General features: G+C 41.2%; 2 protein-coding genes across 2 annotated transcripts; both read right to left on the bottom strand.

Moving 5' to 3' along the window:
* Window positions 1-9,426: 9,426 nt before the first annotated feature.
* On the bottom strand, window positions 9,427-36,591 carry LOC141116696 (low affinity immunoglobulin gamma Fc region receptor II-b-like). Its single transcript, XM_073609087.1, has 8 exons — window positions 36,561-36,591; window positions 35,724-35,744; window positions 29,335-29,598; window positions 28,982-29,251; window positions 20,885-21,028; window positions 18,439-18,501; window positions 17,080-17,096; window positions 9,427-9,684 (listed from the first exon to the last, which is right to left on the bottom strand). The coding sequence occupies exons 1-8, from the start codon at window positions 36,589-36,591 to the stop codon at window positions 9,427-9,429; spliced, it is 1,068 nt and encodes a 355-aa protein (XP_073465188.1).
* Window positions 36,592-42,799: 6,208 nt separating this feature from the next.
* On the bottom strand, window positions 42,800-67,153 carry LOC141116695 (low affinity immunoglobulin gamma Fc region receptor II-like). Its single transcript, XM_073609086.1, has 8 exons — window positions 66,904-67,153; window positions 61,568-61,834; window positions 61,215-61,484; window positions 47,663-47,806; window positions 46,838-46,852; window positions 46,579-46,653; window positions 46,055-46,071; window positions 42,800-42,847 (listed from the first exon to the last, which is right to left on the bottom strand). The coding sequence occupies exons 1-8, from the start codon at window positions 67,151-67,153 to the stop codon at window positions 42,800-42,802; spliced, it is 1,086 nt and encodes a 361-aa protein (XP_073465187.1).
* Between the last annotated feature and the right edge of the window lie 54,743 nt (window positions 67,154-121,896).

Here is a 121,896-nt window from a genome sequence, read left to right as displayed (position 1 = left end):
GTCTATAGGACCCGAACTTGAAAAATCAAAAGTCCCCATTTTGAAAGCTTATATGCATGTAATATGCCTTAAAAAGGGTATGGGGGCCCAGGTACTGCCCTGGGGGACATATATCAATGCAAATTTTAATCAGGAGAAATTATTTTAATGATGCTTAAAGTGCAACATTAAAACAAAAAAATCCTTTAATAATAGTTCCTGGGGGGTCCCCTTAGTCTGCCTGTAAAGTGGCGCATATAGAACCTGCTGATGCAAAAATGAAATTTCTAAAGAAACAAAAAATTGCATGAAATGACACTTAAATTCCCAGCAATACAATACCATTGCAGGCAACAGAAAAATGTAAAAAATGTAAAAAAAATGTCATCAGTTCTGCCGCCCACCGCAACCGCCGGACCTGAAAAAGAAAAAAAATAAACGCTCCGTTGTTAACTAAGCCAAACCACCTGACTACATTTACTAACTTCACATTTATGCAATCAAATTTTTTAACACCCCAGCTGGTAGGGATGAGTTGAGTTACTTTTGCAAACATAGTTTTTCAGCAAAGTTACACATTTTCCTAAAATTTTCTAAGCAAAGACTGTCAATTATGTTCATTTTGCTTCTTAAGTGAAAGCTGAATTTTCCTGAATATGTACTTGTACTTGTATGTATAGGATATTTTTGGTGAGGGTGATGTTTAGGCGTTTTTTACATGTTTGGTACATTTGATCACATATTGTCAGTCTAAATTGTTTTATTTTCTTAAAATATAGAGGCAAACAAGGAGCCAATTTGTGATGCAGGAATAAGTTCAGCAATTGCTGTCATTGACAGTTAAAGGGTTAAGGCTCACTTTGACTGGATATTTTCCATTATAGAGTTGCGCTAAACCAAAAAAAGAGAGCAAGAGAATTGCAAAAAAAATGAAAGAAAGGAAGTCCAAATGTGATAAAACAGTTCTTCAGAAATAAATACACCATCCGTCACCAGAAAGGGTACGTGGACCTTAGTGAATGCTTTCACCTTACACAATGCTTGCTTACCAGCTTGTGTTGACCTCCTATTACAGAAGGTCCATATCGCTTGTGGCTCAAAACCCAGCCAGGGCCTCTATCCATCCAAAGGGACTTAGGTTGAAGTAAGAAAATCCGCCACTTAGGGAAACTCAATTGTGGCGGATTTCCTTACTTTTAACTAAGTCCCTTTGGATGGATAGAGGCTTTTTGATACAAGTCACTTTGACTGGAACCACATCTGGATTTGTCTGATAAGGGAGTAGACAGTTACCAATTTTAGCTTCAGCTTTTAAGAGCTGTAAACAGCAATCTTGTTAGCAGTTGCCCTCCAGGAGCCACAGGAAGTATTACAAGCCATTGTATGTTACGTTAGACTCAGCTTCAGTGTGGGTTGATGACACCTTCAGGCTAGAGGTCAAATTGAACTCTAGAAACCCACATACCTGTAGAAGGATTGTGTCTTCTCCTCAGCCTGTAATGTGGTCTATTCATACCTGAACACGTCTTCCAATACATTTTTAAAATGTGCCATTAAGCACTGACTTTACTCCACTAGCTTGCCTCTTCACACTGTATCTTTATCTGTATTCTGCACGAAGGCACAGAGGGAAGCCACCATACTTTACTTTGCACGGCCTTGCACACTGTGACCAACACATTCGGTTGCTAGGAGGGTTCTGTACCACAACAGGTTCCAACATGGAAGCCCTGCCACTAAGTGAGGTGTATGAAGTACTAAGCTACCATCACTGCCAGAACCTCCATCACCAGCCATCGTCACCACTTCCTCTGCCAGTTGGCTGCTTTTCCTTCTTGTTACATTCTTCTCACACCATTAAAATGATTTTACCATTCACTCTTTTACTTCTTAACCCAGAGGAATAAACATGGTTTTAACTGTTTCCCTGTTCTTTTGAATATAGCATGACTACACATCTCTGTAATGTCCTTCTCCCCATTTCAAGCAAATGACACAAGGCAACTTCTTCTTTGAAAAAGAACTCTGTTAACTGAATCAATTTGCAGAATACAGTTGAGGTACTACTTTATTACACAAAATTCCTTTACATTTATGATTATACTTATTTATACTTTCAACTGTTTATACTTTACATTTGGCTGCACGTTGGCCTGGCTGTGCTGTTTCCCTAATGGTGCTGCCCATACCTTAAACTTAGGAAAGTCCTCATACACGCGGTTGCCCATAAATTGTTCCCATTAAAGGGTTACGCTGCCAGTAGAATGGTTTACATTTCACTTAGGTCCTGAATGTTCTGCTCCCACACCAAACTGCAAGGAGGTGGCACACACATACAGGGGAAGATATGTCACACAATTACATAAACCCCACAAATTAAGTGCCACTCATGACCATCATCCGGGTTGTATACTCGGAAAGCAAGCAAAGAACGATTTTGGACTGTACAGGCCACGCAAGGATATAAAATCATACAATTTATTAAATAACAAATCTTAAAAAAAATTCATACAATACATATCTTTTTTGCAGTTAAAAACAATACTAGTGCTGATACATTTCACTGTGTATAATCATACTAACGCTAATATCCAACGCTAATATCCCCATATATAGGGCATGTGTGTATAAGGGTGTCCCAGTATACATCAAGAAGATAAATCAGGAGTCCTCAGTCTCTAGTAGAAAGGAAAAAAAAAAGGGAGAGAAGAGACAATAAGATCATTAAGTAGACCTACAAGTGGGAATATGGATTCATATCATTGTAGCAATATGTATCAACTATTTAACCAAAGGAATAGTGTCATACTTAGATAAGTGCTGTAATGTCTTCATAAGCCCTGATGAAGCAGAGTAAGGCGAAACACGTTGGCATATGAAGACTCACTTTACCAGCATTCTCTTCTAGTGTATGAATATACACAGTGAATTCTGTCAGCACTAGTATTGTTTTTAACTACAAAAAATATGTGTATTGTATGAAATTCTTTTAACAATTGTTAATTAATACATTGTATGACTTTATATTAAATAAATAGTTTACTCCTTGTGTGACCTGTACTGCCCCAAATCATTCTTTGCTTGCTTTCCAATTACATTAATCCCTGCATGCATTAGCTAGAAACGTAACCACTTGCGGACCGCCCGGCGTTGTTGTACGTCGGATGTTTGAAGTGGAATACCGTTGTTATAGCAGCAGCTAGCTGCAATAACCCCGGTATCCTCTTCAACAGCGGGAGGTCCGCTTTCAGATAAAAGTGGTCTCTGTGGCAGATTTGCAGCGAGATCACTTTTATCAGGGGCGGGAGAGGGGCCCCCCTCCTGCCACGCTCTAGTCATCTCCACCTCTTACCGGAGCCGTCGGTAGCGGTGGACACCATCGCATCCTCTACCCTCAAAAGCCTGGAGTCAAGAGAGAGAAAGATGGCCCCCACTTGGCTCCATACCCTTGGATGGTGGAAGCGTCCTCAAGTGTCACTTCCGCCCAATGGTCTTAAGGGGGGGGGGGAATATTTATTTATTTTATTGCATTTAAGTGTAAATGTGAGACCTGAGGTCTTTTTGACCCCAGATCTCACATTTAAGAGGCTCTGTCATGCTTTATTTCTATTACAAGGGATGTTTACATTCCTTGTAAATAGGAATAAAAGTGACCAAATTTTATTTTTTTTTTGAAAGGACAGTATAAAAATAAAAAGTAGAATAAATAAGAAAAAAAAATTTAAAGCACCCAGACCCGTCGAGCTTGCGCGCAGGAGCGAACGCATACGTAAGTCGCGCCCGCAAATGAAAACGGTGTTCAAACCACACATGTGAGGTATCACTGCGATCATTAGAGCAAGAGCAATAATTCTAGCCCTAGACCTCCTCTGTAACTCAAAACTGGTAACCTGTAGAAATTTTTAAACGTCACCTATGGAGATTTTTAAGGGTAAAACTTTGTTGCCATTCCACGAGCGGGTGCAATTTTGAAGCATGACATGTTGAGTATCAATTTACTCAGCGTACCATTACCTTTCACAATATAAAAAAAAATTAAGCTAACTTTACTGTTGTCTTATTTTTTAATTCCAAAAAATATATTTTTTCCGAAAAAAAGTGCGCTTGTAAGACCGCTGCACAAAAACGGTGTGACAGAAAGTATTGCAACGACCGCCATTTTATTCTCTAGGATGTTAGAAAAATATATATATAATGTTTGGGGTTCTAAGTAATTTTCTAGCAAATAATATGATTTTAACTTGTAAACACCGAGCCTGAAAAATAGGTCCGGGCCTTAAAGAATGGTAATATAGTTAGCTGACACAGTCATAATTTTAGCGGTATTATTTCTTCTTTTTGATCATTTTTGGTCTTCAGAAAGTGCCGACTGGAATCACCAATATCATCTATGGAAAAGTGTAGAGTTTGGTCTCATCCATTCCAGGTCTGGTATCCTTTCTTAGATATTCACATTATTCACAGTAGCGTATATAACAGTCAGATCATCCTGGAAATAAATAAAACAGATAATATAACTGGATTTGTGCTATAGGCACACTGCTATCATGTTTTTACAATTCTGTCATCCACCAGTATATTTTCATCTATCCTTTTATCTAATATATATATATAGATATATATATATATAGATATATATATATATATATCTATATATATATATATATTGTTCTGAATCCCAAAACCATACCTCTCACATGCGTACAGATAGAGATAGTGGCGCTAATATATATTTGTCAAGATATGAGTCAAAACAGTATGATACCGGTGACACTCTGATTCTATACAAAAAACAGTAATAAAGATAGGAATATAACACCCCGTGAAAAGTGTCAGTATAAAAATAAAAACATTACAAAAATCATAAACTCTGAAAAGTCCATGGAAAAAGTTCACATGAAAAAAATCCAGCACAACAGTAGTTTTTCAGTCTTCCTATGTGATAGATCTTCTTCTCTTCCACCACACCACTGTGATAGTGACACCACTCCCTCTGAAGAGCGCACTCACCAGAATGTATAGCCTCCCACTCTCGTGTTTGGCAAAACAGCAATTGAACCACACTTGGGTTGCATGTGATGAACCGTGACTGCAATCAAGCCGGCTCCATATGTGAAAGACAAATGAATAAAGTGCTCCACATAGCGTGATACCATTTTAACAAATGTATTAAAATCACTCCAAGCACACTTCAATAGTTGCAATCACTTTTAAACTGAAACAAATAAGCCTTTGAACAAATCCACAGAAAACAAAAGGATCGATGATCCAACGGTGCACCGCGGTCACAGCGGACCTGAAGTGTAAACTGGTGTGTTTCTCACCCAACCTTCTAAGGCCCAGCAGTCTGATCGGCGTATTCCAAATGGGAATCCCATTTGAAGAAGTCTTTTTGATGAAACATGTCTGGGGCGTGGTTACACGGTATTCCATCGCACTGACATTAGACACTGCTGTCTGGAGAGGACTACACCGATCGGACTGCCGCCGGGCCAGTAGGAGAGAGGAGTGGGGCCTCGCACATGGGCAGTAGGGTTCCCAGCGTGAAGCCGTAAGGTTACACTGCTGGGTTCCCTTACCCGCAATGGCAGCAGCACCCGACAGCTGATGGAAACATCATTTGCGTTGCCGACATCGCTGGACTCCAGGACAGGTAAGTGTCCTATTATTAAAAGTCAGCAGCTGCAGTATGTGTATCTGCTGACTTTAAATTTTTGCAGCGGTGGGCCGAACACCGTTTTAAAATCTGTTTGCTCTTTCTAGGCTGGATGATGAGGCCCCTCCTCTGTGGTAAAATACTGAATGGTTGTGTATATCTATAACTAGGGATGTTGTCTTTTGAGCAAAAACAATTCCAGTTGGGCGCACATCCAATAAAATCACCTTTATTTCAGCAAGTCCTTAAAAATATATCCAAAAACACAAATAGAGGGGAACAGCATCACCACTAACGCGTTTCACTTTTCTTTAGCACTTAGTCATAGATCACATATAAATGTCCATTACAGATATATATATATATATATATATATATATATATATATATATATATATATATATATATATATATATATATATATATGCAACAATTACTTGTGATTGGAACAATCTGTGTGAAACAATTGGTTTGCAGCTGCCAATAAATGGCAGATAACCCCCCCATTTAGGGATGCAAACGCAGAAACTCTAACATATATAACAGATATAAAATAATCAATAAAAATCAAATTGTAAACAAAACCCTAAGGTTAACGCTGCGCTCGAAATAAAACAAGGTCTATTGAAAATAACCAAAAGCAGCCAGCACCAAAAGTCTAATACGCAAAGTGATAAATGAAGATGCAGTGCTAATATAATGGAATCATAAATTGATTGATCAAAAAATATATATTCCTGAAAAAACTCTCAATTGAGAAAACTAACGCAAACACCACACAGGATTTGCTAACAGTGATACCACAAATAATGAATTAATTGGATATGAAACAACCAATGCATATAAATGATAATGAAATGAATTCTCATTTAACAATACTAAGGCAGATACCATAAAAAATTATAAAAGTGATACATGATAAAATATAAAAATCACATAATTTGATGTTATAAAACATATATGGAAATAAAAAGCAAAAATAATTTACAAGTCACTAAGGAAAGAAAAACATGTAAGCAAAGTCCCAAATCCAATAAAAAAGGTGCAAATGAAAAAATCAATAAATTTGCAGATAAAATGTGAAGATGCAAACAGATCCAGTCTCCAAGATGATTCACACCCAAGTGAATATTAGCGCTCCTTACTGACTACAGATGACCACTATAAAATAGTCTCACCAGGCTCAGGGAAATTCAGGTCTCCCAGAAACCTATTCCAACGTCTGCAGTATGAAACTAAGATCGTGGTGCTGAAAAGACAAAAGCTGAAAATGCTCCCATAGCGTAGTAATTCATAAAAGGTAATTTAATAAGCCAAATGAATTGCACTTACAAGATATTTCATCCTTTAAAAACGTAATGAATTGTAGATCAAAGATGGAGATTGCTGCGTCTCCACAGGCTTCCTTCCACTTGCTGTTTGTTTCCCATCAATCTCCTAAACGAAAACGTAATGACGTCTCCGTCACAGGCTCCACCCTATGCATTTTGTCATGATAGGACGTCGTCTGGGGATTGGCCAAGTGACGCTGTCATAACGCTTAAGGTTTAAATAGTCCCGCGGCGCCATATTAGATACTTGCCACTCTATATAAAATGATAGAAGCAGAAGGGCGCCACCATATTAGCTGCTGGCCGCCTATGCAAGCTTAATGGATAAGCCAAAGGAAGGCCAAAAACAAAAGGAAGGGAATTTCGTCATCTTGTGGCCAAGAAGTATATATATATATATTATACTGATGGGGTAAAAACCAGCAAGAATGAAGTCAGGAAGAACATTGCTTGGTATACAGAATAACCTTTAAAAATTGTATACAAAAAGGATAAACAATAACAATCAATTGAAACCATATTGTACGATTCATAAGCTTCTAAAAGAGTTATTTAAAATTCAATTGAAAAAAATATAAGATTAATTAGAATTTTTATTCAAAAAATAAAAAAATAAAAAATAAAAATAATTGTTAAGAATTATTAATAAAACGAGAGGGGCGTGGCGTCCGAGCCCGAAGATGGCTGCTTAGCTCCCGAGCTCTGCCACACCACCGGGGGAATCCACTGCCATCGGAGCGTTCGACAGTGCCATCCGCCGCCATCCGACCCATCAGAGTCCCGTACACACGCAGGGATGCCGCGGAGATGAAAAGACCCTCCGCCGCAGCTCAGCAAGCTGCCAGAGTATTTCTCTGCCTCAGCGCGGCCTATCCAAAATGGCGCCCAGCAGAAACTAAAGCAGCAGCAGGCCGCATCCACGAGCTGTCCGCCCGGCCTAAACAGCGCCGATCCACAGACCCAGCACAGCGGATCGTCCTCAGCGGCATCCACCCCCACTACAAGAAGCCCTGTTAAGTCCAGGCAGAGGACAGCTTCTCCACAGGGAAATCAACAGCAACAAGCCATGGAGGTGAGAACACATAACCCCTCACATGCCCAGGCCTCAGCCGCCTCAGATCCAATAGAGGGATTCCCCACCACAGGACAACCTATATCAGACACTGTCCTTAAAGAGATGTTAATGTCCCTGAGGTCATACCTGCATCAAGACATGCTGATGACAGTACAACAGTGTCAAGCTGAAGTACAGGCCCTAGGAGGGAGGGTAGATCACATTGAGAATACCCTAGCCTCTCATGGGTCCTCTTTCAACAAAATGGTGGATGCTCACACCATTCACTCTGATGACATTTCCTGGATCAAAGATAAATTATCTGACCTTGAAGACCGATCCAGGAGAAATAACCTCAAAATAAGAGGCATTCCTGAATCTATCTCTGTGCTGCAATTACCGCAATATGTCCAAGACCTATTTATGGCACTGCTCCCTGCAGCATCTGCATTGGAGCTCACGGTGGACAGGGTACATAGAATACCGAAACCGTCCTTTTTACCCGATGATGTACCCAGAGATGTTCTACTGAGGCTCCACTTCTATAAAACGAAAGAAACCATTTTGGCTTCATTCCGCAACCCTGATCAGCGCCCGCCTCAATATGCATCTCTTCAGCTACTCCCTGATTTGTCACGGCACACCCTCCAGAAACGCCGTAATTTAGCCACCATCACTAAGGCACTCCGTAACCATCGCATTCTACACAGGTGGAAGTACCCGGCTACGCTCTCAATCACCCATAACGGCACGACCACCACGGTCTCCACTATGGAAGAAGGTCTGCATATCCTCAGGCAATGGGGAATCTTGATGGAAGCATCCCCACCTCCTATACAGGTTGACCCTCCTCAACACATGCAGGCAGAATGGCAGGTGGTGAAAAGAAAAAAAAGCGACAAGAAACATGCTTAAATGTCTGATCGCTCCTACTCATTTTACTAAATCTTTACGTCTACACTCCCCCAGTGCAGGCACACTTGGAAATTTTTCCAAAACCCCTCAACCTTATTGAACAGTGCTTATGGATCAAGAATCCCCCTGTGGATTCTCCTATCACCCTGTAACCTCTCTTTTTTTTCCCTTTAACTTGTTTTGTTCTTTGTTTTTTGCTGTTTTTATGGATCAACAACTTTCTACAGAACCATGCCCACCTGCGACATCATGGAAAGTAACCTACAACATCTGCTTTCTAACTGTCCGCTTCAAGGGATATTCTAGAGGCAAAACCAGCCTGGCACCGCAGTCATTCATCGGCCGTGAGTACTGTAAATCCTTGACGGTTAGCATTCCCTTCAACATGTCTCATGCCAGTTAAAATATTTTCCATCAATGCCCATGGCTTAAACCATCCAGCCAAAAGAGCATCTCTTTGGAAAGAAGTTGACTCTTCCCACTGTGATATTCTATGTGTTCAAGAGACACACTTCCATCAAGAAGCCCCACCTTACTGCTCTCACAGAAACTTCCAACACTACTTCTTCTCCAGTATGAAAGCGAAAAAGAGAGGAGTCATGGTGGCCATTAAGGACTCTGTATCGTTTCAGCTTCACTCCGAAATATCTGACGAAGCGGGCCGATATCTCATACTTGTATGCAATATCAATTCCGCCCGTTATACTCTGGTGAATGTGTATGTTCCTAATACCAAACAAATTCACTTTCTCAATAATTTGATGAAAAAGGTTAAAAAAATTCAACAAGGTTCCCTTATAATTTGTGGAGACTTTAATATTACTCCCGATCCACACATGGACTCTACCTCGTCCTGTTCACAAAAATCTCCTTCTCTACGTGCTTTCCTACGATCGCATGACTTATTCGATTGCTGGCGATGCACGCATGCTAGTGAACGAGATTTCACATTTTATTCTCATAGACATTGTGTTTACTCGAGGATTGATCTGGTCTTGATGGATAAGTGGTTGCTACAAAAAGTATCTCAAATTCAAATAAATAACATTACGTGGTCGGACCACGCCTCTATTCTCCTGACACTTGGGGATAACTACCCCACTAATGGAGCATACCTCTGGCGCGTAAACCCCCAAGTGATACAATCACCAACCACCAAAAAAATATTAGAGAACCACTTGTCTGATTACTTCCAGATCAATCACTCTTCCACTAATGATCCGTTTGTTTTATGGAATGCTCACAAGGCATACATTAGAGGAATATTTATTCAATTGGCCTCGAAACTCAAGAGACAGAGACAGCAGCGGCTTGACACCATACTTGCAGATATCAAATCTCTAGAGGAACTAGATAAAAAACATCCTACACGCCAGAATAGTACACGACTAACTAATCTCCGACATGACCTCAGACTAGAACTACTCCACTCCTTTGAACAAAAAGAACGACGACTCAAAATGTCATACTATTCGACCAGTAACAAAGCTGGAAAGGCATTGGCTCGCAAATTGCAAGGCCAACGCTACAAAAATAAAATACCTTACATCCTAAGCCCCTCCTCCAAACAAAAAGTGATTGACCCTCAAAGCATCGCCAATGCTTTTAGTGAATACTACAGTTCCCTATACAATTTAAATCAAGACAAACTTCTCAACCAACCGTCACAAAACGCCATAACTGATTTCCTAAAACACATTGACCTACCGAGTCTATCCACTTCACAAATCCAAGCCTTGAATTCCCCCTTCACATTATCTGAGTTACTGAAAGTTATTGACACCCTACCTGCTAATAAATCACCAGGACCGGATGGCCTGACAGGGGAATATTATAGGAATTTCAAACAATGTTTAGGTCCTCATCTCCTCAGGGTGTTTGAGGCCGCTGCTGTCTCATCTTCTTTTCCTTCTGAGATGTTAGAGGCTTTAATAGTAACGCTGCCTAAACCAGGGAAGACACCGGATGTTCCTCAAAACTTTAGACCGATTTCATTACTGAATACTGACCTGAAGCTTTATGCTAAAATGATAGCGTTAAGGCTCATTGACATTCTCCCCACTATAATTGACCCTGACCAATGTGGATTCACCAAAGGCAGACAAACATCTGACGCTACCAGAAGATTGATAGATGTGATTCATATGGCCAGGAAGAAAGGGACGCCTTCTCTGCTTCTTGCTCTGGATGCAGAGAAGGCGTTCGACAGAGTACATTGGACATATCTCGCAAGCACTCTGGAAAAATTTGGTTTTAGGGGTCACATACTATCTGCCATACTATCCCTCTACTCTACACCATCAGCCAGAGTATACACCTCAGGTATGCTATCTAAACCTTTTAAAATCACAAATGGCACCCGCCAGGGATGTCCCCTCTCCCCACTCATTTTCAACCTCTTGATGGAACCACTAGCGTCCAGCATCAGACAAAACCCTAATATACAAGGCTTTCCTATTAATTATCGTAAACATGTCATCAGTCTCTTCGCAGACGATGTAATCCTCATGCTAACAAATCCGGTGTCTTCTCTGCAACACGTGTCTCAATTACTACACGAATATGGTTTAATATCGTATTACAAAGTGAACGAAACCAAATCTTACATATTGGATCTTGGTGTAAAGGCAAACGATAAATTACTTTTGCAAAACAGATACCCATATATCTGGGAATCCCATGAAATAACTTATCTAGGTATTAAACTAACGTCCCGCCCTACGCAACTATTTCATGCTAACTACCTTCCTTTGATACGCTCTTTAAATACGAACCTACAATCCATAAGCAAACACACATTGTCTTGGTCCGGTAGGTTGGCCGCATTTAAGATGCAACTTCTGCCACAAATACTCTATATATTTCGTACGGTTCCTATTCCAGTTCCTCGACAGCACCTTAAAACTTTACAATCTACACTTTCTAGATACCTATGGGAAGGTAAAAAAGCCAGAAGCGCGCTCATCAATCTCCGTAAAACCAAAACAGCAGGTGGGGTTGGCCTACCGATTTTTGCTGACTACCATTTAGCTGCAATCCTGGCACAATTAAGAGGGTGGTTTCCCCTCCACCAACCACCGCTTTGGTGCGCTATTGAACAATCCACAATACCAGGTGACAACATATATGCATATTTGTTGGCTTTTGTGCATCTTAAATCCAAACCTCCTGACCTCTCTCTCCCGATTCTAGCGACACTCAGCTCATGGAAGACATTGATAACCACCAAATCTAGATCATCCCCCACCATATCCCTGCCAATCCCTCTATCAACACTGGCTCTGTTGATCCCAGATATATCCGTGGCTAAATGGGTAGAGAGAGGAATACAATGGGTTTCAGATGTACACTCTGGCCTTAATGCTAAATCGTTTGATGATCTACAAAAATCCTATGACCTACCTACTTCAGACAGATTTCATTAATTCAGAATTGCCTCTTATCTTAAAACACATGACATCCAATACAAACTATTCTGGCAAATTCATGTGTACTTAAATGCCAAGCTACCTCGTAAAGGAGGTATTTCATTATTTTATACTTATCTTCATGATAAAAATATATTTACCAAAACAAACTCCATGTTAGCATGGGAAAGAGATCTCAATGACTCCTTTTCCCCACAACAATGGCACAAGGCTTTACAACACATCCATTCAGCCACCAAAAGCACCAACCTCTGGGAACTCTCACATAAGATCACACAACGATGGCATTTCACACCCTATAGATTAGCTAAGTTTGACAGCTCCACACCTTCCACTTGTTGGAGGAATTGTGGGCAACCAGGCACTATCTACCACATCCTATGGGGTTGTAAACACCTGACCTCCTATTGGTCCCACATCTTCAACATTTTACGTCAAACTACAAATCTCAACATAACTAACACCTCTTCATTGGCCATCCTAAATATAGGCATAGAACACATACCACCATTGTATAGACAATTTACTACCCACCTATTCCTAGCTGCTAAATTAGTGATCCTAAGGAAATGGAGATCATTGGATCCACCAGACATAGAAGAAACGGTAAATACCCTATCTTTGCATTACACTTATGAAAGGATGTTAGCATCAATTAGTGGAAAATACGACACTTTTCTCCCACGCTGGCAACACTGGATTAATTGGTATAACACCCATCGCAATCCACCATGACACTACTCACTACTACTAGAGTGCATGACATCAACCTTTTTTGGCTCCCCTAGAACCTTAGCCTCCCCTTTCCATATGGTTTCTGAACTGATCCTGTATAATTTACGTAAGAGTTACTTTTATCTAGTTATGAGCTATACGCTCTTGTTATATAAATACTAACAGATATAAAAGGATTAACACTGATGTGGACATGTAGACATGGGGGGGCTGTGCCTCCGCTGAGTCACAGATAGTTCCCATTGGGGTGGCTGGCGGAGACACATGGCCTCTCCTGCCCTGATCTATTCCTCATAATTAACATGCGATACTGAACAACAACCTATATATATATCTGTTAACCTCTATTATTTGGTTTAATTTTTTTTTTTTATTATTTTCTTATTCTCTCTTATTAACCCAGTTTACGATATCTCCTGTAACTTGTAAATGCGATGTATATCTTTGTAAACTGACAAAATTCTGAATAAAAACTATTTAAAAAAAAAAAAAAAAGAATTATTAATAAAACAATTAATATCCCAGTCGATGTTTAAGCCAAAAGGTACATAGGATTTCATGTCAAAAATACATCTCGTTTCAAGCCTGGAGATGGCCCTAACTTTATTTATGCCCCTCCAGTGGAGTTGAAGTTTGTCCAAAGCTAAAAACAGAGTCTCTTTAAACTTTTTATCATGGTGTTTAGCATAGTGTCTGGACAGGTTATGTTTACTGAAACCACGCTTGATGTCCCCACATTCTCAGACAAACACACATGTAGAGCTCTCTTTGTGCATCCTATGCACTGTTTGGAGCATGGACACTGTATCATATACACTACACATTCCGTAGAGCATGTAATGAATGACTCTATATTGTATTATATATTTGTTTGGGTCACTTATATGTATACTTCTTGGCCACAAGATGGCAAAATTCCCTTCCTTTTGCTTTTGGCCTTCCTTTGGCTTATCCATTAAGCTTGCATAGGCAGCCAGCAGCTGTTTCTGTTTCCATAATTTTATATAGAGTGGCCAGTATCTAAAATGGAGCTGTGGGACTATTTAAACCTTAAGCGTAATGACAGCGTCACTTGGCCAATCCCCAGACGACATTCTATCATGACGGAACGTGTAGGGTGGAGCCCGTGACGGTGACATCATTATGTTTTCTCTGAGGAGATTGATGGGAAACAAATAGCAAGTGGAAGGAAGCCTTTGGAGACGCCGCAATCTCCATCTTTCATCTACAACTCATTATGTTTTTAAAGGATGAAATATCTTGTAAGTGCAATTCGTTTGGCTTTTTAAATTACCTTTTATGAATTACTACACTATGGGATCATTTTCTGCTTTTGTCTTTTCAGCACCACGATCTTAGTTTCATACTGCAGACGTTGGAATAGGTTTCTGGGATACCTGGATTTCCCTGTGCCTGGTGAGGCTACCTTATGGTGGTCATCTGTAGTCAGTAAGGAGCGCTAATACTCACTTGGGTGTGAATTAGCGGGGAGCATTGATAGCTTCAAGAAACTATTAGATAAGCACCTGAATGACCACAACATACAGGGATATACAATGCAATACTGACACATAATCACACACATAGGTTGGACTTGATGGACTTGTGTCTTTTTTCAACCTCACCTACTATGTAACTAACTTGGAGACTGGAACTGTTTGCACTTCTTTTTTTTTTTTTGGAGTTCTATCTTCACATTTTATCTGGACCTTTATTGATTTTTATTGGATTTGGGACTTTGCTTACATATTTTTCTTTCATTAGTGACTTTTTTTTTCTTTTTATTTCCATATATGTTTTAAAACATCAAATTATGTGTTTTTTATATCTTATCACGTATCACTTTTATAATTTTTTAATGGTATCTGCCTTAGTTTTGTTAAATGAGACTTAATTTCATTATCATTTATATGCATTGGTTGTTTCATATCCAATTAATTCATTATTTGTGGTATCACTGTTAGCAAATCATGTGTGGTATTTGTATTAGTTTTCTCAGTTGAGAGTTTTTTCACCAATATATTTTTTTTGATCAATCAATTTATTATTCCATTATATTAGCGCTGCATCTTCATTTATCAGATATAAAACATCATAAGAATCATATGACGAACAGATTGAATAAAAAAATAGAAAGAATTAGAAAATTAAAACCCACATTTTAGAAAAAGTTAGGAAAAATTAGACAAATTGTCTATCGGGTTCACTTATAGCAAAAAATTAGGATGCAATTTACTCATTCACAAAAATGTGACACACCCCATTCATGGTTGAGTCCTACAGGTTTCCATGTACCCAGATGGAAGATCCAAAAAACCTCCTTTTTATACAGAAGTCTGAACTTATCGCCACCTCTCCTGGCTACCATGATCTTTTCTACACCTTGTATAGATACAGCTGAGGGGTCTCCTGGATAACAGCCATTGAAATATTTAGCTACATTGGTTGACGTTTGGCGTTGTTGACGTTTGGTCTTTGGTTGGTGTTTGTTATCTGAGGAGCCATCTTTATAGATGCAATCGAGAGTGATAAATTAGGCCATTTAAAATCAGTTTGCCCTTTCCTGGCTGGATAATGAGGCCCCTCCTCTGTAGTTGTACACTGATGGTTGGATATATCTATCACCAGGGATGTTGTCTTGAATTTAAATTGTATAAAACTGTGGCTGTATATTGTTACTAATTATTGATAATTATCCCTCACTTTGTTGTGAGGAAGCAGGCGCTGACCCGAGAAATGCGTTGAATTTTGATATCCCAATGTCGACCTGATTAAAACAATGCAAGATGTACCTAATAAAGTGGTCGGTGAGTGCATATATTTATGTAAACCTTCAACACAGGCATACTTTATTCTTGTTGTGGATTTTGTACCATTCTTTTATTGATGTAAAAAATATTTTTTTTTTATATACATGTGTGTTTTGGCTATATCCACAGTATATATATATATATATATATATATATATATATATATATATATATATATATATATATATATTTGTTTTGCTCCCCTTTAAATAACCTTCTTTCCAAGTTACAGGGACATTGGCTTTCTGGTAGGATCAACAGATAGTTTCCTGTACTTACAAAAAATGTGCTTAGCTTGGAAAAAGGAAATAAAAAAGGAAGCCACCATACCTAAGGACTGCTAAGCCTAAATAAATAAAAAAACATTTCCTTAAGTTTAGACATCCTTCATTGATTTTAAGCATTCAAATAAAAAAAGAAGCAAAAATGTCATATTCACCTGCTCCTTTTAATTGTTTTGCACAGAGCAGCCCCGATCCTCTTCTTCTCCGGTCTTCCACTGGCACTGCTAGCTCCTCCCCCCACCAAGTGCCCCATAGCAAGCTGCTTGCTATGGGGGCACTCATCCATGTTCGCTCCCAAGCCAACTCTGCGCATCTGTAGACCCTCAAAGTGTGGCTTGGCCCTGCCCCCCTGCTCCCTCCCCACACCACTGGCTGTGATTGACAGCGGCAGGAGCCAATAGATCCAGCTGCTCTGTCTCTGCCAACAAGGAGGGAAAGAGCAGGGAGAGCTGCTGCTATTGTGCACAGTGCTGGACATAGATGAGGGTCAAGTAAGTATGAAGGGGGCTAAGGGGGGGAGCTGCACACTGAAGGTTTTTTCCTTAATGCATAGAATGCATTAAGATAAAAAAAAGGCTTCTGACTTTACAACCACTTTAAGTGTGAAGTGAGCTAAAATAAAGTCATGTTAGCTTCAAGCATCCAATCATATACATTAAATCAGCATTATTTTAAATGAATCTGCATACTTGTATATTTGTACTTTATATTACACTTCAGAAAATCTGTTTTATCATTTCATTGTTTTAGGTATTAAAAATAACTCAGCTTTCAGTTAGTCCATCGTTCTACAAAAAAATGAATGTATATTGTTACTAATTAGTGATAATTATCCCCCACTTTGTCCTGAGGAAGCGGGCGCCGACCCGAATATGTTGGATACTTACATGTTTAATTCTTTTACCTATAAAGGGAATAAGAAAACAATGATCAGTAATTATTATATTAAAGAAAAACATAACACTTTTATATATTCTTGTTGCCAAAGATGGTGTGATTAGAGCAGTGGTTCTCAAACTTTTTAAGATCAGGGTATGGAAAATTCTTCCAAAACCTTCCATGCCCCAACAGTAAAGAATAAAGTTCATACTCAAACAATAAAAGTACGGAAATACAAAACATGTATTGAAATGCTGGAAGGCTCTGGATAAGGTTGGTGTCACTATGGGGGAAAATGGAGGTTACGGAGGGGGTTCGAGGACTCTGCAACAGACTTGGTGGCCCTGTAGGGGTGAGGGACAGTGTTGGCGGTGGAGAGCACTATGGAGGGCCAGAGGCTGTGCAGCAGACTGGGGGGGAGGGGCACTGTGGGAGGCATTGTGGATGTTGGGGGTGCTCAGGGGGCCTGGGGACACTTTAGGCCACTATGGGAGGTTGGGGTACACATTGGGAGCTGGAAGGCACTGTGAGAGCTTAAGGGATCAGCAGCTGGCTGAGAAAGCAAGCCATGGCCTGGCACTGGGCTACAATCTGGGGGTTAAGAACCACTGGATTATAAAACTAAAAATGAATATGGTAATCACATTCTTGTCCTGAATAAAGATTTGAGCCAATTTAAGGGAAGCTCAATTAATTAAATTTATTATACATTTGCACACTGAAATATTTCATTTTGGAATTTCAGTTTGGTCCAAAAAATAAATTTATTTAGTTACTCTCGAAATTCATTTTTTTTTCTTTTGTTTAGTTAAAAAGTGCATTCGTATGAAAACCTGAATTAATTAAGGTTGAATCTTTCAATTGAAGGCTTATGGTGTCTGTCGGATGTTCTAAGAAGATTAGACGAAGCAGCTAAACTGTACGACGCCGCGATCGTACATTGCCAGTCGAATGCTCCGCCCACAAGCTATAGTAGAATTCTAATCTTCTATCTATCTATCTATATGGAACTGTTGTCGCAACCATACGAAAATATAATGGATACAAAATAAAGCATTTTTTATTGCGGATCTTTTGGATTTTGGATTCTGCTGGTTCTTTATCTTTTTGTTAAAAAGAACATGAAAATATGCAAAATTCGGGTAAAAATGCATTCGGACGATAATGTCTAATATTTATGAGCATAAAATATTATTTCTGTGGTGACAGCGAGACCTATATGGGTCATTAGGTATAAATCTTCTTAATTCAGTTATAAATAGAGGATATAACTAATTTTGAAATGTACCCTCTTTTCTTCAGAAGTATACTTTTTCTATTTAATTTAAAAGTTTTGACAAATACAGTCACCTACTATGACAACTAACCTTTGGAAAGCTGACTTATATCTAGGTAGGTGTAGCAGACATCTTGTAGATCGGGGTTATTTCCTGGAGAAAAAATCACATGCAGGTGAGTTCATAGTTATTAAACAGACATTACAATGAAATCAAAGTAATCCTTCCTTTGTCATGTGCTTATGTCCTTCAAATTATACATTTACAATATGTAACACAGCTTTTTGTCCCAGGACCATCAAGATTTAAAAATAAAACAAAACTTTCCATGGCTATGTACAATTTTTTTAAATTACATTCTGATTTGTAGTGATTTTGGTAAAAAACACCCTGACTGAAGTTTTTCTGACTATTGCTTATTGATATTCTCTATTTCATAGAAAAAAAAAGTTTTAGTGTATGTATACATATTTTCAATAGAAGTTTTAATGAAAAAATCAATAAATACACACACACAATACCAGATCGGTAAAGTGTGCATCCCGGATGAGCCCCCAAGGAGCCCCCCCAATAAACAGCAACAGCATTTAATTAACGACAGGCATTTGGTCAATCAATATAATTACTTAGACAAAGTTAATACTAAACTCAAAACAAGATATATGTGCAGCAGACTAATATACAGGCAAAGCATATTGACTATGTATACCTGTTTTGCCTATTTCACAAGGCAAAGGGCAATATGCAAAATTAAATTAACAATGACAATCAGTTGATATCTTTAATTATAATGATCCTTCTGCACTGATGATAAGTGTCATGGGATTGGTTCCTTGAGTAAATGCATTCTAAACATTATAATCGAGTTTTCCATTGTCCTGCCTAATCTGTATTTTATTACTTTATTTTTTATATACTTTATTGTATTCATCAACTAGACTTTTTTAATTAATTAAATAAAATGTTTGTATTCTTAATGCAGTAAGCCCATGGTAACCAACTAAAATTAACTGTGCAAATCCAACCAGTACCAAGATATTCTTATTGGTTGGGATGAGGATAGGGCCTTTTTTCAACAAAGAGGTCTTATTATTACAGTACCTGACCGCAAGATTGTATTTCCAGCACAATACCATCGGCGACAGGGTACTGTGCATGTCGCGCTGGCTCACTCATCGGGAAAGGAAAACTTTGTTTTCCTTTCCTGATGAGTGACAGGCACTGCTGACAGCTGTCTGGTATGAATCCTGAGGGGGAACGCCGCGCCAAATTTTAAATGAAAAAAATGGCGTGGGTTTCCCCCCCCAGGGGCATACCAGGCCCTTAGGTCTGGTATGGATTGTAAGGGGAACCCCCTACGCCGAAAAATTGGAGTGGGGGTCCCCTCAAAATCCATACCAGACCCTTATCCGAGCATGCAGCCCGGCCGGCCAGGAAAGGGGGTGGGGTCGAGTGAGCACCCCCCTCCTCAGCCGTACCAGGCCGCATGCCCTCAACATGGGGGAGTGGGTGCCTTGGGGGAGGGGGGCACCCTGCGGGGCCCCCCCACCCCAAAGCACCTTGTCCCCATGTTGATGAGGACAAGGGCCTCTTCCCGACAACCCTGGCCGTTGGTTGTCGGGGTCTGCGGGTGGGGGGCTTATCGGAATCCGGGAGCCCCCTTTAATAAGGGGGCCCCCAAATCCCAGCCCCCCACCCTGTGTGAATGAGTATGGGGTACATGGTACCCCTACCCATTCACCTAGGGAAAAGTGTCAATAAAAAAAACACAGCACACAGGTATTAAGATTAATTTATTAGGCAGCTCCGGGGTCTTCTTGCGACTTTGGGGGGTCTCCTTCTGACTTCTCCCGGTGTTCGGCCCCTTCTCCGGGGGTTCCGCCTCTTCTCCCGGGCCCCGCCGCTATCTTCTTCCAGCACTTTTGCCAGCGAGGGGCCTGGTCTGCTGCCGCTGTCTTGCCGCCGCTGTCTCGCCGCCGCTGTATCGCCGCCACTGTCTCGTCGATTCTTCTCTTCTCCCAATGTTGACACAACACTCTCTCCGTCTGGAATGCTTTGTGCGAGCTGCGGAGCCATTTATATAGGCGGTGACCCCGCCCCCTTGTGACGTCATGGTCCCAGCATGCGCAGGGACTCTGGGGTCAAGCCATCTCGGTGCTGGCTCCTGCGACGGGGCTCGCAGGTGTCAAATCTCGCCGAGAAATGCGCAAAAATAAAAAGAAATATCGCAGTCACCTACTGTAGGTGAACTTTGCTTAACCACTTGCTTACAGGGCACTTAAACCCCCCTCCTACCCAGACCAATTTTTAGCTTTCAGCGCTGACGCATTTTGAATGCCAATTGCACGGTCATACAACACTGTACCCAAATGAAATTTTTATCATTTTTTCCCCACAAATAGAGCTTTCTTTTGGTGGTATTTGATCACCTCTGCGGTTTTTATTTTTTGTTAAAATGGTGCCTGAACCTTCATTTCATTTTGAAAGGTTCTAATTAGTAAAAAAAAATACTGCACTATAAATGAATTCTAATTACCTGCTGTAGGTATTGCTTGATGAGGGTCTTGATGTGAAAACTTTTTTCTTGTTTTACATTTCCAGATAAGAACAGCGGAGAAAACAATGACCACAAGACTCCCGATTACAGCTGCAGCGATTACTGCCACGGGTAAATCATTATCTGTAAGAAACATGTTGTATTAACTTCACAGAATATTACAGCTCTGCAGATTATAAAGGAAAGAAGACTTTTAGAAACATTAAATTGCAACAAAGGGGGGCTGGGGGGGTTGTGCTGACACCTAAACATTTGTCACCTTAATGTGAGGAATGACTTTAGAGTTTACAACCCCTTTAAGGTTGTTTTTTATTTTATTTTATTCATTTATTTGGGGGGGGGGGGGGTGATGAGGGTGATGAGGGTCTTGATGTGAAAACTTTTTTCTTGTTTTACATTTCCAGATAAGAACAGCGGAGAAAACAATGACCACAAGACTCCCGATTACAGCTGCAGCGATTACTGCCACGGGTAAATCATTATCTGTAAGAAACATGTTGCATTAACTTCACAGAATATTACAGCTCTGCAGATTATAAAGGAAAGAAGACTTTTAGAAACATTAAATTGCAACATGGCTTGTGTAGCAATTGTATATACTATATCTTTTTTCTCTTTGCCAAAGTGGAGTTAACCTTTAATGCAAAAATATACGTTGTAATAACCTTAACACGTAAGCAGATCTGTAAAGTGTAACAAACCAATGGTTGATTTGGTAGAAAGTGTCCAAAACTCAAATGTCACCTTTAGGGCTCATGCACACTGCAGAACAAAAAAGTGTCTTTTATTTTATTCCCTAGGGTGTCTGCTAAAACAATATATTTTGGGGGTTCTGAGTAATTTTCTAGCAAAAAAATGATGATTTTACATGTAGGAGAGAAGTGTAATGCACACGGTCGGACTTTGTTTGGACATTCCAACAACAAAATCCTAGGATTTTTTCCGACGGATGTTGGCTCAAACTTGTCTTGCATACACATGGTCACACAAAGTTGTCGGAAAATCCGATCGTTCTAAACACGGTGACGTAAAACACGTACGTCGGGACTATAAACGGGGCAGTGGCCAATAGCGTTCATCTCTTTATTTATTCAGAGGATGCGTGGCACTTTGTCCATCGGATTTGTGCACACATGATCAGAATTTCCGACAACGGATTTTGTTGTCGGAAAATTTTATATCCTGCTCTCAAACCTTGTGTGTCGGAAAACCCGATGGAAAATATCCGATGGAGCCTACACACGGTCGAAATTTCCGACAACACGCTCCGATCGGACCTTTTCCATCGGAAAATCCGACCGTGTGTACGGGGCATAAGAATTGGCCTGGGTGGCAAGGGGTTAATTACCATAAGTAAGTAATATACAAATATATTTATATATTGTTTTTAAGGTAATTAACTATATTTTCAAAAACTGTACTCAAGCAGGTGGCTTAATGGACAAATTACTGAAGTTTGAAGTTAGAAGTAATTTCACAGTAAATAGATAAATAATAAATTATAAATAGATTATCTTCATATAGTATAATAATATATGATTTAGCTTGTACCTTTTCAGCAGCTGCAGATTCTCATTCTCCCTCTTAACTGTGTGAGAAAAACATGGGATTGTGGGTAAATCTTAAACCCATAAACACGTTTTTTCCTTGTAGATAAGTGGGCTGGGCTGGAAGGGAGTATTTGACTTTTAGACACACCCTCTTCTTTGACACTGCAGTGAGAGGCGTGCCTCCACTGCAGCATTTTTATTGGACAGCTGGGGCTAATGGTACTTTACCATTGGTCCAAGACTCCAAGCTGTCCATTGTGCTCAGTGCCTCTGACAAGAAGTGAGGAGAGGCACTGTGAGCTCATCCTCTCAGTCTGCTGCAAACAGAGTGTCCCAGCTTGTATTTTAACTGGCTGCTCTGTAGGCAGCTTCTGACAGGCTGCGCAAGGAGGCCCATATCTCTGGTACCATAGGTTATAGGAGCCCCAAATTTTGACCAGTGGTGGGGTAGGACTTCAGATACCAATCTGGGGTCTCTGTGACCCCAGATAGCTGAACTACGACTCTCCAAGTTGATCATTTTATTTTTATGTTCATGACAAGTTAGGCTCTGCCTCACCTGCCTCCCCTGACTGCACATCCCTGGTGTAATTTTATATTACCAAAATGTGACTGTACGGTGCTGCCACAGTAGTCTTTTTTTAGCAATTTATTGAGATTTGGTATGTTCCTGTATACCCTACTTCTTTATAGTGTTAGATATATCAGCCCTTAGCTAGGAACTCCCTTCTTCTCTGTGAGTCATGTTAGTCGCTCTTTCTGCAGAATCAGGAGGCTTTTAGATCAAAATGTCTTTTCACCTCCAAGAAAAAAAAATCCTTTGTGCCAGCTTGGAATAAGCTACAATGGATTTCACATTTGCATCATCTTGGTGGGTTGTGGATCTTGTCAAGTCAGCAAGTTGCCAAACTATCTCTACAGACTGGGTCTCAGGAAGAATGTCTTTTTCATAAAGTGAAATTTGAGAGAGAATCGGTGATGACGGGGAGAGTGCGAAAAAATAATTAAATAAAAAAAGGAAGAATATGTAAAGAGCAAAGGCTTGTTTGATTCTTCAAGCTTACTGTGTATCTGCGTTATCTGGATATAGATCTCATCACTCATCTTCCTCACAGTGTCAAATGCTGTCCTCACATCACAGGTATAATTCCCAGAATCCTCCAGCTGAGATGACCGCACTCTGTATGTATCAGATACATTGTATCCCCACACAATGCGTCTATCTCTGTAGAAGGCAAAGTACAGCTCTGTGCCGCCTCTGAGCGGATCCAGTCTGGTGTCACATCTCACCGTCATCTCATCTCCTTCTATTACCCTGGATGGGGTCACTTTTATTTTTGGAAGAGAGAAGAGCTCTGGAAAAGGAAAGGATGACAATGATTGGTCAGTATGAGTCCTAATTCCTCAACATGTGACTGTCAGGGAATAAAGAAATGAAAAGTGTGTATAAGGCTAAAGTATCATTGGAACAAAGCCATTCTTTTAGGTTTACATCCTCACCATATATCTGTATATAGAGCCCATCACTCATCTTCCTCACAGTGTCAGACCTCGTCCTCACTTCACAGGTATAATTCCCAGAATCCTCCAGCTGAGATGACCGCACTCTGTATGTATCAGATACATTGTATCCCCGCACAGTCCGTCCATCTCTGTAGAAGGCAAAGTGCAGCTCTGTGCCGCCTCTGAGCGGATCCAGTCTGATGTCACATCTCACCGTCATCTCATCTCCTTCTATTATCCTGGATGGGGTCACTTTTATTTCTGGAGGAGAGAAGAGCTCTGGAAGAGGATATTGATAGAAATGATAAATTATGGGAATACATTATTTATTCTCTAAATGTTGATAATCACACATTGATGTGCAATGGATGTAAAACAATTTCTATCCATGTTTGACTAAGTTGATCTGTATCCACTACAATAATACATGTCAATAGAGAACCCAGTAAGGACAGCTTTGTCACAAGTCATTTATTCTACCTGTATTAAATAATAAAATGCAAAGATCAAAATAAGAAATAATCATCCATGCATTAACAGCGCTAAAAAATAACGGAGTATTTAGTGCAATTAAAGGACAAACGAATTCCACACGTAAACATCAATTCATATGTGACAGAGTCCAAAAAAAGTCTTTAGGAAAGATGTGGTACTCCGTGACCCCTCAGAATCTTAGGGAAGCCTCAAAGCCTGAATACCGTCACCGAAAGAAACCCCGCGCTCAAGTGGTTCTCGTTGGTAATGCACTTACCACAAAGGAGCTATAAAAATGCCTTGTATCTCCAAACACTATTAGGTGGGCTACTATCCTAGAATCGAATCCTTCATGGACCAACACCAGTGGGAAAGGTTAGAACCTGATGTCTCCTTATAGTGTGGGATGAGTTTCTGTCCTTGATTAATAACAATTGTTTCTTAGGTTGGCTCATAAAGTACACTTTATGTTCAGAGAGTGTCACTCTCACCGCTTCCTGATGTTGTTAGCTGCAATGAGACCCAGGATGACACGTGCTGAGACTGACAGACAGGGGAGCTGCGTGGTCACGCTCTAATGCGTTTCATCATCACATCTTCTTTGGAGGGCATGGCCACGCAGCACAACTCGCCCTCTATATTTGCCCAGCAAGTGAAGAATTAATTCTCCATCCCCCAAAAGTGAATGGCGCCAGCACAGACCCCACTGCGTCCAACGCCAGTCAGCTCCACACTGCAGCCCTTACAGAATATCAGGACTGCAGAAATGTGCACATAAAAACATTGCATGTCACGCTCCGCAATCCCCGCCCAGTCAACCCTGCACAGAAAAAAGGCACAGCGAGCACAGCAATGCTGGATTAAATAAAACCAAAAAAAATAGACCAGTTTAAAAAACTTGCATGGTGGCCAGCAATTCCACACACGTTCTCACATGGATGAAACAGCCGCCACCCTATCTCTAGTATGTCCGTGACCACACAACCAGTGCAGTACCCGTACTTACATGGGTGGGTGACAAGGACATTTGTGCACTTAAAAGAAGATACCAATGCATACATCAAATAAACATTGATAATAGATTGACATTAAAACCCCAAATTGCAGTGCTGTCATACATAAGGATGCAATCACAATGCAAAAATATCTTTCCCGCATCTCAAACAGCACAGCACCACAAACATCAATATAAGCCAAAACAAACAATTAGAATTAATAAGAAAGAAATACATGAATTTGAAATATATGAAGCTTGATACGAATAGATAAAAGAGACAATTATCATTTATGAGATGACATCATAAAAAAAAGGGGAATCATCATAGGTGAGATGAAAACATACTCCCTATAACACAAAACCCAAAGAAAAAAAAAAAAAAAAAAAAAAAATATATATATATATATATATATATATATATATATATATATATATATATATATATATATATATATATATATATATATATATCACAGACACTCTCGAAGAAGGGCAATTCAAGAATTAATAAATATTTTATCGTAACTGAGTACAAAAACCAAACTTATTTCGATTTTGGGGGTATGTCTTCAAAATATCCCTATATAGTGGTTATAGTAGATCAAAACAAGAAAAAATTAGGCTAGCAATCACTGATGAAACAATTTAAATCCAGGTCGATATTCATTTCATTAGGACTCAGCGTATTGGTCAGATAGATCCATTGAGTTTCACGTCTGGACAATTCTCAAACGATGTTTGCCACCCCTCCATGCGGGGTGTACCTTGTCTATTCCCCAAAACTTCAAACCCGCTGGATCCCTGCCATGTTTCTGTCTAAAGTGTAGGGACACACTAAGGTCTAACCAATCAAAATGTTATAAATGTGACCCGGAAGTGAGGGGGGAAAAGATCTGCAAACGTGCACAGCGCTGGATGGAATGAGGACCCAGGTAAACAAAGGGGGGCTGGGGGGGGTTGTGCTGACACCTAAACATTTGTTACTTTAATGTGAGGAATGACTTTAGAGTTTACAACCCCTTTAAGGTTGTTTTTTATTTTATTTTATTCATTTATTTGGGGGGGGGGGGGGGGGTTGAGAAAATTACAGCTGTAAGCTCATGGGGGTTAGAGAAGCACCTTTAATATTTTCATGTAAACATTCATTTTTATTTCAAAAAAATTAAAAAAAAGCTTAGAAGGATTATATCTCTTTCCAGGTGCACTTTTAGTGTATAAATACAAGGCCATCTATCAGCGGAGATTTTCTGATAAATAAAGCCATGTAATGATCACATCAGCACTGACATCGTTTTGGATTTGAAAATAAATAAATAAATAAATTAACAAACTAAATAACTAATAAGGATTAAGGAGTAGGAAGGACCATGGTTATGAGAATAGACTAAGGAAATTAAAAGAAATGTATTTTTTTACATACTTTACATTTAAACAAATGTTTCTATGTAGTAAGGTACTGTAGTGTGGTAAGTTGGGCTGGTTTTCCCATTAGGCACTGTAGACATGTGCCTACAGGCACCTTTCCTAGAGGGGCACCCGTCTGTACATGGCCAAATCTAGGGGGTGCTGCGGTGGGCTGAGCCCCCCAGGTTTCAGTTGTCCCCCCCAGGCCGCCCCAATGAACATTGTACCCACGCTCACTGCAAGTCCAGACAGGATAATTGTCAGCAAAGAGAGAGCTGGGGGGAGGTGCGAACTTTCTGTGCTCCCCCCGCTTCTGTCAGTGGATCGCTCCTCCATACAGCGGATTACACAGATCCTCTTAGATCACACAGTACACGGCTTGATCCCCCGCCCCCTACAAACATTTCCGGGAGAGGAGCAGTCATTGTAGAGGTAGGGGTCAGGGAATCAAGCCATGTACCATCCAATCTAAGAGGATCCTGTGTTATCTGCTGTATGGAGGAGCGCTGTTATCCCAGATCTCTCCTCACTGACACTTCTCCTGTCTGGACTTGTATCGGGTGTGGGTACAATGTTCATGGGGGGCGGCCTGGGGGGCACTGAGAGCCTTCCAACTCATTAATACTCCTGTAAGATTGGAGGGGGCTGTTAGTGCTGGGAAGGGAAGGGTAATGGGGGTAGGGTAATTTGTGTTAGGAGGAGGATGGGGATGGGCGTATGTATTAGGGAGCAGAATTGGGGAAGATTTGTGCTAGGAGGGGAGAATTGGGGAGCAGGAATTTGCGCTGGGAAGGGTAATTTGGAGGGGGTTGTGCTAAGAGGACAGATTTAAGGGGATTTGTGTTGGTGTGGGAATTTGTGGGAGAGGATTTGTACTAGGAGGGGAATTTGGAGGGGTTTTACATTAGGAGGGGGGATTTGGAGGAGAAGATTTGAGCTAGGAGGGGGATTTGTGGGAAGAATTTACACTAGTAGTGGGGATTTGGGGAGGGGGGAGTTTACACTAGGAGGGGGATTTGGGGGAGAGGATTTGTGCTAGGCAGGGAATTTGGGGAGGGAACTTACACTAGGAGGGGGATTTGTGGGAAGGATTTACACTAGTAGTGAGGATTTGGAGAGGGGGGGAGTTTACACTAGGAGGGGGGATTTGTGGGAGAGGATTTGTGCTAGGAGGGGGGATTTGGTTAAGAGGATTAGTGCTAGGTGGATAATTTGGGGAGAGAACTTACACTAGGAGGGGGATTTGTGGGAAGGATTTACACTAGTAGTGGGGATTTGGGGAGGGGGGATGTTTACACTAGGAGGGGGGATTTGGGGGAGAGGATTTGTGCTAAGAGGGGGGATTTGAAGGAGTGGATTTGTGCTGGGAGGGGATATTTGGTGGAGAGGATTTGTGCTAAGAGAGGAGATTTGGACTGGGGAATTTTTGCATTTTTGTTTGGGGAGCATTTGAACTTGTTTGGGGTGAGCGTGTTGATTAGTACTGTTATTTTTTGGGTGGATTTTCAGAATTCTCTGCCTATAGGCTCCTGAGATGTAAATCAGGGCCAGTGAATGGAAGAATAACACAAGGAGGGGGTGAAGATTCAAGAAATGGGGGGTGACATGGGTGATAATTAAAGTGATTTTAAAGCTTCATTTTTTTTATTAAATAATACACATGTTATACTTACCTGATCTGTAATAATCTCTTTCCTCCTCTTCTGGGGTCCCCTGCTGGTGCTCTCGGCTCCTCCTCCCTTCTGAGTACCCCCATAACAAGCTGTGTGCTATGGAGGGGTTCATGTGATTACACCCCCACTGTCCATAGACACACACCCCACTCCCTTCTCACGGAATATGATTGGTTGCAGCAGGAGCCAATGGCTGCCTCTGTGTCCTGTGATTGGAGGAAGAGATGAGAGAGGACTGCTGGTGGGGTCAGTGCTGGATAGAGAGAGGTGACAGGTAAGTGTTTGGGGGAAGCACAGAAGGGAACGTTCTTTTACCTTAATGCGGAGAATGCAAATCTTTAGTCTTTACAATCACTTTTCTTCTTTTTATTTCTGCAACAAAGTCACTTCAAAGATCATATTTTTATGGGAGTTCACCTTCCTCTGGATCTACTAATATTTCTAAGAATACAGTTTAAATAGGACATTCATTTACCTTTCACAGAGATAAAGAATTCATCTGAGCGCTCCATCACATATGGACCATCCTTGCGTTGGAATTCTTTAGTACATTTGTACAGTCCAGACTGACTCCTCGTTATATTAGGAATATGGAATGTGGAGTCAGATTCTGATGATTTTATCTCCTGATCATCCTTGTAGAATTTTGTGTTTATTGCATTATAAAATCTAAAATTATGACATCTCAGAGTCAAGGGGTCTCCTTCATATATGGCAGATGGAGGTCTCTGCAGGATGACAAAATCTGAAATGTAATAAAATGATACTTTAGGTTGTTCTATTCACACCCAACAATCTGTAATGATGGAGATGAGATGGATGACTCACTTATTATAACATTTAGGAAGACGGGATCACTGATATCACCACCGATGGTCCGGCACTGGTAATCTCCTCTGTCCTCCACTCTTGAATATGTTATATGAAGTCTCTGTTGATCTCCAGGTATTGGTCTCCTATCTTTGCACCAGTGATAGGTCCGGGGCTCCTCTGGTACAGTAGACGGCACATCACATGTTAGAGTCACATTGTCATAGTATATTATATTCCCCCAGTTGGGTGTGAAGGTCACCACAGGTTTGATGGCCCCTCCTATAGCAGAAAAGAGATCACACAGAACACATAGAGAGCACAGTGTGCAGCAAAACACAGAGAGGTGATCACATCTTGTATGAGAAAAAAAAATCATTCTCTATAGAAATGGGAATGTTTATAGTCCTGGGCACAGAGATTTTCCCACACGTTGGTAAATTTTTATTTTAAACAATGAAAACTTCTCCCCTTAACCTCCCTGGCGGTATTCCAGAGTGTGGCTTGGGGTGAATTGTCAATACCAAAAGCGGTAACCCCGAGCCACACTCGGGATCACATCACAGGATCCAGGTACAGCTTACTTACCTTGTCCCCAGGATCCCGGGATGTCTCCCCACAGTGTGCGGCGGCTGTGTCTCTTCTCGATCTATCACAGTTCGGGGCTCTGTTCCCTACAAGCGTTGCGACGCACGGGGATGGAGCGCGGCGCCAAATTCAAAAAGTGAAACACACACTATACATACATTACACTGTAATCTTACAGATTACATTACCGTATGAAATAATTGTACATCCCTTTTGTCCCTAGTGGTTTGTCCAGTGCCCTGCATGCAGTTTTATATTATAAATATTATTCTTTCTGCCTGGAAACTGGAGATTGTCCATAGCAACCAAAACCGTCCCTTTACATCAAAAGCAGTTTTAGACCATCTAGAAAACAGCGATAATGAATTAGAATCACTTGCAGAATTGAGCGATGGTGATTTGTGGGGAAATCCGTCATCAAACACTGAAAGTAACGACAGCGACAATTCTGCAACTGAGCAAATTTCAGTGTTTTTGATTTGATTACATTATTGAATATTTTTTATTATTATTATATTATTATTTGTTATAATTATTTATAGTTATTTATTATATTATAATTTATGATTTTGTGTTTCAAACTTTATTATACCCGAGATGTCTACTAGACTCTTGTTTGGGCAGATTTAAGTGAGTTAGTCATAAGAATTACAGGCCTACAATATATAACGCCAAATTTCTATGCAAAAGAATTGTACCGCTTTGAGCATCAAAAATCTGATCATTGAAAATGAACAAAAATGATCATTTCACCAGGGAGGTTAAAGTGATATTAAAGGCAGATTTTTCTAAAATAACAAACATGTTATACTTACTTGCTCTTTGTAATTGTTTTGCACAGAGCAGCCCAGATCCTCCTCTTCTCAGGTCCCTCACAGGCACCCCTGGCCCCTCCCTCCTGCCAAGTGCCCCATAGCAAGCAGCTTCCTATGGGGGCATCCAAGCAGGCCCATTCCCAAGCCGCTGTCCTGTGTCCATTCACACATGTAGCACAGCTCTACCCCACCCCCACTCTCTCCTCATTGGCCCATTTGCTATGAATGACAGTAACAAGAGCCAATGGCTCAGCCAATGAGGAGTAAGAGACCTGGGAGAGCAGCTGCTCTCATGTACATCGCTGGATCGGGATAGAGTAAGTACTGTAGGTCTAATGGGAGAAGGGGGGGCTGCTGCATGCTGAAGGTTTTTTAAGTTCATACATAGAAGGCATTAAGGTAAAAAACCTTGAGGGTGCTGGGAACTAGTGGCAGTTGGTAGTATATTTTTTTGGGGGGGGGGGGGCGCCAACCATGCACTCACATCCACCCCCCGGTTGGTCATCCAGCCCCATACTTACCCCATCTAGGATGCGGGCAGCGCTTCCTCTGGGTGCAGGCGGTGACTTCCACTGCGTCTCCTACTCCTAATAGGCAGCCAATAGGCTCACTTCACCTCTCGGCCAATTGAGTGACGGGTCTCAGGACTCGTTTCCTGATTGGCCAGGAGGTGAATCAGGAAGACATTAATGAATATTAATTAAAATGCAATATCACATTAATATTCAAATATCACAAAACTGGGTGGGCTCGGGGCACAGTTCTCTGCACCCGAGCCCATCCATTTTTGAAGCCAATTAGAGCCTCAGGCTCTAATCATGTAATTCTAAAAAATAAATAAATAAATAAATCCCCCCCACACACATAGAGGATGATTGGGCCAGTTGAGTTGACTGTGGATGCATACAGGCCGATCGAGCTGATGCAGGTCTGGACACTTTTAAATGTAAGCGCATTAAACTGGATGTGTGTTTAATGGAAACGTTTTTAATAAATGTACTGCACAATCATTTCATAATTCGTTTTTCTGGGCTATTTATCCTATTTAATCCCGTGGGCATGATTGGCTGTATTGGTCTTTATGACCATCGGGATCTGGTGGTCTATATTACTACACATGGTGGAGCACCATTTGTTTGGGAGTGGAAACGTTTTTCATACCCAATACACACTCTGCAGTGGATGGGATTAAGTGACTCATTGGAGTAACACAAGAATTGCACAGAAGAACTTCATGTGTTTTTTTTAACTTCCCTTATTTTCATTTTCATTCTAAAAAAATAAAAAAAAAATCTATTTTTTTCAAATGAAAATGTTATTGTTATAACATGGACACAGGGATTGAAGTGTTTTGGGCATTTTTAGTAATTCTGTGTGTTTAACATTTCACGTTGTTGGAGAAAAATTATATTATTTTACATTTGGTTGATCCAACTAAAGTAGATTTTTAGCACAAATATTGAAAATGTTAGGATTTTTTTGGCCTTAAAGGGATTAGTTCCTTACTTTACCTATTCACTCTAACCATGATTATTGTTCCGAAAAATATTGTTCTCACCCCAGTGTGCATGGCGATATGTAATGATTGTAGTGCAATTTACATTATCGTGTGTAGGTGCCCCCAATAGATACCTTTATGTTTCCATGTGTGTGTGTTTGTGGTGGTGTTTTTTTTGGAGGGGTTGTAGGTGTGATTTTGAAACCAATTAAATAGCAAGTGAGGGGATACCTACAATTTTGAGAGGAAAGAGAGGATTTTTTTTTAATAAGGCTACTTTCTGGTGTCAACCATCTAAACTTTCCCTCCCTGAGATTTCCTCTGACTTCCTGTTATGTCTACGGGACAAGGAGAAAAATCTCTCCAATGAGATTCAGATGGCGGGAAAAAGATTGAAATTTAAACCCTTCCCTACCTATCCAAAAAAAAGGTTATGGCTTCAGATTTACTTTATTATGTTACTTCCTTTAAAAAATTCTAGAGGAATTATATCGAAATATATCATTATAAACATCGGATGGATCATTAACATTTCTGCCTTTTTCTGATCTATTTTGCTCTTGTTCACACATATCTGAAAGCTGACAACTCCCTTTCTCTTAAAGTGGAAATAAAGTATTTTAATTAGTTTTAATCTAATTTTCTTTGATTCGAAATTCGTAATTTTGTTAGATAACGATTTTCGTTTATTCGGTACACTACTCGTAATTTAGTAATTGTTACTTCTGTGAGATTGCCTTTTTTGCTGATTCGTACTTTCCTAGGAAATAAAGAATAATAATCCTATGCTTGCTTTTCTAATAAGTCCTGTACTTACTCCAGTCCACTCCCTCAGTCACGAGACTGGATTCAGTCTCCTCCTCAACTGAATCTAAAAAGATTCAGGAATGCAGTGTGACTCAGACACAAAAGGTAAGATGATTGGCTAAAAAAATTAAGTAAGATACATCACTCACTAATACACTGCCCATTCGTAAGAACGATTATTGAACACAAAATTACAAACATATGAAATTATGAACATACATATTAAGATACACTTACACTGTCCATTCAAAAGAACGATTCGAGAACACGAACAAACAAAATTATGAACAGACGAAGAAATGAAATTACGAACACACGAATGAAAATACGAACATACAAAATTATGAAAAGACAAAGGATTGAAAATATGAAATGTAAATCATTCGTTATAGATCTCTTTTTCTTTCTTTTACTGTTTCGGAGTTTCGTACTTCGATAAGTTTGTCTGTTCTTAAGTTCGTATTTTCGCGTGTTCGTTATTTTGCTTATTCGTAATTTCGTAATTTTCGTATTTTGGTTCTTTCAGCTATTCGGATGTTTGAATTGATCCGAATGTACGAATACTAACAAATTTGTACGTAAATCTATTTGTTACGAACCGAATCGCACATGTCTAGTTTTAAACACACATTTCTAGAAGGAAGACTTTTATGGTAAAACAGACTCTGTGGGGTTGATTTATTAAAACTGGAGAGTGTAAAATCTGGTGCAGTTGTGCATAGTAGCCAATCAGCTTCTAACTTCAGCTTCTTCAATAAAGTTTTGACAAAAAAAAAAACAGGAAGTTGATTGGTTTCTATGAGAGATGCACCAGATTTTGCACTCTCCAGTTTTAGTAAATGAACCACATTGAGGTTGCTAGGATCTGATATTAGGGAAATGTAGTTCTCTTTGGCTCCTCTGTAATCTGTGGAGAAGTTGTTGATTGTTTGGGACTGTTCTGTGTTTCAAAGGCTGCAGGTTTGATTGTTTATCCCTGTATTCCGGAGGATTCTAGAATCATAGTGGAATGTAAACTCAAATGAGCAGTCTGAATATTTATTAGGTGGTCGAAGAGTGCACAAATAGTCAGAGGGCCTTTTCTAAGCCCTAGTTCTAGTCCTGGTTCTAGTCCTGGTTCTAGTCCTGGCTCTAGTCCTGCAGGAGGAGTCCTGAGCCTGAGGGGCTCTGCCCCGTTGAGCAGATTCTGGAATTTTGCTGCATTTTCTAGAGCTAATCAAGGGACTCCACCTAAGGATCTGGTCTGGAGAGCTCACTGAAGAGTGCTGGATGGAAGTTGAAAGGGTCTAGCTGTCCGGTGGCATTGTGACAATTAACCTCTCCCTCACTGTAGAGTGTCTGGTGGAGGCAGGAAGGAGGCATCTGGTGATCCTTTCACACTATGAGTACTGATCTAAGCTCAGAGTCTTAGTGACTGTATGCTGAATTCCTTTTGGTGAAAGTGCAGTGGTAGCTCAAACTGAGATCTTTTTTTGCTCCTGCAATAAGACTATTCAGAAAGGCTTAGCAAAGTGAAGTGTCCTCCTGCTATCATTCAGTGTTTCTGGAGTATCTCATATCACCTTACTCACAAAAAGACATCCCTAGACTGTTGTAATGGACCGGTGCGAATGAACTGTTGCTGTGTGTCTGGCTGCTTCTGCACTTGGGAAAGAACCAGTTAAATTACATCGGCTCCAGGGGGGGTAGTGCTACATGTCTTTTCTTTCATATAAGATTATTTTTACAATTTTCTTCTGATTGTACGATGAGCCACACATGCTATAGCTGCCGGCAGTGATCAAATGAAAAAAAACCTGGAGACAGGTTGATCGATAGATCAACTTCTGACAACAAGACTGCTCATAGATAGATCAAAATTCATCCTTTTGCAAATTATGGCCAATTCTCACTCACCACAATGTGGTTCAACTTTAAGCAAACACCACCCTGGTCTATGTATGTAATAATGATTGGTTTTTATCAAGCAGTACTAGTTGTATCCCCCAAAAAAATGTTTCCAGAAAAAAGGCTTTTTCTTGTCTTTGACTGGAGACAGACACCTTGGCATTAAACATCTACAAACCTAAATAAAGAGACACAAGCCACAGAAAGACTTTTTATAGTTATAGCTAAAGCCATCACCTATGGATAAGTAAAAATTGTCTAGTAGTACCACAGTTTGCTTACAGGACCAACAGGCCCAAAAACAAAGACACAAGCCACAGGACGATGTCTTGGTAAATAAGGAAACAAAATTGTGTCCATCGTAAAAAAACACTTAATAAGATTAGTTCTACTACTAGTCTAAGCCTGGCCTTATATGTTGCAATGATTCCACACAACTATGCCCATCTTCCCACATCATTTGGATGTCTTGTTTGTCTAGATTTCCCATTGACTTCAATGCATTCAAAAATCTAATTCCTTAGAAATTCTATCAAATTTGAACTTTAAAAAGTTTAGCTGTATTTAAGTTCAACCCAAAAATAAATCTCAGTACTATGGACCTTTCCAACAAGCATTTCTGTGATATATTCAAACAAAAGTTTAATTTCAATTGTGTGCAAATTTTGGTTAACCCGCGCTGATTTTGAAAAGCCTTCTAGAAAATGGTAATCAATGACCCAGACTTCTTCACATGGAAAACTTTAGGCTCACGTGGATATTTTTTATATTATTAGTGATATTTATGGTATCGGTTTTAGTTCTGTACTCACCAGATTTTCCCATGTTTAAAGCTGAAAATAAAAAATGCGCTATTTAGAAAATATTATGTACAGTACATGTCATTATGTATTTCAGTCATTTTGTTCTTTTCCAATTTCAGTGAAAATGTTTACAATTCTAACAAGAATATTTTTATGATCCCGATTTTCTCATGTCAAAAGAACATTGGAACTGTCACTCTTTCTTCACAAATACACATGGAAAAACTAAAGTATGGTTTGGTGAGGTTGGATTAAGCAATCAGACCTTATGTAGCCACTCCACAATAGTGTAGGCATCAACTGCCCTCATATTCGCCCCATAAGCCCCCTTATAACAGTGACTGGACATGTTAATTTACCCTTCAGATCTTTCCATACTTCCATCATAACCTTCTTACCAAGACTCGTCTTTTATGCATTATGCATCCACCATCCAACTCACCACCATCACTTTTATGAAGCTCTTTTTTTTATCATCGACTTCCTCTTCACCCTTGTTCAGTTCAAATCAAACAGCTATCAGACTTTGAATTATGTATTCACCTTGTCTCTAAACCAGGCACCCTCATTCTCACCCTTATGGAGGGATCAGACCCCCACCCCTCAAAAGCTGTATAAGCTGTGAATGGAAGCCTTCAAGTCTGTGTGACAATACCACGAACAGAGCTTACAATCAATACTTATAAAGCAGCACTAGTCAACAGATGCAAACATAATAAGTGTATCTTATGTAGAGCATCCAACTGGTCATAGAAATGAGATAAGTTGTGTATTCCACATAATCTCAAAGAAAAGACACTCAACCAATACTCAGATAATATAAAGAATAAAAACCATTCTACTTACACAGGAACACAATGGCGAGGAAGACAGACATGGTAGCCGGGACCTGAAAGTTGTGACGGTCTTTCTGAGAATCAGACGTTTTGACCATCTTCTCACTTCCTGAGTGTTATTTATAGACATTTTACCAGAATTAAAAACCAATGTCGTGAGAACGAAGTACGTGTAATAACTATAGCCAATCAGATGTAATTTCTGGCTTATTTGATATGATAGTCTAAACGAAACTCTTAATACATTTTAGGGTGGACAATGCTGGCCTTGTACCCGGTAGAGTTGGGCTGAACACCCCCTTGTTCGGTTCACACCAAAACTCCCGAACAGAAAACAAGTTCTGACCCGAACAGCAAACCCTATTAAAGTCTATGGGACCCCAACTTGAAAAATCAAAAGTCCCCATTTTGAAAGCTTATATGCATGTAATAGGCCATAAAAAGGGTATGGGGGCCGGGCTACTGCCCTGGGGGACATGTATCAATGCAAATTTTAATCAGGAGAAATTATTTTAATGATGCTTAAAGTGCAACAATGAAACAAAATATTTCTTTAAGTATAGTTCCGGGGGGGGGGTCCCCTTAGTCTACCCGTAAAGTGGCGTGTATAGAACCTCCTGAAGCAAAAATTAAATTTCTAAAGAAAATAAAATTGAATTAAAATGACATTTAAATTCCCAGCAATACAATACCATTGCAGGCAACAGAAAAATGTAAAAAATGTAAAAAAAAAATGTTGTCAGTTCCGCCGCCCACAGCCACCGCCGGACGCGAAAAAGAAGAAAAAACGCTCTGCTGTCAACTAAGCCAAACCGACTGACAACATTTACTAACTTCACATTTTTGCAATCAAATTTTTTAACACCCCAGCTGGTAGGGATTGAGTTACTTTTGCAAACATAGTTTTTCAGCAAAGTTACACATTTCCCTAAAACTTTCTAAGCAAAGACTGTCAATTATGTTCATTTTGCTTCTTAAGTGAAAGCTGAATTTTCCTGAACATGTATTTAGAAGGTATTTTTGGGGAGGGTGATGTTTAGGCGTTTTTTACATTTTTGGTACATTTGATCACATATTGTCAGTCTAAATTGTTTCATTTTCTTAAAATATAGTGGCAAATAAGGGGCCAATGTTTGATGCAGGAATAAGTTCAGCAATTACTGTCATTGACAGTTAAGGCGTTAAGGCTCACTTTGACTGGATATTTCCATTATATAGTTGTGCTAAACCAAAAAAAGAGAGCCAGAAAATTGCAAAAAAAAATGAAAGAAAAGAAGTCCAAATGTGATAAAACAGTTCTTCAGAAATAAATACACCGTCCTTCACCAGAAAGAGTACATGATCCTCAGTGAATGCTTTCACCTTACACAATGCTTGCTTACCAGCTTGTGTTGACCTCCTATTACAGAAGGTCAATATCACTTGTGGCTCAAAACCCAGCCAGGGCCTCTATCCATCCAAAGGGACTTATGCGGCGTACACACGAGCGAACTTTACGGCAGACTTTGCCCGGCGGACGGGATTTGGTCGGACAATTCGATCGTGTGTGGGCTCCAGCGGCCTTTATTTTCTCAAAAGTTGGAGGGACTTAGATTTGAAACATGTTTTAAATTAATCCGTCGAAATCGAGTCCGGTCGAAAAGTCCGCCGTCTGTATGCTAGTTCGACGGACATAAAGCCACGCTAGGGCAGTTATTGGCTACTGGCTATGAACTTCCTTGTTTTAGTCCGGTCGTACATCATCACGTACGAATTCGACGGACTTTGGTGGATTGTGTGTAGGCAAGTCCGTTCATTCAGAAAGTCCGTCGTAAAGTACGTTGAAAAGTCCGCCGGGCAAAGTCTGCCGTAAAGTCCGCTCGTGTGTACGCGGCATTAGGTTGAAGTAAGCAAATCCGCCACTTAGGGAAACTCAATTGTGGCAGATTTCCTTACTTTAACCTAAGTCCCTTTGGATGGATAGAGGCTTTTTGATACAAGTCACTTTGACTGGAACTGCATCTGGATTTGTCTGATAAGGGAGGAGACACTTAACAATTTTAGCTTCAGCTATTAAGAGCTGTAAATAGCAATCTTGTTAGCAGTTGCCCTCCAGGGGCCACAGGAAGTATTACAAGCCATTGTATGTTACCTTAGACTCAGCTTCAGTGTGGATTGATGGCACCTTCAGGCCAGAGGTCAAATTGAACTCTAGAAACCCACACACCTGTAGAAGGATCGTGTCTTCTCCTCAGCCTGCGATGTGGTCTATTCATACGGGAACACGTCTTCAAATTAATTTTTAAAATGTGCCATTAAGCACTCACTTTATTCCACTAGCTTGCCTCTTCGCACTGTATCTTTATCTGTATTCTGCCTGAAGGCACAGAGGGAAGCCACCATACTTTACTTTGCAAGGCCTTGCACACTGTGACCAACAGACTCGGTTGCTAAGAGGGTTCTGTACATAGCAGGCTCCAACATGGAAACCCTGCCACTAAGTGAGGTGTATGAAGTACTAAGCTACCCATCACTGCCAGAACCTCCATGACCAGCCAGCGTCACCACTTCCTCTGCCAGTTGGCTGCTTTTTCTTCTTGTTACACTCTTCTCACACCATTAAAATGATTTTACCATTCACTCTTTTACTTCTTAACCCAAAGGAATAAATATGGTATTAACTGTTTCCCTGTTCTTTTGAATATAGCTATGACTAAACATCTCTGTTATGTCCTTCTCCCCATTTCAAGCAAATGACACAAGGCAACTTCTTCTTTGAAAAATAACTCAGTTAACTGAATCAATTTGGAGAATACAGTTGAGGTACTACTTTATTACACAAAATTCCTTTACATTTATGATTATACTTATTTATACTTTCAACTGATTATACTTTACATTTGGCTGCACGTTGGCCTGGCTGTGCTGTTTCCCTAGTGGTGCTGCCCATACCTAAACTTAGAAAAGTCCTCATACACGCGGTTGCCCATAAATTGTTCCCTTTAAAGGGTTACGCTGCCAGTAGAATGGTTTACATTGCACTTAGGTCCTGAATGTTCTGCTCCCACACCAGACTGCAAGGAGGTGCCACACACATACAGGAGAAGATATGTCACACAATTACATAAACCCCACAAATTAAGTGCTACTCATGGCCATCATCCAGGTTGTATACTCGGAAAGCAAGCAAAGAATGATATTGGACTGTACAGGTCATGCAAGGAGTAAACTATTTGTAATATAAGATCATACAATTTATTAAATAACAAATCTTAAAAAAATTCATACAATACATGTATTTTTTGCAGTTAAAAACAATACTAGTGCTGATACATTTCACCGTGTATAATCATACACAAGAAGAGAATGCTGGTAAAGTGAGTCTTCATATGCCAACGCATTTCACCAGACTCTGCTTCATCAGAGCTTATGAAGACATTACAGCACTCATCTAAGAGAAAACAATAACATTTATATAGTATTCATACTGTATATATCAATATTCAATGTATTTATGTATTCACTGTGTGGGACCCACCTCAGGCACAGAGAAACACCAGCACCATCACTGCCTGGGCAGGTGCTGGAACATCTTAGGGACCCTACCAACCACACTTCTGCCATGGATCACCAGATATTAAAATAAATTGGATATATCATTTTTCCCATCAAGATATATTGAATGGAGACATTGCCAATTTTACTAATACCCCCATATATAGGGCATGTGTGTATAAGGGCGTCCCAGTGCACATCAGGAAGATAAATCAGGAGCCCTCAGTCTCTAGTAGAAAGGAAAACAGAAAAAAGGGAAAGAAGAGACAATAAGATCATTAAGTAGACCTACAAGTGGGAATATGGATTCATATCATTGCAGCAATATGTATCAACTATTTAACCAAAGGAATAGCGTCATACTTAGATAAGTGCTGTAATGTCTTCATAAGCCCTGATGAAGCAGAGTCTGGTGAAACAGGTTGGCATATGAAGACTCACTTTACCAGCATTCTCTTCTAGTGTATGAATATACACAGTGAATTCTGTCAGCACTAGTTTTGTTTTTAACTACAAAAAATATATGTATTGTATGAAATTCTTTTAACAATTGTTATTTAATAAATTGTATGATTTTATATTACATAAATAGTTTACTCCTTGTGTGGCCTGTACTGCCCCAAATCTTTCTTTGCTTGCTTTCCAATTACATTAATCCATGCATGCATTAGTGTTGGATAGCAACATGATTTAATATTTTACTTCTGGTATTTCACTTCCTGAAACACATCAAAGCTTTGTAATCAGAAGAACAATGGCTTGGCTCAAGCCCACCTGCGGTCATATGTGTGATTACAGGCTTTCAAAGAGATTGATTACAAAGATGGCCCAGGGCGCATGGACTGCAATATTGCCCCCAGAGCCAAGTATGGCAGAACAGTCAGTAATATGAGGAGGATTGTCATGTAAACACTGATTGGTCCAAAGCAAAAGGGAGTGGCAATGGGGGGAGTTTGAATGAGTGATGAGTGAGCTTGTAAAAAGGGTTGTTACAGAGAGTTCTTTCTCTTTGTTGCTGAAAAAGCCTGCAATGAGGGTGTCCCTCTGCCATCTTGGGACTTTGATCTAACTGAGGGCTTGTGCCTAAATTCCATATGGCCCCTTTTTTCATCCAGAACCAGCAGATAAAACCATGGGTGATAAGTATCTTTGATATTTCATTGTTGTTATATGTTGTAGAGATATGCTGTTTAGTATAGTGTGTTCTGATGGTAAGCTATGTAACATTGCAATTTCTTGTAATTTTTTTTTGTAATTTTCTTGTAATGTCAGTTTTTTCCTAATTCTGCTGTTTTAGTACATTCCTATTTTATTGGGAAATAAATGTAACTTGTTTACTAAGCAGAGGTGTTTGTTATATCATTGTGCTAATCAGACTCTTACAGATTAGCAACTATAGGGATTAGACAAATTACTGTATGCAATAGTTATATAGGATATATTAGACTGTATAATATATTAGACTGTATAATATTGCATCGAGTGGAATACCGTTGTTATAGCAGCAGCTAGCTGCAAAAACCCTGGTATCCTCTTCAACAGCGGGAGGTCCGCTTTCAGATAAAAGTGGTCTCTGTGGCAGATTCATAGCAAGATCACATTTATCGGGGGTGGGAGAGGGGCCCCCCTCCTTCCACGCTCCAGTCATCTCCACCGCTTACCGGAGCCGTCGGTAGCGGCGGAGACCATCGCGTCCTCTCCCCTCAACAGCCTGGAGCCAAGAGAGGGAAAGATGGCCCCCACTCAGCTCCATACCATTGGATGGTGGAAGCGTCATCAAGCGTCACCTCCGCCCAATGGTCTTAAAGGGGGGAAAAAAAATATTTATTTATTTTATTGCATTTAATTGTAAATGTGATACCTGAGGTCTTTTTGAGCCCAGATCTCACATTTAAGAGGTTCTGTCATGCTTTATCTCTATAATAAGGGATGTTTACATTCCTTGTAAATAAGAATAAAAGTGACCATTTTTTTGAAAGGAAAGTATAACAATAAAAATAAAAAAGTAAAATAAATAAGAAAAAAAAAAATTAAAGCGCCCTGTCCCGCCGAGCTTGTGCGCAGGAGCGAACGCATACGTAAGTAGAGCCCGCATATGAAAACGGTGAGGTATCACCGCGATCGTTCAAGCAAGTGCAGTAATTCTAGCACTAGACCTCCTCTGTAGCTCAAAACTGGTAACCTGTAGGAATTTTTAAATGTCGCCTATAGAGATTTTTAAGGGTAAAAGTTTGTCGCCAATTCCAGGAGTGGGCGCAATTTTGAAGCATGACATGTTGGGTATCAATTTACTCGGTGTAACATTATCTTTCGCAATATAAACAAATTGGGCTAACTTTACTGTTGTCTTATTTTTTAATTAAAAAAAGTGTATTTTTTCCTAAAAATGTGCACTTGTAAGACCACTGCACAAAAACTGTGTGACAGAAAGTATTGCAACGACCGCCATTTTATTCTCTAGGGTAATGTTTGGGGTTTCTAAGTAATTTTCTAGCAAAAAAAATGATTTTAAATTTTGTAAACACCGAGCCTGAAAAATAGGCCCGATCCTTAAAGAGTGGTAATATAGTTGGCTGACACAGTCATAGTTTTAGCGGTATTATTTCTTCTTTTTGATCATTGTTGGTCTTCAGAAAGTGCTGACTGGAATCACCAATATCATCCATGGAAATGTGCAGAGTTTGGTATCATCCATTCCGGGTCTGGTATCTTTTCTTAGATAGTCACATTATTCACAGTGGCGTATGTAACAGTCAGATCCTTCTGGAAATAATTAAAACAGTTAATATAACTGGATTAGTATTATAAGAGCACTGCTATCATGTTTTTACAATTCTATCATCTACCAGTATATTTTCATCTATCTATTTATCTATATATATATATATATATATATATATATATATATATATATATATATATATATATATATATTGCTACAATGTTTATTAAAGGCTCAGCAGGGTTCATAGAAGAGAACTGGAAAGCTAATAAAATTGTTTGAGATTTAAGTTAAATTCAAAGGAAATTACATGGACAACATATACAATAATCCTACCAGAGAAAAATAGAGAATTTTGAGGTACCAGTTTGTAACAAATCTTTATAAAATAAAATACTTTTATTTCGTAACATAAAAAATGGGGGAGAGGGTGTAATTATCCCATGGCAGCAATAATATACAGCCACAGTTATATACATTAAAAAACAAGATGACTTCCCCGGTGCACACTGATTTGGTGCCTTTGTTGACATTTGTTATCTGAGGAGCCATCTTTATAGATGCAATCGGGAATGTTAAATATGGCCATTTTAACCGGAGTTCCCCCCAAAAGTATAAACTTCCACTCATTTCTCTCCTCCCCCCCTCTGGTGCCACATTTGGCACCTTTTGGGGGGGAGGGTGGAGCTTTCCCCACTACTGGCAGCCACGGCCCTTCATGACACCACTTGGCTCCTTCCTTCTCCTTCCTCTGCTGCCAGGCCAGTAGAAGAGAGGAGCGGAGTCTCGGGCATGCGCAGTAGGGTTCCCAGCGTGAAGCCGTAAGGTTACACTGCCGGGTTCCCTTACCCGCAATGGTGGCAGCAGCAAGCGACAGCTGATGGAAACATCAGTTGCGGTGCCGCCATCGCTGGACTCCAGGACAGGTAAGTGTCCGATTATTAAAAGTCAGCTGCTGCAGTATGTGTAGATGCTGGCTTTTAATTTTTGGAGTGGTGTGCAGACCCCTGCTTTAAAATCTGTTTGCTCTTTCTAGGCTGGCAGATGAGGCCCCTCCTCTGTGGTAAAATACTGAATGGTTGTGTATATCTATAACCAGGGATGTTGTCTTTTGAGCAAAAAGAATTCTAGTTGGCCGCACATCCAATAAAATCACCTTTATTTCAGCAAGTCCATAAAAACATATCCAAAAACACAAAAAATAGAAGGGAACAGCATTACCAGCTAACGCGTTTCACTTTTCTTTAGCGCTTAGTCATAGATCACATACAAATGTCCATTACAGGGATATATATATACATATATGAAACAATAACTTGTGATTGGAACAATCTGTGTGAAACAATTGGTTTGCGGCTGCCAATAATTGGCAGATGACCGCCCCTGTTTAGGGATGCAAATGCAGAAACTCTAACATATATAACAGATATAAAACATCATAAGAATCATATGAACAACAGACTGAATAAAAAATAGGAAAAATTTAAAAATCAAAACCCACATTTTGGAAAAAGTTAGTAAAAATTTGAAAAATTTGAAAAATTTGAAAAAATGTCTACCGAGGTCACTTATAGCAAACACCCCCATGATGCGCTTTTTTTTTGTTAATTTATTAAGTCATTAAAAATGTGACACACCCAATTCATGGTTCAGCCCTATATGTTTCCATGTACCTAGACGGAAGATCCAAAAAGCATCCTTTTTATACAGAAGTCTTAACTTATCACCACCTCTCCTGGGGACTATGACCATTTCTACACCTTGTATAGATACAGCTGAGGGGTCTCCTGGATGACAGCCATTGAAGTGGTTAGCTACATTGATTGATGTTTGGCGTTTGGTTGCCGTTTGTTTTCTGAGGAGCCATCTTTATAGATGCAATCGAGAGTAATAAATTAGACCATTTAAAATCAGTTTGCCCTTTCCTGGCTGGATGATGAGGCCCCTCCTCTGTGGTTGTATACTGATGGTTGGATATATCTATCACCAGGGATGTTGTCTTGATATTAAATTGTATAAAACAGTGGCTGTATATTGTTACTAATTATTGATAATTATCCCTCACTTTGTCCTGAGGAAGCAGGCGCCTACCCGAGAAACACGTTGAATTTTGATATCCCAATGTCTACCTGATTAAAAAAATGCAAGGTGTACCTAATAAAGTGGTCAGTGAGTGCATATAATTATGTAAACCTTCAACACAGGCATACTTTATTCTTATTGTGGATTTTGTACCATTCTTTTATTGATGTAAAAAATAAAAAACTTTTTTTATATATACAGTGTTTTGGCTATATCTACAGTATATATATTTGTTTTGCTCCCCTTTAAATAACCTTCTTTCCAAGTTACAGGGACACTGGCTTTCTGGCAGGATTAACAGATCATTTCCTGTACTTACAAAAATTGTGCTTAGCTTGGAAAAAGGAAATAAAAAAGGCAGCCACCATACCTAAGGACTCCTAAGCTTTCAAATAAAAAAAAGCACAAATTTCATATTCACCTGCTCTTTTTAATTGTTTTGCACAGAGCAGCCCCGATCCTCTTCTTCTCAGGTCTTTTCACTTGCACTCCTAGCTCCTCCCCCCACCGCTTGCTATGGGGGCACTCCTGCATGCTCACTCCCAAGCCAACTCTGTGCATCTGTAGACCCTCAGAGTGTGGCTTGGCCCTGCCCCCCTGCTCCCTCCCCACCCCACTGGCTGTGATTGACAGCAGCAGGAGCCAATAGATCCAGCTGCTCTGTCTCTGCCAGTTAGGAGGAAAGAGCTGGGAGGGCTGCTGCTATTTTGCACAGTGCTGGACAGTGATGGGGCTCAAGTAATTATGAAGGGGGCTAAGGAAGGGGGGGGGGCTGCACACTGAAGGTTTTTTACCTTAATGCATAGAATGCATTAAGATAAAAAAAAGCCTTCTGACTTTACAACCACTTTAAGTGTGAAGTGAGCTAAAATAAAGTCATGTTAGCTTCAAGCATCCAATCATATAAATTAAATCAGCATTATTTTAAATTAATCTGCATACTTGTATATTTGTACTTTATATTACACTTCAGAAAATCTGTTTTATCATTTAATTGTTTTAGGTATTAAAAATAACTCAGCTTTCAGTTAGTCCATCAATCTACAAAAAAATGAATTTATATTGTTACTAATTATTGATAATTATCCCCCACTTTGTCCTGAGGAAGCGGGCGCCGACCCGAGAAACGCATTTTTGATATCCCAATGAATATGATGGATACTTACATGTTTAATTCTTTTACCTATAAAGGGAATGAGAAAACAGTGATCAGTAAATATTATATTAAAGAAAAACACTTTTATATATTCTTGTTGCCAAAGATGGTGTGATTAGGGCAGTGGTTCTCAAACTTTTTAAGATCAGGGTATGGAAAATTCTTCCAAAACCTTCTATGCCCCAACATAAAGAATAAAGTTCATACTCAAACAATAAAAGTACGGGAATACAAAACATGTATTGAAATGCTGGAAGGCTCTGGATGAGGTTGGTTTCACTAAGGAGGAAGATGGAGGTTACAGGGAGGGTTCGAGGACTCTGCAAATTCAAAGGGACATACCTGTACGCCCATTTGCCCAGCCGAGCCATTCTACTGACGTACATCGGTGTGCGCCAGTTGGGAAGTGGTTAATTCAGTTATAAATAGAGGATATAAATAATTTTCAAACGTACCCTCTTTTCTTCAGAAGCATACTTTTTCTATTTAATTTAAAACTTTTGACAAATACAGTCACCTATTATGACAACTAACCTTTGGAAAGCTGACTTATATCTAGGTAGGTGTAGCAGACATCTTGTAGATCGGGGTCCGTGTTATTTTCTGGAGAAAAAGATCACATGCAGGTGAGTTCATAGTTGTGTTGTATGTAACACAGCTTTTTGTCCCAGGACCATCAAGATTTAAAAATAAAACGAAACTTTCCATGGCTGTGTACAATATTTTTAAATTACATTCTGATTTGTAGTAATTTTGGTAAAAAAACACCCTGACTGAAGTTTTTCTGACTATTGCTTATTGATATTCTCTATTTCATATATATAAAAAAAAGTTTTAGTGTATGTATACATATTTTCAATAGAAGTTTTAATGAAAAAATCAGTAAATATACACACACAATACCAGATCGGTAAAGTGCGCATCCCGGATGAGCCCCCAAGGAGCCCCCAATAAACAGCAACAGCGTTTAAATAAAGACAGGCATTTGGTCAATCAATATAATTACTTAGACAAAGTTAATACTAAACTCAAAACAAGATATAGGTGCAGCAAACTAATATACAGGCAAAGCATATTGACTATTTATACCTGTTTTGCCTATTTCACAAAGCAAAGGGCAATATCCGAAATTAAATTAACAATGACAATCAGTTGATATCTTTAATTATAATGATCCTTCTGCACTGATGATAAGTGTCATGGGATTGGTTCCTTGAGTAAATGCACTCTAAACATTATAATCGAGTTTTGCATTGTTCTGCCTAATCAATATTTTATTACTTTATTTTTTATATACTTTATTGTATTCGTCAACTAGACTTTTTTAAAGAATTAAATAAAATGTCTATATTCTTAATGCAGTAAGCCCATGGTAACCAACTAAAATTAACTATGCAAATCCAACCAGTACCAAGATATTCTTACTGGTTGGGATGGGATAATGCCTTTTTTCAACAAAGAGGTCTTATTATTAGGTGTATTTTGCTTAAAAATGACCAAGGATCTCTTTATTGAATAAGGCCACTTGTAGAAATGTGATGGTTCCTGAACCGTTATTTCATTTTGAAAGGTTCTAATTAGTAAAAAAAATCCTACACTATAACTGAATTCTAATTACCTGCTGTAGGTATTGCTTGATGAGGGTCTTGATGGGAAAACCTTTTTCTTGTTTTACATTTCCAGATAAGAACAGCGGAGACAACAATGACCACGAGACTCCCGATTACGGCTGCAGCGATTACTGCCACGGTTAAATCATTATCTGTAAGAAACATGTTGCATTAACTTTACAGAATATTACAGCTCTGCAGATTGTAAAGGAAAGGGGACTTTTAGAAACATTAAATTGCAATATGGCTTGTGTAGCAATTGTATATACTATATTTTTTCTATTTGCTATATTTTTTTTTTTTTTTTTGCCAAAGTGGAGTTAACCTTTAATGCAAAAAATATACATTGTAATAACTTTAACATGTAAGGTGATCTGTAAAGTGTAACAAACCAATGGTTGATTTGGTAGAAAGTGTCCAAAACTCAAATGCCACCTTTAGTGCTCATGCACACTGCAGATCAAAAAAAGTCTTTTAAAGGCAGTTGAGCTTTAATTTCTCTTCCAGCTTGAAGAAGCTTGTGCTCTTATGTGTGTTTTTATTGAGCTTCTTTGAGCTTTTTTGAGGTTTTTTTGAGCATAAGTGTTTTTTTCTTACAAACCCTCCCCTCAGATCATTTTTTTCCTTTTTTTGTGCATTTTCAAGCTTCTTTGAGCATTTCGTGCTTCAATGTGTGTTTTTGGGCACTTTTCTGCTCAAAATCTGCTCTCAAAAATGTGAGTTTGATGATACAAGAGAGAGGTGCATCAAATTCAGAGTTAGAGAAAAGTCAGTGTATCCTTCTAACAATTAGCCAGGCTAGTTTTTACCTAGCAAACTAAATTTGTTAGCAAATACAATTGGTACCTGCCTACATGTCTATTATATATCTGGATATTGTGCCCAAAACAGTATGAATGTCTAAAAGTAATCTACAATTGGACATAACTAATACTGACTTCGTATCATATCCTCACCATATATCTGTATATAGAGCCCATCACTCATCTTCCTCACAGTGTCAGACCTCGTCCTCACTTCACAGGTATAATTCCCAGAATCCTCCAGCTGAGATGACCGCACTCTGTATGTATCAGATACATTGTATCCCCGCACAGTCCGTCCATCTCTGTAGAAGGCAAAGTGCAGCTCTGTGCCGCCTCTGAGCGGATCCAGTCTGGTGTCACATCTCACCGTCATCTCATCTCCTTCTATTACCCTGGACGGGGTCACTTTTATTTCTGGAGGAGAGAAGAACTCTGGAAGAGGAAATTGTTAGAAATGATAAATTATGAGAATACATTATTTATTCTCTAAATGTTGATAATCACACAATGCTGTGCAATGGATGTAAAATTATTTCTTTCCATGTTTGACTAAGTTGACCTGTTGTATCCACTACAATAATACACGTCAATAGAGAACCCAGTAAGGACAGCTTTGTCACAAGTCATTTATTCTACCAGTATGTATATCTGGATGGTGAGTGGTAAATCGAGACATGGGAGGAAGCCAACATAAACATACAAACTTCAATCGGTCAATCTACTGAATGATAACTGGGCTCAGAGCTCCAGTGCTGCAAAGGAGTCCCCCTGTATAAAGTATTAAAGTGGTTGTAAACCCTTCCATATACCCAGTGAAGGGACTGGTCTCAGGTGATACAAAGAGATGAAACAAATCCTCCTATATAAGTTTTACCTGTTTATCTGCAATCTTCTCTTCTCTACAGACATTCAAAGTCCAGAATTTATAAAGCTTGTAGAGCTATCAAAAAAAGGGGAGGGGCTGAAGATACATCAGTGAGAAGAGCTCTGAGAGCTGATTGGAGGGAAAGGACACACCCCCTTCACATAGGAACAGAGCTGAGGCTGTCACTCAGCATGGATCATCACACATTGGATATTGGCAGATCTGAGAGTATTTGGGTTTTCTGCTCATACAAGAAGACTCGACCAAATGCTGCATGTCCTTTCACGAATGATAGAGAAGGATTCAGAGACCTCTGTAGGTCAGAGACATAATTGCAGCACACAACTGCACCGTGCAGCTTCTAAAACACACATGTAGGAACGAGTGAAGCTGAGAGTTTTTGCTTCACTGAAATGCTGATAAAAATGAGGACATTTCGAAGTGAATGAGGAAGGTGGTGATTAAAGGGGCTGTAAAGGTACATTTTTTGTTTTTTTTAAGGCTGTGTTCACACCTATGTGAACTGGATGAGGGTTTCTTCGCATCCAATTTGCATGACAGGAAATTGTGACCAGCAGACTATGGAGCCAGTTCACATATCTCCATTGCGGCTGCGGAGCATCTTTGGCTCCATTTTATGGCCAAATTCTGGCACAAATTCGGCCCTGATTCATCTCTGAAACGGAGAACAGGGACGCACCGGACCTCCTGCTGCGAGCCGCATCCGTCGAAGGTGTGAACCCAGCCTTAGATAACCAACACATCTATACTTACCTACTCTGTTCAATGGAATCACACAGAGCGGGGGCGGGAACCTCTTCTTTTCGGGTCCCCCCGCCGGCGCTCCTGGTCCCTTCTCTCTGGTCAGTGCCCCCATGAGAAGCCGCTTCCCATGGGGGCACTCGTGCGTGATCGCACCTGAGACCTCTGACACAGACAGTGAGACTCGGCCCCACCCCCCCGCGCTTCGTCGTCGCTGGCTTTGATTGACAGTAGTGGGAGCCAATGACTCCCGGTACCCCAGCAAAGCCAGTGAGACCCGGAAGTGAGGGGGGAAACGATCTGCAGACGTGCACAGCGCTGGATCGAATGAGGGCTCAGGTAGGTAAAGGGGGGCTGAGGGGGGGTGCTGACACCTAAATATTTTTTACCTTAATGCAAAGAATGACTTTAGACTTTACAACCTCTTTAAGGTTGTTTTTTATTTTATTTAGTTTGGGGGGGTTAAGAAAAAAACAGCTATAAATGACTCATGTGGGTTAGAGAAGCACCTTTAATATTTTCATGTAAACATTCATTCTGTATTGTACTGTAATTGTGCTATACCCCCTCTACATTGTAAAGCGCTGCGTAAACTGTTGGCACTATATAAATCGTTAATAATAATAATAATAATAATATTACAAAAAAAATTAAAAAAATCTTAGAAGGATTGTATCTCTTTCTAGGTGAACTTTTAGTGTATAAATACAACGTCATCTATCAGCGGAGATTTTCTGATAAATAAAACCATGTAATGATCACATCAGCACTGACATTGTTTGGGATTTGAAAATTAATTAATTAATTAATTAACAAACTAAATAACTAATAAGGAGTAGGAAGGACCATGATTATGAGGATAGACTAAGGAAATTAAAAGAAATGTATTTATTTACATGCTGAATTGTCTTTTTTATGGTCAGCACTAAAGAAAATAATATTTAAACAAATATTTCTATGTAGTAAGGTACTGTAGTATGGTAAGTTGGTCTGGATTTCCCATTAGGCACTGTAGACATGTGTCTACAGGTGCCTTTCCTAGAGGGGCACCCGTCTGTACATGGCCGGATCTAGGGGGTCCTGGGGTGGTCTGAGCCCCCCAGATTTCAGTTGTGCCCCCCCAGGCTGCCCCAATGAACAATGTACCCACGCCCACTGCAAGTCCAGACAGGAGAATTGTCAGCAAAGAGAGAGCTGGGAGGAGGTGAGGATTTTCTGTGCTCTCCCGCTCCTGTCAGTGGATCGCTCCTCCATACAGCAGATTACACAGATCCTCTTAGATCACACAGTACACGGCTTGATTCCCCACCCCCTACACACATTTCCAGGAGAGGAGCAGTCATTGTAGAGGTAGGGGTGGGGAATCAAGCCATGTACCATCCAATCTAAGAGGATCCTGTGTTATCTGCTGTATGGAGGAGTGCTGTTATCCCAGCTCTCTCCTCACTGACACTTCTCCTGTCTGGACTTGTATCGGGTGTGGGTACAATGTTCATGGGGGGAGGCCTGGGGGGGCACAGAGAGCCTTCCAACTCCTTACTACTCCTATAAGATTGGAGGGGGGCTGTTAGTGCTGGGAAGGGTAATAGGGGAGGGGATTTGTGCTAGGAGGAGGAATGGGGGGGGCGTATGTATTATGGGGCAGAATTGGGGAAGATTTGTGCTAGGAGGGGAGAATTGGGGAGCAGGGATTTGTACTGGGAAAGGTAATTTTGAGGGGGTTGTGCTAAGAGGACAGATTTAAGGGGATTTAGTTGCTAGTTGTTGGGATTTGTGGAAGAGGATTTGCACTAGGAGGGGAATTTGGAGGGGGTTTACACTAGGAGGGGGGATTTGGAGGAGAAGATTTGAACTAGGAGGGAATTTGGGGGAAGAACTTACACTAGGAGGGGGATTTGGGGGGGTTATACTAGGAGAGGGTATTTTGGGGAGAGGATTTGTGCTAGGAGTGGAGATTTGGGGAGAAAACTTACACTAGCAGGGGGATTTGTGGGAAGGATTTACACTAGTTGTGGGGATTTTGGGAGGGGGGAGTTTACACTAGGAGGAGGGGGGATTTGGGGGAGAGGATTTGTGCTAGTAGGGGGGTTTGGGAAAGATGATTTGTGCTAGGAGGGGGAATTGAGAAAGAGGATTTGTGCTAGGAGGGGGGATTTGGTGGAGAGGATTTGTGTTAGCAGGGGGATTTGTGGGTGAGGTTTTGTGCTAGGAGGGGGGATTTGAAGAAGAGGATTTGTGCTGGGGGTATTTGTGGCAGAGGATTTGTGCTAGGAGGGGGTATTTGTGGGAGAGGATTTCTGCTAGGAGGGGGGATTTGGGGAATAGGATTTGTGCTAGGAGGGGGGATTTGAGGGAGAGGATTTGTGCTAGGAGGGGGGATTTGGGGGAGAGGATTTGTGCTAGGAGGGGGATTTGGGGAAGAGGATTTGTGCTAGGAGGGGGATTTGACGGGGAGGATTTGTGCTAGGAGGGGGGATTTGTGGGAGAGAATTTGTGCTAGCAGGGGGGGGATTTGGGGGAGAGGATTTGTGCTAGGAGGGGGGATTTGAAGAAGAGGATATGTGCTAGGAGGGGGGATGTGGGAGAGGATTTGTACTAGGAGGGGAATTTGGAAGGCGTTTACACTAGGAGGGGGGATTTGCGGGGAGAAGATTTAAGGTAGGAGGCGAATTTGGGGGAAGAACTTACACCAGGAGGGGGATTTGGGGGGGTTATACTAGGAGAGGGTATTTTGGGGAGAGGATTTGTGCTAGGAGTGGGGATTTGGGGAGAGAACTTAAACTAGGAAGGGGATTTGTGGGAAGGATTTACACTAGTAGTGGGGTTTTGGGAAGGAGGGGAGTTTACACTAGGAGAGGGGATTTGGGGGAGAGGATTTGTGCTAGGGAGGGGGGATTTGAGAGAGAGGATTTGTGCTAGCAGGGGGGATTTGGGGGAGAGGATTTGTGCTAGCAGAGGGGATTTGGGGGAGAGGATTTTTTGCTAGGAGGGGGGATTTTGGGGAGAGGATTTGTGCTAGGAGAGGGGATTTGTGGGAGATGATTTGTGTTAGGAATGGGATTTAAAAAAGAGGATTTGTGCTAGGAGGGGGGATTTGTGGGAGAGGATTTGTGATAGCAGGGGGGATTTGGGGGAGAGGATTTGTACTAGGGGGGGATTTGAGGAAGAGGATATGTGCTAAGAGGAGGGTTTGGGAAATAGGAATTGTACTAGGAGGAGAATTTGGAGGGGGTTTACACTAGGAGGGGGGATTTGCGGGGAGAAGATTTGAGCTAGGAGGGGAGTTTGGGGGAAGAACTTACACTAGGAGGGGGATTTGGGGGGGTTATACTAGGAGGGGGTATTTTGGGGAGAGGATTTGTGCTAGGAGTGGGGATTTGGGGGGAGAACTTACACTAGGAGGGGGATTTGTGGGAAGGATTTACACTAGTAGTGGGGATTTGGGAAGGGGGGGAGTTTACACTAGGACGGGGGATTTGGGGGAGAGGATTTGTGCTAGGGAGGGGGATTTGAGAGAGAGGATTTGTGTTAGCAGGGGGTATTTGGGGGAGAGGATTTGTGCTAGCAGGGAGGATTTGGGGGAGAGGATTTTTTGCCTAGAGGAGGGATTTTGGGGAGAGGATCTGTGCTAGGAGGGGGGATTCGTGGGAGATGATTTGTGTTAGGAGGGGGATTTGAAAAAGAGGATTTGTGCTAGGAGGGGGGATTTGTGGGAGAGGATTTGTGCTAGGAGGGGGGTTTGGGAAAGAGGATTTGTGCTAGGAGGGGGGATTTGTGGAAGAGAATTTGTGATAGTAGGGGGAATTTGGGGGAGAGGATTTGTACTAGGAGGGGGGATTTGAAGAAGAGGATATGTGCTAGGAGGGGGGATTTGGGAGAGGATTTGTACTAGGAGGAGAATTTTGAGGAGGTTTACACTAGGAGGGGAGATTTGCGGGGAGAAGATTTGAGCTAGGAGGGAAATTTGGGGGAAGAACTTACACTAGGAGGGGGATTTGGGGGGGTTATACTTGGAGAGGGTATTTTGGGGAGAGGATTTGTGCTAGGAGTGGGGATTTGGGGGAAGAACTTACACTAGGAGGGGGATTTGTGGGAAGGATTTACACTAGTAGTGGGGATTTGGGGAGGGGGGAGTTTACACTAGGAGGGGGGATTTGAGGGAGAGGATTTGTGCTAGGAGGGGGGATTTGGGGGAAGAGGATTTTTTGCTAGGAGGGGGGATTTTGGGGAGAGGATTTGTGTTAGGAGGGGGGGTTTGGGAAAGAGGATTTGTGCTAGGAGGGGGGATTTGGGGGAGAAGATTTGTGCTAGGAGGGGGGATTTGGACTGGGGAATTTTTCATTTTGTTTGGGGAGCATTTTAACTTGCAGAAGGAATTTATGTTTGTGGTGAGCGTGTTGATTAGAGCTGTTTTTTTTTGGGGGGCACTTCAGAATTCTCTGCCTATAGGCTCCTGAGATGTAAATCGGGGCCAGTGGATGGGAGAATAACACATGGAGGGTGAAGATTTAAGAAATGGGGGGTGATATGGGTGATAATTAAAGTGATTCCAAGGGGGCGTGGCTTGGACTTCCATGTGAGAGGACGTGTCTCACAGAGGCTCCGGCATCCTGAACATAAAACATCCTGAAGTGAGCCCGATCCACCGCTACCATAGACCGGACACTTCGCTCCCGGCGTGGGGCTACACCTACAGCGACACCCGGTCGCTTTACATCCAAAACGTGTCTGGGAGGATGGAGGAGAGCCGTTCGGCCGGCCGGCATGGCCAAGATGGCGGATCCCCGCTCCCACAGCATGCGGGGAAGGAATCACAGCTATCAGCAGCTGCACGCCTGGAGAGGTATGCTCATGACACTGGCACTCACAAAAAAACACAGCCACATACCTCATATGCAAAGGCAGCAGCCAAGGGTGTCCCACAGCAAACAGCACAGCATGGCATAGAGAAGATGGCCCCTAGAGCAGCAGAGCACACAGTGAGGAATTCCCCATCCCCCCTCCTTCCTCTGAAGCAGCCAAAGCTCCAGACACTGAGCACTCTGAGCCTTCCTTGCAAGATATACTGACTGCAGTTCACACTTATGGCTCCTCACTAACTGAACTCTCTATTGAAGTAAAAAGCATGAAAGAAGGCATATTACACATAAGGCAAGGCATGCAGAAAATAAGAGAGAGAGCCACTGCTGTGGAGGGAAGAGTGAGCACACTAGAGGATGATATACCCCCTCTTTCTCAGGAGATTCACATAACTTCAGCTAAAGCCACAGAAACAGCGAATAGAGTAGAGGATATGGAGAACAGATTGAGAAGGTCAAATATTTGCATTGTCGTTATACCTGAAAAATCTGAAGGAAAAAACCCCACTGATTTTATTGAAACCTGGCTAGCTGACACATTTGGGAGAAATAACCTTACACCATTCTTTTCTGTTGAAAGAGCCGATAGAGTGCCACTCCGTCCACCGCCACCAGGGAGCAACGACAGACCATTTTTGCTGAAGTTACTACATTACAAGGACAGGGATATTATACTTCGTTTGGCCAGACAGAAACCCAATATGGAAATTCAGGGTGCCAGAGTGTCAATATACCCTGATTTCTCAGCGGCTGTGCAGAAACAAAGAGCAAAATATACTGAGGTCAAAAAGAGACTGCGTGCTCTCTCGGTGATATATTCTATGCTATACCCTGCCAAGTTGAGAGTGGTTGCTGAGGGCACGGTGCACTTTTTTGAAAATCCTATGATGGCTACCAATTGGCTGGACAGACACGAGAGGCATTTGCAGGCAGCCGTGCGTGGAAATGAACCAGGATGAAACAACGCATGAACCCCGTACATTGATTCTTTATGCTCACCTTAGAAAGAATGGAGCCCGCAGAGAGTCACAACTGACTTTTTTGGTTTATTTTACCAGTGACCCCTATCGTTTATGACTTTATGGGCACAAGGTCCCAGCCCTCTTTATTACCCCACCAAACGCCCTGTGGGGCACCAATGGAAGGCTTTCCAATGGAAGTTACTTCATTTCAGTTTGTTTTTCTTTTTTCCGTTTTTAAGCCCTGGTTGAATGGGCGCTATATATTTTGGTCACAAGGCAAGTTTGCTTTGTCGCTGGTTGCAAATCTGCAGAGTGAGACACATGATACAAGTCACGCAATACACTTTCTACACTTCAGAACTTATACTGCATCATCTGAGTTCATCTACCACAGACCTCCAATACTGGGGGTTGGATCACAACTAGCAACTACACCAAATGACTAAGCGAACAGAGTCAATTCTCTCATGGAATGTGAGAGGCTTACATGACCCTAAAAAGAGAACTGCCATTTTCACCTCTATCTCACATCGGAACCCCACTGTAATATGTCTGCAAGAGACGCATCTCACTAGGGACACCACCAACTTGTTACACTTATCGAAATATCCTACTCAATACCATTCCACACATACCCGGTATTCAAGGGGTGCGAGTATACTGTTTTCCAGGACTACCTCATTCACAAAAATTGATGCACAAATTGATGTAGAGGGCAGGTTTATTTTTCTTATGGGAACTTGGGAATCACACATCTGTGTGATCATAAATGTATATATACCTCCACCATTTAATTTAACAATAATGCCATGTCTTTCTAGATTTCTGGCAAAATATCCTCGGGTACCGGTATATGTCATGGGAGATTTTAACAGTACTCTGGACATGTCTTTAGATGTGCACAGGAAGTACTGCCCTCAGGGCCCCAGGACATATACAGCTCTTGCAAAATTTTTGATGGAGATTGAGCTTTTTGATTTATGGCGGTGTAAGTTTCCTTTTAAGGCACAATTTTCATGTCATTCCCTAACACACTCTACTTTGTCGCGCATTGATTTAGTTTTGGGTAATTCATTAACGCACTGTTATGATCCAGAGGTTACTTATCTTGCTAGAGGCCTATCCGACCATTCCCCGGTACAGCTCAGTTTAAGCTTTCCTACTGTAAAGTTACCAATGCACTGGAAGATGAATCCTTTTTGGATTCCTCTGTTTAGAGATACTAAACATATGCAAATACAAATTCAACACTTCTTACTAGACAATAAACATTCTGCCCCACCAGGTATAGTTTGGGACACTCTGAAGGCTTTTATCAGGGGAATGTGTATTAAGGAAATAAAACAAATTGCAGACAATGGGCAGCTGATGCCAGCATAGCGGTAGACAAAGCTGAGGAGGAATTCCTACAGACAACCACACCTGATAGTGAACGAAAATGGAAAGACGCACAAAAAATGTATCGCACCATACATACCCAACAAGCAGAAAACAAACGTTTCTTTACCGCACAAACATACTTTGAAGAGGGAGAGGAGAAAAAACAGGACATATGTTATCGGTAATAGCCAAATCGCAGCAGCCATCACCAATTATTCACCGCTTGGCAGTATCACCAACACAAGTAGCTATGGACACCCCTTCAATTATGCAGGGATTCTGTACTTTTTTCCAGGATTTGTATTCCTCGAAGGTGAGTTACCCTGAAGAAGACTTAACTGAGTTTTTAGATGGAATCTCACTTCCGACAATACAGGGGGAAGACAAAAAACTACTTAATGCACCTATATCTCTAGAAGAATTGCAACTTGCATTAGCAACATTCCCCAATTCTAAGGCCCCGGGAAATGATGGTCTCCCAGTAGAGATGTATAAAAAATTTGGTGGCATACTCTTACCGGAATTGCTACACACAATTAAGGAAGCACATGCCAATGATTCATTACCAGACTCCATGTACGAGGCAGTGGTAGTGGTCCTGTTGAAACCCGGGAAGGATCCGGTCCAACCTGAGTCGTACAGGCCCATATCACTTTTGAATAATGATTTGAAATTGATCACTAAAGTCCTCGCTATGCAGTTGTCTAAGGTGGTGACAAAAATAGTGCACCCGGATCAATCGGGATTTATACCAAACAGATCCACAGCACACAATCTTCGCAGATTATATTTAAATATGCAAATCCCAACAGATAATACAGGTCAAAGAGCTATCCTGTCCCTAGACGCCGCTAAGGCATTCAATAGCGTAGAATGGAATTATCTTTGGAAGGTGCTAGAGAAGTTCAACTTGGGGGAGACATTCATATCCTGGATCAAACTACTATACAGAAAACCAAAAGCATGTATTAGAATTAACAACACACTGTCCTCCTTTTTTGATTTACACAGGGGAACAAGACAAGGCTGCCCATTATCCCCATTGCTCTTTGCTTTGGCCATAGAGCCTCTGGCTGCTGCTATCAGAGAGAACCTGGCTATATGCGGTTTTAAAAGAGGAAATTTGGAAGATAAAATAGCCTTGTATGCTGACGATGCGCTCATCTTTTTGGGCGACACGTCTGCCTCCTTAACAAATCTTATGGAGTTAATTGGTAAATTTGGATCCTATTCAGGGTTCAAGATAAACTGGGACAAATCCACACTGTTACCACTGGACTCCCTTGCGTCGCCACTTCCCTCAGCAGCAGACCAGATAAAGGTGGTAGACACTTTCCGATATTTAGGCATAGTCATCCACCCCAATTTAGAACTATATGTTAAACTTAATATAAATCTCTTGATCAAAAAATTCCAGGAAAAAGCAGCCAGTTGGATAAAACTTCCCCTTTCGGTAGTTGGCCGATGTAACCTGATAAAAATGGTCTGGGGTCCACAACTTTTTTATGCGCTCCACAACGCCCCTATATGGATCCCTATACATGTCTTCAAAAAATGTAACACCATATTTCGCTCTTTGATCTGGAGGAAACAGGTGCCGCGTATTAAATTGGAAACACTACAGGAGGCAAAGGACTCGGGCGGGCTGGCAGTCCCGAACCCATATTATTATTTTATAGCGGCCCAATTGCAACACCTGACGGGTTGGCAGGACTCTGAGTTATCTGACCCTGCGAGCAATATTATACGTACATTACTTTCGAGTGGGGGCCTTGTGGAGTGCTTGGAAGCAGGAGAGTTCCGTAGGGTTCCTGAATACAAAACTTTGGTGCTTATAGATAAGATATGGAACAAGGCCAAGCAACATTTTCACTATGAAGGGTACTCTGAATGGTCTCATATATGGAACAATAGCAATTTTCCCGAACTGTGTAAATTAAAGGGCTTCTCTGGGTGGTCTAGGAGTGGGGTGGTGTATATTAAGCAGTTATACCAAGGAGGACTTTTACGGGACTTTCAATCCCTAAGAGAAGAATATGGCATACCAAATGTTGTGTTCTTTCAATATTTACAACTTAGGCACGCCATCTCAGCACAAACTACACTTTCTAAGTGGGAATTAACTAGACCAATGGTGCTCATACAGCTGGTAAATTCAATGTCTAGGAAAGGGCAGATATCATCTATATATGAATCACTAATAATGCAGATATCCAAGACTATGTCACTAAAATGCAGGACAAGTTGGGGGGAGGATATAGGTCACATTACAGATGAGGAATGGTCTGCTATAATGGAGACTGTGCCCAAGGTGTCTCTTTCCTCTTCCCAAAAACTCACACAACTATTCATTATACACCAAACCTACCGTACCCCCTATAAATTATATAAATGGAACAGAAGAGATGAACCTTTTTGCCCCCGTTGTAAGGTAGATAATGGCACCCTTATACACATGCTCTGGAAGTGCCCAAAATTGCAAAGATACTGGTCTGAAATAATCAGCTCTATAAATAAAATGTGGAATCTTACATTTGTGGTTGACCCCAAGCTGTGTCTGTTGGGATGGTTGGACGAAGAACTATATACACCACATACATATATAGCCATCACCAGAATATTGTTTATTGCTAGAAAACTTATAGCTAAGAAATGGCTTTCGGTGACACCACCGACGCATGCAGAATGGGCGAATACCATAAATGAAACTCTATTGAGGGAAAAGTTGACATACCAAAACAGGGGTAGCCCAGCAAAATTTGAACGTATATGGGACCCTTGGTTGGAGGTACCTGGTTTAGCCCCCTTCCAATTGGTCCAAAATAAAATACTAGGTGGCAGAACGCAGACGCCTACCCCCCTTGTTTGAGGAGGGAGGCTGTCTACATTGAATGGATACAGGATGATATGATGTTATAGGGACTCAGAATATAGATCAAACTGACATAATAATTTTGATGAGAAGTTGTCTTACTCTGCGGTGATGAGTTATATGGTTTTAATTATATATTAGTTAAAGAAAGAAAGCAGATACTATCCCCCCCCATTGTTTAGGGGGGAGAGGTACCTCTACACCGACCGATTGTCCGTTGAAGAACCGGGAGCGGGGTAGGGGTACAAAGTACTAAAAGGACACACTTACTTATCATAGAAAATACGAGAAAAAGCTGAAATTGGTATAGATACATAAAGATTTGTCTTCATAGATTGATTGTAACCCTATATATACCATAATATTGCAGGAAACATAAGCTGATTGATTGTATGTTTGGATAATAATATGTCCTTGGCAATGCAATTTGATGTATGTTTTTGTTTTTGTTTTTGTTGTAAGGAAGAGTTTTTTCTCTTCTTATGTTTTAAAAATCAATAAAAAGAATCTGATTTAAAAAAAAAAAAGTGATTCCAAAGCTTCATTTTTCATGAAATAATAAACATGTTATACTTACCTGATCTGTAAAAATCTCTCTCCTCCTCTTCTGGGGTCCCCTGCTGGCACTCTCGGCTCCTCCTCCCTTCTGAGTACCCCCATAACAAGCTGTGTGCTATGGAGGGGTTCATGTGATTACACCCCCACTGTCTATAGACACACACCCCACTCCCTCCTCACAGAATTTGATTGGCTGCAGCAGGAGCCAATGGCTGCCTCTGTGTCCTGTGATTGGAGGAAGAGATGAGAGAGGACTGCTGGTGGGGTCAGTGCTGGACAGAGAGAGGTGACAGGTAAGTGTTTGGGGGAAGCACAGAAGGGAACGTTCTTTTACCTTAATGCTGAGAATGGAAATCTTTAGTCTTTACAACCACTTTTCTTCTTTTTTATTTCTGCAACAGAGTCACTTCAAAGATCATATTTTTTATGGGAGTTCACCTTCCTCTGGATCTACTAATATTTCTAAGAATACAGTTTAAATAGGACATTCATTTACCTTTCACAGAGATAAAGAATTCATTTGAGCGCTCCATCACATATGGACTATCCTTGCGTTGTATTTGTTTAGTACATTTGTACAGTCCAGACTGACTCATCGTTATATTAGGAATATGGAATGTGGAGTCAGATCCTGATGATTTTATCTCCTGATCATCCTTGTAGAATTTTGTGTTTATTGCAATATAAAATCTCCAATTATGACATCTCAGAGTCAGGGGGTCTCCTTCATATATGACAGATGGAGGTCTCTGCAGGATGACAAGTTCTGAAATGTAATAAAATGATACTTTAGGTTGTTCTATTCACATCCAACAATCTGTAATGATGGAGATGAGATGGATGACTCACTTATTATAACATTTAGGAAGACGGGATCACTGATATCACCACCGATGGTCCGGCACTGGTAATCTCCTCTGTCCCGCTTCACTGAAGAATAAAAGATAAAATGCCTCTGTTGATCTCCAGGTATTGGTCTCTTATCTTTGTACCAGTGATAGGTCCGGGGCTCCTCTGGTACAGTAGACGGCACATCACATGTTAGAGTCACATTGTCACCTCCTAGTACATTCCCCCAGTTGGGTGTGAAGGTCACCACAGGTTTGATGGCCCCTCCTATAGAAGAAAAGAGATCACACAGAACACATAGAGAGCACAGTGTGCAGGAAAACACAGAGAGGTGAACACATCTTGTATGAGAAAAAAAAAACATTCTCTATAGAAATGGGAATGTTTATAGTCCTGGGCACAGAGATTTTCCCACACGTTGGTAAATCTTTATTTTAAACAATGAAAACTTCTCCCCTTAAAGTGATATTAAAGGCAGATTTTTTTTAAATAACAAACATGTTATACTTACTTGCTCTGTGTAAGGGTTTTGCACAGAGCAGCCCAGATCCTCCTATTCTCAGGTCCCTCACAGGCACCCCTGGCCCCTCCCTCCTGCCAAGTGCCCCATAGCAAGCAGCTACCTATGGGGGCATCCAAGCAGGCCCATTCCCAAGCCGCTGTTCTGTGTCCATTCACACACGTAGCACAGCTCTACCCCACCTCCACTCTCTCCTCATTGGCTCATTGGATATGACTGACAGTAACAGGAGCCAATGGCTGAAGAGATCTGCGAGAGCAGCTGCTCTCATGTACATTGCTGGATCAGGATAGAGTAAGTATTGTAGGTCTGGTGGGGGAGGGGAGAGCTGCATGCTGAAGGTTTCTTAAGTTCATGCATAGAAGGCATTAAGGTAAAAAAACCTTGGGGGTTAACTTTCCCTGTCTGAGTCATTTAAACAAAAATCATTTTAGGCCTGAAGATTTTTTAAAACCCCCGAAACATGACATCATTTCTGAAAGCAAAGATCCTGAAGAATAAAATGGTGGTAGTTTCATTTTTTTTATATCATGCAATCTTAGCATAAGCAATATATTACCCAGTTTTTGGTAGAATACAAAAGATGAGGTTGCTTCGAATGAAGATAGATATCCAACCTATCAAACCTTAAAATGATTGTAAAGGTAATTTTTTTTTTTAAATAACAAACATCTCTATACTTACCTGCTCTGTGCAATGGCCCTCAAATGAGGTCAGGTAAGTAAAATGGGGGGGTGAGAGGGTGAGGGAGGAGGCTGACTCCTAAACATTTTTTTACCTTAATGCAAGGAATGCTTTAAGGTAAAAAAAAATTTAGACTTTACAACCACTTTAAAAAATAGATTACCCTAACATTTCATATTCCTGATATGTGTCTGCTGTACCATGTACTTGTATGAGAAAGTCTCCTGTTCTCTTTGTATTGATTTCTTAATGTGAAATCCCTGGTGATCCTACCGGTCCCTCTGCTTTCCTATAACATATACAACTGACCACACTAAACAGGAGAGCACCTCCTCCTAATAGGTGGCCAATAGGATCGCTTCTCCTCTTGGCCAATTGGGTGATGGGTCTCAGGACCCGTTTCCTGATTGGCCGGGAGGTGAATCAGGAAGATTATAATGAATAATAATTTGCAAATGTCACACAACTGGGTGGGCTCGGGGCACAGCGCTCTGCCCCCCGAGCCCATCCTTTTTTTAAGGCCTATTATAGCCTCAGGATCTAATCATGTAATTTAAAAAAAAACCCTGATTGGAATTCATGTGTCCGGTGCCCTGCATGTAGCAGGGCACATGGATTGGGGGGGGCAGCGCCCCTGTACCCTGTATGGATGGGCCGCCACTGCTGGAAACTCAGCCTGCTCTGGGTTAGGAGGTGACGTCACATCCGGTTGAACACATGAAAAGTCTCTGGAGAAGACGGTGGAGTGGTTTCGTTACACACATAGAGGATGATTGGGCTGGTTGAGCTGACTGTGGATGCATACAGGCCGATCGAGCTGATGCTGGTCTGGGCACTTTTAAATGTAAGCGCATTAAACTGGATGTGTTTTTAATGGAAACGTTTTTAATAAACATACTGCACAATCATTTTGCCATTTGTTTTTTGGCAATACATATTGGATGTGAGAAATTATGTGTTGAAAGTGAGTGTGGAGATCGTACTAGATGGAGTATTTATCCTATTTGTTCCCATGGGCATGATTGGCTGTATCGATGGGTGAACGGTTCAGCCTGAGCATAAGTTTGGGCCGAACTTTGGTTGTTCGAACACCGTTAAAGTCTATGGGACACTAACATGAAAAATCAAAAAGTGATAATTTTAAAGGCTTATATGCAAGTTATTGTCATAAAAAGTGTTTGGGGACCCGGGTCCTGCCCCAGGGGACATGTATGAATGCAAAAAATATTTTTTAAAACTGACGTTTTTTAGCGAACAAACAGTGATTTTTTTAATGCTTAAAGTGAAATAATAAAAATGAAATATTCCTTTAAATATCCTGGGGGGTGTCTATAGTATGCCTGTAAAGTGGCGCATTTTTCCCATGTTTAGAACAATACCACAGCAAAATGACATTTCTGAAGGAAAAATTGTTATTTAAAACTGATCGTGGCTGTAATGAATTGTCAGGTCTCGTCAATATAGATAAAACTCATTGAAAAAAAGAGCATGGGTCCCCCCCCACCCAGTCCATTACCAGGCCATTAGGGGACAAGGAAAGATTACTCCTGCGCTTGTGGGGGTCTATTTGGGTTTGAGAAAAGTAGTATTGTGAACTGTAGTAAAGCTAAAAGAGATGGTGTTGCATGTCCCGCTGCCCAGAAACTGACCCCGGGGTGGTCAGGTAAGACTATATGGAGAGTGATGGATGAAGGGCGCGTGATCAATTGCTCACATCAAAAAGTATAAAATTTATTCATATGAAAATAAAAGCAAATAAAAGCAAATGAATAATACCAATACTACGTATCATGCAAACAGGTAACAAAATATAGAAAACATGGAAATTAAAAATGGATTAAAAATAACATAAGCCCATGTTGAGGCGGGTGTTTAGAGTCGGCTGACGCGTTTCGAGGATAACCTCTTCATCAGAGCCTTTGAGAAGCAGGGCGCAGTCTCTATGGGCCAGTAGGCCAACATATGTGCATAAACATAATGGCTAGTTGGAAAGTGTGGCCTGAAATGGGAAATACGTTTTTCTGTGTTCCATACCAGTCCACGTTCAAGCGTTCTAGGTGGAACAGAGATCAGAAAAAAAATATATATATATATGTATATATATATACATATATATATATGCACACACACATGTATAAACAAAAATATATAGACAGAATTTCAGCTAGAAATACAGTTTGGAGCACATGGCAAGAATATGCAACACAAGAAACAAATGATGAGTAAAAATACATAAATCAATAGATGAATATAAATACATAAATCAATAGATGAATGTGATAGACGGGAAACACATATATGTACAGAGAATTGATGGAAGGTACGATATCTATCGAAATTTGATAGGGGATTCGGTGTCTATAAGTACCATAAACGAGTGGTCAATGATAGACCATGAAGTAACAAACAAAAAATAATAATAATATAAATATATATATATATATATATATATATATATATATATGTGACCAAAAAGTGTTTTTTAGAGAAAACATACATATGTAGGTAAGTAAAAGAGGTAAGTAAGGAGATGACGAACTGGTGACTTGATGTGAAAACACACCTACCTATGTGGTAGTTGATGGTATGTGTGTTCTCCTTTAAATTGTAGAGATAGGATTGTAGGGTGGTGTGGACCTGAAGGGGGGGGAGAGGAAGCATGATGTTAGAGGAAACAGAGGGAAACCAGAATTGTGACCTGGGGGTGATCCCTGAGGACACTGACAGGCAGTCATATCATGGCATATTTCTGAATGAATGGAGAGGCTGTGTGCCTGTTGCGGGCTGGATGGAGGAGAGATGTCGGCCTGTCTGCGTCCTCCTGGGAGAGTGCTGTCCTGTACTAAGGAGGATGAAGGGGGGTGAAGAACTCTTGAGAGGATACTGAAGCCGAGTATGTCCGCAGCTGTCTCTCTTCCTCAGATATAGGTGGATGTGATGAATTGGAGATGAGGGGGGTGTGGCCGGCAATGGAACGCACGCCGTCAGGCGGGTGGGTGTGGTTATGCGCTCCAAGGGCGGGCACATGACCTGACTCCTGTCAGTGCCTGGAGACGAAAGGAGCTCCAGGTGGAGTCCTTGACAGTGGATGAGCCGGTCTGGTGTGAGTCATGTAGGACGAAAAAAGACGCACACACAGGCGACTCAGGTCTACAGGAGCATCGGGACGGGGGGGGATGTGTGTGGCAGAAAAAAAGAAGCTCTAGAAGCAGTGGAAAAATAAAAATAATAATAATAATAATGAAATTAGAATGAAATTAAATTAAAATAAAAATAAGAATAAAAAATAATAAATAATAAATAATAAATAAAAATAAAAATAAAAATAAAATTAAAAAATGAAAATAAAAATAAAAATGAAAATGGAAATGAAATAAATGAAATAAAATAAAATAAATTAAATTAAATTGAATAAAATAGAGAATAAAAAATGAATATGAACCTGAAAATAGATGTAAAAAGATGTAAAAGTGAAACTGAGAATGTGATGAGAGATATTTAATATATGAAATTGAAAATGAAAATGATTGTGGGTGTGAATGGGAATTAGAAATGATGAGATGGGAGAGGATGGAATAGGCAGGATGGGACAGGGGTAGGTGGGGAGTGCTCGGGGCGGGGAATGGTGATGATGGATACTGATGTTGGTTTGTATCTAGATGATTCCATGGATTTCCAGGTCTTCGTTCAATCCATCGGGAACCATTGACCCGAGAGAGAAGATCCAGAAAGATTCTGCAGAGTTTTTTGAATCTCCTCCCAATATCGTCGTCTTTTTTGATGGCTTAAATACCAAACACTTTAAGACCTATTGGGTTTCCCTTGTGGTGTTCTCTGAAGTGCCTGGGTACTGAGTAGTTTTGGTTTTTCTTATTTTTTATGGACTGATGGCGTGTATTACTGTTGATGATGCTGCATTTGTGCTCGCTAAATCTTGTCCTCAAAGGACGTGTTTTGCGTCCGACATACAGTAACCCGCATGGGCAAATTAGGCCGTAAATCACATGGGAAGTGCCGCAATTGATGAATTGGCCAATTTTGTGCTTCCGGCCGTCTGTTCCAGTGACTTCTTTTTTTCTATGTGCCATGAAGGGGCAAGCTCCACAGTTTCTAATTCCACATTTGTAATTACCCTTCTGGTCAAACAGGGATGTCCAACGGCCTGTAGGGGTCTTGGTTTGGTTCAGGGGTTTGCGTACTCTGCTTGGTGCTATTAGACTTCTAAGGTCTTTTGCTTTCTGGAATACAACTTCAGGTTTGGATGGTAAGACTGGATTGAGGATGGGATCTTGCTTGAGAATGTTCCAGTTTTTCTGGATGACTCTCTGTATGTCCAAAGCTTTGGTGTTATATTGTGTGCTAAATCTGATGGAATTCTTCATTGTCTGCTTTTTTCTCTCTGTTTTTTTGGGGGCTGTTACCATAGTAGCTGAGGGGTATTCATCATAAAGTGTCCAGTATTTTGAGAAGGCTTGTTCGATCAGGTGTTCTTCATAGCCTTTCTCAAGAAATGTCTTTTTTAGGATGGGCCCTTGCTTTTCGTAGTCGTTTCTTTTGGTGCAGGTTTTTTCAGCCTACAGAATTGCCCAAAGGGGATGTTGCGGATCCACTTGGGATGATGATGGCTTTTGGCATGAAGGTAGGAGTTCACTGCACTAGGTTTGAAATGAGTTTTGGATAGAATCATTCCTTCTTCGTTAATTTTGAGATCAAGGTCCAAGAAGACAAGTGATGTATCGTCAGTTACGTGGGTAAAGTTGATGCCAAAGGGATTGGAGTTGCAGTATTCCAGAAATTTATTGAGGTCTGTATGCGATCCATTCCAGATGATCAGAATGCCATCGATGTATCTGGTGTAAAGTGCGAGCTGATCCTTAAAGGGGTTGTTGGCCCAGATAGACATGTCTTCCCAGAGGCCCATGAATAAGTTAGCGTAGCTGGGAGCAAATTTTGCTCCCATAGCTGTCCCTTTGGTTTGTCGAAAATACTCACCCAAGAAAGAAAAATAGTTGTGGGTGAGACAGAATTTTATGGAGTCGAGGAGAAATTTAATCTGTAGGGGGTGTGTATCACTTTTCGATAGAAAGTACTCTACTGCTTCTAAACCATATTTGTGTTCAATGGAAGTGTAAAGAGATGAGACGTCAAGAGAGAGCCATTTGTATTGCGGTCGCCATGAAAAAGATGAGAGGATATCGAGCATATGTCCAGAATCTTTCATGTAAGATAAAAGATTCTGGACAAAGTGGTCAAAAAGTGGTCAATATAGCAGGCTAGATTGCTAGTTAGACTGTCAATTCCAGCAATGATGGGTCTGCCTGGTGGATTCATCTGGTTCTTGTGAATCTTGGGGATATGGTAAAAGTGGGGGGTAAGTGGGTGCTGTTTGTTCAAAAAAAGGAATTCACTTTTTGTAATGACTCTGTTCTCCTTGGCTTGTTTCAGTAGAATTTCCAGAGAGATGGAGAAAGATGGTAATGGATCAGCAGGGAGTTTCTCATATGTATTGGTGTCTCCAAGTAATCTCAGAGCCTCAGCCATATATTCGTCTCTGTTTTGGATTACTAGACCACCGCCTTTGTCAGCTTGTCTAATGATGATGTCTTCTCAGTCTTGAAAATTCTTAAGGGTTTCTTTGGGGACTTCATAGTCTTTGTTCCTAATTTTAGTGTATTTGCCGTTGGTATAGTTGTTCTGGCAGATCCTTTTAATTTCATCCAGCACTATCTCGTAAAAGATTGGAATGTATTTTCCTTTTGCCCAGTGGGGGTGAAAAGAAGACTTGGGTTTGAACTCGGTGTGTACGATCTGTTTTTCCATGAGGGCTAGGAGTTCTGGTTCTATTTCATAGTCCTCGCAGGCTCCCTCTTGGTATAGACTCTCTAGATTTTCAAGTGCATTATCCACATTTGGTGTATTGTCAGATCGAGTGCTTGTGAGTGAGGACGATACTTCAGCGGGTGATTCGTGGAGAGCGAAGTACCTTTTCAGAGTGAGATTTCTCGTGTGCCTATTGAGGTCTACGAAGATCTCGAAGAGATTTGGTGGATCTTTAGGGGTAAAATTGAGGCCCTTGCGTAGAACATTCAGTTCCGTGTCATCAAAAACTGAACTGGATAGGTTGAAAATTTTGATTGTGGTGTGTGTTGGAGTTATTTTTTCCCTTTTTTTGTTTTTCTGTCCTCCTCGTCGCCCTCTTCTTCTCCATCTTCTCTTTTTCTTATCATCCTCTGTGGGAGTTCCAGAGGGATTTTCTGTTGAGCTGTGGGGTTCTGACTGTCCACAGCTCTTTCTCCTAAAAAAATGCATGGTGATGTATTTTCCATCGATTTTTGCTGAGTCGATGAATTGGCCGTCTGTTGACTGGTATGGTGGTCGGTGGTGATGACCACTGGTGGTGGATTGTGATTTGTATGCGTATTTGCAGTGGTGTTGGTGGGTAGATCATTAGTAGGTGCTTTTGTTTTTTGGGCTTGGACTCCTGACGGTGGAGTTTGGCCCTCTCTTAAGTCCGGTAACTTGGTTCATTTGTTTGTGTTTTTGTTCCCATCATTGTAAGAGGAGGGATGGGGGAAGGCTGACACCTAAGGATATTTACTGTCAGAGAGTGCCCCTTACTCCCTCTCTTGGAAAAATTGTTTGAATGATTTTGTAATTGAGAGCTTCTGTATGGTCTCTGTTTGTATGTGTTTCTTTTGTTGGTGTTGTGTTTCATGTGGCGTAGAGGGGTCATGGGGCGTGTATTGTTTTGAGAGAATGATGAAGGTTTTTGGGGATGTATATCGTTAGCATCTGAAGGTTTTTTCCATTCAAATTCTCGTCCAAAGAGGTAGTCGAGTCTGTCCCTCTCAATTTTTCCCGATTTCTTGTTGATAAGATTGGTTTCGAAGCTCACCATTTGGTCATTGATCTTTTTATCCCAATCGTCAAAAGATGGGAGATCTGTGTAGGGGGCCAGGTCGTCTTGTGTATTTTTCAAATCACTACGGATTTTAATTAGGTTTCTTTCTCTTTAAGTGATGATTGAGAGAAGTAATTTTTTGTTTAATTCTCTCATTTGGATGACCCATGCATCCTTGAGATCGTCATCTAGCCAGGTTTAAGTCTTGGTTAAACTAGGTCCTCTTGGTACACGATTTGTTTTGATGTAATTTTCTAAAAGTAGAATGTCCCACCATTGTATCATTTCTTTCTGTAAAATGTTTCTTAATTTGGAAAAAAGTATTATCATGAGTTCCTCCCTATTTGGAGTGGTTGCTGGTTTTGTAGTAGTGTCTGTTGGTTTGTTGCATATTTCATGTGCTTCAATGCTGTTAGAGAAACCTCTTGCCAGAGAAGTCTGTCTTAGTTCTCTTTGTTCAATAGATAGGATCATGTTGGTCTAGTATTGTGATATTTTGTGGCCTGTTCTGCTGAACTGGATACACGTCCAGAGAGGGAACACAGAAAAACGTATTTCCCATTTCAGGCCACACTTTCCAACTAGCCATTATGTTTATGCACATATGTTGGCCTACTGGCCCATAGAGACTGCGCCCTGGTTCTCAAAGGCTCTGATGAAGAGGTTATCCTCGAAACGCATCAGCCGACTCTAAACACCCGCCTCAACATGGGCTTATGTTATTTTTAACCCATTTTTAATTTCCATGTTTTCTATGTTTTCTATATTTTGTTACCTGTTTGCATGATACGTAGTATTGGTATTATTCATTTGCTTTTATTTGCTTTTATTTTCATATGAATAAATTTTATACTTTTTGATGTGAGCAATTGATCACGCGCCCTTCATCCATCACTCTCCATACCAGGCCATTAGGGTCGGTATGAATATTAAGGGGAACCCCAAACCAAATTTTTTTTAAAAAAATGTGTAGGGGTCCCCCCAAAATCCATACCAGGCCCTATAGGTCTGGTATGGATTTTAAGGGGAACCCTGCGCCAAAATTTAAAAAAATGGCATAGGGGTCCCCCAAAATCCATACCAGACCCTTATCCGAGGGCGCAACCTGGCAGGCCACAGGAAAAGAGGGGGGATGAGAGAGCGCCCCCATCCTGAACCGTACTAGGCCACATGCCCTCAACATGGGGAGGGTGCTTTGGGGTAGCCCCCCAAAACACCTTGTCCCCATGCTGATGGGGACAAGGGCCTCATCCCAAGGGCCTCATCCCACAACCCTTGCCTGGTGGTTGTGAGGATCTGCTGGCGGGGGGCTTATCGTAATCTGGAAGCCCCCTTTGACAAAGGGGACACCCAGATCCCGGCCCCCCTAGGTGAATTGGTACATTGTACGCCTACCATTTCACAAAAAGAAAGTGAAAATGTCAAAATGTTAAAAAAAACACAGGGGACAGCTTGGGACAAGTCCTTTATTAAAAATAAAAAAATTAAAAATAAAAAAGAGATTCCAGCGATGTAATCCAAAAGACAAGAGACGGCTTGGGACAAGTCCTTAATTAAAAAATAAAAAAATTAAAATGTCCCGCGATGTAAATTCTCGCCGCCCGACGGACCAAAAAAAAGAAAAACATGCAACTATTACGCCTCCATGGGAGGCTCCCGATGAATGACGCTTCTTCTGGGTGACAGTTCTTATATAGCTGAGGGCAGGGCCACCCGATGACGTAAATGACTGACCCCGCCCCCCTCTGATGCCACGGGGGCTTCAAATCCGGAAGGGTTTTGAGGGGGACTCCTACGCCATTTTCCATATTAGACCCGAAGGGCCTGGTATGGATTTTAGGGGGACCCTCACACAAGTTTTTTTTTTTTTGGTTCTGGGTTCCCCTTAATATTCATACCAGACCCAAAGGGCCTGGTAATGGACTGGGGGGGACCCCATGCCATTTTTTTCAATGAGTTTTATCTATATTGCCGAGACCCGACAATTCATTACAGCCACGATCAGTTTTAAATGACAATTTTTCCTTTAGAAATGTCATTTTACTGTGGTACTGTTGTAAACATGGGAAAAATGAGCCACTTTACAGGCATACCATAGACACCCCCAGGCACAATATTTAAAAGAATATTTCATTTTTATTATTTTGCTTTAAGTATTAAAAAAAATCACTGCTCCCGAAAAAGGGCCGTTTTTAAAAAACTGTTTTGCTTTGATACATATCCCCTGGGGCAGGACCCGGGTCCCCAAACACTTTTTATGACAATTACTTGCATATAAGCCTTTAAAATGAGCACTTTTGATTGTTCATGTTCGTGTCCCATAGACTTTAACGGTGTTTGTGTGTTCTTAAGAATTTTTTGCCTGTTCAGTATGTTCTGGTGCAAACCGAACCGGGGGGGTGTTCGGCTCATCCTAATTGGCTGTGTTGGTCTTTATGACCATAGGGATCTGGTGATCTCTATTACTACACGTGGTGGAGCATCGTTTGTTTGGGAGTGGAAATGTTTTTCATACCCAATACACACTCTGTGGTGGATGGGATTAGGTGACTCAATCGAGTAACACAAGGATTGCACAGAAGAACTTTATATGTTTTTTTTAACTTCCTTTATATTAATTTACATTTTTATTATTAAAAAAAAATGTTTTCAATTCTTTTCAGCATGGACATTGTATTGTTATAACACAAACACAGGGATTAAAGTGTTTTGGGCATTTTTAGTAATTCTGTGTGTTTAACATTTCACGTTGTTGGAGAAAATGTATATTTTTTTACATTTGGTTGATTCATCTAAAGTAGATGTTTAGCACAAATATTGAAAATGTTATGATTTTTTTGGCCTTAAAGGGATTAGTTCCTTACTTTACCTATTCACTGTAACCATGAATAATGTGCCCAAAAATGTTTATCTCACCACAGTGTGCATGGCGATATGTAATGATTGTATTGCAATTGACCTTTCCGTGTGTAGGTGCTCCCAATAGATACCTTTATGTTTGCATGTGTGTGTGTGGCGGTGGTGTTTTTTTGGAGGGGTTGTAGATGTCCGGTGTCATTTTGAAACCATTGTCACTGAGATAGGAAGTGAGTGGATACCTAAAATTTTGAGAGGAAAGAGAGGATTTTTTTTTTAATAAGGCTACTTTCTGGGGACAACCATCTAAACAAGAATTCTCCTACTGGGGGAGATTTCCTCTCACTTCCTGTTATGTCTACAGAACAAGGAGAAAAATCTCTCCAATGAGACTCAGATGGCAGGAAAAAGAAGAAGAGATTTAAACCCTTCCCTACCTATCCAAAAAGAAGGTTATGGCTTCAGATTTATAAAATTGTAGAGGAAAAAACAAAATATATCATTATAAACAACGGATGGATCATTAACATTGTTGCCTTTTTCTGGTCTATTTTGGTCTTGTTCACACATATCTGAAAGCTGACAACTCCCTTTCTATTAAAGTGGAAATAAAGTGTTTTAAACACAAATTTCTAGAAGGAAGGCTTTTATAGCAGTACAGACTCTGTGGGGTTGATTTATTAAAACTGGAGAGTGCAAAATCTGCTGCAGTCTGCTGGAAGTTGATTGGTTTCTATGCAGAGTTGCACCAGATTTTGCACTTTCCAGTTTTACTAAATGAACCACATTGAGGTTGCTAGGATCGGATGTTAGGGAAATGTAGTTATTTTTGGCTCCTCTGTAATCTGTGAAGAAGTTGTTGATTGTTTGGGGCTGTTCTGTGTTTAAAAGGCTGCAGGTTTGATTGTTTATCCCTGTATTCTAGGTTCTAGTCCTGGGTCTAGTCCTGCAGGAGGAGTCCTGAGCCTGAGGGGCTCTGCCCCTTTGGGCAGATTGCTGGAATTTTGCTGCATTTTCTAGCGCTAATCAAGGGACTCCACCTAAGGATCTGGTCTAGAGAGCTCACTGAAGAGTGCTGGATGGAAGTTGAAAGGGTCTAGCTGTCCTGTGGCATTGTGACAATTAACCTCTCCCTCACTGTAGAGTATCCGGTGGAGGCAGGAAGGAGGCATCTGGTGATCCTTTCACACTCTGAGTATTAATCTAAGCTCAGAGTCTTAGTGACTGTATGCTGCATTCCTTTTGGTGAAAGTGCAGTGGTAGCTCTAACTGAGATCTTTTTTTGCTCCTGCAATAAGACTATTCAGAGAGGCTTAGCAAAGTGAAGTGTCCTCCTGCTATCATTCAGTGTTTCTGGAGTATCTCATATCACCTTACTCACAAAAAGACATCCCTAGACTGTATAATGAGCCGGTGTGAATGAACTGTTGCTGTGTGTCTGGCTTCTTCTGCACTTGGAAAAGAACCAGTTAAATTACAGCGGCTCCTGTGGGGGTAGTGCTACATGTCTTTTCTTTCATATAAGATTATTTTTGAAATTGTCTTCTGATTGTATGATGAGCCACACATGCTATAGCTGCCAGCAGTGATCAAATGAAAAGAAAACCTGAGAGGCTAGTTGATCGATAGATCAACTTCTGACAACCAGCCTGCCCATAGATAGATCAAAATTTATCCAGTTCCTTCTGAACCAGTTGTCTTAACTCATATGCACATGACTGGGAATTACATCATCCCAGGCAGCTTACCAAGATGGCTGAACCTTAGGGATAACCAGGTAAAGATATCTGCTATGGTGAAGGAGGGAGATCACAGACCTCAAATCGATGGGGGGGCTGCCTCAGTAGTATGCCGATCATACTGCCAAAGAAGCCTCTTGCACATTATGGCAAATTCCCACCCACCACAATGTTCAATAAGATTAGTTCTACTACTAGTCTAAGCCTGGCCTTATATGTTGCAATGATCCCCCACAACTGTGCCCATCTTCCTACATCATTTGGATGTCTTGCTTGTCTAGATTTCCCATTGACTTCAATGCATTCAAAAATCTAATTCCTTAGAAATTCCATAAAATTTGAACTTTAAAAAATTTAGCTGTATTTAAGTTCAACCCAAAATAAAATCTCAGTACTATGGACCTTTCCAACAAGCTTTTCAGTGATATATTCAAACAAAAGTTTAATTTCAATTGTGTGCAAATTTTGGTTAACCCACACTGATTTTGAAAAGCCTTCTAGAAAATGGTAATCAATGACCCAGACTTCTTCACATGGAAGAGGTTAGGCTCACATGGATATTTTTTATACTATTGGTGATATTTATGGTATTGGTTTTAGTTCTGTACTCACCAGATTTTCCCATGTTTAAAGCTGAAAATACAAAATGCACTATTTAGAAAATATTATGTACAGTACATGTCATTATGTGTTTCAGTCATTTTGTTCTCTTCCAATTTCAGTGAAAATGTATACAATTCTAACAAGAATATTTTTATGATCCTGATTTTCTCAAGTCAAAAGAATATTGGAACTGTCACTCTTTTTTCACAAATACACATGGAAAAACTAAAGTATGGTTTGGTGAGGCTGGATTAGGCAATCAGACCTTATGTAGCCACTCCACAATAGTGTAGGCTTTAACTGCCGTCATATTCACCCCATAAGCCCCCTTATAACAATGATTGAACATGTTAATTTACCCTTCAGATACTTCCATGCTTCCATCGTAACCTTCTTACCAAGACTCGTCTTTTATGCCTTATGCATCCACCATCCAACCCATCACCATCACTTTTATGAAGCTCTTTTTTTATCATCGACTTCCTCTTCACCCTTGTTCGGTTCAAATCAAACAGCTATCAGACTTTGAATTATGTATTCACCTTGTCCCTAAACCAGTCGCCCTCATTCTCACCCTTAAGGAGGGATCAGACCCCCACCCCTCAAAAGCTGTATAAGCTGAGGGGTGGAGATACAAGGCTGGAATCTACTAGGAAAGGAGATATATCTTTATACAATGTTTTAATGACATGAGACAAGGAATACTCAGCAGAAGAATGAGGACACATACCCCTGTGAATGGGATCCTTCCAGCCTGTGTGACAAGACCACGAACAGAGCTTACAATCATTACTTATAAAGCAGCACTAGTCAACAGATGCAAACATAATAAGTGTATCTTATGTAGAGCATCCAACAGGTTCATAGAAATTAGATGATTTGTGTATTTCACATAATCTCAAAGAAAAGACACTCAACCAATACTCAACCAATACTCAGATAATGTAAAGAATAAAAACCGCTCTACTTACACAGGAACACAATGGCAAGGAAAACAGACATGGTAGCTGGTACCTGAAAGTTGTGACGGTCTTTCTGAGAATCAGATGTTTTGACCGTCTTCTCACTTCCTGAGTGCTATTCATAGACATTTTACAAGAGTTAAAAACCAATGTCATGAGAATGAAGTAGGTGTAATAACTATAGCCAATCAGATGTCATTTCTGGCTTATTTGATATGATAGTCTAAACAAAACTCATAATACATTTTAGAGTGGACAATGCTGGCTTTGTACCCAGTAGAGTTGGGCTGAACAACCCCGTGTTATTCATAAGAATTACCGGCCTACAATATAAAATGCCAAATTTCTATGCAAAAAAATTGTACCGCTTTGAGCATCAAAAATCTGATCATTGAAAATGATCAAAAATGATCATTTCGCCAGGGAGGTTAAAGTGATATTAAAGGCAGATTTTTCTAAAATAACTAACATGTTATACTTACTTGCTCTGTGTAATTGTTTTGCACAGAGCAGCCCAGATCCTCCTCTTCTCAGGTCCCTCACAGGCACCCCTGGCCCCTCCCTCCTGCCAAGTGCCCCATAGTAAGCAGCTTGCTATGGGGGCATCCAAGTAGGCCCGTTCCCAAGCCGCTGTTCTGTGTCCATTCACACACGTAGCACAGCTCTACCCCACCCCCACTCTCTCCTCATTGGCCCATTGGCTATGACTGACAGTAACAAGAGCCAATTGCTCAGCCAATGAGGAGGAAGAGACCTGGGAGAGCAGCTGCTCTCATGTACATCGCTGTATCGGGATAGAGTAAGTATTGTAAGCTGCATACTGAAGGTTTTTTAAGTTCATGCATAGAAGGCATTAAGGTAAAAAACCTTGAGGGTTAACTTTAATATACTATCAACTGTCACTGTGCTGGGAACCAGTGGCAGTTGGTAGTATTTTTTTTTTTTGGGAGGGCCGCACAAACCATGCACTCACATTCACCCCCCGGTCAGTCACCCAGCCCCACACTTACCCCATCTAGGTCACGGGAAGCGCTTCCTCTGGTTGCAGGCGGTGACTTCCACTGCGTCTCCTCCTCCTCCTAATAGGCGGCCAATAGGCTCGCTTCCCCTCTTGGTCAATTTAATGATGGGTCTCAGGACTAATTTCCTGATTGGCCGGAAGGTGAATCAGGAAGACAATAATGAATATTAATTTGCAAATATCACACAACTGGGTGGGCTCGGGGCACAGTGCTCTGCACCGAGCCCATCCTTTTTTGAAGCCAATTAGAGCCTCAGGCTCTAATCATGTAATTTAAAAAAAATAAAAAATAAATCCCCGATTGGAATCCATTTTTCCGGCGCCCTGCATGTAGATTAGGGGCTGGCACATGGATTGGGGGGCAGCACCCCTGTACCCTGTATGGATGGGCCGCCACTGCTGGAAAATCAGCCTGCTCTGGGTTAGGAGGTGACGTCACATCCGGTTGAACACATGAAAATCTCTGGAGAGAATGGCGGAGCGGTTTCTTTACACACATAGAGGATGATTGGGTCGGTTGAGCTGACTGCGGATGCATACAGGCCGATCGAGCTGATGCTGGCCTGGGCATTTTTAAATGTAAGCGCATTAAACTGGATGTGTTTTTAATAGAAATGTTTTTAATAAATGTACTGCACAATCATTTTATAATTAGTTTTTGTTGGGGTATTTATCCTATTTGATCCCATGGGCATGATTGGCTGTATTGGTCTTTATGACCATAGGGATCTGGTGATCTCTATTACTACACGTGGTGGAGCACCGTTTGTTTGGGAGTAACACAAGAATTGCACAGAAGAACTTTATGTGTTTTTTTTAACTTCCATTATTTTCATTTTCATTCGAAAAAAATAAAAAAAATCTATTTTTTTCAGCATGAAAGTTGTATTGTTATAGCATGGACACAGGGATTGAAGTGTTTTGGGCATTTTTAGTAATTCTGTGTGTTTAACAGCATACGTTGTTGGAGAAAATTTATATTATTTTACATTTGGTTGATCCAACTAAAGTAGATGTTTAGCACAAATATTGAAAATGTTGGGATTTTTTTGGCCTTTAAAGGGATTAGTTCCTTACTTTACCTATTCACTCTAACCATGAATAATGTGCCAAAAAATATTGATCTCTCCCCAGTGTGCTGGGCGATATGTAATGATTGTAGTGCAATTTACATTTCCATGTGTAGGTGCCCCCAATAGATACCTTTATGTTTCCATGTGTGTGTTTGTGGTGGTGTTTTTTTTTTTTTTTGGAGCGGTTGTAGGAGGGGTTGTAGGTGCCCGGTGTAATTTTGAAACCACTGAGATAGCAACTGAGGGGATACCTAAAATTTTGAGAGGAAAGAGAGAATTTTTTTTTAATAAGGCCACTTTCTGGTGACAACCATCTAAACAAGAATTCCCCTACTGGGGGAGATTTCCTCTCACTTCCTGTTATGTCTACGGGACAAGGAGAGAAATCTCTCCAATAAGACTGAGACGGTAGGAAAAAGATAGAAATTTAAACTCTTCCCTACCTATCCAAAAAAAAGGTTATGGCTTCAGATTTACTTTATTATGTCACTTCCTTTATAAAATTCTAGAGGAATTATATTGAAATATATAATTATAAACACTGGATGGATCATTAACATTGTTGCCTTTTTCTGGTCTATTTTGGTCTTGTTCACGCATATCTGAAAGCTGACAACTCCCTTTCTCATAAGTGGAAAATATTTTAAATAGACATGTGCACAACAAAAAAAAATTGTTTTGTTTTGTTTCTTTACATTTCCATTGATTTGTAACAATTCGTAATTTCGTAAGACGCGAGTTTTCAAATTCGGACTTGTTCGTATTTTCGTAACAAATATATTTTCAGTAGCCTCCCTGGCGGTTTTCCCGAGTGTGGCCCGGGGTTAAAATTCAGTCCCATTAGCGGTAACCCCGAGCCACACTCGGGATCGCATTGCAGGATCCTGGGGCGGCGTTACTTACCTTGTCCCCGGGATCCTGCGATGTCCCCCACAGTGTCCGAGGGCTCTGTCCTCCTCCGAAGCCTCTCTGTGCCAGGCTCCGTTCCCTGCGAGCGGCGCGATGCACGGAGGCGGAGCCTGGCAGCAAATTAAAAAAAAGTAAAAATCATAACACATACAGTACTGTAATCTTACAGATTACAGTACTGTATGACATGATTTCACATCCCTTTTGTCCCCAGTGCTTTGTCCTATGCCCTGCATGCAGTTTTACATGATATACACTGTTCTTTCTGCCTGGAAACTGGAGATTGTCCATAGCAACCAAAAAGTGTCCCTTTACGTCAAAAGTGGCTTTAGACCAGCTAGAAAACAGCGATAGTAAATTAGAACACTTGCAGAATTGAGCGATAGTGAATTGTGGGGAAATTTATTTTATTACTATTTTTTTTAATTTTTTTTATTATTTATTTTTATTTATTATATTATAATTTATGTTTTTGTGTTTCAAACTTTATCATACCCGGGATATCTACTAGACTCTGGTTTGGACAGATTTAAGTGTGTTATTGTTAAGATTTACAGACCTACAATATAAAACGCCAAATTTCCATGCAAAATAATTGTACCGCTTTCAGCACCTAAAATCCGAAATAATCATACCGCCAGGGAGGTTAATACGAAATATTCGTAATTCCATTAGTCTAATGATTCGTAGTTTCGTACGACGCGAGGTTTCCAATTCGGCCTCGTATTTTCGTAACAGATATATTTTCTTTAAAACAAAATGATTCGTAATTTTGTTAGATAATAATTTTCGTTTATTCGGTACACTACTCGTAATTTAGTAATTGTTACTTTTGTGAGATTGCCTTTTTCGTTGATTCGTGCTTTCGTAGGAAATAAAGAATAATAATCCTATGCTTGTTTTTCTAATAAGTCCTGTACTTACTTACTCTAGTCCACGAGACCGGATTCAGTCTCCTCCTCAACTGAATCTAAAAAGTTTCAGGAATGCAGTGTGACTCAGACACAAAAGGTAAGCTGATTGGCTAAAGATATTAAGTAAGATACATCACTCACTAATACACTGCCCATTCGAAAGAACGATTCGAGAACACAAAATTACGAACATACAGTACAAAATTACGAACATACATATTAAGATACACTTACACTGTCCATTCAAAAGAACGATTCAAGAACACGAAGAAATGAAATTACGAACAGACAAAGAAACTAAATTATGAACAAACGAATGAAAATACGGACATACGAAATTATGAACAGACAAAGGATTGAAAATACGAAATGTAAATCATTCGTTATAGATATCATTATCTTTCTTTTACTGTTTCTGAGTTTCGTAAGTTTGTCCATTCTAAGTTCGTATTTTCACGTGTTTGTTATTTTGCTTATTCGTAATTTTATAATTTTCGTATGTTGGTTCTTTCAGCTATTCAGATGTTCGAATTGATCCGAATGTACGAATACTAACAAATTTGTACGAAAATCTATTAGTTATGAACCGAATCGCACATGTCTAGTTTTAAACACACATTTCTAGAAGGAAGGTTGATTTATTAAAACTGGAGAGTGCAAAATCTGGCGCAGCTGTGCATAGTAGCCAATCAGCTTCTAACTTCAGCTTCTTCAATAAAGCTTTGACAAAAAAAAAAACCTGGAAGTTGATTGGTTTCTATGCAGAGTTGCACCAGATTTTGCACGCTCCAGTTTTAGTAAATGAACCACATTGAGGTTGCTAGGATCGGATGTTAGGGAAATGTAGTTATTATTGGCTCCTCTGTAATCTGCGGAGAAGTTGTTGATTGTTTGGGGCTGTTCTGTGTTTCAAAGGCTGCAGGTTTGATTGTTTATCCCTGTATTCCGGAGGATTCTAGAATCATAGTGGAATGGAAAGTCAAATGAGCAGTCTGAATATTTATTAGGTGGTCAAAGAGTGCACAAATAGTTGGAGGGCCTGGAGCAGTCCTTTTCTAAGCCCTGGTTCTAGTCCTGGTTCTAGTCCTGGTTCTAGTCCTGGTTCTAGTCATGGGTCTAGTCCTGCAGGAGGAGTCCTGAGCCTGAGGGGCTCTGCCCCTTTGGGCAGATTGCTGGAATTTTGTTCTATTTTCTAGAGCTAATAAAGGGACCCCACCTAAGGATCTGGTCTGGAGAGCTCACTGAAGAGTGCTGGGTGGAAGTTGAAAGGCGCCTTTCACACGGACGGCTGTTCTGCCGCAGTTAAAAGCATGTTCTGTGAAATTCAAGACTCCAGGAACTGCGATCAGCTGCATCTGTACAGTGAGATTACCTGTGTTTACATGTGTTTACATGCGGCTGCGTTTAGCTGCGTTTAGAACATTCTTGCCATTTCTGATGTGCTTCCTGTTGCTTTTCTTTCCTTCTTGCCGCTGCTATCTACAGAAGAAATAGTACACTGTGATTACCTGCAGTTAGGTGCAGATAGCTGTAGATAGCTGCGCTTAAACAATGCTGGACGCAGTCAATTCTATTTTTTCTATCCGCACGAAACCACATGTAACTAAATCGCAGCTAAAAGCAGTGTGTGAATGGGGCCATAGGAAAGCATTGTGTGCTTTTAGCTGCGGTAGAAAACTAGAAAATCCACAGCTAAAAGCACCATTCTATCCATCCGTGTGAAAGGGGCCAAAGGGTCTAGCTGTCCGATGGCATTGTGACAATTAACCTCTCCCTCATTGTAGAGTGTCCGGTGGAGGCAGGAAGGAGGCATCTGGTGATCCTTTCACACTATGAGTACTGATCTAAGCTCAGAGTCTTAGTGACTGTATGTTGTATTCCTTTTGGTGAAAGTGCAGTGGTAGCTCTAACTGAGATCTTTTTTTGCTCCTGCAATAAGACTATTCAGAGAGGCTTAGCAAAGTGAAGTGTACTCCTGCTATCATTCAGTTTTTCTGGAGTAACTCATATCACCTTACTCACAAAAGACAACTCTAGACTGTTTAATGAGCCGGTGTAAATGAACTGTTGCTGTGTGTCTGGCTGCTTCTGCACTTGGGAAAGAACCAATTAAATTACAGCGGCTCCTGTGGGGGTAGAGCTACATGTCTTTTATTTCATATAAGATTATTTTTGCAATTGTCTTCTGATTGTATGATGAGTCGCACATGCTATAGCTGCCGGCAGCGATCAAATGAGAAAAAACCTGAGAGGCTGGTTGATCGATAGATCAACTTCTGACAACCAGCCTGCCCATAGATAGATCAAAATTCAGTCAGTTCCTGCTGAACCAGCTGGCTTAACTCATATGCACAAACATGACTGGGAGTTACATCATCCCAGTCAGCTTACCAAGATGGCTGAACCCTAGGGATAACCAGGTGAAGATATCTGATATGGTGAAGGAGCAAAGAGGGAGATCACAGACCTCAAATCGATGGGGGGGCTGCCTCGGTAGAAGCCTCTTGCACATTATGGCCAATTCCCACCCACCACAATGTGGTTCAACTTTAAGCAAACACCACCCTGGTCTATGTATGTAATAATGATTGGTTTTTATCAAGCAGTACTAGTTGTATCCCTCAAAAAATTTTGCCAGAAAAAAAAGTATTTTTCCTGTCTTTGAACAGAGACAGACAACTTGGCATTAAACATCTACAAACCTAAATAAAAAGACACAAGCCAAAGAAAGGCTTCTTATGCCCCGTACACACGGTCGGATTTTCCGATGGAAAATGTGTGATAGGACCTTGTTGTCAGAAATTCCGACCGTGTGTGGGCTCCATCACACATTTTCCATTGGATTTTCCAACACACAAAGTTTGAGAGCGGGATTTAAAATTTTCCGACAACAAAATCCGTTGTTGGAAATTCCGATCGTGTGGACACAAATCCGATGCACAAAGTGCCACGCATGCTCAGAATAAATAAAGAGATGAAAGCTATTGGCTACTGCCCCGTTTATAGTCCCGACGTACGTGTTTTACGTCACCGCGTTCAGAACGATCGGATTTTCCGACAACTTTGTGTGACCGTATGTATGCAAGACAAGTTTGAGCCAACATCCGTCGGAAAAAATCCTAGGATTTTGTTGTCGGAATGTCCGAACAAAGTCCGACCGTGTGTACGGGGCATTATAGTTATAGCTAAAGCCCTCACCTATGGATAAGTAAAAATTGTCTAGTAGTACCACAGTTTACTGACAGGACCAACAGGACCAAATACAAAGACACAAGCCACAGGACAATGTCTTGTCAAAAAAGAAAACAAAATTGTGTGCATAAAAAAAACACTTTATAAGATTAGTTCTACTACTAGTCTAAGCTGGCCTTATATGTTGAAATTATCCCCCACAACTGTGCCCATCTTCCCACATCATTTGGATGTCTTGTTTATCTAGGTCTCCCATTAACTTCAAAGCATTCAAAAATCGAATTCCTTAGAAATTCTATCAAATTTGAACTTTAAAAAATTTAGCAGAATTTAAGTTCAACCCAAATTAAAATCAGCACTATGGACCTTTCCAACAAGAATTTCTGTGATATATTCAAACAAAAGTTTAATTTGAATCGTGTGCTAATTTTGGTTAACCCACGCTGATTTTGAAAAGACTTTTAGAAAAAGGTGATCAATGACCCAGACCTCTTCACATGGAAAACTTTAGGCTCACATGGATATTTTTTATATTATTAGTGATATTTATTCTATCGGTTTTAGTTCTGTACACACCAGATTTTCCCATGTTTAAAGCTGAAAATAAAAAATGCACTATTTAGAAAATACTATGTACAGTACATGTCATTATGTGTTTCAGTCATTTTGTTCTCTTCCAATTTCAGTAAAAATGTATACAATTTTAACAAGAATATTGTTATGATCCCAATTTTCTCAAGTCAAAAGAACATTGGAACTGTCACTCTTTCTTCACAAATACACATGGAAAAACTAAAGCATGGTTTGGTGAGGTTGGATTAGGCAATCAGACCTTATGTAGCCACTCCACAATAGTGTAGGCATCAACTGCCCTCATATTCACCCCATAAGCCCCCTTATAACAGTGATTGGACATGTTAATTTACCCTTCAGATCCTTCCATGCTTCCATTGTAACCTTCTTACCAAAACTCGTCTTTTATGCCTTATGCATCCACCATCCAACCCATCCAACCTACCACCACAGCAATCAGACTTACATAGTTACATAGTAGGTGAGGTTGAAAAAAGACACAAGTCCATCAAGTCCAACCTATGTGTGTGATTATGTGTCAGTATTACATTATATATCCCTGTATGTTGCGGTCATTCAGGTGCTTATCTAATAGTTTCTTGAAGCTATCAATGCTCCCCGCTGAGACCACCGCCTGTGGAAGGGAATTCCACATCCTTGCCGCTCTTACAGTAAAGAACCCTCTACGTAGTTTAAGGTTAAACCTCTTTTCTTCTAATTTTAATGAGTGGCCACGAGTCTTGTTAAACTCTCTTCTGCGAAAAAGTTTTATCCCAATTGTTGGGTCACCAGTACGGTATTTGTAAATTGAAATCATATCCCCTCTCAAGCGTCTCTTCTCCAGAGAGAATAAGTTCAGTGCTCGCAACCATTCCTCATAACTAAGATCCTCCAGACCCTTTATTAGCTTTGTTGCCCTTCTTTGTACTCGCTCCATTTCCAGTACATCCATCCTGAGGACTGGTGCCCAGAACTGGACAGCATACTCCAGGTGCGGCCGGACCAGAGCCTTGTAGAGTGGGAGAATTATTGTTTTATCTCTGGAGTTGATCCCCCTTTTAATGCATGCCAATGTTCTGTTTGTTTTGTTAGCAGCAGCTTGGCATTGCATGCCATTGCTGAGCCTATCATCTACTAGGACCCCCAGGTCCTTTTCCATCCTAGATTCCCCCCAGAGGTTCTCCCCCCAGTGTATAGATTGCATTCATATTTTTGCCACCCAAATGCATTATTTTACATTTTTCTACATTGAACCTCATTTGCCATGTAGTCGCCCACCCCATTAATTTGTTCAGGTCTTTTTGCAAGGTTTCCACATCCTGCGGAGAAGTTATTGCCCTGCTTAGCTTAGTATCATCTGCAAATACAGAGATTGAACTGTTTATCCCATCCTCCAGATCGTTTATGAACAAATTAAATAGGATTGGTCCCAGCACAGAACCCTGGGGAACCCCACTACCCACCCCTGACCATTCTGAGTACTCCCCATTTATCACCACCCTCTGAACTTGCCCTTGTAGCCAGTTTTCAATCCATGTACTCACCCTATGGTCCATGCCAACGGACCTTATTTTGTACAGTAAACGTTTATGGGGAACTGTGTCAAATGCTTTTGCAAAATCCAGATACACCACGTCTACGGGCCTTCCTTTATCTAGATGGCAACTCACCTCCTCATAGAAAGGTAATAGATTGGTTTGGCATGAACGATTCTTCATGAATCCATGCTGATTACTGCTAATGATACCGTTCTTATTACTAAAATCTTGTATATAGACCCTTATCATCTCCTCCAAGAGTTTACATACTATTGATGTTAGGCTAACTGGTCTGTAATTCCCAGGGATGTATTTTGGGCCCTTTTTAAATGTTGGTGCTACATTGGCTTTTCTTCAATCAGCTGGTACCATTCCAGTCAGTAGACTATCTGTAAAAAATAGGAACAACGGTCTGGCAATCACTTGACTGAGTTCCCTAAGTACCCTCGGATGCAAGCCATCTGGTCCCGGTGATTTATTAATGTTAAGTTTCTCAAGTCTAATTTTAATTCTGTCCTCTGTTAACCATGGAGGTGCTTCCTGTGTTGTGTCATGAGGATAAACACTGCATTTTTGGTTACTGAAGCCCCCTGATTCACTCGTGAAGACTGAGGAGAAGAATAAATTCAATACCTTCGCCATCTCCCCATCCTTTCTAACCAGATGTCCTTCCGCATTCTTTATGGGGCCAATATGGTATGTCCTCCCTTTTTTACTGTTTACATACTTAAAGAATTTCTTGCGATTTTTTTTGCTCTCCTCCGCTATGTGTCTTTCATGTTCTATCTTAGCTGTCCTAATTGCACCCTTACATTTCTTGTTGCATTCTTTATAAAGTCTGAATGCTGAGGATGATCCCTCATCCTTGTATTTTTTGAAGGCCTTCTCCTTTGCTTTTATATGCATTTTTACATTGGAGTTAAGCCATCCAGGACTTTTGTTCGCTCTTTTAAATTTATTGCCCAATGGGATACATTGGCTAATCCCCTATTTTAATATGCTCTTAAAACAAACCCATCTCTCCTCCGTATTCTTTGTTCCTAATATTTTATCCCAATTTATGCCTTTTAGCAAGGTTTGTAGTTTAGGGAAGTTGGCTCTTTTGAAATTCAGTGTCTTTGTATTCCCTTTATGTTTCCTATTTGTGTGATTTATACTGAAACTAACTGACCTGTGATCGCTGTTACCTAAATTGCCCCGTATTTACACATCCATGATCAGGTCTGTATTGTTGGTAATCAGTAGATCCAGTAATGTTTTATTTCTAGTTGGTGCGTCTACCATCTGATCCATAAAATTGTCCTGCAAGACTTCAAGGAACTGGCGAGCCTTAAATGAATGCACAGTTCCCTCCGCCCAGTCTATGTCTCGATAATTAAAATCCCCCATTATGATAACACTTCCCATCCTTGCTGCTAATCCAATTTGCGATAGGAGATCTGTCTCCACTTCCTCCCTCAGGTTAGGGGGCCTATAGCATACTCCCAGTATTATTTTCCCCTTAGCTTCATCCCTTTGGAGCTCTACCCATAAGGATTCCACCTCCTCCCTAGCTCCCTCAGCGATGTCATCTCTCACATTTAGTTGTACATTATTCTTTATATATAGGCATACCCCTCCCCCTTTTTTACCCTCTCTATCCTTGCGATATAGGGTATACCCTTGAATGTTTGCCAGCCAATCATGAGAGCTGTTGAACCAGGTCTCAGAAATTCCCACAAAATCCAAATCCTCCTCATACAACAGTATCTCTAGTTCACCCATCTTGTCCGCCATGCTCCTGGCATTGGTGAACATGCCACATTCACATGCCACAATTATGTATTCACCTTGTCCCTAAACCAGGCACCCTCATTCAGCTCCTTTATGGAGGGATCAGACCCCCACCCCTCAAAAGCTGTATAAGCTGAGTGGTGGAGATACAAGGCTGGGATCTCCTAGGAAAGGGAATATATCTTAATACAATATTTTAATGACATGAGACAAGGAATACTCAGCAGAAGAATGAGGACACATACCCCTGTGAATGGGAGCCTTCCAGCCTGTATGACAAGACCACGAACAGAGCTTACAATCAATACTTATAAAGCAGCACTAGTCAACAGATGCTTGTATAATAAGTGTATCTTATGTAGAGCCTCCAACAGGTTCATAGAAATTAGATGATTTGTGTATTCCACATAATCTCAAAGAAAAGACACTCAACCAATACTTAACCAATACTCAGATAATGTAAAGAATAAAAACCGTTCTACTTACACGGGAACACGATGGCAAGTAAGACAGACATGGTAGCCGGGACTTGGAAGTTGTGACGGTCTTTCTGAGAATCAGAAGTTTTGACTTCCTGAGTGTTATTTATAGACATTTTACCTGAGTTAAAAACCAATGTCGTGAGAACGAAGTACGTGGAATAACTATAGCCGATCAGATGTTGTTTCTGGCTTATTTGATATGCTAGTCTAAACAAAACTCATATTACATTTTAGGGTGGACAATGCTGGCCTTGTACCCAGTAGAGTTGGGCCGAACACCCTCTTGTTGAACTCCCGAACAGAGAAAAGGTTCTGACCCAAGCTTGCGCGCAGGAGCAAACGCATACGTAAGTCGCGCCTGCATATGAAAACAGTGTTCAAACCACACATGTGAGGTATTACCATGATCGTTAGAGCGAGAGCAATAATTCTACCACCTCCTCTGTAACTCAAAACTGGTAACCTGTAGAAATTTTTAAACGTCACCCATGAAGATTTTTAAGGGTCAAGGTTTGTCGCCATTCCACGAACGGGCGGAATTTTGAAGTGTGACATGTTGGGTATCAATTTACTTGGCACAACATTATCTTTCACAATATAAAAAAATTGGTCTAACTTTACTTTTGAGAAATGAAAATTAGCGTACAATGTTATCTGCTGGCTAAAAATAAGAATAAGAGATATTTATTTTTAATAATACATTTTTACCTGACCATTATTTAAAAAAGACAATATGTACAAAACCCACTTCATACTTTTTTTAGTTTTCAGAACTTTGAATAAACAACATAATTAGTAAAGTGTGACATTTGTGTTTTGCATCTTAGTTTGTTTTTCAAAGAAAAACACTTTATTTCCTTCCTGACAAACTCTTCTCAAGGTGTGAGCTCAGTGACCACGTCTGCTTTGTCCACAGCTCACTATATTCAGCGTATAAACTCATTAGTTTAATCTTTTATATTTTTTCAAAATTAATATCAAGTTTTTTGGGAATATTAATTTGTTGAAAATTGCTGAATTTCTTTTAAATTCAACCAAGACATTTTCCATGTTTACTTGGATGTTTTATTGAGGTCCTCAGATTCCTAGAAGTTCTTTTTCTTCTCTATCACTTGTGGAGGTAGGTGAAACATGCGGCAGCAGACAATACAAAGCCAGAGATCACCCGGCTTAAAATATTCTGAACCATGTAACCTGAGGAGAGAACCAGTTATGGAAGTTATACAATTTTTAGAACATATTGTGTGATTTTGAACTGTTACAAATGTATATATTGTTTATATGAAGGGTCTGGATCAGCTTCCATCTTGTTGGACAGAAGCAATGATGTTGTTTTATGTTCTAAATTCTAATAGTCCTCCTGTAAGAGGAGAGAGGTGACATAGAAAGTAAAAAAACTTAACTGGAAGATAAGCGCAACACCTGCTGAAGAGGAGCGTAAGTTACAAGTTGGTGAATGAATAAGGGAAGGGAATAAAGACTAAGTGAAAGAGAATAAGAAAGTAAATAAAGACTAATGCCCCGTACACACGGTCGGATTTTCCGATGGAAAATGTCCGATCGGAGCGTGTTGTCGGAAATTCCGACCGTGTGTGGGCTCCATCGGACATTTTCCATCGGATTTTCCGACACACAAAGTTGGAGAGCAGGAGATAAAATTTTCCGACAACAAAATCCGTTGTCGGAAATTCCGATCGTGTGTACACAAATCCGACGGACAAAGTGCCACGCATGCTCAGAATAAATAAAGAGATGAAAGCTATTGGCCACTGCCCCGTTTATAGTCCCGACGTACGTGTTTTATGTCACCGCGTTCAGAATGATCGGATTTTCCAACAACTTTGTGTAACCGTGTGTATGCAAGACAAGTTTGAGCCAACATCCGTCTGAAAAAATCCATGGATTTTGTTGTCGGAATGTCCGGTCAATGTCCGACCGTGTGTACGGGGCATAAGAGAAAGAGAATAAGGGAAGGGAGGAAAGACTAAGAGAAAAGGAATAAGGGAAGGGAATAAAGAGTAGTAGAAAGAGAATAAGGGAAGGGAGTAAAGATTAAGTTAAATATAATAAGGGAAGTAAATAATGACTAAGGGAAAGAGAATAAGGAAAGCCAGTAAAGACCAATGGAAAGAGTATAAGGGAAACAAGAAAGAATATATGAAAAAGAATAAGGAAAGGAAATAAAGACTAAGGGAAAAAGAATAAGGGAAAGTAAGAAAGACTCAAGCCTCGTACACACGATCGGATTGTTCGCCAACAAAACCGTGGAAATTTGTGAGAAGGGCGTTGGCCCAAACTTGTCTTGCATACACACGGCCACACAAATGTTGGCCAACAATTACGAATGTAGTTATGTACTAGATGTACTACAAGCCGATAAAAAGGAAGTCATGCGCCAGGTCGTGCTTGTCAGGTCCTTTCTGATTTTCAATGCGTTCTTGCCAGTTTGTTTCTAAATGGCTGTTCGTCTACTAGCCATGTGGCGTTCTCGTCAGAGAGATTGTGCTATTGTTGGGCTTAGAGTTCTCAGATGTTACAGTGTATTATTACTGCTCACTGACTGGTTGCTAGAGGCTACAACACACATTACGGCTCACTGATTAGTTGCTAAAGGTAACAGCACATTATTTCTGCTTCCTGATTGGTTGCAAGAGATTACTGTGCATCATTAATGCTCACTGATTGGTTGCTAGCAGTTACTGGATAGCATTATTGTTCACAGATTGGTTGTTAGAGAATATAGCAGATCACTACTATTTACTGATTGGTTGATAGAGGTTATTGCACATCATTACTGCTCACGGATTGGCTGCTGTAGGTTACTGTGCATTATTATCACTTACGTATTGGTTGCTAGAGGTTACAGCAAATCATTACAGCTCACTGATTGGTTGCTGAAGTTTACAGCACACCATCTCCTCGCTGCCTGCAAACCATGGACTGCGAAGGTGAGGGGACCCCCCAATTGACAGACAACTCTGCAAATGAAAATTTACAGTGACCACCAATGTAATGGGGAATTTGCACTGACCACCAATGTAATGGGGAATTTGCACTGACCACTAATGCAATAAAGATATTACTGACCAATGCACTGACCACCAATGTAAGGGGGATTTATAGTCACCACATATAATTGGAAATTTACACTGACCACCAATTCAAGGGTGGCTTCTACATGGCCCACCAAAGTAAAGGAGGATTTGACACTGACCACAAATGCAAATTAGGATTTTTTACCGACTACTAATATAAAATGAGTTTTTACACTGGCCGCCAATGTAGAGGGGATTTACACTTGCCACTAATGTATTAGGGGCATTGATAGTGACAACCAATGTTACATGGTTACATAGTAGGTGAGGTTGAAAAGAGACACAAGTCCATCAAGTCCAACCTATTTGGGTTTAATTATATATCAGTATTACCATGTATATCCCTGTATGTTTTTTTGAAACTATTGATGCCCCCTGCTGAGACCACCGCCTGTGGAAGGGAATTCCACATCCTTGCCGCTCTTGCAGTAAAGAACCCTCTACGTAGTTTAAGATTAAACCTCTTTTCTTCTAATTTTAATGGCCACGTGTCTTGTTAAACTCCCTTCCGTGAAAAAGTTTTATCCCTATTGTGGGGTCACCAGTATGGTATTTGTAAATTTAAATCATATCCCCTCTCAAGTGTCTCTTCTCCAGAGAGAATAAGTTCAGTGCTCGCAACCTTTCTTCATAACTAATGTCCTCCAGACCCTTTATTAGCTTTGTTGCCCTTCTTTGTACTCGCTCCATTTCCAGTACATCCTTCCCGAGGACTGGTGCCCAGAACTGGACAGGTGCGGTCGGACCAGAGTCTTGTAGAGTGTGAGAATCATCGCTTTATCCCTGCAGTTAATCCCTTTTTTAATGCATGCCAATATTTTGTTTGCTTTGTTAGCAGCAGTTTGGCATTGCATACCACTGCTGAGCTTATCATTTAATAGGAACCCCAGGTCCTTTTCCATCCTAGATTTCCCCAGAGGTTCTCCCCCTAGTGTATATATTGCATTCATATTTTTGCCACCCAAGTGCATTATTTTACATTTATCTACATTAAACCTCATTTGCCATGTAGTTGCATGTTGTAGTTGTTCAGATCTTCTTGCAAGGTATCCACATCCTGCAGAGAAGTTATTGCCCTGCTTAGCTTAGTATTGTCCGCAAATACAGAGATTGAACTGTTTACCCCATCCTCCAGGTTGTTTATGAACAAATTAAAGGGGATTGGTCCCAGCACAGAACCCTGTGGGACCCCACTACCCACCCCTGACCATTCAAAGTACTCCCCATTTATCACCACCCTCTGAACTCACTCTTGTAGCTAGTTTTCCTTGTCAAAAGAAGTTTATTGAGTATACAATGTTATAAAGATACATAAAGTAAGTTTACAAGGATCTATAAAGTAAGCTCATTGTTTTACAGGAGGGTTTATATAGGTAAATATCATGAAATTTCAAATATTAAACATTGGGTTCACGTAAACCTAAATTAAAGATATATATCATTTCCTTAGTTACTTTTGTAGGTATTTAAATGATTTATACCTACTATACATATTGTTTACAAGTAGAGTGTATATAGGTCAAATAAATTCTGATAATGAGCTTTAATCGTAAGGTGGAGAAAAGGAAAGAGAAAGAAGAAAAAGGGTTAAAAGGTAGAGGTATGGTCCACAAGGTTGTCCCGCTCGTCAGTTTATTATTCTTTTTAGTTCTCTTTGAAGCCTTAGAATGGGTGTCTCTGTAAGTCATTTAATCTGTTACCATGGCAACAGGACAGAGTCATTGAAGTTTGACAGGAACTGTTGTTTTATCCAAGGATGCCAAAGTTTTTCAAATTTTGGAATTTGATTTTGATCGATGGCTACCATCTTAGCATGGGACATTGTATTATTCATTCTGTGAATTGTTTCTGCTAGTACCAATGTAGGAGATTTCCATGCCTTGGCCACTGTTTGTTTTGCAGCCGTTATTAGTTGGATCATAAGTTTGAATTGAGAGAGTGTTAACCATTCCGGTTTTAGATTAAGTAAAGTTAAATATGGATCTGGTTGTATTATTTTTTTAAATATTTTAGATGCAATCACGAAGACTTCCTTCCAGAAGGTTTGGATTACTGGGCACGTCCACCATATGTGTAAATATGTGCCTATTTCTGGGCATCCTCGAAAACAAAGAGCTGAGGTATTAGGTGAATATTTTGCCACTCTAGCGGGTACAAGGTACCAGCGAGTTAGGACTTTATAATTTGTCTCCAGTGCTAAGATGTTGGGTGAAGATGACTTAGATGTGAGCCATATGTTAGACCAGTCCGTGTCTTTTAAAGTTCGTCCCAGGTCCTCCTCCCACCTCTGAACGTAAGAGGGTCTATTAAGATTTGGTACTCCATATAATTGATTATAAAGTGATGAAATTGTACCTTTAGCAAATGGATCTTTTGTACAGATTGATTCAAAAATGGATAATTGGGATAATGGTGTATCCCCCTTTAGGAATGGTGTATAGAAATTTTTGATTTGGAGATATCTAAATATCTCAGAGTTTGGTAGATCATATTTTTCTCTAAGCGATGGGAATGAAAGGAATGATTTAGATGCTATGAAGTCATTTAGTGTCTGAATGCCTGATGTTGTCCAAGCTTTAAAAGAATTTGGGTAGATCCATGCCGGATAAAAGGCCGGATTTCTGATAAAAGAAAGGAGAGGATTGTGTGGAGATTGTAACTGATATTTGGTTTTTAGTTTATCCCAGAGAGATAAGAAGTGTTTAGTTATGGGATTATGAATTTTAAAGCGGTCTTTAGGATCAAGCCATAATAAATTTGATATTAATAGAGGGTCATTTTCTGAAGCCTCTATAAATACCCATAATGGGATTTCCTGTTTTGCATGGTATTTGGACAGACTGGCCAAATGTGCTGCTCTGTAGTAGTTAGTAAAATTAGGGTATCCCAGGCCTCCTTTATTTTTGGGAAGATGTAGTGTGTGTATAGGTATACGTGGTTTAGAAGAGCCCCATATAAACAAAGTTGCTCTTTTTTGTACTATTCTCAAAAAATAGGAAGGAATTGGAATAGGGAGGACTCTGAATAGATAAAGCAATTTGGGTAGAATAGTCATTTTGATTGCATTAATCTTCCCCATCCAGGATAAAGGAAGTTGCGACCACTGTTTTATTAGATTTGTGATCTGTCTTAATACAGGAGGATAATTGGTTGAGAATAAGTCAGAATGAGAGGCTGTTAAATGAATTCCAAGATATGGGATTGATTTTTCTGCCCATGTGAATGGGAGTGCAGCCCTAGCCGGGATCAATTCCATGTTTGTGAGTGAAATATTAAGCACTAGGCATTTCTTAGGATTAATCATAAGGCCGGATAGGGCTGCAAATCCATCAAGAGCTGGTATTAAGTTAGGACCAGAGACCTGTGGTGATGATAGAAAAAGTAATATATCGTCTGCAAATATACATAATTTGTGTGTAATACCTCCTACTTCAATGCCAGTTATAGTTTGGTTTGTTCTGATATATTGGGCCATGGGTTCGAGTATAAGGGCAAATAATAAGGGAGATAATGGGCAACCCTGTCGGGTACCTCTTTCGATATTAAAGGCTTCAGATTTGTATCCAGCATATTTTATATAGGCTTTGGGTTTATTATATAATGCTTTGATCCATGTTAAAAAGTGGGGTCCAAAACCCCATTTTTGTAATGAATATTGCATATATTGCCAGGATACTGTGTCAAATGCCCTCTTAATATCGAGAGATAGAAAACATAAAGGGATTTTCCGTTTTTTAGCAATATGTGCCAATAACACTGCCCTGCGTATATTATCGCCTGCCTGTCTATTTGGCATGAAGCCTACTTGATCTCTATGTATTAATTTTCCTATAATGCTATTGAGGCGTTTTGCTATTATTTTTGCTAATAATTTAATATCGAGGTTTAACAGAGAGATAGGCCGATAATTCACACAGGAAGTATCATCAGAAAGGGGTTTTGGGATCATACAAACAATTGCCATTAGTGTTTCTTGCCGAAAAGAATGTCCATCTAGAAGTTTGTTAAAAGTTTCAGTGAGAATGGGAGAGAGTATTTCTGAGAATGTTTTATAGTATAAAGCCGAGTAGCCGTCTGGGCCTGGTCTTTTGTTAAGTTTTAGGTCTTTTATGGCGTTAGCAACTTCATCTATAGTTATAGGCTCATCCAAACTGCTTTTTTGATTCTGAGATAACTCAGGTAAGGTTATTTTTGAGAAGAAGGATTCAGCCTCTGTAGGATTAAATTCATTGTTTGTCTTGTATAAAGTTGCGAGATGTGAGTGAAATTTATGGACTATTTTAACTGGATTACAAGTGTAAACATTTTTTGATAATTTCAAACGTATTGGTTTGAAAGATTTGTTAGTTGAATTTAATGCCCGAGCCAAATATGTACCTGGTTTGTTTGTATTCATGTAGAAATTGTGTTTGGAGCGTTTGAGGGATTTATCAACTGACTCAGTGAGAAATAGATCGTATTCCAATCTAGATTTTTCCAGATGAGATTTTGTACTCTGAGATGGATTATCTTGGAATGATATGTAGGCTGCATTAAAATTGAGTTCTAGTTTTTTTGCTAGATTTTTGCGTTCCCGTTTAAATAGTGCCATTTGTCTTTGTATTGTACCACGCAAGACAGGCTTATGAGCTTCCCACAGTGTTATTGGGGAGATGTCTGTTGTATTATTAATTGATATGTATTCCTTTAAAGCTTGTTCAATGGCCATCTGATGTAGTGGGTGTTTGAGCATTATGTCCGGTAAGTACCACGTTGGGTCATGCGCTTTTGGTATGGCTGAGGCTATAGTAGTGTATACTGCATTATGGTCAGACCACGGAATCGGAATTATATCTGATGCAATAATTTCTGGTATCATTCCTATTGTTAGAAAAATATGATCTATTCTGGTGAAGGTTTGATGAGGGTGCGAGAAATAAGTGAATTTCTTTTTCATTGGGTTACTTTCTCTCCATGAATCTACCAGATTGTATTTGGAAAGAAGTTGAGAAAAAGGTAATCTAGAGGTTATTTTGGATGGTGTAAAAGGTGATTTATTTAGAAATGGGAGTAGGACCTGGTTCGAATCCCCACACATTATCACTGTTCCTATTTTGTGTGTATTAATCACTTGTAATATATGTGAGAGGAATGGTGTAGGTTGTTTGTTAGGAGCGTAGTAGGAAATCACCGTGATTGCTGTATCCATTATATAACCCATGAGTATCAGGTATCTACCTTCTGGGTCTTTAATTTCTGATGATAAGGTGAATGGTGTGGATCGGTGAAATGCAATTAGAGTTCCCCTTTGCTTGGTACAGGCAGAAGCCGTGTAAATTTGTTGATAAAAAGGAGAAATATATTTTGGAGTAGAATCTTTGGTGAAGTGTGTTTCTTGGAGGCATACTATGTGAGCCTTCTTGTTATGGAAAGTACGGAAGGCTTTGGTCCTTTTTTGAGGGACATTTATTCCCTGAACATTCAGGGAAAGTATATTCAGTGGTGCCATGGCAACAGATCAAATAGTTTTGACTTACTTTTTGTTATGCAGAGCTGACTGCGCAGATCAACCTGTGTGGACTGAAGAGATGAATAGATAGAAAAGAAACCAGTGAATTCTGGAGTAAAGAGTAAACAAAAAACATATGAGATTAGATGATACATTGTATAAATTATTTTTTGCAAGTAATCACAATTTACCCGTGAAAGAGAATAAATATCTCTCTCAGGGGAATAAGTGCCTTCGTCACACTCCCACATAATATGGTTGGGAGAATGAGGAGGGCTAATGGGGGTACACGGATCTTCCGCTTACAGGAGAGAAGTGCTATGTCAAAAGACATCAAATTGATGTTTCATTAGTTGGAGTGCAGAATATAGTTTTTGTTGAAATTATTTATTCCAGGGTGGTTGTATATGGTTAGTCTTGCCCTAGGCTAAATAATTCAGTTAGAAAGGTACTGTTAATAACTTTGGTATTGATGAAGATAGTTTGAATTATTTTGGGGTTTTAACCCTTTTAGAGTAAACAATTACATATTTTATTCATATGCAACTGTTTAGATATGTTAACTCATAAAATTGAGGTTGTATTGCTTCAGATTAGAATAAACAAAAACATAATTCTAGGAACTAGAGTTAGGTAATAATATATTTGTTTTAAGAAAAAAAAAAAAAAAAAAAAAAAAAAAAGCTTCCATTACTTCTGGATTATTGAACATATTTGTCCTAAAAGGTAATAAATCTATTGTTATTACCTGATAATGTATAACTGAACAAGAATTTCCTTATTTCACTTATATATTCTAAGGCTATATGAATCAGAAGTAATAAGAAATATAACTGGAATGTAACATGATCCCACACAGTGTGTGACTATCAGAATGCAGTTACATTCAGTTATAAATATAGTTTTTTTATAGAGAACCATCTCTTAGTATAATAAATGAAGAGATATCAGGAATTAGGATGTCAGTCCATTGAATCTTCTTGGTCCATGGATGATGTGGCATAACGGCCTCTTTTGTGAGAATGATGATTCCCATTTTGTTCTGAAATTTTCTGGGTGCTGCCTGAAGGTGAAGATGATGCCATTCTTCTGCGTGTGGGAGTGTTGCTGCTTGTGGGTTCTGTCAGATTTAATTTTAAAAGGGTTTGTTGTAGTTCATCTGCTGATCTGCTTCTGTAAATTGTACCTTGGTAGTTAAATCTGACTGAAAAGGGGAAGCCCCATTGATACATAATGTTGTGGCGTTGCAGTTCCATTAGTTGGGGTTTCATGGATCGTCTTTTAGTAATAGTAAGTTGGGATAGGTCAGCAAAAATTTGATAATTGTGTCCTTGAAAATTAAGTTCCTTTTTTTCTCTTGCAGCAATTAGTATTTGTTCTTTCGTTCTGTAATAATGAAATTTTGTGATTATATCACGTGGGGGTCCATCTTTCTTTTTGGCTGTGAGGGCTCTGTGTACTCTGTCCAGTTCTAAACGTTCAATAGGGATATCTGGCTTTAGTTCTTGTAATAGAGCAGTAATAGTAGATTGCAGGTCTGTCACAGTTTCAGGTATTCCCCTTATGCGCAAGTTTGAACGTCTGGCTCTATTTTCGTAATCTTCGAGCTTAGTTTGAAGTATTAAATTCTCTTTTTTTAATTGTTCCAATTCTGTTATATTTTCTTGGGTTGTAATTTCAATTTCATCCATTTTTATTTCTAAGGCTGCGGTGCGGTTTCCCAGCTCTCTTATTTCTTTGGTTAGGCTGTTTGTTATTTGGTCTGAGGTTTGTTTTAAAGCCTTATGAAGCATCTTTTCAAATTGTAATAATATTACTGGGGATACTGAGGAGTCTTGTGGAGAAGTTTGTGAGAGGATTTGTTCTGTATCTGACTCAAATGGAGAGTCTTGCTGTGACATTTTCTGTCTGTGAGAGCGCCCTGATGCTGTATCTTGTGAGGTGACTGGAGCTGCTTCAGCTGCAGTGAGTGCCTGTGAGCTCTTTGTGAGGTGATTTTTATTTCTGCCACGGTTTCCTCCCAGTACCATATTTCCTGCCCAAACTTTCACAGTTTGTTCCCTGGGGCAAAAAGGTTCAAATGGATACCTTTTGGGCCTGCAGGCTCCGCTTTGTCCTTCTCTTCTCTCCTCAGCGGTGTGGAGCTCTAACAATGCATGTCTGCTCCGCTAGGCTCCGCCTCCTGCCCCCCTGTAGCTAGTTTTCAATCCATGTACTCACCATGTACTCACCATGTACTCACCATGCCAACGGACCTTATTTTGTAAAGTAAACGTTTATGGGGAACTGTGTCAAATGCTTTTGCAAAATCCAGATACACCACATCTACAGGCCTTCGTTTATCTAGATGGCAACTCACCTTCTTATAGAAGGTTAAAAGATTGTCTTGGCAAGACCGATTCTTCATGATTCCATGTTGATTACTGCTAATGATACAGTCATTACTAAAACCTTGTATATAGTCCCTTATCATCCTCTCCAAGAGCATACCATTGATGTTAGGCTAACTGGTCTGTAATTCCCAGGGATGTATTTTGATCTCTTTTTAAATATTGGTGCTACACTGGCTTTTCTCCAATCCGCTGGTACCATTCCAGTCAGTAGACTGTCAGTAAACATTAGGGACAATGGCAATTACTTGACTGAGTTCCCTAAGTACCCTTGGGTGCAAGCCATCCGCCATGAGGGTGCTTCCTGTGATGTGCCACAAGGATAAGCACTGCAGTTTTGGTTACTAAAGCACCCCGATTCGCGCATGAAGATTGAGGAGAAGAATAAATTCAATACCTTCGCCATCTCCCCATCCTTTGTAACCAGATGTCCTTCCTCATTCTTTATGGGGCCAATATGGTCTGTCCTCCCTTTTTTACTGTTTACATACTTAAAGAATTTCTTGGGATTTTTTTTGCTCTCCTCCACTATATGTCTTTTGTGTTCTATCTTAGCCGCTCTAATTGCACCCTTTACATTTCTTGTTGCATTCTTTATAAAGTTTGAATGCTGATGATGATCCCTCAACCTTGTATTTTCTGAAGGCCTTCTCATTTGCTTTTATATGCATGTTTACATTGGCGTTAAGCCATCCAGGACTTTTAAATGTATTACCCAATGGGATGCACTGGCTAATGCCCTTATTTAATATGCTCTTAAAGCGAACCCATCTCTCCTCCATGTTCTTTGTTCCTAAGATTTTATCCCAATGTAAGTAGGGTATTACATTAGCCACTGATGTAAGGGGGGCATTCACAGTGACCACTAGCGTGAATGAAAGGATTCTTCACCAAGCCTCGAAGTAATGGCAAGATTTACACTGACCACCAATGTAATGGGGAATTTGCACTGACCATCAATGTAATGAAGAAATTACACTGCCCACCAAAGTAATGAAATATTTAAACTGACAACCAATGTTTTCTGCATCTAAAGCGCATAGAGCAGCCCATTGAAAAAATAGTCTGTCCCACACGCAATGCTCATCTTTATCCACCCCATCCTTACAACTTTGCATCCTAAATCCCCCTAATAACCCCTGGATGCCAAACCTCCCCCATCCTCTCCACTCCACCCCCACCCCACCTTAGCTCTACAAGCTTCCATAGCTCTTCTTTGCACCCACCGTCCTTACCTCTGTACATCCCCTCCTAGCTCACCTGTGCACCCCAAACTGTAATTCATTTTCTGCATACCTCTGCACACCCTACACCAACCTCCCCTCCACTTTGCTTACCTTTGCAGAACAAGCTTATGACTCAGTGATGATCACAGTTGCAGGCAGTGGGCACTGGGCAGCAGAGGTCATGGTGGATGGGACCTCAGGGGAGCATCATATACATATGGATACTGCCACTAGTGACATATGAATTCCTCCTCGATTTACATATTAATGCCTGTTATTTAAATGTGAATGCTGATATTGTCTGCACATGAGTCATCTGTACACTGCAATAGGGCAGAGCTGGGCAGCATAAGTGACAGCACTTCACACTGAGATATCCAGACACAGCATGGAATTAAGACTTCACAGGACAAGGGAATGTAAACCAGTTTGTAGCCCTCCAAAGCTGCTTACTGTGATAGCCAGCTATGAATGAAGGCGGTGGCAAGTTTTTTGAGATCACCTTGGTGTGTTTTTTGGTCCAGAAACGCACCAGCACCTTTGCAGCCATGGTGCTATTTGCTGGGTGTTTGGTGTGTTTCTGTACTTTTAAGAAGGGATGGGCTGCCCTTCAGTCCACCTGCCAGCATTTATCCATTAGAATGCATGTGCCTCCACTGTGGGGACACTCATATTTTAGTGTTAGGACCACAGATATCAGGGTGCCATGACGAGGCTCTGTGGCTTACGCATGCATTTGCAAATGCGTGCGGACTAAACCCCTGTTTTTAACGCGTACTATTAGACAGGTCAATTTGGTTGTCTGCAAGCTGGTGGTAATTAGGCTTTGGTTTTTTCCTGGGAATTCCCCAGGCTTTGTTTGCATCTGTTTGTAGCCCTCCAAAGCCGCTTACTGCGATAGCCAACTATGAATGAAGGCGGTGGCAAGTTTTTTGAGATCACCTTGGTGTGTTTATTGGTCCAGAAACGCACCAGCACCTTTGCAGCCATGGTGCTATTTGCTGGGTGTTTGGTGTGCTTCTGTACCTTTAAGAAGGGATGGGCTGCCCTTCAGTCCACCTGCCAGCATTTATCCATTAGAATGCATGTGCCTCCACTGTGGGGACACTCATATTTTAGTGTTAGGACCACAGATATCAGGGTGCCATGATGAGGCTCTGTGGCTTACGCATGCATTTGCAAATGCGTGCGGACTAAACCCCTGTTTTTAACGCGTACTGTTAGACAGGTCAATTTGGTTGTCTGCAAGCTGGTGGTAATTAGGCTTTGGTTTTTTCCTGGGCATTCCCCAAGCTTTGTTTGCAAATGTAAACCAGGGCAGTTGGAAAGTATGAGGCAGCTGATTCAGGCCCCACAACAATGACTGGGCCCAGGGCAGCTGCCCCTTTTGCCCACCTTAAAGACAGCCCTGCATGACTATACATCACTTTAATGTCCTTCTCCCCACCTCAAGTAAACAACAGGAGGCAACTTCTTCTTTAAACAAGAACTCAGTTTAATGGATTGATTTACTGTACAGAATACAGTTAAGGTTGCACATTATTACAGAATAATTCCTTTACATAAATGATTTCACTTTACACTACATTCAACTGTACATTGATTTGGCTGTGCTGTTTCTATAGTGGTGCTGCCCATACCTTAAAATTAGGAAACTTCTGATATATATAATCCATTTACCATATATACTCGAGTATAAGTCGACCCGAGTATAAGTCGAGGCCCCTAATTTACCACAAAAAACTGGGAAAAACTTATTGACCCGAGTATAAGACGAGGGTGTGAAATGCAGCAGCTACTGTAAGTGGAAAAAGAGGGTCAACAATGCCCATCTGCAGCTGCATGCCTCCCTGTATCCCGTGCAGCCTATGTGTGTCCTGTACATGTGCATGTGTCCTGTGTCCCTGTGTCCTGTACATATGCATGTGTCTTGTGTCCCTGTGACATGTGCATGTGCCCTGTGTCCCTGTGTCATGTGCATGTGTCCCTGTGTCCTGTACATGTGCATGTGTCCTGTACATGTGCATGTGTCCTGTGTCCCTGTGTATGCGCATGTGTCCTGTGTCCCTGTGTATGTGCATGTGTCCTGTGTCCCTGTGTATGTGCATGTGTCCTGTACATGTGTATGTGTCATGTGTCCTGTGTATGTGCATGTGTCCTGTATATGTGTATGTGTCATGTGTCCTGTGTCCCTGTGCTGACTACCTGTGTCCTGTGCAACCTCCGTGTGGCGATCTCCATCCTCCCTGTGGCGATCTCCATCCTCCAAACAGCGTGTGATAATAAAGTTTGGCCGCCATTCCACTATTCAAAAGCCGAGCCTCCTCCTCGTCTGTGATAGGCAGAACACTCAGCAGTCAGCGGTCAGCCTATCACGGACATTCTCTCATTCTCATACCACGGATGAGGATGAGAGAATGTCTGTGATAGGCTGTACACTGACTGCTGGGAAATGGAGTGTTCAGCCTATCACAGACGAGGAGAAGGCGTGGCTTTTGAAAGCTGGAATAGCTTCCGAACTTTATTATCACACGCTCGCCGCCGTCTGCCTGCATGACACGCTGATCATGTAGGCAGACGGCGGTGACTCGAGTATAATTCGACGGGGGGACTTTCAGCCTAAAAAAAAGGCTGAAAATCTTGACTTATACTCGAGTATATATAGTACATGGGTGCCCAAAAACAGGTCACATTAAAGCGTGATGCTGCCGGTAGAACGGTTTACATAATACACAGGTCCTCACTGTATGATTCTGGTCTTCCACACCAAACTGCACCACCAGGCTGCTCTCCTTGTATATATAGGCCCTGAAGAAGGGAGGTGCCACACACATAGAGGGGAAGACATGTCATACAATTACATTAACCCTTGCATGCGTCAACCAGAAACTTAAAAAAGCATAATACAGTAACAGGCATAACATAATATAATGTAGGTACAAGGCTACAAGCTTTTTACAAAAAGAGGTAAGAAGATTGGAGAAACATGAAAATTAGCCTACAATATTATCTGCTGGCTAAAAATAAGAATATAAAATGTTAACATATAATAATTCTACATTACCTGACCATTATTAAAACAAGACAATGGGGTTCATTTACTAAAACTAGAATGTTCAAAATCTGGAGCAGCTTCCTGTTTTTTTTTTACAAAGTTTAATTGAACAAGATGAAGTTAAAATCTGATTGGCTACCATGCAAAACTGCACCAGATTTTGTACTCCCCAGTTTTAGTAAATCTTCAGCAATATATACAAAACCCACTTCATATCTTCTTTAGTTTTCAGAACTTAGAATAAACAACATGATCTATAATGTTTGACATTTATGTTTTGGGTCTTTTCTCAGTTTTTATTTTAAGGAAACCACTTTATTTCCTTCCTGTTATTCTCTCCTCCATGTGTGAACTCAGTGACCACTTCTACTTCCAAGGCTCACTGTATTTAGTTTATAAGCACATTAGTTTAATCACACATATTTTTTTTCAGAATAATCAGATCAAGTTTTTTGTCAATATAAGTTTCTTTTAAAAAGATGAAGTTCCTTGGAATTCAGCCAAGACCTTTTCCATGTTCACTTAGATGTTTCATTGAGGTCCTCAGATTCCTAGATGTTCTTCTTCTCTACCACTTGTTGTGAAAGTAGGTGAAACATACGGCAGCAGATAATACAAATCCAGAGATCACCAGGCGTATAATATTCTGCATCGTGTAATCTGAAGAGAGAACCAGTGATGGAAGTCATGTGATTTTTAGATAAGAAAAAAGTTATTTGTGCAATTTTGAACTATTAAAAATTCTGAATGTATATGAAGCATCTGGATTAGCTTTCTTCTCATTGGACAGAAGCAATGATGCTGTTTAATTTTCCAGTAATATGTTCTAACTTATTCCAATAATAGGAGGACAGGTGACACAGGAAGCAATGAAGCTGAACTTGGAGATAAATGTGTCACTTGCTCAAGAGGAGCATAAATCACAAGACTGACTGACCAATCTTACAAACCCATTTGTTGGCAAACCATTAAAAAGATGAATTTCAACTTTATATTTAACTGAATTGTTTACTATGAAAAGCTTTTGCAATAATTTCTCTGCCCTGTATCTTCCCATTTTGGACCTCTCTTTTATGACTCATCATTGACTCCGCCATGACATAAAGAGAAATTGAATTGGGAGAGCTTCAATTAGGGTTCGATGTGGAATTAGTGCCCCAATTAGGGTTAGTCCATGTAGATGGAGTTCTTGTGGGAGTGCTAATTCTACTCCATGCGGGTTATTCCATGTGGAATTAGTGCCCCAATTAGGGTTCCAATTTCATTAGGGAATCTGGCCATTGATACTTGGCCAGTATTGACTCCTTTATGGCAGCGTTTTTACTATGTAGAGCTTTTGCAATAATTGTTCTGCCCAGTGTCTTCACCTTATGGAGGTAACAATTATTAGAGCCTGAACTAATACTGGGCTGGGATCAGTGGTTAAATATAACTGTTGGTTAATGAAGAGAGTAGATACAAGTCCCCATCAAGACCCTATTTGAACACAATGCTGCTGTAAGTCCATCTGAATGATGGCGGAGAAGAAAGCCTTTATTGCCATGACATCCCTTTACCAAACCCTACCCCTTTTATTGTGATTATTTCAGTATGAACTAATAAGTGATGAGCAAATCAGCTTGGGTTCAAACAATTTATGAATCTTGCTCGAAGTTCACAAACTTGGAAGCAAATACCATTAATGTCTATGGATGGGAGGCAAATCTTATTATTTTGGCCATTTGTAGGGCTTTTTGGCAAGCTATTCTTAAACAGAAGGTATAGGAATCTGAGCACTGCCATGGGGTCATGTTCCAATGGCAAAAATAATAATATTTAATTTGAAAAAAGTATCTCTGCCCACACAGAATTGTCAGTTCTCTCTAACAGCTCCAACATAAATAGACAATATGGCTGCTGTTGTGAGCCCACTCTTTTATAGACAGAGGACTGAGTAATCTATTATTTTAAATAATTGATTCTTATTGTTCCTTATTTTTGGGGTGAATCTGCAAACTTTTTGGCTTGTGATTCACCAACTTTGCAAATCCCACGGATTTGCCACAAACCCATGACAATGGTGAACTCGGGCCTCATTCCTAGAGCCAATGCTAGAATGTACTAATGAAGGCAGAACAGGGTCTGTTTTATATTCTCAACTGATTTTCAGCTTTACATTTCACCAATCAAAAGAGAGAAGAGAGAATCTTTGCGTTCCCAGACTTGTGAAGAGTGTTTTGATTTCTCTAAACTTCCCCACACCCCCTCTCTCCAACAGTTCTCTGACTGAAGGTAGACACAGATCTCTAGAGAAAGCTAGAAGATGGAGAGGAAAGGAGAATAAGGGAAGGAAAGAAAGACTAAGGGAAAGAGAATAAGGGAATGGAAAAAAGACAAAGAGAAAGAGAATAAGGCAAAAGAATAAAGACTAAGGGAAGAGAAAAAAGGAAGGGAAGAGAGACTAAGGGAAAGAGAATAAGGGAAGGATAGAATGACTAAGGGAAAGAGAATAATGGAATGGAAAAACGACAAAGAGAAAGAGAATAAGGGAAGAATGACTACAGGAAAGAGAATAACGAAAGGGAATAATGACTAAGGGAAAGAGAATAATGGAAGGGAATAAAGAGTAAGGGAAAGAAAATAAGAGAAGGTAATAAAGATTTAGGGAAAGAGAATAAGGGAGGGAAGAATGACAAAGGGAAAGAGAATAAGGGAATACCGACTAAGGGAAAGAGAATATTGGAAAGGGAAAAAGCCTAAGGGAATACTAATGTAAATTGAATAAGGGAAGGAAGACTAATGCTCCGTACAAACGGTCCGATTTTCCGATGGAAAATGTCCGATCGGAGCGTGTTGTCGGAAATTCCGACCATGTGTGGGCTCCATCGCACATTTTCCATCGGATTTTCCGACACACAAAGTTGGAGAGCAGGAGATAAAATTTTCCGACAACAAAATCCGTTGTCGGAAATTCCGATCGTGTGTACACAAATCCGACGGACAAAGTGCCACGCATGCTCAGAATAAATAAAGAGATGAAAGCTATTGGCCACTGCCCCGTTTATAGTCCCGACGTACGTGTTTTACGTCACCGCGTTCAGAATGATCGGATTTTCCGACAACTTTGTGTGACCGTGTGTATGCAAGACAAGTTTGAGCCAACATCCGTCAGAAAAAATCCTAGGATTTTGTTGTTAGAATGTCCGAACAAAGTCCGACCGTGTGTACGCCCTATAAGGGAAAGTAAATAAGGGAAAGGAATAAAAAAAACGAAGGCCCCTTTCACACTGGGGCAGTTTGCAGGCGCTATTGCGCTAAAAATAGCGCCTGCAAACCGACCCAAATCAGCCACTGCTGTCTCTCCAATGTGAAAGCCCCGAGGGCTTTCACACTGGAGCGGTGCGCTAGCAGGACGGGAAAAAAAGTCCTGCTAGCAGCATCTTCGGAACAGTGAAGGAGCGGTGTATACACCGCTCCTTCACCACTTATGCCAATTGAAATCAATGGGACAGTGCGGCTATACCGCTGGCAAAGCGCCTCTGCAGATTTCTCGGCCGCTAGCGGGGGTAAAACTGCCCCGCCAGCGGCCAAATACTGACGGTTACGCTTTACCACCGATGCCGTCCCCGCTCCAGTGTGAAAGGGGCCTTATAGTAAGCATAGCCTTTTTTCAGCTAGGAACTCCCTTCTTCCCTGTGTACTGTATTTGTTTCTTTTTTACTGTTAAATTAAGGAACTTTTAAGGAAGCTGGAGGCTTTTAGATCAAAATGTATTTCCACATGCAAACCCCCCCCAAAACATCCATTGTATTTGCCAGTCTGGAATAAACTACAATGGACTCTCTTCAGCATTGTCCTGGTGGGCTAACAGTGCCTGTGGATCTTCTAAATCAGCAAGTTGTCAAACTATCTATACAGACTGGGTCTGAGGAGGTATTTATTTTCGATAAAGTGATATTTGAGGCAGAACATTTACAGATCAGAGGCTAAATCACTTCTTCAAGCTCACCATGTATCTGCATTATCTGGATATAGAGTCCATCACTCATCTTCCTCACAGTCTGAGATGCCGTCCTCCCTTCACAGGTATAATTCCCAGAATCCTCCTGCTGAGATGACCGCACTCTGTATGTATCAGATGCATTGTATCCCCGCACAGTCCGTCCATCTCTGTAGAAGGCAAAGTGCAGCTCTGTGCCGCCTCTGAGCGGATCCAGTCTGGTGTCACATATCACCGTCATCTTATCTCCTTCTATTACCCTGGACGGGGTCACTTTTATTTCTGGAGGAGAGAAGAGCTCTGGAAAAGAAGATTATGACAATGATTGGTCGGTAAGATGTCAATGAATGGATGAAAACGTAAAAAGAGTATAAATGTATAAAGTTGTGAATTGACATACCTTGTTTCCCCGAAAATAAGACCTAGCGTGACTGTCGGTGAAGGCTGCATTATAAGCCCTACCCCCCAAATAAGCCCTAGTTAAAGTCCTTGTAGGTCTTATTTTCAGGGTAGGGCTTATTTTCGGGGAAACAGGGTAGGGCTTATTTGGGGAGTAGGGCTTATATTGCAGCCTTCACCGACAGTCACGCTAGGTCTTATTTTCAGGGAAACAGGGTAACTAATGATGAGGTAATTTCATATGCTTGTTGGTGGAGGTGGGGAATTACATGCAATCAATTCTCACTCACTATTTAGCCAAGTGTTTGTATGAAGACCTGCTTTCATGTCTGAGATAGCTTCCCAAGTGGTCGGAGGTCTAAGTACTACACCAGGCCTCACACCGGAGGGATAATGTCTTTCCACCAGCCAGTGACACCGGTCCCTGCACTAACTACAAAGATTTTTTAAAGGGAAATTGTATTATACATTGATTTTCTTCCACCAGCTCTTTAACACATGTTACACTTTAGAAATGTGCAGGATGGAAAATGTATTTTGTTTACTTTCGGATTTGTTTGTTAAGTTATCAATTTTGTTTCGTTGTATTTGTTATGTTGATATGAAAATTAATTTTATTTTGAAATGGAAACAATAAATTATTGCAATAAATACAGTGAGGTATAAAAGTGAAATAAGATGAGACCCCTCCAAGGCTTAGCAACTACGGATGCCGTTTACGGTGTTGGAAATTCTTATCCCGTATCTATCAATTCAGAAGTGGTGAGATCGGGGCATTCAGTGGGTAGAGGACATCCTTAACAATAGCTTACCCAAGCCTTTCCCAGAGATAAATGGTCAATATGATATTCCCCCCACTGAACTTTATTCATATATTCGGATAACCATATTTCTGGGCAACTATCCCATCCCAATGATAAAGCTCCCTCCCTTGATACAAACTTACTATGGATCTCCCACATCTTGTCAAAAGGCATCTCTCTCTTTTACAATACCCTTCAGTGCAAAACTATGTTCTGCAAATCTAGTCCTCTCCTAAAATGGGAGGAAGATCTACAGAATACTTATACACCAGCACAATGGCTCCAAGCTTTTAAATTTACACATGGTATTTCCCACTGAACTAACCACTAGGAACTCTCCCAACAAAAAAAAAAATTCTCGCTGTTACCTTACACCCTACTGAGTAGCCCAATTTTAACCCTCCCAATCGCCTCTATGTTGGCACAACTGTGGTCATGTAGGCAACCACTATCATATTCTCTGGTCTTGCAAGAGTCTCACAAGCTTCTGGAATCACTTTTGGTCTAATCTCCTCTGTTACATGTATCCTAACTCCACCTAACCTGGCTTTGGCCATTCTAAATTTAGAAATTGAAAACTTTTAACCTCATTATTGCTTAATAGTAGCCCATATACTGTTAGCATCCAGTACAATAAAAAAATACTGGAAGACAGACTTCACCTCTAATCTGACCGAAGAGGTTACTTCTATCAACCTTACTTATGAATATGAATTTTTTTAGCGTTGTGAGCTGGCAGGATATATCAGTTTGAGCATTTATGGAAACCATGGTCCTCCTGGGTCAAATACCCAATTATATAGATATTGTTATTGGCATTGACTTTCGCTGAGCTTAGTACTATATTGCTTAGACCTCCGATATTTCATGATTTATCCAGTCTGTTGCTGTACCTGAGGTATTTTAAATACTGTCCTATTTCATGTTTTCTTCTTTTTTTTCTTCATACATTTTTACAAAAAATAAGAGGTTTTTGGACACAGACAGGAATTAGTTCAGACGAATCTCCCAATACCTAATTGTAAGCAAATGGAACTAAAGTTGTGATTCTTTCAAGGAAATGGGATTTTTATTATAAGGAGATGATACGTCTATATTCCAGTAGGCATAGATGAGTGAAATAGTTAAAAAATTATTTTTATTTAAATTGTAATAAAAATATACAGATATATAAATATACAAAGGTATGACCATCCAGTACTATGTTCAAAATTCATTCGTGTCTGTCAGCCAACATGTTCCGCAAAGAACTAATTGCTTCATCAGGGCATAAATCGACATCACTGGTTCATTTGAACTATATAAACAACAGATAAATAGACTACAGTTATATGATGGTCATACATACTTATATAACCACATAAAGTGCAAGAATACTTAATCAAAACATTCAATCTAGTAATATCACCTACTGGTGTAAGTCTAAAATCAAAGCACACACCACCATTGCCAGAAGTCATCCACTGTACCAACTGGTGCAAAAAATCCAAGGGTGCCAGATCCCAACCGGATAATACCAACAGAGGAACTGGACCACACAATAGCAGGGCAAGAGTCTAATAAAGTATAAAAGAAAAAGAAGAAAAAGAAAAATAGAGCCAATAAGTTCCTAATCTCGGGGAAAATATAATTATAATTAATCTGTACAATATGACAGTTAAAAAACCTTGTCACTCAAATTATGCCAGAGCGTAAAGTAAATGAGTGGGATGTAGTCATGGCCATATATACTAGGAAATCAAACATACACCTCTCAATATGGGAGGCAGATAGCTATATCCATGTATAAGATTATATTTAGTGTATAGTAGAGGTTTACATTGGACGGCTTCTGGCTATATATAGGCAGTTCTAGTCACATAGTGCCTTACGGACTACAGGCAACTGTGTGGGGAATATTAGTATTAAATTAAGCACTGCATAGGGCTAACAGGACTAATAGGGCCATACAGCACTTGTGTAGCGCTGTATATGGCTGATGAGGACCCCAGGGTCCTATATTGTAGCATGGCTGCCAGGCACCAAAAGATGAACAGATAAACGGCCACTAGATCTTACTCCATAACAAAACGGGTATTCCCTCCCCCAAACGGGAAGCATACAATGCACAAAGTCCCAGAAGAAACCAAATGCCCTCCCAGATAGCCATAGAGGTCAAACAAGTAATTACCTGCAGAGGCCAGAGAGTCGTGGCTCCTCACTTCAGAGTCTCCTCCTGCCAGTAAAGACAGATCGGCGCCGAGTGTGTCTGACAGAGAACACACCGGCGCCCAGGCATGTACTGGCCATTGGGACTACAGGGAGTTTCCCGGTGGGCCGATGGCTCATTGGGCCGATTTCAGTGACAGTGGACCGCTGCCTCCCTCCAGTCCTCTGTCCCCCCCCGCAGTGCTCACCTCCTCTCCCTGGCTAGTTATGCAGCGCGCCTGAATACAGACATGATGCTAAGGAGTCAACACTTAGAAGTTCATCATACGATCTGGAAGGAGGGCGGCCTCACTTTCCTGCCTAATCTTGTTCCATTGGGGGGGGGGGCGCCAAACTGATTCTTTGCCCCAGGTGAAATAATGTCTAGCTTCCCCACTGATACTGCCTATAAGAGAAATAATGTAAAACGGCTAATAGCTAGTGGGGGGGAAGGGGGGCTTGGGTGGCAAGCCGGCATGGGAGAGACCTGTCAAAGTGGGCCAGTCTGGGTGAAGTCCAGGGCCAAATTTTTGTCCCAGTCCAGCCCTGCCGGCGCCTCCATCTTTTGTGTGGTCCTACCGGAAGTGAAAAGGTCGGGGATGACCTCCGGCATCACTTCCGGTCCGGACGTCCCTGCATGTGATGCGCGAGCATCCCACCGAGCGCGCACGCACAAACACTACAGCGGGTGCGCGCGCACTGCCCGCACTTTGCGAACGGAGTAAGGGCATATAGGGTGGATATAGAACACTCCGCCCCCTTATGCAGGGACGTCCGAGTCCCCCTGTCTATGGCAAAAACAACAGCAATGTACATGATAATCCTGGCATACATTGTTCATCATCGCCTCACTTGTACATATGTATAAAAACCTAATAAAAATGATTAAAAGAAATGCAAGTGGCCAGAGGCCTAAGTACTAGACCAGACTCCACATGGAAGGATAATGTCTTTCCACCAATGACACCGGTCCCGGCACTGACTACAAAGATTTTATGAAGGAAATCACATTGAATTTCCTCCACCAGATCTTCAACACATGTTACACTTTAGAGATGCATGATGGAAAAATTTATGTTGTATAATTTCTGATTCATTTTTTAAATTAATCATTTTCAAACTCAAATACATTTTTTATTTCAAATTCTTTTTCAAATACAAATTAATTTTCAAATATGTATAATTAGGATAATTTGTTTCAATATCATTTAATTATAATATATTGTGATTTGGTAATCACAATTAGATATAGTGTATCCAAATCTCTGAATAACAAAAATGTCATCCGAATTTCAATTCATAACGAAACAAATTCCACATTCCCATACACTGCAGGATTTCACTCACTTGTCATTCCCAATGATCAGACCGGTCCATTCACTAAACCAGCAACTCATTTTACTGACAATACATCTTCCCTTTGTACAGACATTTCCAGAAGTCACATGGCAGTGCAAGAGGTTGATGAAGTACAAAGTTCCTCTATAACATATGGTAGAGCCTTTAGGACCATGCTGGGGTATCTCATATCTTTGCTTGTAATAGTTCCCATCTAATGGTGAGTCTCTCATTCATGGTCCTGCCAAGAGGTGACCTGCTTCAGTATAGCACTACATTGTTCTGTGTAAGTACCTCTCTATTCCAAGACCAACTTCAAAGGAAGGCCCTACAAGACCCCACACACACACACACACACACACATATACAGTATCTCACAAAAGTGAGTACACCCCTCACATTTTTGTAAACATTTTAATATATCTTTTTATGTGACAACACTGAAGAAATGACACTTTGCTACAATGTAAAGTAGTGAGTGTATAGCTTGTATAACAGTGTAAATTTTGCTGTCCCCTCAAAATAACTCAACACACAGCCAGTAATGTCTAAACCGCTGGCAACAAAAGTGAGTACACCCCTAAGTAAAAATGTCCAAATTGGGCCCAATTATCAATTTTCCCTCCCTGGCGTCATGTGACTCTTTAGTGTGACAAGGTCTCAGGTGTGAATGGGGAGCAGGTGTGTTAAATTTGGTGTTCAAGTGTCATTCTTGTATGTGTGCGCTGTAAAATATTTTGTACTGTTAAATTTGGTGTTATCGCCCTCACTCTCTCATACTGGTCTCTGGAAGTTCAACATGGCAAAGAACTCTCTGAGGACCTGAAGAAAAAAATTGTTGCTCTACATAAATATGGCCTAGGCTATAAAAAGATTGCCAAGACCCTGCAGCATGTGGCCAAGACCATACAGCGGTTTAACAGGACATGTTCCACTCAAAACAGGCCCCGCCATGGTCGACTAAAGAAGTTAAGTGCACGTGCTCAGCGTCATATCCAGTGGTTGTCTTTGGGAAATAGACGTAGGAGTGCTGCCAGCATTGCTGCAGAGGTTGAAGGGGGGTCAGTCTGTCAGTGCTCAAACCATATGCCACACACTGCAGCAAATTGGTCTGCATGGCTGTCATCCCAGAAGGAGGCCTCTTCTAAAAATGATGCACAAGAAAGTTTGTTGAAGACAAGCAGACTAAGAACATGGATTACTGAAACCATGTCCTGTGGTCTGATGAGACCAAGATAAACTTATTCAGATGGTGTCAAGCGTGTGTGGCGGCAACCAGGTGAGGAGTACAAAGACAAGTGTGTCTTGCCTACAGTCAGGCATGGTGGTGGAAGTGTCATGGTCTGGGGCTGCATGAGTGCTGCAGGCACTGGGAGATACAGTTCATTGAGGGAACCATGATTGCCAACATGTACTGTGACATACTGAAGTAGAGCATGATCCCCTCCCTTCGGAGACTGGGCCGCAGGGCAGTATTCCAACATGATAAAGACCCCAATCACCTCCAAGATGACCACTGCCTTGCTAAAGAAGCTGAGGGTAAAGGTGATGGACTGGCCAAGCATTTCTCCAGACCTAAACCCTATTGAACATCTGTGGGGCATCCTCAACAGAAGGTGGAGGAGCGCAAGGTCTCTAACATCCACCAGCTCCGTGATGTCGTCATGGAGGAGTGGAAGAGGACTCCAGTGGCAACCTGTGAAGCTCTGGTGAACTCCATGCCCAAAAGGGTTAAGGCAGTGCTGGAAAATAATGGTGGCCACACAAAATATTGATACTTTGGGCCCAATTTGGACATTTTCACTTAGGGGTGTACTCACTTTTGTTGCCAGCGGTTTAGACATTAATGGTTGTTTGTTGAGTTATTTTGAGGGGACAGCAAATTTACACTGTTATTCAAGCTGTACACTCACTACTTTACTTTGTAAAGTGTCATTTCTCCAGTGTTGTCACATGAAAAGATATAATAAAATATTTACAAAAATGTGAGGGGTGTACTCACTTTTGTGAGATACTTTAAATACCCCGGGTACAGGAACTGTAACAGGCTGAATGACAGACACACCACATCAATCACCCCCACAATACCAGCAACATATTATACATACAGTACATGATTAATATGAAGCGGTGTCCCTGACCCATAAAGGCCTAATGGTGGCGTGGCTTGGTGCCGGAATGGAATGGCCGCATAGAGACAGAGCTCCGTCATCCAGAGCTCCACCGAAGCACCCCAGCAGCTAAAATAGCCCCGATCTGCGGCTATACTGATGGCGTGTAAGAGTCAGCCGACCTCCCAGTTGCATCCGGACCCATCCACTCAACTCAGCAGGAACATCCCAGCGATGTTCCGGACCCAGCCCACGGACACGCAGGCCTCATCTTAAGCCGCAGTCTGTAGTAACACAGGACATCCAGCCGCCGCTAACACTCCTGTAACCCCCCTCACGAATGTGTCTCCCTCACAGGCCTCTCCTCTCCTCTGCCTAGCAGACCTACAGCTAGTCGCACTGGACATTAAGAATACATTGTCAGCAGCCATCTCAGAGCTGAAACTGGACATTAAGGCTGTAGCAGCGTGCCTGGAGCATGTGGAGTCAGCGACCATGACACAAGGAGCAGCCATTACGCAGGTACAACAAAGAGTGAGTACACACACACAGCACCTCATGGACATGCACAGGCACATGGAGGACTTGGATAATAGGGGCCGCAGACGCAATCTGCGTGTCCGCGGAATCCCAGAGACAGTAGAGGGACCCCAGCTGCAAGCCACTGTGTGGGCCATATTTAATACCCTCCTAGGCAGACCACCAGATGCACCGGTAGAAAAGGAGAGGTGTCACAGAGCGTTGAGACCTAGGGGTAGGGACACTGACCCACCCAGGGATGCAGTATGCTGCCTGATCAGCTTTGCTCAAAGGGAAGACATACTACGCCTGGCCCGAAACCACGCTCATTTGGTGTATGAAGGTGCACGCATCAACTGTTCCAAGACCTATCTGCCATCACCCTGCAGCACAGAAGAGACCTCCGCCAGCTCCTGCAAGTTTTGCAGGACAGACGCATCCCCTATAGATGGAAATTTCCATTCTGCCTGCAGGCAACCGCTGGAAATCGCACAGCACATCTGCGAATGCCATCGGACCTTTGGCCCTTCTGTGAAGCACTGGACATTCCTATGGTCCCGGACTGGTACAGTGCTTTTCTGCAAGCAGAACCCTGGATTCCTGCCCACCCTGGCCACACCCCAAGGTCGCAGAGAAGCAGAACCTCAGGTAATTCTCCTCCTAGAAGACACGGGGACATGGAAATGGATGAAAGCCCGCGCACCTCCCCATCTTCTGCTCGTCACAAAAAAAATCCTTGAGCACGCGACTGGAACACGGTGGGCTGTGATGTAGCCCTCGCTCCCCCTGCCTACCTTCATCAACTAACACTGTTTAGAGACTTGGCTTATGCCATTTTCCCCGACTCAAGCAAGATACAAGCGAATGGTAAGGAGTTGTGGGGGGTTTGACACTGCCCCAGGCTCCCTTCCACCCTCTGCACTACGGCATACCCAACCCCACACTGAGAGGCACACATATGGTTCCTCTTTCAGGTTCTGAGGAAACACTCACTTGATAAGGCTCTGTAGCACCCGGAGACCAGGACATTGAGGCCTTATAACAAGTTCTGGTCTTTAAAATCGGCAGAGGTAAGCACCTATCACCTAACAGCTAACAGTGGATACACAGTAGCTGCAAGGTAAAACCGGAGGCCCTTTCAAATTCGATTGGTCCGGGCCTTGCTCTCAATGAGACTGACTTCCTGGTCAGGGAACCTAGTTTAATGGACACCTGTTGTCTACCTCTGACAGCAACAGCGCTGTACCTAATGCTTAGGACTAGTCATTTGGTTCTCCCCCCCCTCTGCCCAAGGGCACCGTGTTGTTGTTGCACACAGTGCAGAACCTTACTACTATTGCTTCTGATTGCCTAGGCCTGGGGGGGGTGGCCGTTGTGGCCCACCGGGTCTGGGACTGTGAATGAAACTGTATACTGTTGTTTGTTGTTTAATTTGTTTACTTTTGTCATTTTCTCATGCATAACCGCCCATGGGCCGGGATACTCCTTTGGATACCCTGTGAGGCTCAGCCCTGACCTATGACCAGTTATCAGACTATAGTTGGCTGCGACCTGTAGAACGAGGAAACTCACAGCTCGGGGGCACACACTCTTCACCCGAACGGGGTAGAGTATGAGCCCTCATGGTTTAGCTTAGTTAAGTTGGATAAGAGTATGCAAGGTCGCTTGTTCAATTATGGGCGAGTTCACCCAAAGATCTCACCTTGGAAACCCGTTGGTCGGTGGGACCCCCCGCTTCGGAAGTGTTCCTGATTTGGGTGCTCCCGGGGCTGGGGGCCTCAATAAACCACCACTATGGTAGCTCACGTGACAATTGGGTTAGTTCAGTTAATTCAAATTTCTTTGCATGATATATTTAACACTTCATAATTTTGTTACAGGCTACTATACATGTTCATAGGATGTACTAATAGGTTGTTATAAGTGGCCCTGGCTTGAGGGGAATCCCGTACTTGCCGGCACCCGGGAAGCCGGGAGGGATTACCCCTTCCGGGCTTGCCTGGTCCTGCCCAACACCCCTCCCATCTGTTGGGATGGGTGTCCACCCATAAAAGTCTATGTTTGCCCTTTGGAGTCTCTGGGTGACGAGGTGCATACCTCTGTTTTTGATACTAAGTTCTCACCCCACCACAAGGGGGCAGGCTCCCCATTTGAATTAATCTGGAATATTCTTTTCCTACCCCTCACCCCATAGGTAACTCAGCGGGACTGACATTACCTCCGGTAAATTCGACCCACCCCCTATTAAGGTACTAGGTGTACCACACCTGCTGCAAGCCCCCCTTAGGCTACGATAGCTATCTGAGCTGCCCTCTGAACCGGGCTCGTTCCCTTTACTTAACTTTTCTGTTTTCCTACTTTCTCCTTCTTACCCCCTACCTCCTACCCTCCACCCCACCCCTTAAATCTATCCCATCCAAACCTAGGAGGTGTTATTAACAAACAACCCCCTTTATTAAACATGCCTTCTACAGTGCAGACATCAGCTCCTTTATCCCTCAAGGTCTACTCTCTAAACACAAAGGGTCTCAATATACCCGGAAAACGCAGTAGCGTTCTTGCGGAGGTACACCGCCACAGAGCTCAAGTGGTATTTCTGCAAGAAACACACTTTAAATCGGGATCCGTACCCCGCCTATCCAATAGTAGATTTCCTGAGGTATTCCATGCAGCTTGTGCGGACTCCAAAACAAAGGGAATTTCAATACTGCTCGCAAAATCATTTGTATTCCACCTCACGGACCAAGTCCTTGACCCAGAGGGTAGATTTTTTTTCCTGAAAGGGACCTGAAAAAATAGAACAATAACCCTGGCTAACATATACTGCTCCAACTCTGGACAAGTGACATTCCTGAAGGAGGTCCTCTTACAATTAACACTTTTTCAGACGGGCCTTCTTATACTGGGTGGGGACTACGCCTGGATCCACTTCTTGGTACTTCAAATGGCCATCCTCACTCCCGTTCTCATTCTTACGCCAAGTAAAGCTGCACTTAGCCGCTCTCACACTCCACGACACCTGGTGCACCATAAACCCACAGGAGAAAGACTACACATTTTTTTCGCCCCCACACAATCGATACTCGAGGCTAGACTACCTCTTCATCCACCAAGCTGACCTGACATACCACCATGATGCGACTATAGAGAACATTGTACTCTCTGACCATCACCCGATCACACTAACCTTACAATTTCCACAGAGGGAAAACTCCACCAAAATATGGAGGTTAGATGCCACCCTATTGTCCGAACCTGGAGACCTCGCTGACGTAACACAGACTTTTGAGGACTACTTTCGACATAACAATACACCAGATGTGTCCCCCAGGACCCAATGGGAGGCGCACAAATGCGTGGTGCTGGGGCACCTGCTTTCCATTGTGGCCAGGAAGAAAAGAGAACACCAAACTACTATTAAAAGCTCGTCTGACAAAATAACCTTACTAGAAGTGCAACATAAATGCTCATTGGCAAGGAGGGTGGCAAAAGACCTAGCTGACACTAGAGCGCTCCTTTGTGAGGAGCTCTTTAAAAGAGCACTTAAACAGCAACTCCTGTCACAGAAGTTATTCTATGAACAGGGCAATAAACCAGGGAGGCTCCTAGCGAGAGCCACACAGAAACAAACCCTTACAACTACAGTACACCATATCAAAGGGAGAGATGGGGCTATTCTTTCCAAAAATGAGGAGATCGCTAATCAATTTCAATTATTTTACAGCAAACTTTACGATCTCCAAACACACGAATGCAGATTGGTAGACGAGAACGTTCACATTAATGTCATGCAGGAGTTCTTAACCACTTGTAGCCCATAGGCACTTTTTAACTGAGGAAAGAGAAGCACTGGAAGCCCCGCTCTCGGCGGAGGAGTGGGAGGAGGCCTTGAAAGCCACGAAGCATGGCAAAAGTCCGGGACCGGACGGCTTCTCGGCACAATACTATAAGAGCTTTGCCGATCTCCTAGCGCCAGGATTTCTTAAGGCCTTCAATGCCCTCTCCTGCTCACCTTGCAAATCGGGAAGTCTCCTAGAGGCTTATACTTCGGTAATCCCAAAAGAAAACAAAGGTCCCACTGATGTAGCCAATTACCGACCCATCTCCCTTTTAAATGCAGATGTTAAATTGTTTGCCAAGATCCTGGCCACCTAACTGACCTATCATATACCTGCATGAGTGGGTCTGGACCAGGTTGGTTTTGTCCCTGGGAGAGAAGCCAGGGACAACACCATTAAGGCCCTCAATTTGCAGCACTGGCTAACCACTACTCAACGGGAGGGCTGCTTTCTGGCCATGGACATGGAGAAGCCATTCGACAGGGTGGCCTGGGACTACATGGACGCAGTCCTGGAGAACCTGGGCCTGGGTCTCTGTATGCGGGCCTTTATCAGGGCACACAAGAACCCCAAGGCTAGAGTCCGGGTTAATGGCCACCTGTCGGACGCCTTCCCCATCCAGAATGGGACCAGACAGGGGTGCCCTCTTTCCCCTATACTGTATATCCTCACCCTAGAACCTCTCCTCCGCTGCATTCGAGCAAACCCGAACATCAAAGGCATAGAAGTACACTAGCGGGAATACAAGATTGGCGCCTTTGCAAATGATATCCTGCTCTTCCTCTCTTCCCCGTTAACGTCCCTTCCCAACTTAATGCTGATTCTAGACAAATTCAAGACTATCTCAAACCTAAAGATTAATTACTCCAAGTCCTTTGCGCTAAACATATCACTACCCCCTACTGTAGTTCAACTTTGTTGGACTAGCTTCCCGTTTCGATGGAAAGCGGATGCCCTCACCTATCTAGGCATACAACTCCCTAGTAAACTTAAAGATTTATACGAAAAAAACTTCCTAGCAGGATGAAAATCTATACAGCAAGATCTCAAAAGGTGGGAGGCCCCCACCATATCATGGTTTGGTCGGGCTGCGATTCTTAAGATGACAGTACTCCCTCACTTACTATATAAACTCCAAACGGTCCCGATCCACTTGCCACCCTCTTTTTTTGCTACATACAAGAGGATGTGTAGGGCCTTTCTCTGGGGAACCAAGACGGCGCGTATTGGATGGGCAAAATTGGTTCTCCCAAAAAGAAGAGGCAGGATAGGCCTCCTGGACCTGCAGAGATACTACTGGTCAGTACACCTGACCCAGAGTGGTTGACTGAAGGCTTCACAGGCGAAACAAGGACTGGGTATTGTTAGAACAGCTGATTGCAGAGACTTATTTACGTCTGGCTCCTTGGCTTCTGCACAAACACATACCAACAACCACTCAAGCACACCCTCTCATCGGAGCGACCCTGAATGCATTCGATAAAGCATGCAGAATGCACTCTCAGCGAAAATCTGCGCAAGCACGCCTCTTAAGGAAAACCCAGACTTCCCTCCTGGTATGGAACAAGCCTACCTAGCGGCTGATAGGCCATACCCGGAGATGCGGGCTCAACACTTCTTTCTGAGGGGTAGATTCCTTTGACAGCAAGAACTAGCAGCAATCTCAAACACTAAGTCATTTCCCTTCTGGGGCTATATCCAAATAAAACATTTTCTTGACAACCCTGCGAACAGAGACAGCTTTGGGAAAAATCCAACAGTCTTAGAATCACTGTGTACCGGCCCCTCCCCATAGAGTCACTTGATCTCGGTGCTCTGCGCCGCAATGTTCGGGGAACCCTATACTTCTCTGGGTTCGGAACACACCTATTGGGAAACAGTACTGGATAGGGGGATAGAGGAAAACAGCTGGGACTGAATTCATCTATATATTCACAAGGGCTCCCTCAATGTACACACACAAGAAAACGGGTATAAGATTAAGATGAAATGGTATAGAACGCCAGAAATACTCCACAAGTTTATCCCTACGGTCTCTGACCGATGCTGGAGATGTGAACGTGGACCGGGGACCCTTCTCCATATATGGTGGACATGCTCGATGATCCCTTCCCAACCTAATGCAGATTCTAGACAAATTCAAGACTATCTCGAACCTAAAGATTAATTGGAGAAGGGTCCACGCAGTCATAACTGAGATAACCTCACTCCCCCTGGAGTTCACAACAGCACAATACCTCTTACACCTCTCCAAAATCCCCCATTAAAAGATACTACAAGGGGGCGTGGCCGAGCGCATGAGGAAGTAGGACGTTCACCTCTGGAGCTCCCGCACACGCCGGACTTTCCCAAAGCTCTCAGCGCCTCCCAGCACCAGCAATAAGGTCTGTTATGGGGAGGAGAGGTGGGGGAGACAGGCATCATACCCCCGATCCACATCTTGAGGGGGATATTGATCGTTTCTTCACCCGTTAGGCCAGGAACTCAGGCACACATGCGGCCTCACAGGGAGCTGTGTCTCAGCGCTCCACTCCCCACATGAAGAACAGGCAGCGTCCTCGGTCCCCCCCTGACTCAGTCTGCTCTGCATGTCATTCCCCAGACTCTTGCAGATCCTATGGTGGATGGGACATGGAGGCATACATTAAAGCAATCCCAACTAGACATGATTTTGAGGCCTGTGTACAGCGACTGGAGCGCTCATACAAGCAAGAGATTTCAGAACTGCGCAGGGATGTCACTAATAGGATTGAGGAAGTGGAACATAATATGGAGGAGGCAATGTCCACACTGCAAACACACAAAACCATTCTACATGAGCACACCCTGCAGATCCAGCAATTGATGTACCATCAAGATGACCAAGAAAATAGGGCCAGGAGTAACAACATACGCATACGCGGTCTCCCAGAATCTGTTGAAAGCAAAGACCTAGCCCCTGCAGTCATTGCCATGTTTAACAAACTGCTCCAGAAAGACAAATATGCCCTTTTGGAACTTAATCGTGTCCACAGAGCCCTCGGCCCTAAGAATCCGAACTTGGAACACCCCAGAGATGTTATTTGCAGGGTGCACTTAAATGCGATTAAAGATGCCATTATGCAAGCCGCACGTTCACAAAATGCTATACTCTTCAATGGCACCCCGATCTCTTTGCTTCCGGACATCTCTAAAATGACCCTGGACATGAGACGTGCTCTAAAACCCCTTACAGGTGCCCTCCAAGCGAAACAAATTAAATACCGCTGGGGCTTTCCCTTTAACTTGTTCGCATCCCATGAGGGGAAATCCGCGACATTCCGCACGCTAGGGGATCTCCCCAAGTTCCTCTGGACTTTTGAGCTGCCACACATCTCCATCCCCGACTGGCCACTTCATGCAGCCACTCCTGGTTTCAAAGCCACACCAGGATGGCAGAAGCAAACGAAGAAGAACAAACGATCCAAACCGGACTTCTCCACAGCGACGGAGGGATGACCCTTTATTTTTGATACTTGATCATAATTTTCTTTACAGGCCCTAGGCTGGTGAAGACACCCCTGTCTAGAACTTCGTCTGGACATTATACTACTGATCCATTTTCTTTCTTATTTTTTTTCATTACAGGTTTCATGTTATAGTTTTAAATAGGGTTGTCCCGATACCGATACTAGTATCGGTATCGGCACCGATACCGAGCATTTGCCCAAGTACTTGTACTCGGGCAAATGCTCCCGATGCCTCCCCCGATACCTGAACTGTCAGCTGTGATCGGCGCGTGGGGGAGTTACAAGATTCTCCCCCAGCGGCTTTCACCAGCTTTAGTGACAGACAGCGGTGATCGCTCACAGCTGACTGTCACTGCATCCTCCTCCGTGCCCCCTCCTTTCCTCTGTCCCTCTCAGCTGTCCCCTCCGTTCTGCTCTTATCTGTCCCGTCCGTTCTCCCCCTCAGTTCCTCCGTCCTCCCCCTCCTCCTTCCTTTGTGTATGGATAGAGTCAGCTGACTCTGTCCATTCACATAACTGAAACATTGTAATCTCCTGTGATTACGATGTGTCAGTTTATGAATGGAGAGAAGCTGCGGTCTTCTCTCCATTCATTCTCAGTGCAGCTGACGCTGCAGAGAAAGGGACTGGGGAATCTCTATCCTCTGTCTCTTTCTCTGTCTCAAGGGGGAGA

The sequence above is a fragment of the Aquarana catesbeiana genome, linkage group LG13 (assembly GCF_042186555.1).
Source record: "Aquarana catesbeiana isolate 2022-GZ linkage group LG13, ASM4218655v1, whole genome shotgun sequence".
Lineage (NCBI taxonomy): Eukaryota > Metazoa > Chordata > Amphibia > Anura > Ranidae > Aquarana > Aquarana catesbeiana.
This window is presented reverse-complemented; position numbering and strand designations above follow the sequence as displayed.

Coding starts and splice junctions, on each gene's coding strand:
- LOC141116696 (XM_073609087.1), bottom strand. CDS start 36,591: ATGTCTGTCTTCCTCGCCATTGTGTTCCTGT. Junction 35,745..36,560: donor CCTCGCCATTGTGTTCCTGT/GTAAGTAGAATG, acceptor TTTTATTTTCAG/CTTTAAACATGGGAAAATCT. Junction 29,252..29,334: donor CTTCCTAAATGTTATAATAA/GTGAGTCATCCA, acceptor ATTACATTTCAG/ATTTTGTCATCCTGCAGAGA.
- LOC141116695 (XM_073609086.1), bottom strand. CDS start 67,153: ATGAAGAATTCCATCAGATTTAGCACACAATATAACACCAAAGCTTTG. Junction 61,835..66,903: donor ATCCCTGTTTGACCAGAAGG/GTAATTACAAAT, acceptor TTTCTTCTATAG/GAGGGGCCATCAAACCTGTG. Junction 47,807..61,214: donor ATTCTTTATCTCTGTGAAAG/GTAAATGAATGT, acceptor TGTTTCTTACAG/ATAATGATTTAACCGTGGCA.